Source organism: Varroa jacobsoni, unplaced genomic scaffold, assembly GCF_002532875.2.
Source record: "Varroa jacobsoni isolate VJ856 unplaced genomic scaffold, vjacob_1.0 scaffold_1166, whole genome shotgun sequence".
NCBI classification, from domain to species: domain Eukaryota; kingdom Metazoa; phylum Arthropoda; class Arachnida; order Mesostigmata; family Varroidae; genus Varroa; species Varroa jacobsoni.
Genome location: NW_019214068.1, coordinates 1 through 129,076, shown reverse-complemented (window position 1 = coordinate 129,076; position 129,076 = coordinate 1). Strand labels below are relative to the sequence as shown.

General features: G+C 40.2%; 8 protein-coding genes and 1 long non-coding RNA gene across 14 annotated transcripts; 3 read left to right on the top strand and 6 right to left on the bottom strand.

Moving 5' to 3' along the window:
* Positions 1 to 12,947: 12,947 nt before the first annotated feature.
* On the top strand, positions 12,948 to 48,351 carry LOC111267274 (uncharacterized). The gene is made up of 5 exons (XM_022845414.2): positions 12,948 to 13,112; positions 30,893 to 30,997; positions 35,424 to 36,195; positions 40,023 to 40,826; positions 41,220 to 48,351. The coding sequence occupies exons 1-5, from the start codon at positions 12,948 to 12,950 to the stop codon at positions 41,294 to 41,296; spliced, it is 1,923 nt and encodes a 640-aa protein (XP_022701149.2). The 3' UTR covers positions 41,297 to 48,351.
* Positions 48,352 to 56,550: 8,199 nt separating this feature from the next.
* LOC147752552 (uncharacterized) lies at positions 56,551 to 59,085 on the bottom strand. Its single transcript, XR_015313735.1, has 3 exons — positions 58,760 to 59,085; positions 58,057 to 58,231; positions 56,551 to 57,631 (listed from the first exon to the last, which is right to left on the bottom strand). It is a non-coding gene; the product is annotated as an uncharacterized LOC147752552 (long non-coding RNA).
* Positions 59,086 to 62,370: 3,285 nt separating this feature from the next.
* On the top strand, positions 62,371 to 67,821 carry LOC111267277 (calmodulin-lysine N-methyltransferase). The gene has a single exon (XM_022845420.2). It carries the CDS (start codon positions 63,381 to 63,383, stop codon positions 64,413 to 64,415), a length of 1,035 nt encoding a protein of 344 aa, XP_022701155.1. The 5' UTR covers positions 62,371 to 63,380; the 3' UTR covers positions 64,416 to 67,821.
* Positions 67,822 to 69,351: 1,530 nt separating this feature from the next.
* LOC111267278 (cyclin-dependent kinase 2) lies at positions 69,352 to 86,002 on the bottom strand. Its single transcript, XM_022845421.2, has 5 exons — positions 84,591 to 86,002; positions 75,272 to 75,424; positions 74,052 to 74,365; positions 72,107 to 72,304; positions 69,352 to 71,285 (listed from the first exon to the last, which is right to left on the bottom strand). Exons 1-5 carry the CDS (start codon positions 84,602 to 84,604, stop codon positions 70,960 to 70,962), a joined length of 1,005 nt encoding a protein of 334 aa, XP_022701156.1. The 5' UTR covers positions 84,605 to 86,002; the 3' UTR covers positions 69,352 to 70,959.
* LOC111267276 (long-chain fatty acid transport protein 4) lies at positions 77,587 to 86,867 on the top strand. 2 transcript variants are annotated; one of them, XM_022845419.2, is made up of 3 exons: positions 77,587 to 77,957; positions 81,083 to 82,625; positions 83,236 to 86,867. In XM_022845419.2, exons 1-3 carry the CDS (start codon positions 77,946 to 77,948, stop codon positions 83,598 to 83,600), a joined length of 1,920 nt encoding a protein of 639 aa, XP_022701154.1. In that variant the 5' UTR covers positions 77,587 to 77,945; the 3' UTR covers positions 83,601 to 86,867. The 2 variants fall into 2 exon arrangements, with proteins under 2 accessions (XP_022701154.1, XP_022701153.1); XM_022845418.2 differs by having other exon boundaries at positions 81,080 to 82,625.
* Positions 86,135 to 98,131, bottom strand: LOC111267275 (uncharacterized). The gene is made up of 11 exons (XM_022845417.2): positions 97,429 to 98,131; positions 95,142 to 95,336; positions 94,573 to 94,913; positions 93,963 to 94,200; positions 92,203 to 92,467; positions 91,897 to 92,061; positions 91,357 to 91,526; positions 90,713 to 90,932; positions 90,335 to 90,465; positions 89,606 to 89,729; positions 86,135 to 88,243 (listed from the first exon to the last, which is right to left on the bottom strand). Exons 1-11 carry the CDS (start codon positions 97,722 to 97,724, stop codon positions 87,992 to 87,994), a joined length of 2,397 nt encoding a protein of 798 aa, XP_022701152.1. The 5' UTR covers positions 97,725 to 98,131; the 3' UTR covers positions 86,135 to 87,991.
* A 1,084-nt stretch (positions 98,132 to 99,215) lies between these two features.
* Arpc1 (Actin-related protein 2/3 complex, subunit 1A) lies at positions 99,216 to 107,290 on the bottom strand. 3 transcript variants are annotated; one of them, XR_002684501.2, is made up of 8 exons: positions 106,580 to 107,289; positions 104,915 to 104,985; positions 103,925 to 104,123; positions 103,401 to 103,637; positions 102,532 to 102,814; positions 101,744 to 102,046; positions 100,723 to 101,507; positions 99,216 to 99,552 (listed from the first exon to the last, which is right to left on the bottom strand). XR_002684501.2 is itself a non-coding variant. In XM_022845394.2 (8 exons), the coding sequence occupies exons 3-8, from the start codon at positions 104,979 to 104,981 to the stop codon at positions 101,469 to 101,471; spliced, it is 1,128 nt and encodes a 375-aa protein (XP_022701129.1). In that variant the 5' UTR covers positions 104,982 to 104,985; positions 105,965 to 106,142; positions 106,580 to 107,290; the 3' UTR covers positions 99,216 to 101,468. The 3 variants fall into 3 exon arrangements, 2 of the variants coding, with proteins under 2 accessions (XP_022701129.1, XP_022701128.1); XM_022845394.2 differs by adding an exon at positions 105,965 to 106,142 and having other exon boundaries at positions 99,216 to 101,507; positions 106,580 to 107,290; XM_022845393.2 differs by having other exon boundaries at positions 99,216 to 101,507.
* A 669-nt stretch (positions 107,291 to 107,959) lies between these two features.
* On the bottom strand, positions 107,960 to 114,028 carry LOC111267261 (meiosis-specific with OB domain-containing protein). Of its 2 annotated transcripts, none has more exons than XM_022845391.2 (9): positions 113,684 to 114,028; positions 112,940 to 113,179; positions 111,617 to 111,711; positions 111,013 to 111,259; positions 110,685 to 110,823; positions 110,135 to 110,279; positions 109,623 to 109,794; positions 109,203 to 109,436; positions 107,960 to 108,482 (listed from the first exon to the last, which is right to left on the bottom strand). In XM_022845391.2, coding segments are annotated over exons 1-9 (1,464 nt in total). In that variant the 5' UTR covers positions 113,685 to 114,028; the 3' UTR covers positions 107,960 to 108,291. The 2 variants fall into 2 exon arrangements, with proteins under 2 accessions (XP_022701126.1, XP_022701127.1); XM_022845392.2 differs by having other exon boundaries at positions 111,079 to 111,259.
* A 101-nt stretch (positions 114,029 to 114,129) lies between these two features.
* LOC111267263 (lysozyme) lies at positions 114,130 to 116,874 on the bottom strand. Of its 2 annotated transcripts, XM_086971244.1 has the most exons (4): positions 116,694 to 116,874; positions 116,333 to 116,570; positions 115,342 to 115,447; positions 114,130 to 115,104 (listed from the first exon to the last, which is right to left on the bottom strand). In XM_086971244.1, the coding sequence occupies exons 2-4, from the start codon at positions 116,471 to 116,473 to the stop codon at positions 114,884 to 114,886; spliced, it is 468 nt and encodes a 155-aa protein (XP_086827370.1). In that variant the 5' UTR covers positions 116,474 to 116,570; positions 116,694 to 116,874; the 3' UTR covers positions 114,130 to 114,883. The 2 variants fall into 2 exon arrangements, with proteins under 2 accessions (XP_086827370.1, XP_022701130.1); XM_022845395.2 differs by having other exon boundaries at positions 116,333 to 116,874.
* Positions 116,875 to 129,076: the final 12,202 nt, after the last annotated feature.

Sequence of the window (129,076 nt, the reverse complement as noted above, 5' to 3'; positions counted from 1 at the left end):
AAAGCCAGGTAATTCTATGTTCAAGCGGTATGCGATTTTCTAGATTTTTTACTCATACCAAACGCGATTTACTACTATCAAACATATTGTTACAGGTTGCTGAATTACTCATTTAAGAGCGCCAGCGCGAAGGCGCACCGAACTATAGTAACAATTAAGCCTAATGAGGATACACAACTGTTAAATATAATTTAACCTTTTCTTCTTTGTTCTTCACCAGATATCATCAACTTGTACTAGAAGCCAGTTCACCTCCAGTTACTCTGACAACTAGCTCAGACCTAATTTCCAACACAGACCAGTTTCAGTCACGTATCGGACATAAGCCTCGTAAGGCGCTTGTTGTGGGGTGCCTGTTTCTTCCAGCACCGGATGTACTCATCCTTTTGATGAAGGTACAACCATGGAGGGAAGACAGATTAATTTAAGTGACCGTAGTTGAGAAACGTACAGGTGGGCCAACGACAAGCAGGCAAACCATGTGGCATGTTGCTTGACACGAGGATAGCTGTAACCGAATAGTTGACATAAACGTGGGCAACTTGCTAGACGACGATCTATTTCAGTCTGATACGTTTGAAATAAGAGCTTCCCTGGGCATGGAACGACCATACGACTGATAGAATTCAGTTCCTTGCTCTTTACAAAATGTTCTTTTTTTTTTGTTATTCATTCGCTAGTGAGTACAAAAACGTAAACGTCTCTTTGGATCGGGATACAGAGAACTCTTTTCTTTTTCTCTATCTTTTGACATACAAGTGATTCATCAATTACCCATTGTATTCCATTGGCCACAAAGCCCAAAATATAAATGAGACGAAAAGTGATGCTTTACAATGTTTTTAATACTTTAATAAGTAGCATTAAAATAGTCTGAAAACAGTGGTTTGTTTAACACGCTGGTCTGTGATGAAGTTCATCATCCAAATGGATCATTTTATTCTAATAAAATGTACCCAAATACGGCCCAACAAATAGAACACGCTTGGAAGTATATGGACAACGTTATAACGGCATTAATACGTCAGTAGAAATCGCTCCCGCCGTAAACACGCTTAAAGGTACCCCAATACAGTGTTCTATAGTATCACTATCAAGCAGACCTAAACGTACCGAAAATGGTATTATTTATCCGTAGTTAATTTGTCATTCAGGTGAGATATCCAGCGGGGATGTAACGGAGCCCACGTTATCCCGCCAAATATTCGATTCGTCCATTGAGTGTCCGGATGAAACCCGTTTTTGCTTGCATTTGCAGGGGCATTTATTGTCGCTATGATGAGTTTGCATTGCACCAAGAAGTACCATCGAAGCTTGTTAGTTATCTGCGTTAGACATGAAACAGAGGCGGCGTATTGGTACATGAAAGCTTATTCGTTCATGCGCATAAGCGAAGTCGAAAATATACTGTACTAGTTGTAGGACTGACGCATAGAGATAGGTGGCGCAGCCATATATATATATATAGAGCTATTTGAAAAATAAGGCCTGCTGCTTAATATGCAGTCGTTGAGTTTAAGTATTCGCGCAAAAAATGTAGCATGTCTGCATCCGGACTGGGTTTTGTGACGTTTATTATTTAATCATTAGTACCGTATGTATCAATTATTATCATGTTATGTTTAGACACATTTACCTGGTAATTTTTGGCTAAGCCGTTCAAAAGTTGGAAGATGTGAGAGGACATCAGGCAGCAATTATGTAATCTACGTTCAGCGTCCTATATTAGGATAGGTATTCAATGACTGGCGATCTGCGAGCCAGCTTTGCTACTTATATATATCAACTAAATCCACCTAGCTCGTAAATCTCATAAACAAACCTCAGAAGCTACAAATGCATACAAAGAATCTTATATTGCATGTTTCATTCAAACCACTAATCCGTAAAAACAAAGCTTTTATTAAAAATATCAAGCATTATGAATCTAGTTTTCTTTCAAAAATGTTTGTTTACAAATAAAAAAATCGTCCAACATCCAAAACCGTATTTCTCAAGCAAAGGAGGACCCTTAAACATTTATTGTCCTTGTTTCTGGCATATGAGAAACACGTAAAACGACTCACAGACGTCAGGATCAACGACTGCGTCTTTAATATTCATTGCCATATGTTGCCATAAATAAAAAATCATCCCGCCCCTTTTCACAAAACCTCAGGATCTATCCTCTTTGCCCTAAATGGGGCCTGGTTTAACGTATAAAACTTGTCCTTTTATGTAGTTCTTTTCTTCGGCTAACGCATGCTTTTTGAATAAACGTACACAATCTTCATAGGGAGAGAACGGAGTTGACAAAGAAATAATGGAGCAAACGTCCATCCTCTCTGGATTACATCATTTTCGGGTACACCTCAATGACTGTCAGGTCTTTTCACGGCGCTGTAATCCCCTTCAATAACAAGTCAAAGGGAGGAGTCATACTGTAGTAAGAACTGAGTCGACTCGAACGTATCGTCCGCTCTTGAGGGCCGTTATCCCAACGAATGTACGGGATTTACTACTAGATGATCTCTTATCGGCACCTTTGTACTCAGGCAACACTTACGAGCGCCTGCATGTTTCTCTGATGAGCTTTGCAGTTGCTCCTTCTTCTATCCAGCGTCAGCTGAACGAAAGTTTATTCTGAAAACTAGGTTCTGAAATTAGAAAAGCGCTAATAAGTGAAATGGGGAACAAATTGTGCAGGTCTCTGTGAGTGTGTCTGAACCTCCAGCAGCCGTGGCGAATCAGGGTTGATAATTTGTCTTTGGTTCTCAAACAGAAAAAGGAGAGGAAATAATAAATCAGAAACACGATATAAAACGCGAATAACGAGCAGGTCCAGGCCAAATAGCAGAGTTCTACTGGTGTCCATTGCAGTCCGTAGTGAGGCCGACGCAGCAGGTCTAACAAGGCTCAGGACAGGTAGCTGAATGAATCACAGGAAGATATGGAGAGGGTGAGAGAGAGAAAGCGAAGCGGAAAAGGACGACAGATGAACGAAAGAAAGAACGACATTTTGAGGCAGCGCCTTTGCTTTTTCGTAGCGGCACGCTGGGATATCCATATCATATAGGCTTAAACGGAAAGATCCGCAGGAAGAGTAAAATTCGAAGGGCCTACCACCAGAAAGAGCCCGAGGACAACCCCCTGGGATCTCGATGTAGCCGCTCTTAAAGAAGGGCGGTAGAAACGTAGTGGCCTTAGCACGAAACGAAGAATACCGTGGTTATCGAACAGAAGATCTGCATTGCAGAAGGGATAGGACGATCGGGTGAGGAACAGATATAGGAATAACGGGAACAAACTTGAGGAAAGTAGGCGGGGTAAGCCAGACAAGATGACTGCAGCATAAAGAGCAGCAACGGAACCCCCGTTGCTGGGTTTTGCTCCAGACGATGAAGGCTATGGTCGTGGGCCTTGTCCGACGCAAGATGAAGAGTAATGAATAAATTAGGTGTTGTGCACACGTTGTCAATAGCGCGCGTAGCGCTAATGTTTGTTGCTTCATCATCACAGCAGTGCAATTTGAGGTCCGCTGTCGACTGTCGGTCTGGATTCCTTTTCTCGTTTCTGGCACTCTCCTTGTACTCTTTTGGGCCTGTCTTTGATTCGACGGTTAATCCCATTCTTCTTTTCATATATTTGTTTACCTTGTCTCTTTAGGGGAATCACTAGTAAAATCGCTGCTGGTGTGACGGCAAAGCGACAGAGCGGCCAGGCAGCAGCAGGCGCCAGACTTCAGGACTTTGTTAAAGTTCAATCTCGCGACGGGCCATCGGGCGTCTTACGAGGAATGAATATAGGACAAGAAGAACAGGCATCAAGAAACGTTTAGTAAAGGACGAAGAATCCCGCCCTTTCTGTCGGGCTGTTCGCAGCGGAGTGACTGAAGTAAAGGATCGCAAAGAATTCGCCTCTACATATGGATGAATGAGTAGGCTAAATTTCAGAGACATACATGAGGAAGGGTTCGCGGAAAAAGGTTTCTCCACCAACCATATAAATGTAGGGCATTGAAATAGATGGTCAGTCATTAAAGAGGGTTAAATAACTGGCCTTAGAGGATTCGGTGGAAATATAAAATAATAGTTGGAGGTGCACAACTGGCGATGCTAGTCAACGAGGGAGCTGGATACAGGCGAAAGCATTTGAAATTTTTTTAACCTATTGGACCGATAAGTCGAAGGTTCAACATTGTAATTGTATAATAACTCCTCGAAGAAGGACGCCAGTTAGAAAAAGGGTGCTTACGCGAGGCTTTAGTGAGGGGGGGGGGGGAACCGGCCTGGAGAAGGGATGGATTCGCACCATCGTTTAAAGTGGAATAGCGATATGGCATCAGATATTGAGAAACGTAGGCGGAACACAAACGTACGGTGGCTGGAGCGTGAACAAGTCAGCGAGCGATCGAAGACTGCTGGCACTAACGAGAGAAAGTGACGTAGCGAAAAACATGAAAACGCGAGATGAAACGTCATGAATGGGGGAAACGTAAAAGTGGAAAACAAATTTAACGGGCAAAAAATTGGAGAGAAAAAGATTCCTTGTAGCGGCTTTTCCGCTGATCGACTGAGAAGAAGACGGATGGTCAGTCCGCCTCGTGGTAGTACTAGTAGCAGTAGTCGGCTGCTGCGAAAGCCAGGATCGCCGCTACGATCATTACTCTTCCGCTTCTATCGGTAAAGTCCAACAGGTTGGGTGCGATCGTCGGTCTGTGGGCAGCTGCAGGAGAAAACTCCGTTACTTGGCAACTGTTCAGTTGGGGCTGTAGTTGGAACGATACATTTGCCAAGGAGCAGTGCGGCAAGCTACTAAGAAACTAGCCAAGGTTACCTGACTTTTGGGTTTATGTTCCAAGTATCTGGGCAGAATGGTGAGGGGTTTTCCCGCCCCTTACCTCGGTAACAGTTTCTAGGAAGGCTATGCTTAGAAGGTAAAAGAGATGAAAAACGGTGGTAAACGAAGACATGAAGAATGGATATTAGGATAAATTCTACGCGAAGCCGAGTTGGGTCTGGGAGGTGGGCGGCCACAAGCAGCCCTAACAGTTGGAAGCGTCGTCGGCCACAAAAATTCCAGTAGAAGAAGAATAATTTCGAACGTTATCCCCAACACAGTCTCGACTGAAAGCGTGAAGTATGGAATTGAAACAAGCTGCTTGAGAATTCCACTTCTCACTCTCTTTCCAATTTACTTTAGGTCTCACGGGAGGTGTCTGCTGAGCCTGTTACTGGTCCAATACGAATTTGTTGGCAGATTCTTACCTGTTAAACGGCAAATAGCGACTATCGTTTGGCGGTTTATTGGACCTGCCCCACTTTCAGAGATTGCTGCAGAAAAAACAAGAAGGCCAAACGGGGCTGGTAGAAGACGCCATGACCCCTCACCGATGAAGCTAACCCACTGCCCAATTCTTAGAGGCGTGAGGAGCAGTTGGTGGTGCGGGCCGAACCATGTGGAGGTAACAAAAGCGAAAGGTGTGGAATGAAGAAAAATGCCACAACGAGCACCATAGTCTGCCGCAGCAGCAGCAGTAGTATCCAATGTCGTTACTTAGTGCTCTGGGTTCGGTTGCCAGCTTTACCGACGCTGGGCTTAGGGCTCACTGGAAAATTATTAAAAAGTTTGATATCATAGAAAATTTCCTAAAATCTTTGGCTGGGCCCAGGATGTTTGAACGGCTCTAAAGATTGTAGGACGATGGACAGGGATACGGTCGATTTTAGGTGGTATCGGCAAAGGCTTTCAAGGGGGAGGTAAGAAGGGCAGAGGTCGACTGAACAACTGAGCCGAATGGAGTTCTATGGCTAGATCCGAGGGCAGATTGGTGTAGCTTGCTCATGAAGGGAACTGAAAGGCCGCTGGCAGGAAACCCCTAAAAGAAGAAACTAGCAAGAGATGATACTTATAAGCGTAAAAAACACACTTCGTTCGTTTTGAGGAACCTTGTTTGACCTTACCTAAGACGTGTCTGCTCACGCCGACGCGATAAACAGAAGAAAAAAAACTGTAAAGTGTGAACGCAATGAAGTTATCACCTATGAGGTGAGCCTGAGGAAATTGGCTTAGGTTGATGTCAACAAGCAGGGTAAAAGGCAGGAGAGACGGAGAAAAAGCTCATCGAAAGCGATTAAGGATTTTACAGGTATGCTCTTTTAACGGGTTCAGTTTAATAGAATTACAAAAATACTGCTCTTGCTTCTATGTATACGTAGTTCATATAGTTTCAAATAAAAATGTATGTGCTTATATTGCTTAGAAAAGCGGGAGCACAATATAATGTGTTGTTGTCAGTGTTAGCAAGCCATTAAGCAACCATTTTTCACTGTTACGAGACCTTCTAGGAGTGAAACTGTTGATAAGCGAATTTCTCACCTAACGAACAAGTAGATAGTAGTTCATATTATATTGCGCGAAGTATTTGCGGCGTATGATAGGTTATGTGATTGAGTAGAAAAGAAATAAGATCCAGAGTATGGACGCCTGTAAGACTTGACCCTTTACTGTCATTCATTAGCATGGCATGTAAGCTTAAAACCTTCGAAATCTATTAAAGCCATCTCTGTAACAGTGCAGTGGAAACATATTTGCCTACTAAGCTTAAGGCCATGTAGCGTTCTAGGATCAAAACATCGCGTCGTTCTGTACTGGAAGCCAGCCGTCTAGAATCATGTTCTAGGCCGACATTATTGGGCATAAAGTTAAAAAAATCTTTTAGACCTTTTCGAGTGACTGCTTCAAAATAGCGCAAAAAAAATTTGCTACCTCGTAGAATTTAGTTACTGCCCGCATTCTAGGCAGTAGTACGCTCGTTGGAAGAAATATTGGCTCTTAAAAACGAACATTTCGCCAGTCGAGTTCAGGTTTAACATTGAATGCCACAAGCGTCGCTTCTAGCGTCTGCAGTTTCCGACTCGCAAGGGACTTACAATAATTCTACATCGCATCGTCTCTATTTATCACAAGCTAGCCTTCCCTTTCTTCAGACGACTCAGAGCAACTGATCTTCGGATGAAACAAGCTCACTAGTCGACAAACAACCAATGTATATGTATTACTGCAAAGCGTTTTATAATAAACTGAAACGATAGAGCCTATTTTACGAAACAATAGGTGTTCCCTAGAGACCGTTGCGCAGCAGGCGTCAAACAAAATAATAGGACTTTGATCCAATTGGTTCATTTGACCAAGTGTTTTTTGTGGGATAGTATAATGCAGTTTGATAACGAAGCATTAAGTATAAGCATTTGGCGTGCTGGCGTCAAGACGTTGATCCTGAACTAAACAAAAAAACTAGAAGAAAGTACGCGAGACTGTTTCGAACGAGCTAATTCATTCATAAACAGTAGACTCGTGTAAAGTTCTCGAAATGATCTTGACGGCGGAATCAAGGTAGAATTGGTAGCTGTGCGGACCAACGGAAAACAGTTATCTCTTCTGGCGGATATCTACCCATCTAGTTATTTATATATGCATCGGAAAGCTGCCAGTGAAAGCTAATGCGACCGCACTTAATATAATAAAAGCAACAGGAATAATTTTCTATTATAGTAACTATCTGGATATAGACACAAATCATCCTTCGTTCTCGCATGACTCTCTTCCTATTTATAGTACGGAGAATGAAACCGCGTTAGCAAAATGATCTCGTCGTTATCATTTTATAATATAGCTCTTGCGCAGGACCTCTATCGATTTCTGCGTTAAAGAAATGGCCGATTGCAAACTGAACGACGGCGAGATACCATTGTGTTACTCGTGCCATTTCTACATGCAAGTCTACTTTCCCATCTTTGTTCAGCTCCTTTAAATAAGTGACCCAGAGTGACCTTAGAACAGGGTGGGGCCTTCTCGTCGTCTTTGTCTTGAAGAGCCAGCCATAAGAACTGGGTAATGTTTTTTCGTCGTACTATCCATTTTACGTTACTTCTACAAAGAATTCAATTACGACCATTTTCATTACGGCGGTGTTCCCATTCGTTTCAATGCTGAATGAAGAGACCTTTCTCCTTGCATTTTCTCTTCATATTGGCCTAACTTGACCTAAAAATAGCTACGAAGGACCGAGGAAAGAGATCTGTGAGGTAGGTAACTGAATGACCTGTGGCGACTTAAAAACATCGCTGGGGGTGCCAGTTGAAGCCCAGTAAAGAAGAAGACGAACGGAGGTCGAGAACCGAACGAGGCCAAATAAATCAAAGAACTTCGACTGGGTTCAGGGCCAAAACTTTGAACAGAACAACGAGACTCGTCCACCAACACATTCCAACATATTTTCCTCTGCTCCTTGTACAAGGTGAGCTTAGAGCGCTGTCCTCCAAAGAATGAGCCCTTTTGCCCTATCCCGGCAGTTCTCTCATACGCGCCGTTGTGTAGCTACCCCTATATAGAAACACACTGAACTTCCTCTATAGACAGAATGACACTTCTCTTTTGCCAGTGACGATGGGACACGTAATAAACACGTACGAAAAAAAGCTGGGATGCGGCACGTTAACCGCCGAAAGAAACCTAAACGGAAATGATGCTCAGATCCCTGGTAGAAAAATGCCATTTAGACCTTGCACCTAGCGGGATTTGTGGCTGGTCCGGCATCTTTCTAATTTTGTCGTTCTCTTTGTCTTAGCCCAAACGAGGTTCACAGCGCCCAGTTCTCTGCGGCAGTTCCGATCCTCGAAATAGCCCTGCATAGTATGTTCTTACAGTATATACATCTCACAGGTTCTTGCATCCTTTATATCTTGTGAAAGTGTTTGATTTCCTACAAAATATATTTACTTGCTTTGTCCGTGTGTTAAAAACGGGATGAAAACAAATTGGAAAGATTGTCCGTGGCACGCAAACGTTGTGGTTTGCGAGGTACTGATTGTTTCACGCCCTCGTTCGACCTGCCTATGTATTGGCTGTTTCTGCTAACGTAGTAGTTTCGCATTCTGAATAAAATCGGCTGGATAAGTAGAAGCGATCAGGAAAGTTCGAAACAGTCAATGCGCGTGCGCAACGCAGTAAAATTGCTAGGCGGACATTTTTAAAACCATTCTGCAACCTGAATTGACAATTCTTAGCCGTTGTGCGTTCTTTTGCTCAAAGATGATGCAAACGTAAACCAACTTGGCTCTTTCATCTTATCTACTCTGCAACGGCCGCGCGCCCGCGACTCAGCATCCAGATTTGAATAGAGCAGACAGATATCCTGTACTGGTTCGCATTGGCGACCCGTGTGTCCACACTGAAGCGGCCTTCAAGCGATGAGAACGCTACGCAAGCCCATCTGCGAGACCTGGACGAATAGCTGGCCAGTTAGGTGAGCTCGGGCATTTCACATTCACGCGTACCCATGCTGACCGGGACGTGAATTCGAACTATGCTTTACTACGTGAGAGAGGTCACTTATTTCATCTATACCTACTCGGTTTGTCAGCAAAGCGCAGGGATCGGCTAGGGGAATTCGACCATCAAAATTAGCGCATTTGCGTACGTAGTTGGTGCGGAGAAACCTAGACTGATTCAGGGCCCCTATTCAATTCAGATTTAGGCGCTATATCTTACTTAAGCATTTTCGGGGTACGGGCAACCTGTGTTTGCCAATATTATTGAATTGCTTCATTGGTAGCTGAGTAAGTAGAGTCATTTTCGACAAAACGTACACTAACTATAACATAGAAAACATGAATTACGTGACTACGTAAATGAGCTACTCCTCCCCTCCCTCCTTCCCTCCTCTTTAACATTCAGTTCCTCTATCGCTGGTGTGTATACAAGAGGGTGCCTGCAACCGATATCAAGCTGTTTTCAACGAACATCATTTTCCCGTGACGGATGTAGAACAAAAGCAAGCGACACCATAGAGATGTAATGTTTTCCTTCTAATTGAGGGATACAGCCTACAGTAAGAAATGGCACCAACTTCACTGGAGAAACTGCGGGGTTACTAGTTAATCCCCAAGATGACAACAGCGAAGGCTTCCTTTTGCCTTATTAAAATAGCTTTTTCAGTCAAGAATTACCTTAAAACAGTCAAATGATTCATATAGCGCGTACTGTATTATGAACCAACGCGTAAGTATTATTTTTATAGCCTTAACGGTGTTGGGTGCGCAAGATGCTACTTAATGCTGATGTATGGCGTATAGCCAGAAAAATATTGTCATTATATTTTCTATCTTTGATCGTTAATTGTTGAAGTCGAAAATATACTTGACTGACAAAGCGAGGTTTAAAAACAATAAAATTGTCAAGCAAAATTGTTTCGGTTTTTTAAGGCCATTAGGTCCAGTGATGGATATCAACCTTGTTGGTATTTGTGCAACGATCATTGTTAATGCTACTGTTGGTAACAGCTTTACTTTATAAAATCTACTGGGCAAGATACCTAGAGAGGTTGGCAAGCATGATGAGTGAACGAGATATTAGATCACTAAAGATGTATTGAAGGAAAAGAATGTCTGTCGAGAAATGCGTGCGAACGGGGGCAAAGTGGTGGGATCCTAAAAATAGGTGGATTATATGGGAATAATGTGTAGCTGAAGGATTCTATGTTAGTTGAAGTTCAGAGTGAAGCACTCGAGAATTTTGTCAAGGGCCTGGTCTATAAAGTTTGTTGTTCGGAAATCACGGATATCTATCTGTAAGCGCTGGGTAGAGAGAGGTACAAATGGACAATGCTCCTCGTGAAAAATTCACCTGTACAAACAAGAAAATTCAAAGGGTTTCGCTCATCTATTTTTCTTGAGGCCATACCTTCCTTTAAGGGCCAGTATCATAAAAATAACTTAACTATTAAATATTATATAATTGACATCAGATTGTATTAAACTATAGCACAAATAAGGTCAGTTACATTTCTATGAATTCCTATATATAAAACAATAAACCACAGCACAAAGTTAAGTACCTTATCCTTTTCATAAAATTAGATATAAAAGACATAGTACAAACTATGCCCTTCCTGCTATTTATAAAGAAGATATGCCTGGATTGCAAACACTTGAAAAGCGCCGGCGCCGATTTCGTTGCTGAAGCAACTTCGGTACAATGTACAGATTTGAAGACGCTAGCAGGAAGCAGGTCTGGAATTTCCGATTGACAGTGGTGACAGGAGCGGTATTAGAAATTGCCTTCCTGCGGCCTCTCACACATATTTACTTTGCTTGCCCAATCTAGGCTAGCATCCCAACAGAAATAGAAGACGGCAAAGCCGCTCTGGTGTAGCATAATCTGGCTCAACAGCTATCTAACGTTGTAGAAGAAGTGAAGACCGTAGATTTTCTTCCCTCGCAGAAGCATAGGGCAGAGACTGTGCTGAGAATTCAAAGAATCCCCAAGAGGACCGCTGCTGCTAGCGGGTTTTCCCTGACGGGGCAACTTGAAGGAAATGCTTCCTTCACCTCAGGCTTCGAAGAGCAGAAAGGAGGCAAAGCAGAGCTGCTACCTCACAACCCCTCATGTGTCAGGGGCAAACGACTTTTGAACGGGACATCCGAGGTGTGGTTGCAAAGACGATGATACCAGCTCTATGGCCGGGCTAGTACGATGTTTGAGAAAAGCTCTGTCGAAAAGACGCCCGTTCACCTGTCTACACTTGAGGTAGACCGGGTCGCGCTGGTGTTGAAGGCATCAAAGGATTAAGGAACTAGACGCTATGTGAACTGTGGATGAGAAAAGGACAACAGACGAACTATGGTAACTCGAGATGCTGCAGCAGCAGCAGCAGCTTGATGGCGTCAAAAAATGAAAATCTTTGTAAATATAGGTAGGCGTAACTAGACAAGTAGAGGATGTGCCTACATATGGTATAATCGGACGTCCAGGGATGCGTTTTTACCACGCAAATGTTTCTTGCCAGCAACCTTTGTTATGCCGATAAGAGCAACGTAGCTGAGTGAATAAAGGGAACGCTTGTTTACCGCTGCTGCTGTAATCCAAACGTTAGTTCCATCATACGCAGTCGCTGTAGCTGAGAAACCGTGGTCGCTATTTCTAGGTTAACCGAATAAATCCATGTGGATTACTACATAATATATATAAAAGGACGGCCTCGGTGCTCTCTAGCTCATGCTAGAGCACAACGCTGACACTGGATCGAAAGCGACAATCGAGATGTGTGAATCTTGCTAATACTTTATGCATATAGGACGCTTTGTATACGGTGTATGCTGCTAGGGGCTGCACTAAGCGCCTGGACAGGACGTTAACCGCGTGTCAATGCCTACGGCGTATATATAGAAAAGGCTGGAGATTTATTAACGAAGAGTCGCAAGTGTTTATTTTATGGCGCTGACACAAAGCTGACATAAATAAATTTGAGGCGGAAAATAGCTACGCGAAACATAGCAGCACTCCCTACTGAGAAGCGTGTTTAGTCTTTGAAACTCAAGTTTGTCCCGCTATAAAATCAGTTAGTCATTTCCGGCATTTTTTATATTTGATCAAGTGTCTTCTATAATGTATATTCGTTTCTGCTGATAATGAGTACTAAACAGGACATGTAACAAACGACATCCGGCAAAATAAAGCAAAAACTACCTGATCTCAAGACAAATTGAACTCTTCGTGTTTACGAGTACAGCGCTTACTTAGATCGTATCATTGAAAATTCATTTCTACCTAGACTCACATACATTTATAATACCATGTAGTGATAAGCGTGACTTTTTTTGTACCTAAAAGGTACCAAATGGAGACTCGCTTAAAAATCAGTGCCATCCGGTTAGAGCCATATCTATATGATATGTCATACCCGATTCTTCCCGCTAAGCAGATTCAAGCGGAGCTTCTTCGATGGCAAAAAGACTACGAGATGTTCTTAGTGTGCCATCTCAACCCATGAGAACGTGGAGGTATCACTTTCCGTTCCACAAGGTCATCGTTTTTCATCTCGCTTTCCCAAACGCTCCCTGTTTGCCTTGTGTCCTAATAAACTATTTAGCTGAATCTCCTCCCGCCCGCCCGCCCGCCGCGCGCCGATGTTCAAAGCAATAGGAATCACCCTGTGCAGTGAACGTCGACTAGCGCAAAGACTCGTCAAAAATTCTCCCCAAGGATGCTGTCTTCTCGAAAAGGCTCCCCATATGGCCAAGCGTAAGGCCGCAGATGGCGCCAAAGAGCCACATCGTGCGCTGGAAGGAACGGTGGGTCGGTTGGAACGCAGCTAGTAGAAACCTGCTAACTGACCTTTCTAGTGAAGACAGACGTAAATTATTTTGTTGAACTCAAGCCGACGATAAACTCAGTAAGAACAGGAGCAAATGCGATATTTTTTCAGCGCGAAGCTAGAGTGGACCGCAATTTGACGTCCTCACTGTCATGGTATTCGAGAACGAATTGGTGGCTAGTATAAAAAATGATGTATAATTTACTCTGGAAGAATGAAATGATGGTTCGCGCCACAGCAGAAGTCGATGCTTAAAATCAGCATTTAATGTTGTATTAAATTGTATTTTGCACCGATCTTGTAGTAATTCAACTTATTCAGCTGATGAAAAGGCTCGTGAGAGAAAATTTCCAGATCAGTCTAGCATTAGATAACAATACGGTTTAAATAGAGCCGCATGCTCACCAAGGCATTTCAGATAGAAACGTACACTCACACACATACTATACAAATGGTAAATATCGCTGATAACTTGCATAGACGCTCGGAAGCCATTAACAACGCTTACAGATGCTTTTTGCATCTGTACAAAATCGCGTGATGCAATTGAACTTAAGCCACAAATACCCTGCCCATATCTAGTATAGACTAGTGTTCCATGTTTCGTCTTGGCCATACCCTAAGGGGGTGCAGCTGTGCATGATGGGTCTACAGTGAGTACTGCGCGGAACTTTTTTTTTAGGTAGCCAATGCTGTTAGTGCGAGTCGATGCAGTAATGCTCACTAACACTGGCAAGATAGAAAGTGGCATACACATTAAGCACAGTAGAGAATAGATGCTCATACCCAGTTGTTCCCGTCGACGAATAGAGAAAGGCAAAGCTTCAAAAGGGCCCCTGTGTTCATCAGGATCACAATCACTACTTCGGTGGGGTATGGTTTCGACAGAACAGACGGCGTCATCTAGGTCTAACCGGACGATGAACTAAGCTGCTACCGCTGCCTTAGCCCTATTGGTTAACAGCCATGAAACTAGTTGCCTCTTGATAGTGTGTCGAGGTAACGCGTGAGGGCTGGATAGCAACGTCGCTGACATCGCTTGATGCCATTGCCAAGTAAAATGATGCTAATAAATACTCTGGACCTTGCAAGTTGCTTCCACTCTTTGACACCGAAACGACATGGATGTAGTGCATTGCAGGAAGCTTCGAAGCAGGGGAGCTCGGTTATGATTATACCAACCTTGTCGTCGCTGTATTTGCGGCTGTCGCTCGATCATCGAGCTACAGGCAAATGGGTAACAATTACCCGAGTGTTTCTAACCTGACTATTTGCAGTTTTCATGAGGCTCTTCATTCGTTGCTTCAGGTCGTGCCTACGAATCCAGCTTTTGTGCAATGCATCCACAACATGCGGCTGGAGGCTGATACGGCAGAGGAAGTAGAGAAAGTCACGAAGATTGCCGTGTATGTGAACATCCCACTGCGGTCTGTCCGCCTGGATAAAGGACCCTTTTCTTTCTTTTGCCGATGTTTGGATAGCCGGCCGCTATTGCTTTAAGCCAGCATGCGACCGACAACACTGTCCAATGCTTTGTGTGTATTTCCTGTGGGGACAGAAGTAGCGAACCGTGTCGACTGATTCGCGAGGCAGTCGTTGCATGAACAGCACTCTTCCTTCCATTACTACCATGTGATATAAGTACGTTGTTTCTGAAGTACAATACAAAAGCTTTGATCGTAGGGGTTGTGAAGCTCGATGAATTTTTGGGGCTTGCTTCCGGTAAGCAGGAAACCAGTGCGCAAGCCAAGCCTGACTGGGGTCAGCTAAAGGACTCTAAGGGGATTGGGAGGATGATGCTACATCAGCGCCGTTGTTAGAGAATATTTTACGAGTGTATGTACACGTGTGTGCTTATCGGGATATGTGAGCTCTATTGATGCTATTTTGTTTATGGCAATACGCCCGGTAAGGTGGTATTTGTTTTTCAACAGTGAGTAAAGAGTTCACTAGGAATGGAGAGCACTACAGGATGTTGAATTTTTTTTTTCGATGCAGAATGCTACATTGCGTTCTCTTTGCATCCCAACGCATTTTATTAAATCCTCGTGTCAGTTTGGGATTGAGCAAGCTTCCGCAGTCGGAGAAAAACGTATTTCACGAGTGTCTAAGTAAGGCTAAGGGCTATGAACGACAATGCACAAATATGTCGTGAGTCTATCGTTCACGCCCAGAGCGACCAAACTTCACGTATAGATTTGACTGGGATATGTATTGGGACAGGAAAACAGAAAACAAACAAACATGGGGCCGCATTCTCTCAAGGTAGACGGTGAGAGAAAAGAAAAAGTTACATTAGTTTACTCTAGTCCCTGGCTCAATTTCAAACGAACAGCATTGTTCCTGCTGATTGAAAATTCGTTTTCACTTTGGAGCTTGGGATCGGCCTCGTAACTCGTGTATGGAAACGCGTACGATGTTTTTCTCGTTTCCCATAAAAGCTGGAACAAAATAATGAGCATTACGCGGTAGAAATGTTTAGTACCATCCAGTATTGGCTCTCATTTTCGTATATGCGTGCTTCACAGAACAAAAGTTGTCTGCGACGATATAATGAAGAATAATGTTACCGATGTTACCCAGTGGACGGGGACAAAGGAAACGCAATGGTAAATAACAACATCATTAGCGGTTCTGAAGTTGGCCATATTGGAGAGCTCTCCGATTTCCTGAAACAACTGAAAACAGCGTCATCAAAACCGTCAATAAAGCAGAGAGCTTTGACACTAATGTTTTTTCTTGAGAAGTAAGGTTCCTTATTTTGATCAAAAGAAATATCTCTATAGATAATAAATAAGGTCAACCTATCACAAAGCGAACTCGTACCCTATTTTTACGCTATCTAACACCTAGTGCATAAACGTAGTCAACAGATCTTCAACAGACTTGAAGTCAGATAATTATCTCTTGTTCTTCCTCAGTGTCCTAGTCGCCGTGTGCCTTAGTTACTTCCACGCCTAAATAAAACACAATCTAATCTGTATGCTACAGTATAGTGGGGTGTCGCCTGCGGCTGGCATGCTCGATAGTAAGGCCGGGAGAATCGTATGATCAAACACTGAGCTTGGCTCCATTGCTCTCTATACTTGGCGCGCACCTGATTATCCTCTTTCGGAAGAGAATTGAATTAGAGACGAGAGATACCTGTCCCATGAAAGGCAAAGACCCCCTGGTTTCTGCTTGAGGGTGCAAAAGGTGTAGTGAACAAAACGAATATCATCACCAGCGTACTAAACTTATGCCACTAGCTTTAATATTGCCCCTTTTACAGTAGCTCAATGTGCTACGCTTCGCCATACAAATAAACGATGGTAAGACAGTATCAGCATTTTCGTTTTTGAACAAAAAAAAAAAACATCGCTCTCAAAGGCGAATACTATTAAGCTGGCAGTATGCACACATTTTAAAACTTGAATACATTCAGATCAATGGATTGTTTTGCTAGCGAAGTTTAAAAAATAAGGACCTATTTGAGAAGTGAAATTTGTTGTGCAAAGAAAAAAGCAGAACGACCTATATGTTTGAGCCTTTCCTAGGGCTATATCGTTCATTAATAGCTAACAGCAAAATTCTTTTCAAATCCGAATATGCTATACGATCATCGTGAAAACTATGTCAACTTGTCAGAGCAAAAAAAATTGCCCCATAACGATCTCGTTAGCCAACTTACGACCTAGCTAGCTTGCTAATATAATGAGCGATTGCCCCTAACTAAAAGCACCGGCTCATCTCGGAAGATCAACATGGCCTCTCCAGTTTTGTTAAATGACTGACTACTTCATACTAAATCATCGTTGGCCCATGTAGTGTCTCTTTTTTTTTTAAAACCAACAACTTTTATAACGCGCTTTGTGAAGTTGTATAAGCCGATGCCGTAGCTGTTTTCAACTAACATTTTAAAAAACTAATAAACCGTTTAGAGCGCTTTTTATGCTAGAATATGCGGTATGGAGTAATATTAAGTATAATTTGTATCTCCCCTGGCAACGGTTGTCTTTAATGTGTTAAGTATATTATGGTCTATTTAGTTTTGTCATTCTCCACACGTGGGGCATCGATAACAGTTTATTTCCTTAGGAGCTGTTTACCTCTTGAGTGTACATCTTATCAGCGATTCGTTACGAACCTACATCGAGTGTCTGATTTCTTGGATTGTGTACTTTCTAGCGAGTAACATGAATTGAATTAATGGACACCTCGTACTTGACACGCTGCTCGAGCGATGCATCTACCTTGTATGGCAATGCGCCGGTGGGACACGAACGACTTTGGCAAATATAACATCTTTTTTTCCAAACGAAAACGGGATAGACGCAAAATTCGGTAAACCTGTTTCAAAAACACAGAGTAGAGCCTGCTCGAACCCTGAATTGTTTGAAGGATGTAGCGTTGAAACAAGTAAGGATCCAGCCAGGACCAGCGTTATAGGAACAAGTAAGTTTAGTGGGTACTGCAGAAGTCAGAAAACTTTGGTAGATGTAGGTATGAATAGCCCGAGGTTTATAAACGAGATCTGCACATAAAGCGCTCTAAAGAAATCTGTTCCGCAAACTCGTAGCTTTGGGTCTGTATATGCTCTAGCCTGGGGGATAAATAAGGTCATGTTTCTAACTTTATGTATTTCTAAGAATAATTTTATAAGACCGTGTAGAATTAGGTGTATTTAGCTGTGCGTTCTAAAGGCTGCAACAATACTTTGACAAAGGACATCAGTACTCGCTGTTATGCGATCATCGAAAAGGTTTAGTGAGCCTATAATTACGTGACTGGTTCTGTGACTGTACATTCGTTGGGTCTCCGAATCGGTCGCCGTACTTGCCGGAAAAACTTCAGCGATCAGCGACCGTCTTATAGGCCTTCTTTCTTGCAAAGCACATCTTCGGAGGTCCTACCTGCGTCGAGCGACGACCGGAGGCATGGGAGCGCCAAAGCGCCGGAGCTACCAGCAGGCAAAGGAGGTCTATTTAGTCATTACCCTGTGATTCTTGATGTTGATGTTCTCAAGCAGGCAAAAGTTGGGCGATTAATTGGTACACAATGTGTACAGTTAAATTAGCGCTATAGATTGGACAAACACGGTACACTAGAACGATACCAATGCACACTTAGCTTATAGCATTGACATTCAGTATCGCGAAGTTCTCCTCAGAGGGATGAAAAGTTCCTTTGGGATTCCGGGTTATTTGCCACCATTATACACCAGCGAATATATTCTCTGGTCAATTTTGTCTGCCAAGCGTTTTGAGCTACTGAAATTTAAAAGTCATTTGATGCAGGCTTCACATGAAGGACGAGATAAAGCATTTAGAGATTTAGACAAATGTTCTTTATCTAAGAAATAATGTACAGGTATTAAGGTGTATATTGCTGAACATAGCAAATGGTAAATAGACGGCAGGTGCTCCAGCTAAAACAACTACAGCTCGGTCTAACGATTTCACGCGAACCGTTATTTTCTATTTAGTGTCTTGTTTTTTTAAACAAACTTAATGCTTTTATCAGTGTTTGTGCTACTTTAACATTATAATACAAAAACTAACTAAAGCACCCTGATCTAGCACTTCGAAATGGTCAGTCATTGTGAATTTGTTCGCTATTTGTATGCATAGTTTTGTTAAGCATGGGAAAACTTTATGGGCATTCATGAAAAAAACATAAGCGGTATTAATGCATTCCGGTCGCATCTGGCTCATTTATTTCTACATTAAATATAATAGGCAGCTCGCTAGTAAATATCCAGTTGTTTTCTTATCCCGCCCCCGTCAATTATTTCGCAGTCAACTTTCTTCAAAACTGAACATGTACGCAGAAAGCGTCGACGTTGCTCTCGCATGAAGGGTTAGCAGTAGTATAAATTTTTGGAAGTTACGAGAAGGGCTATTTACTATTGGCAAGGTTATACGGCATCGTAGGATCGCTGTGATCCACTCCAGCTGATGGCCTTCGATCACTAAGCTCGAGCTTCTCGGTGCCCCTAGGGCATCCAAGGCGAGTAGGCTCGTTAAGGATTACCAAGACAAACCAACTGAGGTCGCACTTACGAATGTAGACACAGTCATCAGAGGACCCATTTAAGATCGTATACGTGCGCCTCTAGACTATATATAGTGAAACTAGAGCTTCGAAAAGGTCGAGACATCTCGAGAGCTTCCCCTCTTCGTTTCGTGGCGGGGACACAGATAGGGCAGAGCTGTAGAAGCTAAAAGCCCATTCTGCCGCTGACGATGCTGATGCTGTTGCCTAGACCGGCTTCCCTAAATAGAGGACTATTCAGTCAGTATTTTGATACTATAGGGAAATCTGTTTCCGTGTTGAGGAGACACTTCGCCGGACACACACTGAACTAATCGATATACTAAGTGGCTAAATTTCACAGTTCATGCTCAGTGGGTGAGAGAAAATCGGATTGATCAGTAGCGCGCTTAGGTGACGATGGCGTTTTTCAGATGGTTAACGATTGTCTGTAATTAGTCATGTTACGGTAGCTGAATGGGTCTATTTTTTTGTATTGACTAAACCGAGATGAAAAGAGTTTGATTACGATTTTATAGTAACTGATATGGGCCGTATGAATATGGTTATTTATTTGATTTACCATTGCGCGTTTATATGCTCGATAGAGGTTTACGTCGTAGCAGGCACCATGCCCTCATTGTGAGTTCGGAATCGATGTGAACGCTATCCGGACTTTTCGCTTGATCGCATATCTCCTGCTGTTTTTAAGCAGAACTAGTCACTGGCTTTCACATCAGTTTTGCGCATACATCCAAAGTAATAAGTGCAATTAAGCCAACTATGGCATCGAATATTACAACATGCAATACACTTGACCCATCACGTAGCACGGAATTGACGGTCCCGGTTTGCCCGCGTAGCTAAGGAAAAACGACTAGGGAAAATATTTTGATCCATTCATTTCTATCTGTAACCTAAAACATATGTCTACAGTAGGAAAGGATCCAACACGTAGGAGAAAGTAGGACCATGAAAGAAGGATGGGTAGGGAGAGCATTTAGGCAAGATAGAGAAGTCTGGCACGTTCGTTACAAGTGACCACACCTTATTGCAGCCTGCATGCTGGTAAAGATGGTCGATCCAGATTGGCTGCAGCTTAACCTTAGACTCTAGGTTAACTGTTATTTATGCTTCACATGGGGTTGCAAGCACCGCTTGAGCATGGCTGCCGCGGGGTAGCTGCTTAGAGCGTCACAGGACGAAGGAAAAGGGACAATGTTTGATTGCATGGATTTGTTTCATTTCGGAGCTAAACGGCCAGCCGATTGAGCTGCCGACTACCTAAACCGAGGCCTGAACAGAACAAGCGGATCTGGACGCCTCAGGAAAAAGGAATGTTAAGCGGAAACTTTTAGTAAACGTTCAACTTAATAGCCTGGCTAGCATGGTAAAGTTAGGTGGCTACCCACGCGACACGCCAACACATACATTGGTATTACGATATGTAGTCGAAAAGCTAGGTAGATACAGAGTAGACTAAAAATCTCTTGAGAGGCTCACTTGACAGATGAACACTTCCCGCTACATAAATCGGCCCGAAAATTCGCTTTTTTTTTTTTTTTTTTTTTATAGAAATACACCCTGCTGTCTTTAGCAAACATCAAGTAAAGATGTTCCAACTATCGAACTATGAATTAATTAACATTATGCAAAAATATTTTATTTTACAATGTATCAAAAACAGAAGGGAAATCACAATACTACTATAGTCAGGTATAGTACTACGATAGGTTCTGATCGTTTTATGCTTCAAAAGAACCGGTTGCCTAGAGTTTTTTTAGGTTACCGAACTGTTATGGCTAGGTCAGCGTCAAAAAATACATTTTTGTCGTTATTCCAAACGTGATATACACAACAAATTTAGATGGTGTTTAAAAAAAAAAACTAAATATGAGGGGATTTTAAGTTCCAGAACCTTTAATCGAAACGGACCTGCTTACCGAATCAGATATGTTACTTATCCTGCTAAATGACAGTTGGAGTACTGAGCCTGCTACATTATATATATCTATATATAAAACGAGGTCAGTTCGGATCAAGGCACCGCTTTGAGAGATGAAGCCTTCAAGCTGGTTTCCACTTTCTTACTCATTTATAATTCTACAAAATAATAACACGGGCGGTAGCAGCACTCGCAGGGAACGGTCATAGAAGAAGATGAGCCAACAGAGCTACACTAAATCAATGAATAAAGGTGTTAATGATTCGAGCACCCTCAAAAGCATTAAATAGCATTTCTTGTCAATACGATTTTTTAATGTAGGATCTTACCGACTGCATTTAATGACCATTTCCTGTTTAGCGTAGATCTGACAAATCAAATTGAAGTATCAGCTGTAGCACGCCATATTTATATGTCTAGCCAAACTATGCGTTAGAAGTCGCTATCGTTGCCGTTGTAGATATTGCTTTTTTTTTTTTACTTGCATATTAAAAACAGTGGCAACAACATTTAAAATAACGATATAAATAATAATATTGGGTTACCGGAAAGCACTAACTGCTTTCTTTTTTTAACTTAAAGGGCATATCTCAGATCATATGGGTCTTGTCAGGCCGATGTTGATGAGGTTTGAGAGCTAAGATTCGAGTGCAGTAGGCTTTATTCAGATTTAAGATAGAAGAACTCGAAAATGAGTGAAATTTCCTCAAAAAATCTCTATGTTTCTATTATTCTTTTACAATGAAAGCACAAATGCTGCTCAGAATCATCTGTTTACGATCGAAGTGTGTTGTCGTGAAGAACGACCCCAGGATGATTCTGTCACTATAGTTCTAAATATGTTAACATGGAAAACATCGACCAGTCACAAAGGAAACACGCGAATAGTGACGTTATTAAGCCTACTTCACTGAAGAGTTATACATGATCTGAAAAATGCTGTTTCTAAAGAAGCTTCATATTCAGATATCGCATAAATTCAAAAAAAGATAATTTATCCAATCATGCTTCCATTTGCGAAACAGATGTACAATGAACATGATCGAGCCATCTCTGACACAGTTCATTGATTGACAGATGATGAAAAGTGGGTCACATACAACAACAATGTGCAAAGGGGTCCGATATGTGTGGCAAGCTTCAGACTGACGCCGAGCAAGGTCATGTGCTGCTCGGTGGGGTTCGAAGGGAATCATGCATTATAAACTGCGGCCGCCTGATTGACTCGAACCTCTATTTATTTTCATTTAAAAAGAGTCTGTATTTTTTTACGTCCCAACAATAAAGTTGTTCGGTATATTCACGCACAGTCTTCCGGTGTAAAATATCTCTTCGTATTTTTCAATACGGGCAACACTATGCGTTACATAAAATGAAATCTTATCACTCGTGTACAGTCTGGCGGCATTTTTTTTTACGCCTCATCGCATCATTGGTCCTCAGCAGGAGCACATCGAATTAACGCAGATGCTTCTGTTAGAAAGTCGGCAAGGTTACTGAAGAAGCGGCTGGAATAGCAGCAGTGCATAGCAGTAACAAAGTGTATGCCATTGCGTCAGGAGAATGATTGCAACATCGACATAGGATATAGCCGACCGAGTGTACCTCGTATGCTTGTGTCTACAGTAGGGTTACCACTAATGTATTATTTCGTAGTGAAACAGGGGCTGTGGTAAGTCTTGCATGTCCCCAGAACCGCCCGGTGACCTATGGAAACCTTCGAAGGGGAGAAATTTGCCCGGGAAGGCACCATACAGATATGGGTGAGTAAGAGTTTAGTTACACTGGTCACTCCGCACTGTGCGATGGCACTGTTATTAAACCAGCAATGACATAGCGCATTATTAAGAGCTGGTGACGGCTCAGCAATAAAGACGGTCAGGGGGAACTTCGGGATATGTCCCCCTTCAACGACCGACCATCATTAACATATCCGCTACGATGGTGCTCGCTGTTGTTGTGGTAGCTGTAGTGAATGTGCTGTTCGCTATGGACGGAAAGACGCAGTCGTCGCCGGCTGGAGGATGGCGCTGGAGGACTGAACGGCAGCATAGGCAGCAAAGCAACATATAGAGGTGTGCCTAACGCTAGAAACGTTTTAGTGGCCAAGCGCAAAAACGCGTCAGGCGATGTTTGCGAAACACCCACTCGTTACTGTTGTTGTAGCTGCTCTCTGTCTGTCGTTCCGTCGATGTTAGGCCTCTGGGCGGGCTTCAGTGAGGGGCGCGATGCAGTACGAATATTCGAAGGAACGAGTAGTCGTAGCTCACTATGCCTGCTCAAACGAGCTTTGCAAAACCAGGGGTTTGGTGCTACTAACATGACAATGCAATGCCCTATTTTCTTTATATGTTGGTCGTTGCGGCTATTTGAAAAAAGCTGAAAAAGCTAGGAGGGTTTACAGAGTATTCAGGACAAAGCGAAGGAAAAAAAGGATCTCCGTTGGTGGGATAAGTGGCTTAAGAGAAACTTCGGAGAGGATCGAGACGCTCGAGAGACGTTGGGCGGGAAGCTAATAAACTGCGTCGCTACAGCCACAGCATCAATCCCCCGACGAGGGGCAAACGCAGAGAGAAAGTTTTTGGCCCTCCCTCTCTTTTTCTTTCCATGCTTTCCGTTTAAAGACTGGAAGGGGACAAACCAATTCAATAGGCTTTCCCGTTTTGGAGCATTTCGTCACGTATATATGTTTAACTGCTGCCCTTCTCTAGCCTTGATCACTAGTGAAAAAATTATTCCACTAAACGATCTTCTCATTCGCGAAAATGGGGGCGTCGGTGCAGACGGCTCGCGTCCACTTACACAAGGAGAAAAGTTCGTGTGCGAGAAACAGCCAGGCATCAACCAACTACATCCGGGTCTTCTTCCTTTTCATTACAAACCATTACTCAGGAGAACCCACTACGTCTACAGTTAAAGGAAGAGTGGACCGAATACAGAAATCACCTAGGATATATGTGTGCAACTCCAAAAAGCCTTTGTGAATTCATGTATGTTGAGGCGATATGGGGTAAAGCCCGGCGAGGGGGACTCTCAAAAACTGTTCGTACTAGGAAAACTCTTCCTTACCGCTGCGACAATGATGTATGTCTGCCTGTTCTGGTTCGCATTGCGTGTTCTCAATCCTTATTATGAACCTAGGTGTACAACACGTTCATGTGTATAGTACCACATGCTCATTTACATGTGTTTACTTCTAATGTAGCGGAATTGTGTGTATATGTTGTGACGGACGTGCTCCTCTTAGAAGCTGCTCAGGGATACTAGATCGTTCAAACGTAGCAGAACAGATATATCATGAAAATTTTGGGTTGTATTATGCACGAAAAAGAAAATTTAGAGGGTTACATCAAGCTTGGGTAAGTAGATGGACACGGTCTTGATCAGCGGTGTCTAGGCGATATTTGTTGATAATCGCATTTACTACACCCACATATTATTAGGTTATTTAAAGAGCTATTATATCTGGGCCTAATTTGTCCTTCGTGCAAGAGTTACCTAATCCAACATCTTAAGGCTTGATTGGCACACTTAACACCCCTCAGGGAAATGTCATGCGATAATCGGCGTCCTTTTTACCTTTGCCGCGGACTCTACGATCGATAGAAAATAAATCGATTCAAATTCTAATTTGTCTGTTGTCCGGAACAACCGCCCCTAACTACTACCTCCTTACGCAGCCGATCGTATGTGGCATACGAAACCCCAATTTTGTGGTTAGATCGAATACTCCTCAGCAGATTTCCGTCACATGCCGAAAGTCCATCACCCAGGAGGGGCGTAGCAATGAAAAGACTATCAAGTACGTAGACGAATGCAGGCTCAAGTGACTGCGGAACCTTGCATGAGATTGCTTGTAGCAATGAGCCAAATATCGAAGACGTGATACGTTGCGTCTGTTTCTTGTTAGCAGTCGACAGGAGCTGAGACCGAATTCAGAATTATCTCTCCATTGCTTGCCGCGCAGTCTCGAATGGCAGTATAGAATGAACCACGTGATGCCTTTACCCCTCAGAGCGCAATGACTCTGGGAAGTAGAAGTGACGCTGGGATTTAGCAATGCAACCACATGAAAAAGTATGCTAGACCACGAAACACAGTTCTTGACAGACAATGTTCTTCCCACGCCACAAAAGTCACATGGACAACGCTGCTGTTTTAGAAGTTTTCGAGAACGGATGGCTGGCTCCGTGTGCACGCTGGCGTTTGTCCTCTATCGTAGTACGTACCAAGGGCGTTATAAAGAAATATTTTCGTGCAGATGATTCGTTGGATGCCCTTTTGTTTGCAACAATTAGGCAGTCGCTTGTCAAACTTGAGCTTGCTTCCTCTCACGGCCAGGGTGATGTCTCAAATATTTGAGCTATCTGGGAAGAGAGGAAATTTTAAGAAGTTTACTATGAGTATTGCTATTCGAACACACGTGGCACGTATATGTCTAAGGTTTTCGATATAACTGGCACAAAACTCGGGGACACGCGTAATTTCCTTAATCTAGTGACGGACTTGTTGTGTATATATGAAGGGCTATCCATTGTAAGCAGCTTTTAATTGATTATTGCATCGAAGCATTTCTAAGTTAGGCCGCCTTGACCACTTAACCAGTAACGATTAGTTTCAGTCTAAAGGGTTCTGGCTCAGAAATTCTTCGAAGTAAAGAAGATCCCGTCACAGCTAGTCGTTGTCATCTACGACTTCTTCGTCTATACCCAACCGTCGTTACGTCTTATAATAGCCATTATAGATAATTGTTGTTGTTGTTCCGGTATCGGCTAGAAAATGACTGTGTAACGTAATGATTGTACATGCTTGGTATTTCAATAAGCCTAATTTCACCCTATTTTTCTCAGCTTTACTTAGCTAATACAGTTTTAGCTGTTCGGCAATACACCTCCAAACGTAATCGTGCAAAAGGTACGGTATAGCTCTAATCTACATTTCGGGCAAAAATGGTTACTCTGTCTCTAAATAGGTTTGAGAGTCCATAGAATTAGATGCGCAGAGTAATAAACAAAAAGAAGCAAAGTTGAGCTAATTGACATTATGTATTTCGCAAGAGCCAACTGTAACTATATGATATTGTTTCTTCCAGGACAATAGGGTACAGTGCACCACGTTTTAATTGCGTTGCCTATAATAACGGCGTTAGTTCGCTCAATTGTACCGGGTGTTACTCACTCATCCGCAAGCGACCTTGAACGAATCTGCGTAACAGGGTAGAGAACCGTTGGGCAGGCTTTATGCTGGACATGGCGGCTTATCAATATTTTACGACGGGTACATTGGCAAACCGAATATCTTCGAGACGCCAACAGTTGCTGCGCTTCCATATTATAACTTTTAAATAGCCAATCATCGGGTACGCTATACGTTTGTTATGGAAACAAATCTAAGCAAGCACAGTGACGGAGGTCGATCGATCTATTTAACAAGGACTCACTTCCCCCAATGTCCCCGTCTCCCGGCTTGGCCGCAGAGATCTGATATTTTCATACAGGCGTGCAATTTCTGCACGAATCCTGGATGATTCACGAGGAAAGTGTTGCACGAATATTACTGTTTGCTATAGGGATCCATCCGTTTGGTTCACCAATCCACCAAATAGTTCTGCCACGAAATCTCGTACAATATATGTAATCCGTATAGCATTAAAAAAAGCCTTAAAATCACTCCCGCACGAGATGTGCATCTAATCTATATATTACAAGTGTTGCCGTAAATAAGATTGCCATACGTATATTCGAATACTCATATTTGAATATTTTGGGACGTGTTTTTTTTAGTTTTAGCCCATTTTAGGACGTACGGGCTAAGACTCCCGGAGCTCTTTCACTAGTACCCTATGGGACGGGTCTAAGCATGAGACTTACTTAACGATGACATTTAAATAAGGTGCAACTTGATCCGCCTGCACTGCCTGTTTCCCCCGTTGAATCGTAACTCTTCAGTGAACCTCACACTTCAGATCAAAAGCCAAAGCTGTTTCTCCCACACGACCCTTATATAGATACTGTAATATTTATAACCTGTTTTATTGGCAGACATTTTGTGTGTACAGATGTGCCTTTCGACGTGTTCGAATTAAAGTCGACCAGGACATGGCGTTCACGTAGTATATATACGTAAACTGGAAACGCCATACAATTCTCCTGTTCAATTTAATTGTCCAACGTAATAATAACGACGCGAGCAAACGACCACACCGCGGCATTGATCTAGACCAGATTCGCATGTAAGCTGAAATGTTGACCGGCTCGTTCAGACGTCTAAATCTCCCTGGATTCGACACGGAAAACCCTATAGCCTACTAGGCACTACTACTATCATCGCTTATCGTTGGGGTGCTTCAGTGCTGCTGCTACCTGACGCAGCACCACGCTGCACTCTGTCACCTGGTTACCTACTGCTCCGTATCGCTGCCGCTGCTATCGCTATAGCGGCGACACGCATAGTGGTTCTTGGCATGAACACATGTTGTCTACGCGCGTGAACGAATCAGTTGCCATCGGCATCAGGACATCGCCAACGAACAAACGGAGCGACCATTTCTCATACGACAACGGGTGTTTTATGGAAGTCAACAGCGGAAGTGGCTGAAGGCGGCAAAGAGACTGATACGGAGGCAGGTAAAGCAGGGCGGCAAGCCTGCACTGAAGGCCTGGTCCGCTCCATAGAGCTACTGCTATTGCTCGTGTTGCCTAGTTCGCGTGTGTGTTTAGCCTGTATCCAACGCTGCTTGTCGCTGACGACGGGTGTCGTCGACAAGCGCACATAGAGTTCGGAGATACGCGAGTGCAGGCAAAGCTTCGTGAGAAAAAAGCGATCTACAAGGTCTGCCTTCCCAAGCGCCGTTTAAGGCAGGAGTATGAGACGTCAGTGCGCGTTAAGCTGGAGTGAGGTGTCTACACCAGGTGGGTTGTAGATGTGTATCGATGTGTGAACGCGAAAATGCGAGAGAGAAAGGAAGGCAGTACAGAGACTCGCAGCGGATGCCAGTGTTGCGTAGGTACGTAGGTGGTATTTTCCTTTGACGGCTATTTTCTCAAAAGGCCCGCCCCAAAGCGCATTCTCCCTGCTGCCGCTTCGGCTTGTTTCACCTCCTCCTGCCTGAACTCGTAGTATAGTTACACGACAGTGTGTCGAATACAACAGAATACACGAGCAGTAAAGGAAGGTGACATTCTGCACAGAGGTGTCGTCAGCCGTAAAGCGGCGGACCCGAAGGCAAGAAGGCAGGGGGTGGGACATAGACTCCACTGGTTCGTTGTGAGTCCTTCATCTTTTGGTCTTCCTTCGTACTCGTCGTGTTCACTTGGAGACATGCTATTCTCTCCTATATGGCCAGATTTTCGGAAGGAATGACTCCGGTGAATGCGACAACAACACCAATAGCGCTGGCGCGGGACGACGTGGTGACGTTTCCTTATGACGTTATTATTCACCCCTTTACCCCCTTTCCCCAAGCTCTGACTTATGTAGTTATCAAAGGATTTGGCGTTGACTACATTGCACCGGTTTTCTCTCTGTGGGTCCTTTTGCATCTTCTCTTTTTCTCCGTCAGCGAACAAGCTACAGATTCGGACCGTTCGCATGCTGTTTATTGGTGTGACAAGCCGACGTATCTGAGGCCAAAATATGACCCCTTTCTATCATGTTTGGGCTTGGAGATGGTGCCAGCGTCACTATCGACAGTGTCAACCTTCTACAGAGTTGGCTTGAAAGGGACAGAAGCGCACTTTGAAGACCCTGCTGTAACGTCTTCTCTATACTAGCGCATCGCCAATGCATCTGTTGCAGCGGCCGTAAACTGCAGATCTTGTACGCGACTAAAGTCGGAGTTGATACTGTGATGGTTCTATAAGGTCTTTTAAATAAAGATAATGAAATGAGGTGGCAAAGTCACGAAACGAAGTGTAATAACAGGTGAATATTTGATGAGGTGTGTCGAAGACTATGGAGTTGTTTAGTCTGTGGGCTGACAATAGCTAGGCGAAATCGTTCAGTGAAGAGTTAGAATCCTTTTCAGAAATTGTAAGTCTACGTTATTATAAAGGATAGATATATAAAACACATTTTCACGTCTAACCAGCAAGTGACGCTGCTGTGAAAATTTTATTTTGGCCTGAACGGAAATCTAGCGGCGCCTGACACAGGCAGTTTTTTCTAATCTGTGGTCGAATATGTGCTTTGGTCGCATAGTAAAAATAAATACTATATATAATATTATGCATAAATAGTATATATAATATTATGCTTGCTATAACTTACCGAAAAATAACGTACTCCAGGGCCCTAATACCTCAGGAGGCTGTTCGATAAGAAGTCAATTTTTGTCGTGAAATAATAATCTATATCTATGGCAAGGTGCTCTAAGTAATGCTTATCAATTTTTTCTCGACGTTGAGAATAAAGCCTATTGGTACTTGAAGTAACCCGCCAATCATGACGTTAGAGTTGCTTGCTTTAAGTTTGACCGATTTAAAATCATGTTGACGATTTTAGCAGATTGTTATTAAGACCATTGCTGGTAAGACTCAATGCGTTTGCAACACACCGACGGGTTCTCATAGATAACTGTGTACATACAATTCTATCTGATACGGAATAACTGAACCATTTAATTAATTAACCATCATTAATTAAGCACTATTGGTGAAACAAATTGATATTTACAACTGGCGATCAAAAATAAATAGCAGAAAAATTCAGACATGTTGAAGACTGATCGTGTAGTTATGCTGTCAGATTGAGGGTAATTGAGAGATTTGATTCCACCATACATCGCTTGCGTCGTTGGAAGAAGGCTGGCTGTACAGGTCTGTATAAAAACATCTGGAGCATTGTACAGATTAAAGTCGAAATGTCTGTTTCTAAACCAGTAGAAAGAAATAGTTAATTATTATTTATTATTGAAGCTCAGTTATAGAATTGGGTCTTCACCTTTAGTAGGAAGTTTTCCTGATGACATATTTAATAAAACCAACGTGCTAAATAGCTAGCCGTGCAAATATCACATGCGAAAGTTAATCTTTCCCAATTTATGTGATGCTGATTATTGAAATCAATCAAGTATACTCGCTATAATATTTTCTTATACTTTTTACTCTTATTATTAGTATTATAAGCATAGAGGTCAGACGCGATGGGATGATTGGAGACCGCTGAAGATTTCTTTTGGCAGGTCACAGGAAAATTTCGGGCCACATTTATCGCCCTATGTATTTATGTAGTCTGCTAATTCGAATTTAGATTCAGTTCACGGTTTTTTTTTTTATTATATTGTCTTCATGGTACAAATCTCAGAGCAAAAATATTGCTTGATTCATTTGCTGAGATCGATTGTCTGCTCCTTTCTACATCTGATTGACGACTGATACTGTGACTCGCATCAACTCTGCACTATTCAGCCACTGTCAATAGTAGAAGGAACCAACGTCTCGAATGGTCAGTTTGTGAGGGTTTCTATTTTCGCTAAATGGGGTATGTGGAGCTTTTTCGTTCACTTAACTAGCTCACTTCCTTTTTAGCACTCGGCGGCGTTACGTTCTTGCTGTGCCTCTTTATATCTCGCTGCCGTCGCTGTGGGCGTTCAGGCTCTACGGCCAAACAAGTCGTCTTTACTGTTATTATCATCGCTTTTCTATTATCAATTTGACGTGAATTTATTGAATCGCTGCGATGATTACCAGTGGTTCCTGTATGCGATTTGACTGTGTGTAAACACTTCTTCATTAGAAGATCACATGAGCCCCACACTCACGCCTCTGTTTTTTTTTTTGTTGTTTTTGGTATAATTTCAGCAAATCGTTGGATCGGACGACGCAGCAAATGTAGGCCGCGATCTTGATCTCTATTTTCTCGACGATGAGGACTCCATGGATTCCCGCCAGTCACAACAGGTTATCGTACGTTTTCAACTGGAAAAGCATTATGCTCGATTGAATCACTAGTAGTGGTGATGCCCATAGTTGCGACGTTAGAAAATAACCCTTAGGATAATGCAATACATTTTCAAACAGTCAAAAGTTTCGTTTGCTAGGGAGAGCTAATATTTTCTTGGTGAAACTGATAGAATAATTTCGAAAAAATTGCGTTTATAACACGAATTTTCAGGCGACACATCAATAATCATTAAATGCAGGCGTATAGATTAAAACTTACAATTAATAGTTGCAACGAGCAAAAAAGCTATATACGTACATATGATCGCGTAATGTTTACAAATTATTCTCTAACATACACACACGCTCATTTAACGTTGGGAAATTATTGATATTTTCTCTTTAATATTTTTCTCATTTTTAACACATAATTTTTTAAAAATATATTATTAATTTAATATTTTCACTATGTGTGAGCTATAACTGTTACGACTTTATCCAATGGCAACAACGTACAAGATCGAAAGTTAAATCATCTAGACCAGTCTATCTGTATAAGACATAAATATTTCGAATTTACGTTTCCGTCGTGATAGGTAAGCTGGTGTATTCGCTTATTAAACAAAGGAACCTTCAGTGAGATGGAGTCTGTATCCGAAACAACACTAACAAAAGAGATTAAACAAAAACGTTAAAATTGCAACATCTATTTAACAATGTACAATCCAAGAAGAATAAATCTCTACGTTTATAGAGATAAATAGAGTCAACCTCAGGCTATTTATCGACGTCGCTTCTATTTCGAAGTACCACAAAAGTCGCTTGGAAAATCTTTTGGGGGAAAAGAAGGTCGACGATCTTTGCCATACGCGCGTATAATAGAGATTTGTATAGATACGAGTAAATAACTTAGTCATCTAGTGGTCCTAGACGAGATTATTACGAGCTGATTAGATCTCTGACCGAAGTCCTTGGCCGTGCCGTTCCTTTGCTCGTGTCTTAACCAGGTCATATCAGTTTAAATGGCGTGGCTCTTAGTTGGCCTTCGTTGCTCAGCAGCAACCAGGGCAGAAATGGTGGGTGCTAGTTTCCTGCCTGCTCAGTCAAACTGACTCGCAAAGGGGGTTGAGTGTTCATCGATATCCAGAGCTTGTACAGAAAGAAAGCCAGTGCCGAAGAAAAGTGCCTGAGTCAAGCATGGGTATCAAGGCTTTCCACTAGTGGTAGCTCTTTTCCTACTCCGTATCCCTTGTAGGATTTCTAGCACACTAAGATTATACATACTAGCAGAATTACTCGTTAACCATAGCTGTGAAGCGGGGCTCCAGACAGAGGCGTTCCTGTCTATTGCTAGCAATGCTGCTTTTAGCTGGATAAGTAACTCTGACCTTTAGATCTTCTCTTGTGAGAAGAAAGATAGAAACTGGCCTGGCAGCAGTGCCTAAACTCTCCAGGGCGTGCTTTATATAGCACAGCGCTGCAGTAGCGAGCGAGGCAGGGCAAGGTAGGACTCGGGAACTGACCAAGTAACCACCAGGACTGAAGGATTGCACAAGGAGAAGATAAAACCAGTGGAACAAGGAAGGCAGTATTGGAGTTCTAGGACCAATGCACTACCTCGATCTGGCTACTAACTGCTAACGTTTACAGCTTGCTAAGTCCACTGAGTTTACTAAGTCAGGAAAAAACAGAGAAAAAAAAAGCCTTTGCCAGGTAGACAGCGGAACGCCGAACGATACAAGGCCTGTTTGGCCTAGGCTTTTCGGCAGACTGGTCTTCTGCATCATTGCAGTTTAGCTGTGGAAGATAATCACTGATTATTCTCGTTTATTCTCGCTTGCGTGGCCAGCTACCGAACGCGCACGCGGCAGAGTAAAACCCAGACCTCAATAGGTTTTGTAGGCCCACCGGAGAAAAGTTCAGGTCGCTCGTTCTTGATCGGCAACTGTTAGCCCAATTTTGACTTTCGCCTGTGTACGAACGGCGTACAGTATACAGTTCTCGCCATGATACCTCTTTTCTTCCATTGAAGGCTCGATCACTTTGCAAAGACGCGTTGCTAATGCTTGACGTAGATATACACATCTATAGAAAAGAAACGAGTCACTGTTTGCTCATCCGTTCTTTAGCCGTTCGGCAATGCGGTCCTGTATCGCTGGAAAGTAGGCGCAGTGATCCAGATCTAATTAGCAAACCAATTGAATTCAGATGCGCGACGGACGGGCGAATCCACTAAGATAGCCAGCTCGGGGAAATAGCGATATTCGCCAAAAAGGCTTATTGGTAGCGTTAAACCCTTCCCATATAGTAACATGGAAATTTTGTGGATGTATAATATTCGATAGTATGTACAATAACTTTGGCACGTACTTATACGCGCGTGTTGTATGCGCGCTAAGTACCAAAACCTTACATAGTAGGATTAGATCATCAGGTCAATTGTAATATCGTTTAACTTTTAATTTTATAGGGCAGTTATAACGATGGTTCAGTTAGACAGTTGTACATAAGAGAGGCCATTGATATGAAAGAGCTCCTACCTGAAACCTACATACTAATATTTTCGTCGGCAGGCAGCGAAAACGATAATTTTACTGAAGAGCTTCCTGAAATGTCTCTCATCTAATCAGCTCGTTAATAGAGACTTTGATGGACTTGGATTATAGTGACTAGAAACAGAATAACACAAAGCTTAGGAGATCTCTCATGTGCCCTTTTACTTCACATCTCATTTTTATTATGTAAGCGTTGTCTTATTATTGGATGATTTGTTTCAAGGCGTCCCATAACTATCGTTATAATATGATAATTAGAAACCAACGACATATGTTACACGAACATGTAATTCAACCAAAGAAACAAACAGTATATCAACAGAATGTATAGTCTGCTACACACTGGCCCTGTAATAACTTAAGTGACATTTAACGTGAGCCAAAGCGCGGTCAGTATTGACAGTGTTAACACAGCGGTACGTACGTGTCAGTCACCGTGTGCCTTCCGAATACAAATCATCTGCACTAAATGCCTCAATGCGTATTTATTCAAACCCCAATAAATACCCACTTAAGGCCTACACTTAACGTTAACTCGATCGATTCCCAATCCATGATCAAGTATCGGTGTTTAATTAAGTAGACTCAAATAGTCTCAAAGGAAATTTAAAGGATAACTAAAACAATTCTCTGAATGGTTCTCAACTTATGATAGAGGCATTATTCAACTTTACGTGAACTTGACTTTTTTCGTACATAAAGTGGAATAGGAACAGATTTCATTAAGGAGCAGAAATTAGCAAATTGCCTTATCAAACTAAATGCACAGGACAAAGGATTCATATTTCGCAGCATGCAGTCGCTAATGTTGCTAGAAAGTTTAGCCAAAACCTCGCGCTGCCATCGTGTAAAATCGGTAACAGATATAAAAAAAAAAACTGTATTGCTAAATGGGGAGCTGCATGAGTCTCTCTATGAGGACTCTTCGAAGATAAGCTTATCTCGTATAGTGTCTTCCTAAGCAGATTGAAGGACCATCCACTGTATCCGAAGTTACTCTTTACAACTGATTCAAACAAGTTGGATTCATGGGCAGTAGACCTGCCAAAAACCTCGAATGAAACGAGCCCATCTTTGTTAGGCAATATCAAAAATTAAATCATTGAAAACAGTCTGTTTCCCAGAAAAATCTCATTAGGGAATTTTCTGAAAAATCGAGCGTTATGCCTCTAAACGAGTTGACGAACGATTTTCGAAAACTGGCCCATAACCGAAACCCATATTCTAACTGGGAAAAGTTATACTGAAATGGCAAAGGCACTCGAATGATACGTTTCACAGCAGTAGTAGTAGTAGTAAAACAGCAGAAACATGTTGAAGTTACCGAGAGGTTACGCCGGTTCATTGGGAATGACTACGTCCTCATATATGGTATAATGCCTTGTCACAAAGCTTAGCGCACCTCTGCGCTATTCGCTACCAATGACGACCAAGCGTTGCCGTGGCCTGGTAATTCAGCAAACTTCAGTCTCACGAAGGATGTCTAAAATATCACAAAATCACGTGTTTGGAAACAGGATATAGTATATGTTCCTATATTCGTGAAAAAATATCAACGTATGGTAATGGAATCCACTCATAGCTGAGGCAGTGAAAAGCTGTAGACGATGTACCTTAGTTCATTTAATATACCACCCACTGACTATATATATATATATATATATATATATAAGTAGAACAGAAACCACTTGCCAATTTGAGAGTCTTCATTTTACATCTGTAAGCATAACAGGAGACTGTAAAATAAGAAGTAAGGATAAACAAGTTCGGTCAAGGCTTTCAAACTGTAACGATACTTTTCCAAATTTTTAAATTATTTTTGCCCCGCCATATATATTTATTTATATAAATATGTATCACCGGTTTGAGAAACCATGTCTCTGTTCTTTTTGCAGGGTGGCAGTCACCATGTCAGTAAACGCGATGCAACGGCGGGTACTGGCTTCGGAGTTCGAAAGTCCTCATCCAGAAGCGGCGCTGGTGCCGGTAACAGCAGTAAACGGAAGGAGCTAACAATTGCTGAGTCGCTAATGGGCTCTGGCGATTCGGAGGATAGTGAAGAACAGGAGAGTACTGAGCACGGTCGCCATTCGAAGATCTCAGTACCGTCGCAACCTCACTCGAGCGACGATGAAAATGACGAGGACATCGAAGGTTCGGGGGACATGTTCAAGCCGCACAGCAAACCCAAGGCCACAGGCACAACAAAACGACCAGGCCGCGTCAACGGGCCCCCGCCTCTGCGCGAAGACACGGACTCAAGTCATACGGGACAGCTTGGCGGCGGTGGTCACAGCACATCAACGGAAATCCCAACCAGCACCTCTACTTTGTCGTCAACGACGACATGGTCAAGCACCTCGTCAAGCGTTCCAATATCATCGACGCGGCGGCCTCTGATTGCTCCGGCGAGCACTACGTCGATGCCGGAAGACGACGAAGATTCTGAGGACGAAGGTGACTATGAGGGATCTGGCACGAGCGAACTGTCTGCTGGAAAGGCCACGGGACATATTTCCGCTGGAGGTGGCGTGTTCTCTAGCAAAGATAGAAACCGCAAGAAACAGGAGGAGTCAACGGATGACAGCTCCTCGAAGTCCATTGCTGAAGACCCTGAGGAATACTACGACGAAGATGAAAATGAAGACAGCGACCTCGATGAAACAGGTGGGTGATAACATGATGAAGTGATAACAGAAAAATAGAGCGGTGGATATGCTATTTGACGATGCGGTTTCATGTTACTAATGAATATGAAATATACACGTATACATGAAAACTTGTCCCTTTTCCAATATTTTTTTAATACAAATAAAAATAATTATCCTTTATTGCTGTCACTTCGCTAAATAGCTACTATCAATTATTCTTACTGCACTATAATCAACTAGCACTGTTCAACATGTTATGTACCTTTCTCTTCATGTCACGTCATACCAGCGTCCCCTTTCAAGCCTCACTCAGCTGAATTATCTCAATGAATACAGTGGCGATCTCACTAACATGCTTATTCGATTCTTTTCTTGTCTGTACTAGCCTACCTACACGGTAATCCGAACTCGTTAGTTTAAATTATGCTTTCAAACCTAGCCACATCCTCCAAGTGAGCAAAAGCTTAACCTGTGCAGTACTATGGCTTGTAGCTACCAGTGCTTCAATTGTCTGCTTCAACGAAGCTTCGGTCACAACAAATGTTTGTCAAAGGATATAGTGAAGTGCAACCTCCAGCTGTGTAACCGTTCAAAAAACCACAATCTTTCTTCTGTATAGATTGAACCGACAAAGCGCTTCTTATTCACTGCCACGATGCCTATACGGCCTTGCGCGTAATAATAGCCTTGCTGAATCTAACGACATTCGACGTCGACCCCCCCCCCTCCGCCATGAAGCGTAAAACGAGCAAAGTCTCTACGTTGGAGTACATTGGCTTTCTTCGTTTGGGTGGAATGCTGTATGTATCCACGCTCCCTTCGAGTCCAATTCCTTCGATGATTTGGGACGCCTGGGGTAGGGACTCCTTGCTAGGGAAAAAGTTATTCGAGGAATACGCGATAGGGCAGCCAGCAACGGTTCTGATAAAGGGAAAGGGGAGAGGAATAGGATGCCTACCAATTTGTTCAATGGTGCTGCACCTTACTAGTGGTTCAACTTTTCCCCTATGGAGTGCTTGATATAAATTTAGTAGCCCCGAAGGGGCCATTGCTTTCTGAGCGTTAATGCCATTGAACATGGTTTTGTCAGCGGATGCAGCTTGAGCTGTAGATTTGCGTTACCAAGATCCTTCGGCATCAGGTCCAGAATCGGTATTGCTACAAGTCGGGCCGAGGCCCACAGCTACAATGCATGAGCGAATGCAGCCGGCTACTCTAGGATTGTACAGTAACATACACCGATGCGAGCTTCTGACAAGACAAAAATTGCTGGTCACTAAAGGTAGAGGAAATGGAGTCCGAAAAAACCAGCCGAGACCAACATTTTTAAAGCTCAATCCACGAAGAATGGAAGATGGACCGAATCTTTACGAGTAATGCACCACCTATCGAGCGTTGCTTGGTGCGATAAACATCGCTATTCCAAATTTTTTTTTGTTAGCTTTTTTCCTCATTCTTGTAAATCACCCTAAAGCGGCCTGCCAAGTCCCACAGTGATAATGTCTTCTCCTGAGGATCTCTCTTAGGACCGTAGAACCGTGAGGGTAGTCGTTGCCCTCCGTGAACGCAGAAAAACTGGCTCGGGAGTCATAGCTGATGTTCTATTTGTGCTCGCCGTCGTTTTCGTCTTCTTCCTCCGCTGATAGCTAGCCTTCTCCTCGCCCCTGATTTTTTTGATAATGTCTAAGGGATCTAATGAGTTGTCCGAAGTAATAGCTCTGCTCCATCGCTGTCCCTGGCTTTTATAGACCCCTACGGAAGGACCGTATGCTATTCGCATAGCATTCATTTGAACTAAAAGTGAGGACAATGGTAGTAGAAGCGTTACTCGTTCCTTCCGCCAAACGAGATTAAATAAGGAGGTGTTGTTGCTCGCCAAAGAAACGGGTGAAAAGGGACCGAATAGCAATTTTGTGTCTGTGTATATAGGAAAAGAGGCATGCTTGAAAGGAAGGCGAAAGGAAACACTAATAGGGAAACACTCAGACACAGTTACTTAGAAATAATGAACTGGACCATTTGAGCACTAGCATATTCGAATACTATGCATGCAGGCAGGTCTGGGAGTATTAGGTGAATGAGAATTATCAGACTTCCTCAGTTCCCCTGCAGCGGATGCGAGCAGGGCCATGGCTTCGTGGCGGAACATTTCGTGCATTTGTAGGCAAATGAGCTCTGTCGGTAATTACAGAGGAATTTCAGCGTAAATAATTCAGGACTATTGTATAGAGCTATGACTATTCAATCGAGTCGATTTCGCAATATTGGATATTTCGTATAGTATAATGACATGTTTCTTAATGGACCCATCTTAGTCATCGTAGGAATCGTCGTGCAGTAGTTTAACTTATTTTGATGATGAATCGAGTTGACTGAATAAAGAATCTGTTTACTTGGCGTATGCAAAAACAATATAGGAAATTCAACCGCTATGTCTTAAAGGCTTCTTAACTACGGCTTGCGCTGTGTACTGTAAACATATTTCCTTCGAAAATAATTTCACTTACCTGCTTCCTGGCCCAAGGTAAGTTGAATTAAAATAAGTTAAAACAAATACGGTTATTTATCCTAACAATTCTTTCGATAAAGCGGCGACGGTGGTAAATCTTCTTCTTCTGCTTTCCAATATACGTCACTGTTTTCCTGTCGAGTTTGTCTTCCTGTCGTCATAAGTCATGTCCCTCAAAGTTGAAATCCACTAATGTACCAAGCATTTGGTTTTGCTCCATTATTTTGCAAGACCTTAGGACATACTGCGTATACGTAGCGCTTTACTCCTAAGGGCAACTCCTTGGGTGTACCGTCACCCTAGGGATCTTAGGTTTGTCAACACAAACACTTCAGCTTCGTGTAGCCTAAGTGCGAAGAGCCTTATGTTGACAGCTGTCCATCCAAACAAACTAATTAAGAGGGGTCCTCAACCATCCCGACGTTCTTGCCTAACTAACTGAAGACTACGATGCTGCCCCTAATACCTCGTCCATTGGTAGCCTCATAATTCGATAACTCTCCCACTTTTCTGTGGCTTTAAACCGCCACAGCCCGCTTCTTCGTTTCGTCGACATGCTGAGATAGAGGCCGCGCATTATGTTCGTTTCTACGAAGGAAACTCTTTATGTTGGTAGGTTTGCCTCTTATTGGGAAAGTCTGATTGGATCTCAATAGGTCCACCGTGTCCAGCTATAAGGTACTATTAATTCGTGCGAGCCGTTGCCAATAGTATTTAGAGGAAATGGGTTCGTAACCGAAATGACATTTGGCTTTTGCTAAAATGACACGCTAAGGCTACTGCGAATAACTAAAGGCATTTTTGTAACAAGGGCCACCCTGTTCATTCTGCTTGCGGCAGTTAAATAGTTCATTGTGCTACTGATCTATGAAACTACGGTACTTTAGGAAGATAATGAAAACATAAAAGGACTAGATAAAGTTAAAGCTTACCGTTACGTTAGGAAACATTAACAAACGCTTATGTATATGCCAATATTTGTATTATCTAAATTATAAACTCTAACCATACCCAGCCATTTAGAGCATCTCTGTCAATAATTTAATCATATCACCGCGCGGATATCTCTTAACAGATATCTAACACTGTAGAACGAGCTCCTTATCGAGTATCTCAAGCAGTGCATAACATTAAACAAACATTGCACAGATTATACAAACTCAATTATATTTATAAGTTATGCAAACTCTTCAATACATACGCATGGAATTTGTACATAGTGGTCACTTGCCCCCATACTTTCGTTCACTATGGTTATGCGGTCTACTTTACATCTAGAATAACTGTATACTGTCCGATTGTTGTTGTTGTCATTTGTAACTTTTTTCCGGAAGAAATCCTGAGCCTTCCAAAGGGCAGTTCATCACCGACATCTGGCCCATCAAGCACTTCATCGAGTACCATTTTATCAACTATCGCTCCAGCCACAACAACAACGACCACGACAGCAGCTCCTTCAACAACGTCATTTGCGATTCCATCTACAACCATCCCGTCCTCGACTACCGCAAGCTCTGGATCAGTGTTCGGGAGCGCGGGCAATGCTGATCTGGAAAATGACACCGACGACGAAGATGACGGCGAAGACGATGACGAAGACGACGGGGATGATGACGGATCCGATACCGAGGGCGCTGGTGGCGTCCTTCACGGAAGAACGGGCGCAGCCGCTGAAGGTGGCGAGTCGACCGCCCTCGACGAGGATAAGTACCAGAGGGGCAATAAACCTGGGCCATCCGGTCATTTGCCCGACGGTAACGGCGTCGCGAGCAGTGACAATAGTCATGGCTATGATACTGCCCGAAGAAAGGAAACAGATGACGGAAAAAGCGGCAGCAGCGGGCCATCGCGAGGTGGCGGAGGACAAAAATGGGATGCAAAAGGCGATGAAAGCCGGGAAAACAGCCAGGAGAACGATATCACACATGACAGTGATGATGATAATAAAATTTCTAGCGGTGAAGTGCTTTTGCGGCATAAGGCGACACAACGGCCGTCCACCCTGCTAGGTCAACCCGGTATACTGGTGGCCGTTATGGGGGGCGCCGTAGTCGGCCTCCTGCTCGCGATCCTGTGTGTGATGTTCGTTGTGTACCGAATGCGCAAGAAGGATGAAGGATCATATCCACTCGGAAAGCGTTAGTATTCTTTATCTTTCTAGTATTATTATCATCATCAGACTATCCTCTTATTAGGTTGGCAATAGGCTGGTAAAGAGAGGTGTACGTGTATAGCTTATCGATACTAAATGTGGAACAAACTTGTATTAATTATACTGAGACGGAACGGAAGTCGGGAAAGATTAAAATAGCGTTTCAAAGCCTGTTAAATTTTTTATTGTTACTGAATTACATACTAACTGCAGTAACCCCAACAATCGATATATAAAAGACTGGTAAAATTTGATTAGTATTCAAGAATTATCCAAGATACCTGTTTCCTAGTGAGCCGGAATAGGGTCATCAGCATTACCTTTCTGTTTTAACATCTATTTTCATCGTTTTTTTCAATCATTCTCATGCACATTATAGGCAACCATGATGATCACTTCAGCACTCATCGGAGGAACTACATGAGGCCCTCAGCCAATAAGGAGTTCTACGCCTGATTGAGCTGTGGTTGAGCGCCAATAGCAGCCTTCAGCATTTCTTCCCCAAATAGAGAAAAAAAAAAGAGAATTTCAAGCGCAACCGCAAAACATTCGTGCACCCGCGTATCAACATGTACATCATCACCTGCCGTCTCCAATGCCTATGTACACATATATATATATATATACACATGGATATGCCGAATCACAGCACTCGCGTGTACGACCATGAATCACCTATCCACTGCTTGCCGGGTAGTCCACTTCTTCGTTTTATAGCAGTTACAACATATGGCACAATCAGGTGTGACCTTGAGGTAACCCCAAAGGGCATTCATAAAATATATAAAGCTCACTGATAGAGAAACCATAGGCGTAATCCGGTCACTGCGCGAACAGGCCTGCGGCCCAAAAATGAGTTGATAATTTCACTGTCATCGAACTGAACATAGAACGACAAAAGTAGACAGGAACAAAAAGGAAAAAAACACGCGGAACCTGTAAATATGAGAGGACTTCTTTGACCCACTGGGAGCTGCCGTTATGCCATAAAAGATCTAGACCTGACATTGTCATACCTCTTGTAAAAGTCAAATCTTTCGATTCCGGTCGAAGTTTATTTCTGCCGCAGCATGAAGACAAAAGATCTCCGTGAAGAACAATAAACCATCATGGTACCATCATGCAACTTCCAGGATATCTACCACAAGCTTCGATTTGATACGGCTTCATAAACGCATCAAAAAAAGCTAGCACAAAGACAAAGAAGATGAAAAATTATGTACCGTCGAAGTGAAACCAAAAAGAAGAAATATGAAAAAAGCTCTTAATGAGATGGAAATTCGGGGCCTCACGAGCAAATGTCTAGATGACCCCGATTTGTTGCTGTCACTGTTGGCTGCGACATAGAACCCAGCTATTAACAGACAGATGCATAGCAAAGTATAAACGCATGCTCGTGCTAAGTAAAAATATAGAAAAAAAAATGTAATATAATTATATGAAAATTATAGCAAAATAGGGCAGACGCTACTCAGTGATTACGCTTGAATTCTACTCTTGCAGATAGTCGGAATTATCCATTCTGGCCAGTTACGAAGTGAGTGCGATGATAAGTCGCTTACCATAAGCAACTCTACAATATCGACTCTGTAAACGATTTTAAGTTGTACGTAACCGGAGCCGAGCCCTTACATGGTAACTTATTGGAGTCGTATGGTGGCAATTTACGGGTTATTTGGTAGACATGCAGGTTGATTGAGAGGCCGGGAAATAAAAGTTAAGTCACTAATTTTAACATGAGCTCCCTCATTGATTAAATTCGAGTTGGCCCCTCTACCGTTACGGCTGTTGGTTCACTTCGATTCTTTTTCCTTTGATTCGTTCTTGTTACTGCAGTGTCGTATCACATATAAAGTATTTAACATTCACGTAGCCACTATCCGAGATAATCGGCGCATGACAGGCGCTGGTTGGAATTGAAATCAATGCATATCATAAAAGCTGCAGACATTTTATTATAACAATTTAGAAAAAAAAAAAACAATAATTTTAAGCATCAATGATCTATTATCGCGTCCCACCTATATAGCAATGTTGGTGATCAAAAAAAGAACCGCTCCTCTAATTAAAACCTACTTTCGGAAGTGATATTTCCTAGCATATGAGCTTCTCTTCTAAACAACCCGCCCAAATCCACTAGCCAAGTCAGGCGCAGCCTCTATCCCTGAGACGGCGATAATTATTGTTCGAAACGAAGAACGAAGAAGACGGAACCCCTTAAAAGCGAGTCGAAAGTCCGCAGTCGCAGAGAAGAAGTTATGGTAAGCAAGAACAAGACTGGCGAGCGTGCAATGATTAGCGTGAGAGATAAGTTAGTCTTGCCAACGTCACATGTATAGTTTGTGAGAAGATCAATCAGGGATGGGCGTACAGGTAGGCATCACAGATAACGGTAAGCGTCGTATCATCACCAGTCCATAATGATACATAAATGAAATTTCAAAACAAGTTACAGTTCTTAATACTCGTTTCTATAACATTGTCAAATTACTAGTGCACCAGTTTCCTTGCCTCTTCCAGCCGTTTCCTTTACCCTGACTAGCCCTAGCCCAACAGTACCGCACGGATATCTCTGTACACTTAGGTGTATTAATAACGCGAGCAATGGGAGATACTTAAATAGGCGCCTATGCCTGTTTCCGGATTTCTTGTACGAGCGTCAAACTGACAAATATGTCCTGTTAGGGGTGCCGGTATAGGAGCAAATTAGCGGAGGACGAGAACCTCGGTAGAGCGTGACCAGGGTATGGAATGACAATATTCGGTTGTAAATGAAAGGAAGTGGAATATGTAATGCTGATGGTGCGCCGAACCGTAACTTTTAATACAAATTATAATGGAGTGGTATATACGATAACTATGATTGAGATGAAAGATTTCCAAGGCGTTTAGTAATCCAGGTTGTCGGTTGGCGTTGACTGATATTGTGTTCACTATCTTCTCTCGAACAGAAAGGATTGCAAACAAAGGATTCCACTCCTGATTAGTGATGAGTGTCGATAATCTCATCCGATCTAATCTAGAGACGAAACCGTAAGACAGCCAGCACAATAAGAACGATAAATTAATAATATTTTACTGGAATGAGGAGTTTTTCCTCGTTGACCGTATGCGTGACCGACACATTATATATATATATATAGCAGAATAGTAGAGATACACTGAAGGGAAAAAAGCAACCGGGTGGCAAAATTGGTGGCAAATGCAGTCTGATGCAGAATGATGATAACAACAACAGTAATGCTGATGATGAACATGAAAAATGTGGTAAATCCATCATTTTTAAAGGAACGGATACAACCACGTGTAGCATATCAAAAGTGACGAAACAACTGAAACCCCATATATATATGTATGATGACACTATGTATGAAGGGGAATAATAACGTATATATATATATATTATTAGTATAAGACACAAGTAAATGAATAGAAATATGTATACATGAACATATAAAATGAAATGAAGAGTTGAAGAGTAGGCCATGCGAGCGAAGGACAGGACTGATACAGACGACGAAGTAATGTATTTGACACAGGAAATCCAGACGATCACGATGCTTGATAGTTTCAGTTACTAAACGGATGGGCATAAAATAAGAGCGAAAGGAAACTGGGCTACAAGTAGCTCAGTAACAGAAGAACCACGAGACACAATCAAAGCCAGTGTAGTGGAAAAGGCTCCTCTAATATAAGGAGAATATATATATATATATATTAAAACCAGAGAACTTCAACATTAACACATACGGAAAAACATGCGGTGTGAGAAAATACTTTAACATTAATAATACTCGACTCGAATTGGCCTTAGTTGTTTGGACGTCATAAGCTGTCGAAAACTGAATGACCTGAAGCCTGAATCGGCGGGAGTGCATATTTTCGTGTCGTAAGCTCCACTATTTATTTATCGACGTTTCACGGGCGCCCTATCTCAAAATCCTTAAATAGCATCAGGAGACGAGCTTGAGAAGCGCTCAGTAATGAAAAAATGGTGGTGTATTTTCCAACCGTAACTTCGTTCTACCGCCCAAATTTGCAATAGATATCGATAATGATGACGAATATCTACCTACACACGATAATATCAATCGACCGATAAGAAGTTTTCGAAAGGAACTGAGCCTCACAACTGTGAAGACATGAACCGCCACAACGGCGGTATTCGAATAAGATCAATCGACGCTCTCGATAATCCGAATAGGCGGAACAGGACCGGAATTAGACCCATCTTTTTGTTGGTGATAGTATTATTACATGATGACGTCAAACATTTGACAACTAGTTCAAGCTAGGTTTCTGTGTTAGTAACTTTTGCTAGTAGTAATAAACAAACGTAATCATACAACTGCGATAACACCGGTAGAAGGAATACATTATTTTTTTTTAACGTTGTTGTCACACTTCGGAAATGCTCAGCGTTCGGTCGTTACGGCCAACCTGTTACATGTTGGATTTCTGCCGTACTAAGAGCATATCAGATTATAATTGTTCGTAACGATTTATGCCTAGAGCCGTCAGCTTATAAATGTGAACTAGAACATGGAAAATGTGCAGACCTATTCTGCAAATGCAGAATAAAATAAATATACTTACAAAGTATGTTTAACGTAGACGCCATCATACTGAGCGATGCACGCTAGAAATACCACTGCCGTTCGGTCATAAGATAAATTTTAAACACGCACACACACATAAACACGCACGCACACACACACAGGCACATATAAACACGTATGCTACGCTAATCTAGGTCGTTGTCGTTTGATCTGTCCAAATTTTATTCCCAGGCAGGTCATGAAACCGCTTCAGGTGTTTCGATTTGTCGTGTAAACGCTCTGTATATATAAACAAATCATAATACTGCTAATACTATTGACTGAATAATGCTGACGACGCCGTCAATATATTAGAACAGGATATGTTCGTGTGGGATGATTGGACAATAATACTTTAACTAAAAAACTTATCAAATGGCAAATACAGGGAGCAAAAGCATCGCTTGGAAGTTAGTACACAAAAGGTACGAGAGGAAAAGTCAGCTTCAATAAGACACACACAACTATGACAAATAGCAACCCGGAACATAATAATTAACTATATATATATATATACATATATATACCATAGGTGCATAGACCGAAACACTGCACTAGTAACACCGCTACGGGCACCGCTACTCAATAATGAAATATCTCTTTCCTAGTGTTTATAATCGTGGCAACAGAAGACTCACCGCTGGCATTCGAATTTCCGCCGTGATACGGTCTGCATATACCCATATAATTAAAACAAACACACACGAGCCTTAAAACTCTAGAGGATTTGACAAATATTGATGTCACTTTGTAATCGAAGCCCGATCTCTAAGCGAACTAATGATTTTTATTTGACCGGGAATCGTCACAGCGAACGAGATAAAAGTGTTTATATTGAAGACACACATAAGCAGCTTACCATAGCACTGCGAAATAGAACCGTTGTTTAGGGGGCCCCCAATAACTGTACGTTTAGGTAACTGTAATAACTTAACATATAATTGTTATAGTGTTTCGTTGTCGCAGTAAAGTGCTACCTATATGTGTATATATATATATATATATATATATATATATAAAGACAAACATTATAACTATCATTATTATTACGATCTCGAAATACAGGTACATAAGATGAACGAAACAATAACTGATGATGAGTCTAACTATATATAAGTACATATATTACCTAGAGCACACTTGAACATGAGTGTATAATACCTGGACATAAGGGCGCTCTGGCACACGTTATCCAGATTAACAAAATGAGACCATAAGGAGAAGTCAATGCACTGCAGAAGACGCAGTTTTATCGTCCGAATTATATTGGTCATCTGCTAAAAGTTCTGAAAAATCAAAGCAAAATCGGCCCATATTAATACAGTACTCTGTACTGTCGACGACATGACACTTAAATATATATATATATATATAGGTAATAATTAATTATAATCCGATTATAACCCTAGACACGATAAGGAACAGCACTTCTATAAGCCGATGGCACATTTGTTGTCTTTTGATCTGATCGTCTAAGGATTACGCTGACGATTATAAAATGATGACAAGAATACTAATTGTAATAATAAATATATATGTATGTAATAGAGAAACAATAAAATGGGATGAATAATTAAGTATTGATGATTGAAGCCTGCTTGTAATAATAAGGCTTGGTCAGGTGTGAAGAACTGATACCGACATTATCAACAAGGGAATTCATGACAATTGCAGAAATAATTATTAGTAATAATAATATTATATTTACTATTATTATTATTATTATTATTACTGTATTATATATACATCCATATATAACACAAACGATGATGAAAAGATATCAGCAATCTGAAGATGCGGGGTTGATTTAAGCTTATTCGAATCGCTATCGACAGACGACGTAAATAAAAGCTAAATGAATAAAACATTGTGAGAATTGCGGGGAAAGTAAAATCAACGAAATTGAGTTAAGACTGGCCCATGACGACAGTACGATTATAAACGAGAGTAGTATGAAGAGGCGCTTGAGTTTCCCCCGGTGACGCGGGGGAAGGGCACGTACGGTAGTCCCGCGTTATATCACACACATGTACCACATGATACACATGTATCAAGAAGGCCGTGGGCTAAAAATTTTAAAGAAGTGTTCAGAGAACAAGATGATGGTGGTGAAGTTGAGTTGATGACCGGTGATGATCGAAGAACAGATAATTGTAACAATGGAGACGATGATTACAATGGGATGGCAAGCGTTATTTTTCTAATGTTTTGTGCCATTACGGTGACAAAAATAACAGTAATAATTATAACAATAATGAGAGAAGAAGTAACGAAGTGGATAAACACAAAATGGTGATGATGATGATGATATGGCGGAATAAATGAAAATCGAGGCGATGAAAATGACGAGCACAGCGACGATGCACGAGGTAAAGATCATACGAATCATATTCAACCGAAAAAGCTTGCTTGACAAGTGGTTCAAGGGAAAGTCTCAAAAACTTATTGATTTTGGGTTACTCAATCCATTTATATTTTTTCTCTTTTTTTTTTTTTTATTATTGAAAAAAAACATTCTACTTTAAGTTAACTTGCGGTTACTAACATGAATAGATAAACGGCTTGAAAAGTGTAAAACTTTTTAAAGTCTAAGCATACTAGATCTTTTTTTAATTAAAAATTGATCTATTATTCTTATACTAAATGCATCTCTAATTAGACGTGTATAAACGGAATGAAACTACTAATAAGGCTGTTTCCCGAAAGAAGACAGTAAAAAGTGTTACAATTATTATACAGAAACATAGCAGCTGAAAGGAACGAATTAAGTCCAAGAAATTGGCACCAATCGATTTATGGCTGAATTGCTATCCAGCAGCTTCGATGACAGCTGGTCCATATTAACCGGTTATACATAGACCTGGATAATTTTATATATATATATATATATATATATATATATATATATATATATATATAGAACGTAAAAAAACGCCTGATAAAAGCAATTCATAGTAACCACGATAAGATAACAAAAGAACGTTGAAGAAGATGGCTGTAAACGCAGATGATGACGACGACGATGATGATGATGATGATAATAATAATAATAATAATAAAAATAACATGTTTTCTCGTAATAAAAAATAAGTAAAAAGCGTTTTCAGTAAGCAAGGAGAATCTACGATCAGTTTACAATATATTCTCAAAATTTTTCTCTGTCAATTTCCACTAATTTGAAACAATGAAGCAGTAATTTATAGAAAGTTTGCTCGATTTCACAAAGGACATGACATATTAAATTCAAGTAAGGATTACCGAACAATCGACACATCCGCTGAATTGTGTTTTTGTTACCGAAATACGTGTTCTCTCTGGATAACGTTTCAGAGAATACTGCGACGCGGCACGACCAGTTCGAAATGCCTGGAAAATCGATGGAAAATCGGTGGAAATCGATGACAGTAATCTTCGGAACTACTACGAAAATAACGACAAGCTTCCAGCATCAAAGTTCGAACAAAATTTTCGTGCACATCAAGAAAAAATTAGTGAAAAAGATATTGTGCAGTGTAGCTGCGAGGAAGCACAATTGGGTCATGCTTATGGGACGATCTATACCTGCGTCAGATATAACTATTCTCTACAATTTCTTTCTGCTCCGGAAATCTCGAGCAATGAACGCTATTCATTAACCTGTAACCACGAAATGTACAGTGTAAAGTTTTGTATCCGGTATTGGCTCATATTGGTGGCTTTCTGGTGAACACACCACGTGGCCATTGTCCGGTTTCGAACCTAAACATTTTTAGATGTCCCTAGGCTTATCAATTAAGGACTAAACGTCTACACAGTCACGCGAAACTGATGACCACCCTTATGCCATCTAGTTGTTTCATCGATAATGATCAGGTCAAGATCATTGAACATGGCGTAACTTCGCCAGAGCTTTGTACGTCCTAGGTCGCTTGTAGATATACGACGCCGTCCGCCTGCATGTGTTAGACGCCTTACATGCTTTTGAATGGCCTTTCGACATGTGAGGCAAGTCATCATTGTAGCAACTTAGGCCATAATGGTTACGATGTGCATAGAACCTGTGGTTCTAGCCGATCGATCCGATTGAATAAGCCACTTTACATTGCCAGACATCAAAAGAAATTCGGCGTGGTATGCTAATGATACTTTCGAAACCCTCATTGCAAGTAAAGATGCAGAAGTCAACTATATGTACATGTATACAAATCTGTTGAGTCAAAATCAGGCTCGATTCATTGGTGATTTGCTGGACGTATCGGGACAGAACTTGAGGCAGATTTTCTTTTCTTTTTTTCTAGTAGAAATCGGTTCTTATAGCGGCTACAATAGCAATCACTTGCAAGCAATCAGTGAAGTATCCTAATCGAACGAGAATATTCATTATGTCAGGCTTCAACAGGAGCGTGATGTAAGTGCCTAAAGTTTAAAATGAGTTTTGCCCAACATGAAATTTCGAAAATATACAAAAGCGCTATTTTTGAAAAGATAATTTTCATTCAATTCGCTCCGTTGTTCGAGTAGCTTTTTTGCTCAGCAGTTCAAAATGTCGTGAGAAAACGCGGCTTAGTGTAATGTTTGCCATTCAGTGCCAAGGTATTAATCCTGTAAATGTTTTTTTTATTCTGTTGGGCAGCTTTATCACGTTGTGGAAATGTACAACTTTTATAAAGGAGACAAGAAACTCAACGGAGGACATTTTCGTCTGGGAATGCACCTTGCAAATGGTGAGGCGCATGTCGTCCTGAGATCGCTTTTTTGCAGGCCGTACGATTAAACCAAATTTCCTAGTTAAACCATATAATAAATTCCTTTTATTTGCTTATAAGTGCTAAAGTATTGTTATTGATGAATTTCAATGATGAAAATGGCTAAACTAATCGTGAACGAAAAGAAAATATAAGCCTGCTTTAGATATCGTGTTATTATATATTTGTTTTGTTTCATAATTGGTCCATTCTGGTTTTTTTGTTACTTGAAAATACTTAGAAATAATGCGCGGGTGGAACAAAGGATGTTAAAAATGATTTCATCAAGACGAATACGTTTTGGCTATAACAAATAAATTTTTGCAATAGTAGCTCGTGTATTTATCTTTTTTTCTTTTAATACGAATTTTATTTTATATATATTATATATATTTTAGTGGACAGATAATCAGTTACTCTTTTGGCTAGCAGTAGCCTATCTGTATTGAGATTGAAAAGTTGACTGAGTTAAATGGCAACTAATGCATCTTTTGAGCTACGCTTCCCGGTAATAAAAGATAATATGTATATCGTACGTTCAATATAATAATACGCCAGAACGGAGCAATTTAACAGCCGCGTCAATCAGAGTCAGAATCGGTGTGGCTAGTGCTGCGCTGCATGGCTTTAATGCTTTCCTCCGGGTTGGTCCTCGAGTGCCAGGAATATCTAGCAGATACGAGCCCCCTAAGCTCGGAGGGCACTGTATATATAAGAGTTCTGCTGCCCATTCAACCTCGAAGCAACGACTCATATAGAGTCGTTGCTTAGTGCGTTTAGTCTAAAACGTGTGCAATGGATGTCCTTACGATGCGTATGTCTCGCTCAAAATAAAGACTTGCCGGTAGCATTGTCAAAAAGTCCTTTCCCGCAGTAAATGCGCCAAGGAACAACTAGCATTGTCGGAACAACTTTTTTGTCAATATTCTATTAACTAATACTTGATACTCCTGTAGACTACAGATACTTGTCTGTTTTATATTCCAATTAATACTGCACTGCTTAAATCAAACAGGCCAGTGCAGTATTCTCATACTCTTTATCTCATTCGTCAACCAAACGTGCTAACCGAATTCGAACCCGCCTGCATATGAAGATTGGGTTCATGGGCTAAGGAGTTCCATATATTCGAGTTTTCCTAACGTACTTTATCGTGAATGCTAATACGATGGGAAAAGCTGTCCTTTTAAGCGATCGTAAACTTTACTTATTATTATTATGTCGCTCCATGCAGCGGCTGTTGTCTACCAGAAGGCGACAAAAGAACCCTTGTTTGTCACTATAAAAGTCCTTACTCTGGCATTCGCTACGGCCAAAGAACAATCTTGACAAAGCTCGCTAATCTTATTTAGACTTGACCAAAAATTTTCGAAGGAAAATAGTATATTCGATTCTGTAGCATTACGAAAATCATTGAAACGGCTATATACAAATTATTCTTAGGTACGTTAGCAAAAGGACTTGGAACAGCTTTGCTCCAGTGCACTCAGGTACACATTACCATGTTCCGATTTCCGTAGAATGTAAATGCTAGACTAGTTTTCTTTGAATCACCTACTTGCATGAGGAAATAACTAAAAAGAAACGTTGTTGCCAGGCGCTGAAACAGGCTTCGCCATTCTGAGAAGAATCTCGAAGAATATCGATGTCCTGACGGGTCGCTCTTTTTTTGGTCCCGGGTCGCTCTTTTTTTGGTCCCGCGTCGCAAAAACCCTCCACGATCAGAAAACCAGCCAAGTGCGGCCTCTTAGTGTGCCTCGGAGATGCGCAGGACATGCATCTCTTAAACATGTCACTCGTAGTATAGATATTTTTGCCGAAGACGAACGAAATCCGCTTACCATAACGACCATGGCCGGTACACCACGACGGTATAAGAAGCACACTGTCACGTACAGATTAGTGTGATTTCTGACCCAACGAAATGCGTTTACAGCAGAAAAGAAAAGGTCAAATTTTTCCACTGTCTTTGTCGTTCTCCTTTGAGGTGAAGAGGTATAGATCAAGTGTGCATATCGTTTCTTCCGTTCCAGTTGCTATGTAATTTAAGAGTAGCTTTGTTTTTGTGGCGAGCATTGTTGTCCGCCTTCCTAAATTTAGCACAATCTATAATATTGGCTGGTGAAAGACATGGAGTGCAGCTTCTCAGTTTTTCAAATCTATTTATTGAGCAGAGTTTCTTTGTTTTTACTAAGAAAATGACGCAAAATAAATAACAAGAGAAATATTATACAATGTCTGCAATATTGTGTACACTATAAAAGTTTACTGTATAAATATTACGAAATTTTTCGATGTGATGATCGAACAAAAAAACGAAGTTTTTTTGTTAACTTTACTTACCATCCCTGATTACGCTTTCTACCAATATTCGATTTGTACATCTGCTACGTTGATACGACAGAGGACGACAGAAGCAAGCCTTGTTAGGTTCTCGTTGCTTGGGTTTTGATTTTTATAGAACGATGATTTATAGCATTAAAGATCATATGACGGCGTTACAGTATGGTTGAAGCTTATGCAACACGTCAGGGTTCGTGCACGCGAAGGTGCTACGGACGAAATTCAGGAAATTGCTAGGTAAATTAATTTAGCATAAGATGGTTCCCTGTTTTTTTAATGAAGCGTTAAAAACATCTCAAGGTTTCCCTTTCTATGGTGCAAGTAATACATAGCAATTTCCAATAAATCAACAAAATTTTACAGCAATATCATGTTGAAGAACGTCCTGTAAGCTACCTAAATCGCGTTACAGGTGACTGCTTGAATCACGTGTCTGTGATAAGCAAGTCACAATGTTGTGGAAACTACTCTACTTTGGTCAAACCGGTCGTCTGATCGTAATCGTATACATCTTCTCCAAAGACGATTCGGCTGCATTTTAAGAAAATTTGCCGATATCAACTTATTGACAGGACCAGTTTGTCGTCGTCTACACTAATTTTGATACCTAAACGATCTGGATTTCTACGATGTCAATCTACACGCCACGTTGTCGAACACTGATTTTATCGGTCAAGATAGATAGACGATGCCAACAAATTAAGTGATAATGGTGAAAACGGAAACAATGGGTCTGTCGATCTGGTCCTTGTGTTCATGGATTTCGTCCTTACAGAAAGGACACTCGCTAAAAAGTGTACCTACTCATGCTGTGAATGTGCCCAATAATGTCTATCGCTATATTTGTGCTAACGTGTCTCATGGATTCACTCGATAGGTTTACGTACTCGTTTGTGGACACGGTGTGCGCAAAATAAAGAAGGATACATGAATGCATTTAGCCTATGGGATTGGTAATAGTGTTATAAGCTCTAGCGTCCATTATCCAAGTAAAAGGTATATTACTGTACAGGGTAACGTATTTTTTTAAAGCACCACATTCTGCTGACTTAGCTGTTGGTCTTGTCATAATGAAAACGTGTATTAAGCACGAGCAATTAGCCACGAGAACTTGTCGTTGTTCGCTTTCATGCCGATTTACCAATTCTAGTTAATGACAAAAAAGTTGTACTCCATTGCGTTGGAATTTACTAGTTTCATGTGGTGATCGTTGGATCCACAAGACACGAATTCGAACATCTCCGATCTCGTTACGAGTGACCCGCTTTGAACAAAACTGATACGCCTAAACGTCGTTTCATAAACGAACTGTTCCCAAAGTTAGGTATTAAAAGAACCAGACAACTACTAAACTAATACTGAGGTCTTGCCCAACTTAGGACCTTGTTGACTTAGTAGAGCGCCCGTTTCATGTGGTGCCTTCTAAGGACGACGATTTGTAGAAATCGAAGTGAGAGTATTTGTCATAGACCGCCATTGGACGATATCTCAGTAGGTTGCGGGTATAACTGCACGGGTTCGTTGTCGATTCCAACGTTAAGAGAGAGAATTTAAAAGCTATTTTTAAGACCAAGTTCTGGACGAGTCTTCTCTCTCACAATAGAAGAGTTTAATCGTATTACGACTTCTTATTTCGCTTGACCGTAGACTTCGCTGTCGAGGTTTTTGGCAGCCAGAAGGCCCAGTACCGTAGGTTATATGGATGCTTGAAAGCTTTTCCGACCCGACCCGTCCTTCAAATCGAGTATAATAATGCATTAGACTTTATCCAGTCGTATTCTTGATACGTTTTTCGATACATGTATGCGTCACAACAATGGCCAGTTGATTCCATAGGTGCCGCATATACAGGCGTGGTTGAAAATAGTCGTTGGTATTCCCTTAAGAAAAGACTGCGTATTTAAGGCTACGTTTTCAAAACGAAAATCTTCACTGAGATAGCCAACGTAGCCTAGCAGCAACTGTGAGTGGTGACCCGTATCTGTTCCGTAGATGCCATTCTGAAATTCAGCAGGAACAGCTATAGCGAAAGTGAGATCCACAAACTATTACCCTTGAGCGTATGACAAGTCTTACAATTCTGGATGTGGTTAACATTGGTGGAATCGTTGAAAATTTATAACGACGTAGAAATAAAAAGCATTCAAATTATGTGAAAAGACGTGTTTTCAAACGTCATAGTGTTCTTATTTTTATCTAAGGCTTACAAGGAGACAGCGAACCTCGTGTTATTTGCCCACGTTCCAACGACACCTTGATCATTACTCGAATGTGTACGTAACGTATCAAACGGTAGATTTTTGGCAGAATCAAGCCGTTGCAAATACTAATCGATAACCTTGCATGAGCATTTTAAGTTGGTCACGTGTTGACTGAAGTAACCAACCCTTAGTCGCCAACGTCTGTACTGCATCAACATAACATTTCAGCGGTTCCAAATCATTGGCATACGTTTAGAGAGAGATGACAAGAGGTGATTTTTTAAAATCAAACTAAGTTTGCCGGACTTATTTCCATCCCGGATGGTGTTCACTAATGTGAATAACACTTCCCCCTTCTTAAAAAAATTAAAAAAGGTAATGTCACAACTAGTGAAGCTCTAGTCATATTTATACTAATGATACATACGGTTATATTAATGATACATTTAATGCTAAACGTTGGGTAATGTGCATTTTCGGATGAACGCATTGGTTATTGAAGGCGGTTGCATTTAAACAGAGGAAACGGTAAGTTCGCGTTCGTTCCAGTTTCCTCTGTTTCAAGTTTAATTAATTCGCACCGAAGTACTTATCTATCAATTCAAATGATGATAACAAGATTCCGAACAATATATGGAACGCAAAGGTTGCTACGTGTTCAGGAGGTCATTATACCTCAACGTTATGCTTATTGGTATAATATTCCGTATAACTTGTATTACCTTTTTGCTTTACGTTTGCTTATTCTAATGGCGTAATGATCTACAGGCGTAATGATCGAAAAATAGTTTCGCTAAAGTATAGAAAAAATATAGGGCAAGTTTTTTACGTTGATTTAGAACCCCTTGCCTGCTACCGAGTTGTTTCCAGTCTTCCATTAATTTTTACCCTTTCTATAATATGGAAAGTGTCAACTATTTTCTCCAAATGACATCCTTAACTATCAGATCAGACAACGATTTTCGCGTGAACTTGAATTTCGAATTAACAATTGATTAGTCATAATCCGTCAGTGAATGGCTGTGACAAGCGTTATGTAGTCCTGTTTCATCTTAATGTGTGGGTGTCGTTTACGGATATCGGGCCTTACCTTGGGATATTTGCTTCGGCAGTATCGGGGGGCTTTGGTAAAGTTTCCTAGCTGTAGAATATTGGCTTTTTTTCTAGGTAGTTTTGAATGCCACTTTGAGAAGTTGTGAGTTGTTATTGAGAGTCGCACTCTTTTGTGTTGCGTTAAAATTACGCATGTCGTTGAAGATTCATGAGCTTTGAAACTCAGCCGCAATCAGCTAATTTTCCTCTGTATAATGTGACGCTCTTGCCGCTGCCTGTGTTACGGTTAGTATTATTATACGTAAATCATGACAATTATTACAATAGTGGGTGTCGTCGACCTGGGTCTTGCGGCCCAAGACACTGTGCCGAAATTACTCTATATTGTACATATAGTAATACCAGCAATAATAAACAGTACATACTGTACAAATACCAAATAGTGATACCAGATGTACATCCACGGCCTTAAAGAAGTGATCTGAGTAGAATCTCACTTGCTGATCACAGTGGCAATCAGATTAACGTGTCAATCTACCACAAACTCTAAATTGCAGCAGCTAACGAATGGCTAAGAGGTGCGCTAGAATTGTCGAGTTGACAGAAAAAATAGGATACCCCAGATAACTCCTGCCTATTTCTGTACACGTACCAACCAATCGCAGATCAGACACAGTATAAAAAACATATACCTCAGCGTGAGACTCTCAAGTAATCACTAGCAGCGTTAGTTTGCTAGAAGTGTGTTTTGAACAAAACGCTTTTAAGACAGGAAAACCGATCGACCATCGTCCATCTTTGAGAAAGGCTTTATGACTTTATTGATCCACCAGTCTTTTATATATCGAAAATGCGTCTCCTTTTCGTAGTTTTACTCTATAAATAGTAATTCCTCCATCAGATGTTTCTTCGTCTTTTTCTACTATTTATAATAACATTCATTCTTGATAAAAAAAAAATACCTTACCGAGTGTCCTACGTGCTACCGTTCCATATATAACCCCTAGAATCGTTTCGATCTCATTTGTATTCAGAGTAGCTAGTGTAAAATTGCTGCCCACATTAACACGATTTTAATCTGCGCCTAGGTCCGTGATACGTTGCTCGCACCCTAAATGCGAACAAATAATTAGCTGATGCAATTTTTAAGATCATCTCCATTTGTTTTTGGCTTTCTTTGTTTTCTGCTTATAAAGCTCAGGCACAAAGACCGATTTACCACTTCCTACAAGAGCCCTTGGCTGTGCGCTTTGATTTCATGTTATGAAGACCTAGAAAACCAACGAGAAAAAAATGAGAGAAATTCTGCTATCTACGCGTTCATTTTTTACTATATGCACGCATGTCTCAATGCATAGGTAATCTAGGTGAAACAGTGAAACTTTATCGAGACTTTAACACAGAACTTTTCCCATGTTATTGAATCATATTCTGTTAACAACCGCTATCTTCACTTAAACTACAAGGAGCAAACGTGGCTATAGCGTATTTTTCTATAATTTTATAATAGGTACATTACAAAATGATTCTGTAATTCGCAATCTTGCAACGGCATCCAGGAGCAGACTTGTACATATCTCGGCTGTTGGTTAATAAAGGTAAAGTACGTATTACATATAATAATATAGCTTTATGTTAAGCGCACTAGAAATCAAACGCATAGGTGTAGACATGTGCAAGGCATTACCCATTCATAAGAGATTCTAAAACGAAATCACAGATAAGATGGCGCTTCTCGTGGAGGAATCGCGGATCGTAGCCAAGTGTTGTAAGCGTTCGAAGCTGTTTGATTTCATCTTCTTCTATCTTTGATGTTCTTTTATCAAGGCCTTCTCTATCCTTGTCCTCGAGTTTGGTAGAAGATGGTGGATTCTAATGTGTGTAGCAATAACGTAAACGACACCATTAACTGACAATTTAACTTCTTTCAATTACTTGGCAATATTGACTTAACTATCTATGACCAACATCACTACTGCTCCACGATATTTTGTTGTTCCTATACGTATACAGAGAGTAATTAAATGTTTGAGCTGAATTGTAATAAAACATTTTTATCCAAACGAAACCAAATTACTGAAATCATTGGCAAATGTCAGCCCAAATAATAGAAAAACATAATTTATGCCTATTGTGATCCAGGACATGTCATAGATGCCTGCTAAATATATGGACAAGCGAGGCGCTCTAAATAGTTCCTGTCGTGCTGAAAGGGGGCTAGCTGTTTTGAAGTTATACTTAGTTAAAACAGTACTTCTACTCTTATGCTCTATATAGAACTAGAATAGCCGTATTACCGCTGAATTCTTCGCAAGCTTTTCTAGCCTGTTTTAATAACCTCCCAGTTGGTTCCAGACATTCTGGACACTTTTGCTTTCGCTGAATGAAATCGTTGTTTTCTTCCACTCTTCTCTTTCGTTTGGATTCACCTGAGTCCGGCATAGCTGCTGCACCTTTCGCAGCAGTTAGTACCTGCACAACAATCAGCTATATAAGTGACGTGATATTTATCATAACATATAAAATAATAATATTAACATTCATCGTCTACTTCTGCGTGGCTGAAAGCCGCAAGCTTACTAGTTCTTTCGACTTGCCTACCATCCAAGCCACCGCTAGAGGATTTTTCCAATTCTCATAACATCAAGTATGTATGTATACAATTTTATGTTAAATGTACAACGAAATACGTGTTGTATAATACTAGACAAACAAAATGAATAAATAGCACAAAACACTCTAACATACATCTAATTTGAAGGTAGTATGCAATACGATTGAAAAAAGTGCATGTTATGTAAGTAGAGCATGTTATGCGTAGAGATTAGCATGAACATTACTAACTACCGAAATCGCTTTTGGATTTTACAAGAAATTGAAGAAAAAATTATTCAATAAACACGATATTTAAGATCTGCGAACAACGTTTTGTAAGAGGATTATGACCGGAAGTCCCTTCTTGTATATGTAACTAAATTGAGGTCACTGAAAGGAGCTCACCGAGATGTTCATCAATTTACTACGGTACAAGTCGAGTTGTCTTCATGGGAAAATTGACGCGAGCTCACCGAAGGAAAGCGACATCGACGAAAAATGAAATCTAACAGATACGCTTAAAACATGAACACGCTAGATCTTTTCACAAATAGTATCTCACACTTTTTAACATTCCGGGATGATCGTCATAACTACGAAACTATTCTTATTGTGTGTTTAATGTAATAGGTGTATTTTATTGCAGAATTCAAACCACCGATTTTTTACTTCGCAGCCGGGCACTCTGAACTCTAAGTCTCTAACAAATGTAAACAGAAAACCGAAACTACTCGGGGGATAATTAGAAGGGGGCGCCAAAAACTGCACAAAATTAAATTCGAAAAATTACAGATTTCTAGATGTATATTAATCAAAGGTGTATTGCTGAACTGATTGCAAAAAACCTTTACACAAGAATTTTCAATATTTCCTGTCAACGTATGGTTTTTTACCGCGAATAGCATGCGCTTGATTACTTTGCTTTTTGCTTATTATTATATCAGCTCATATATTTGAATTAGATTTTCGATACCGGTTTATTCTGTATCCGTTTCAACACTGATGATTATTATTCTTAGTGATAAAGTAAGATATGTCCTCCTATATATAGTTAAACACGCTTCTACACCACGCTGCACTTCTCAAGCGTGTAGCGGATAGCACATCAGAAATAATCTTACAGAACAGATAGTTACCAGTTTTGGTACACTAGATAGGCTCTGAAGCGCGAACTGGAACTTCAGTTGCGTCCAAATGATGATAGCACACCAAATTAAGTTCTACGAATCTCGAGAATTGCGATACCCACTATACACCACGGCTTGATGGTCCTCCGTAAAACCGTTGGCTTTATTCGGTCATTTTTACTAATGATATTTATTTTATTATTGATATAGTCTCATATTTACTCTATTATTGCGTTCACTATTTCTATGTGAACTATTCCTATATATGCGTTAAATAATCATACAGTGCATCGAACAATTTCCTGGGCAGCTACAAAAGACGTCCAACGAAACAGCCTTTATAATAGGACAGGATAGAAGAAACAACTCCTTGGCGAGTTAATTTTATGAATCTAACGAAACTCACACAGAAAGCTAAAAGATTTGGGAACAGCTTACCTCCGACTCTGTGTTATTCTGTCGTTACCGGCAGGATGTTGTGAGGAAGGTTGGCGTAAAAATATTCTGCACGGATATCTGGATTCAAGTCGCGAAAATGCTGTCACTACCGCCTTTGCCATTTCGATTGAAATCGCTAAGGTGGACTAAACCGACTTGTGATTATCTCTTAACTATCTTTACTAAATACATTAATCACGGCATGACAGCTAACGCGAACACAGCCAGTAAATTTTTCTTTGAGCAACTATAATATTTACTCTGTTGTTCCACAAAAGGTGTACGCATTTTACATGGGCTTATACAGGAGCGCTTTGCTAGACCTTCAAGATGTACACTTTGTACTAAACTATTGTTATAAACAATGAGATCATCATCTATGGCCACCATAGTTAATTAGTCGTTTAACTTTTCAATCTTTGTTTTGAAGTACCAGTTTTTAACGAAATCGACACAACGGTTGGACAAAATAAACAATTGTTTTTCGTTAATCTCAAATTAGTCAATGTTTTTACAGGTGGCGAACTTGTAAACAACATAAGGAATGGTAAACATAAACTTTATTAATTAGTATGATTTTTAGCAAAAATTGGCCAAAGTAATGTTGTTCTTCACTACTGACACCTTGATGATACCGCACTTGATTTTAAGTGATTTAGATATTTTTAAGATAGATTTTAAGTAATTCATTTAGGGTAAAACTAATTGTTTTACAGTGATTGACGAATAATTGCGAACAAATTAATATTTAGGGCTTTTATATTTGAGGGGAATATAATTTGTTGAGCTGGTGAGATTTTGGGCCAAAATGTCGCATCCCTGTTCATCTCTGTTAGTTGGATCTATAAGAACATTATTCAATAAACAAATCATTGATTAGTCCTGTTCAATATGCATTTATTATATAGTTATACACAATGCATTTGTCATGACTGTGCCCGGTCAAGCAGACCCATCTTTAAAATAGTTAATTGTTTTTCTAGTTACGTGTAGATATATTTAATGGCGGACCGATGGTGACGTAACACCATTAAAATACGTGAACTTGTAAGAAATTTTCAGGCAGTCAAATCGACCCTTAAGGGTAAGTTTAGTGTTAATAATGCCACAAACAAATATATTCGCTAGACTGGGGAGTAGCAGCAAAGCTGCCCCTTGCGGAAAAGTATATTAAAGCCCATGCTCCGTAATCTTACAAAGACCATATTTTTAATTGTTCTCCATAAAAATGGCATCCAGTAACGGTGTCAAGAATGGCTTAATCCAGCTTCTGCAACCTAGATGAGACCGTATCGCTAGAAGGATAAGGCGATAGTTCGGAAGGTTCAACACAACAGGCGCTACATCTTTGCACTATCCATAGTATCGAATCGCACGAAATCCTGCAAGAAGTATTCTTATCATCCTACGTACATCGCACTACAACTCCCGACGTGCGCGGTCTACTGCTCGAAAATCTGACTTCTCCTTCTGTAGAAAGCAGCATAAAACGCAGACAGAACAAACTTTGATTACGGCATAATTACTGGGGTCATAGGTTGGTTGACTCGCCGAAATAGGCACGTTGACTCTCTTCTACATCAAGGGATATGCGAATCACTATTGCACTGTTGTCGCAACAAGGAACCAACTTCAACAAAATTGCCCCGAAAAAAAACCAAAGAAATGTATGATCTATGTCTATCTCCCTTTTGCGTATCGTCCAAAGCGCTTGCTGTCCCATCAAATTTTTTCTTTTTATCTGTTTGATGATATCATTGACAGGCAAATATGTTGAACACAACAAGCTTCGCAAGAGGGCCATATTATAACCTAATCCAAAGACTGCCGATAAAGCGTCTGCTCTTTAACATATTTGTCTTCCTCTTAACAGGACACATATTTTCAAAATGATAAAGGGCATTAACTACGCCCACAACAGCGTATATTGCATAGCCATGCCACTATTAACTGTGATACAAGTGACTGGGCTTCTCAACGAGCAAAGAGTGAGTTGAATTACGAGGAAAGACAGTATTGGGTAGTGTATTGTCAAAGCAAAGGTCTACAACTATCAACTTTCTACGCCGTATCCTATCACAGTGGTTACATTAACTCGGCTGTGCTGCTACAGCAGTGACCTTACGCCAGCTCTAACATTAGCTCTAACGAGGCCACCGACGTCAGGGCCATGACCTCTCTAAGGTCTCTTCCATCTATGTTGAAACCCTACTAATGCTAGCGCCTTTGATGTCCTCTCTCGCGGTTCATACACTCTCCCTTTCCACTGAGGATGGCCCGGCCATCAGGCCCGGCTGTCCGAGAAGGAGGGCCAGGAAAGCTGAAGGGGAGCCTGTACGATGGTCTGCAGAAGGGACCTTAACGAAGCAGGGAAGGCAACAGCAACCAGCATTAAACCGCCACCATCAAACTCAACCTGAAAACAATTGCAAGGCAAGCTGCTCTTTTACCTATAGCGGGCGTGTAGCTGGACAGCAAACTTCAGTTACGTATCGGTAACAGTGATGGCGGGTTCGGCGGAAACAGACACGAAACTGCGCAGACAGATTTGTTGGCTAAACTAGCCAAACACACCGGCTGGTCCGGGATCAGGATAATCCCAGTTAAAGGTAGCAAGAGGTAACCAACCAAAGTGTGTCTGTCCAGACTAGCCAGGAAGGCCCCTCGTTTAGAACCGGCGAAAAGCCAGCAGCGACAGGAAGCAAATAACAATGCAACAATAAGCCCGGAAAGACGGCGTACTCGATTATCAACACGGGCGGGCGGACGCGCTGGCTGGGTCACTTTTTTAAGTAAACGGTGAATCTAAAAGTCATCACGACTAGCAACTTGCCAGCAAAAACAATGCAAGTATACAATCACAAGCGATCGAACTCGGAAAAAAATAGGTACGCACTAAAGTCAATGGTGCTTCGTGCAGGCTTGCTGTCACGGCTTACAGTCGACTATATTTGGTCGCCAGTAAAGCAACATTGCGTGGCTTCATAAGCGGCGGTGTAAAAAGGGCCTGTGTTTATCTATCCTGCGGTGAGCGCTTCGAGTACTAGTGACTAGGTACAGTAGGTAACCGTCAGGTTCTGTGCTCCAGGTGAGTCGTTGTTGCAAGTGTCGTAGCCTGGTCGACCTGGTGTCAGTCGTCAAACTGGACGTTTACTGGCGCTGTTGTTTTCACGTGCAGCTCCTTATCGTGCATTCTGTGTAAAGTCCAGAGATAACGACTTTTCAGTAGGAGGTTGCCCGGCCTGGAAAATCGAAGTATTATTTCTATTTGCGTGCAGCGTATTGCGAGCGTTACCGGTGTTACTGACGCCAGCAGTGGCCCGGGCGGTGGGTCGATTAAAGTCCACCTAGTTTCCTCCCAGTGCTTCTACCATTACGAGAGCAGCAGGTAACGTCACGGATCGACTTTGCAGCTAGCATTAGTCGCACCATCGATTATCCACCCACGAAGAAAAATTAGCATGGCCGCTGATATTCGTAAAAAGTCGGTAAAAAGCAATGAAAAGAAAACCAACAAAATGGTTATGTCTGTCTCGGTAGCCAAGATGCGGTGGCGGATGCTGGCCAAAGCGCTACACGAAGGACGTGTCTCAGAAGCCGGTCTCTTTATGGGCTCAGTGCGACGCTTTCATCATTTTGGTCTCCTACAGCTTAGTCGTGTGAGTGAAGATGCCGGTAATCAGGGGACCAGTTTAGATTTTGGTGGTCATGGTCAACAGCAACAACAACATCATTGGCAATCTCACCACAACACACATTCGGGTCCCGACGAAAATGAGCTGGACGCAGCCTGGTTCGTAGCTAAATGCCTCAAAGAGCCGCAGTTCTCGCTTCGCGTACGGTTCCTTCCATCGCAAGTGTCAATCAATGAACTGCGCGGCTACAACAATACAGGAAATGTGTGTCTTTGGCCTTCCGAAGAGGTGATGGCCTATTATGCGATGAAAAACAAGGAGCTTTTCTATGGCAAAAACGTCCTTGAGCTTGGCGGGGGTATGACGTGTCTGGCCGGCTTCACGGTCGCGGCCACTGCAAGAGCCTCCGAAGTGCTCCTTACCGATGGCAATCAGCGTTGCGTAGCCAACGCACAACTTATGCTTGAGGCTAACAGAGGCGCGTTTGGTGGGTGCATCGTGCATACGCGCCGGCTTCGTTGGGATGCAGAAAATGATATGAACGATTTACAGGCCCGTTTCGATGTCATATTGATTGCTGACTGTCTGTACTTTCACGATGGTCGAAAGCCGTTGGTCCATACGATCTGGAATCTGCTCAAGGCGGATGGTATTGCCGTAGTCTTGGCGCCGGCTCGCGGAGACACTTTTCAGGATTTTGTACGTCTCGCAACCGAACGCGGTTTTGAAGCCGACCTGTTAATGGTTTATGATACGTGTGTTTGGGAATTGCATTCTCGGTACCTCAAGGAAAAGGCGCATCTGTACGACGCCAACCTGCACTATCCCCAGATGCTTATTCTGCGAAAGACACAAAACTGACAACGGTCTGTTATTGGTCAATCAGCAAAGGCGTCAAAGTGAAGGCGACCTATCTGATAGAAACAGGAAGTTATAAAGCCGATGTCATAAACGAAAAACAACATGAGTAAACCGAACTTAGATTTTCACGTTGTTACATTGTGTTAACTACAGTGAGACAAGTTATTTTGACCGTCAGAGAATGTTTAGAAAGGTTAAATTTACCTATCCTCAGAAGCATTCGACCTCATCGTGATCAGGATTATCTGCTTATTCCACTCAACTATTGGTAACCCCATCTACAGTTGAACAACTAAAACAACGTCTTTGATATAGGCCTAATTCTATATCTAATACGAGATACATTGTTTAAAAGGTTTTTTTTTTTCGGGAAATATCAATTAGAACAAAAGTATTGGAAGAAAAAGTCGATTGCACCTGCCCAACGGTAGCAAAGCACCAGCTCGAGTGATGTATCTGCTGCTTTTATTGATGCACCTTCTGGCCTCATGATAAATTAGCTAATTGAATGTTCTTCAAAATGTTTTTTTATCGTACTTGCTCGAAAAAGCACTCCATACAACCCGTATAAATTGACAACCCTCTTTTGGACTCGTCGTTAGCTGTTGTAGTATATTACGATAGAATAGATATCGTCTCTTTCAGAATAAGGCATTTTTCTACTTAAAAGAGTTGATCAAGAGACAAACGCTATTTTAGCGAAGCTCCACTTGAGCGATTCCCGTCCTCACAGATGATACAAATTAGCGTTACTGATCGTTGATGACTCGGACATTGTGCCTAAGCTCAGTCTCCACCGATATTACATAAAAATTTCGTTGAATATTGTAATGAATAACTGCCAAACTTTCAGCTGGTAACTGTAGATGAACGAAATGAGCGGCAATTTTAAAACGGTTATTACTTTAGGCGTTAGCTAACGTCGCGATTTCGGCGTTACTCCTAACGCAGCCCGATTTCGTCACTGCGGAAACCTTTATAGTTTGTAGCTTTTGAGCATATTCCGCCCCATAAATAGCGCATGTTGTCCGGAAAAGTAAGAATATAATCATAGATCTAGTATTTAGGCAGTACCCGATATAAGATTCGTAACATTTACTTATGCACGTATTTATGACAGGCCAAAACAGTCTAAATTACGATGACGATAGTGATGACGCTGACGAGAAAACGGTTCTAGCCATGTTCCTTATACACGTAATATACTTTTTCTTCTTCTTTAAAGTGCCCTGAGGGTGAATGGTTGGCATGCTAAGCAATGTAGCGGTACATTTGAACAGCGATAAAAAAAAGTGGTCTTCTATAAAATGGCAGAAGATGAGAAATAGAAAAAATGGTTGATGATCTTGACGATATCAAGATCCGATCCAGGCTGGACGTTGATTGTTTCGTAGTTGGATTGATCGATTTCAATGTGTGAGTGGGTAAGTGTTCAAGAGCTATATATCGTTCGCCGATGATCTGAGGTTTGTGAGGTAAACGAGATATTAAAGCTAAGTGGATTAATGAGAAGACACTGGGAACACAGCTGTTGTGATATGGCCCATTCTTGCGGCTTAAATCGTGTGAAGGAAATGGGAAAAGTTCCGTAAGTCAATCGAACGTAGAAGTTTCAAACTATGTGATTGGTTAGCCGAATGATCCATAAAGTCAAGATGATACGATGCGAAGATAGGTCCGATTGATTTGCAAACAAAAAAAAATTGCTTGCATATGGTTTCTAAATGTTACCCGCATTGACTACGATCATAACCACTTTCTGGTTATTAAACCTATTATGATGAAAACAATAATAATTATAGTGCTAATAATCACAATTATAATTAGTAAATACTATAAATGGTTAGGAGAAGAAAAATATGACAATTTATTTAATCACTATTACACTGTGGAATATAAACGGGAATACACTATGGAAGATAGAGAGAAAAGACTAGGACCCTGTAAAAGCAACAATAACTCCATAGAACATCGAGATACTTTCAGGACATGCGGTGGGGTTAAAATGATCGGTACAGCTCATACAAACGAATGAAAGCAAATAGGACATTATTAGATCGAGCAGGGGAACTATCCGTCATCCTTAACTGAGTTGAACAGTTTGAGAATTAACCTACTCAAGTTGTGCCACTTTGTAATTTTTTTTATTATCGCAATTACATATTTGTCCGTTAGTAGTGATTGTGTCTCTATCAGCCACGAGAAAAGATGATGCGAAATGACATTTTTCACCATTAGATGTCAAATAAGTAACTTTGTTTTTATGGACACCTACGGAGCGATGAGTGAAGTAATTTGACTATATACGTATATATGGTTGGATAAGTACATGAAAATTTTAAGAAGATGCTACCTTCCGTTTTGGCGTATTTATTCTGCTTAGTCTTTAAATAAATCAAGGTTCCTTTTTATTCAGTAAACAAAGACTATCCATGCCCTGCGCCTTAAATGGTAAAGCCTTTCGAACGGTGATCCATCAAATCTATCTGGCGCATTTTTTAAACAGATTATACTCTGATTAATCAGGCTATCATCGCAATCCGGTCGCTTGCTGGAAGCATATGGATAATTTTGTTAGATATTTTAAAACTGGCCTTCGTGAATACCTTATTCATTCGAATACGCACGGTGAGCTTTGTTCTCACAGCAGAACCCCTGCTATCGTAACGAAACCTTTTGTCGCCTGCAGCTTTCATATTCAAAAGTTGTTCCATTGGATTTTTCCTAAATCTTTCACTCGCTCCATTCTCTTTCATTTTAACCACTCAAGAGTTTGAGTTCTCAAGTAATAAAAGAATGTGACCCGCGTGTGTTTCTTTGTGTGCCTGTCACATGAACATTTTTCCCTACGTACCGAACCCATCGTGCATCGAAGCATGTGACGAAAATTATGGAATAAGGGGAGATGAGCTACCGGCCACATTTTTCCTGTGCAACGATTGAAGTAGAACTTATCCTGTAAAATTTGCGTCATGGTAACAACTATGACACGGGCTCGAGGAAATCGTTGATGAACGTACGGCACTGGATACACACATAAAAAACAAATGCCGTGGAGCGAGTAGTCGCGCAGGGTGTGGTCAATGACGGTTTTTTTAAAGTGCGTATGTATAAATGACATGGTCCACCCAAGTGACTATTTATAATGGAAAAGAGTAACGGGAATAGAGAAAAAACAGAATTCGCCGGTGATCCACAAGCTATCTCTTGGCAAACGATGGGAAAGATACTAATAATAATGATACTAATGCTAAGAATAGAATGTTGATAATAATTAATATAATTCGATAATTATTAATATTATTATTCTTAAGACTGTTATTGTAACTACGCAAATGTACCTGCGACGAGTGTACCTTACGCTGTCAATGAAACTGTTATTAATAAATCTACTGATAATTCAATAGACCCGTGATGGTTAATGATGTTATAAAAATATACTCTTGACCGATTGTGCGTTCACGGGAACTTTGGATAATTTGATTTTCATAATAACCTCAACAGGAAGCTTTTCCTGTCGAACCAACGCTGAAAAATTCTATTTTATTTAACTATACTATGCACGTAATTCTGCTTCCTTGCAAAAAGCTCAATAACGTTTATATACAATATAAACATTGTATCTCGTAAATATTTAGTATGATTGCATCAATAAATAACCGTCATATAACATATATCCAATATCACTTTGAACATTTCTACTTGTACTCATATTCTATTAGCACAATTAAAGCAAGCTCTTACTGCCCGAATTAGGGCAATAGGGTTAAGGGATATGTACAAAAAACGAATACCTATAACTCGATCAGGCCCTATTCAGGGTCAAGGTCTCAATGTCCTCAAACCCACACCGGAAATTGAATTCTTGTCCTGTCTCAATGAATATATACCAGACCATTTTGTAGGCAGAATGCTTTTAATGCATTAAATTTGCATCTCAAAAAGCCGCTTATTAGACAAATTTCCCTGAGCTTAAAAACGTGGACAATAGCACAATCGGACGGAGTTAGGATAGAAATAAAACTGTGGGGAAAGGAAGCAACTTAAACTGTTTAATTAAACAGCTCACTTACCACGGAGCAACTTAATAACGAGTCAACTGCTCTGCAGCTCGTGATACAACGTTTGTAGTCGATAAACCTGAGTATTAGAGTATGATGAATCTAACACACAACGTAGCAAATGTCACCTTATAGATATCAAAGATGGCTATCACGCGTGGATATCTCGAGAATCGACATGAAAGCGACCTTTGCAACATGTGACAGTTGCCTGTGCAATCATCGACCCAGAATAGGAATCAATCGTGATAGTGTATATGAAAACATAGGCAAGACAGAAAAGAATACGCTACAGAAAATCAGTGCTTTAACTATTCACATTATGTTGATTTCGATGTACAGAGCGGTTCGCTGAAACATTCGTTTCTAGTTTGAGACGAAATTAACACTCAACGTAATAGCGCTTTGAGCTTTGTATCAAATGTTAGTCGTAGCTGTCCAATGAATCATTAAGTGTTTACATATACTTAAGCACGCGCTCTAACTGGAAACGGTTAATGAAATGAATCCGGATTTCCTTTAGTGTTTCAGTCGTAAAATTATAAACTAATATTCATTCATCTGTCACTGTATTACCTTTGACAGGCTACTGTGAGTCACTACATAAAGCATTATTGGGTGTCCGATGTTTGTTCCAAGAAGGATCAATTGACATCTCGTAACACTACGAACCCTGCGAGCTATTAGTCACTTATAGCCAATAAGTTCATTCCGTTTAAGATTATTATATGCAAGAAATAAATTTAGATTTTATTTTACACAAAAATCAATAAACAGACCTAACGAATCAGCATTACCACTCCCCAACTGTTTCAATGCTAAGAGGCATTTATACTGTTCGACGATTGCCAGACAATAATTACGCAGAGGCGATATTTAAATTAAAAATACATAGAATGATTCCGTTTATTTTTGTCATCATTCGTTAGAATTGTTACTGTGCGCCGATACGGCTGCGAATTCTACTCCGTCGATGCTATCATTACTTCTACGGCGGAGCAAGAGGACGCCAGTTCAGACATTTCTGATATAATTGATTTTCTCATCTGGTCTAGTAAGGGGTCAGGTTAAGGGAACCAGAAATATACAGAGTTCTATAGGACAGGATATAGATATATAGAAATAGATATGATATGATCAGCTAAAAAAAAACATCTCCTTATTTGTCACGGCTATACGGTGATCTCTAAATCGTCTCGAATCGAAGCCAGGATACCATTCATATAATATATCTGTATGTATTTATTGAGCTTATGATTAAAAAATAAATAAATGTTACGGTAAATAGTAAAAATAATAATGAACTGACAGACGAAGCCCCATGGTGTGCTGATTTTTACTTGAAAATGTTTTCTTTTTTCGAATTTTTATTGTCACGCGTTTCTCACTCTGTAATGCTGACTATTAGCTTTTTTTTTTTTTTTTTTACCTAGGTTCGCTAGTCGATGGCTGCTACTTTTTTTTTTTATCACATTTTAAATACCATCTAATGAATATATAAACTATGTACATATTTCTATCTACGTAAAACGTGGCACAGTTTTGTTTCTATAATACTTTACATGAATTATCGTAAAGCCCTAGCATCTTGTTGTAGAACTTCAGCGTCTTTATAAGTTCCTCCCAACATGACTGACTAAGGTAAGGTCACCTATGAAAACCCATTTTACTTCAAGCAAATCTACATCGTGATGTGCGAAGAATACCGCAGCAAGTACTGAGTGCCTCTCAAGCTGGCGGATAATAAAGCTCATCTTGTTGTTGATGCCAGTGCTTCAGTCATAGAGGCGCCGAGAACAACAAAACATGATATAATGAAACGGTTCGGAAAATTGAATAGGAAAAAGAACGAGCTAACCAAAGCAGTTCTCAAGAAGAATACAGGAGACGTAGCAATCAGAAGAAAGAAGGAAAGAACAGCTGCTGTCTACACATGAGGAACATTTAAATTATGTACATCGTTCAGACCAGATCTTTGCGATCCCTGTTGTTTGGGTCGGGCTCCTGACGTTTTTTTGGCAGCACCAGAGCCCAAAGCTTCAAACGAGACAAGTATCTACACTAGTGATTCTGTTATTGCTGCCTGAAAATGACGAATGCGAATGGAAGGTAAGAAACAGTTGAATGCCACATCTTCACCACCATTGCAGATACAGAGCAAGTTTCAGCAATATCAGTCACGACCTTATTGCATTCGAATTTTCCGCTACCGCTTTGGTGTTTACCGATCCCTAGTCTATTTTCCACTCACTTTCGTTCGATCTCACTAGAAGTATAAGAGCGCCTAAAAGTCACCTAAAATTGAAGCTACACCTCTGTCATACAAACGTATAGCAGCTGGCCTAGAAGAAAGCTTGGGACAGGGTGATTATGATATTGGCCGTGCACAAAAAATGCAGCTGCGAGGTAGCCACAGGCTGAATTGGACACTTCGGTGTCTAAGCTCGGCTGAACTGAGATGATCGGCTTAGGACGAACCTGTTTCATCGGCGAAAAGTGGCGGAACTAGATGAAATCTCCTTGCTTACGCGAAGGTTGGAAAGCGGTTCGATCTTGACGTTCAGAAAATAATTGTCGCGAAGTGCTTCCATCGCTGTTATTCGTTTCATCGGATTCAAACGCAGCATTGACGAGATCAGACGTTTTCCACACGTCTCCATTCGAGGTAGACGGGTTTCGATATCTTTTTGCGGCCAGCGAGGAAATGACGACTTGTACTCCTGCAATTCCGTAACGCCTGGCCAAATCTTCTCATTAGGTGTGCCCAGCTCTTGAAAGATCTTGAACAGCTGATCAATTTCTGAATCACCTGTAGAACAATAAGGTCAACATTCATTAGGTTACTGTACCTGATTAGTTAATACGTGTGTCGCTTAATCTAAGTCCTAAAATATCACTAAATATATAACTGATATATATATATATATATATATATATATATATATTTATTCACTAAAGAACGGGCTGAAATTTATACAGCAGTTAAGATGTCAAAGCTGAGATCTTAGCAAAACTTTTAATAAATTCTGTTCAAAGTTAAAAAAAAACACGATAGAGGCTGCATTAGACCAAAAATGCGCTCTTGACGTCGCTGTACAGAGTTACCTTTTCACTCACCATTCGTAGACAACATCAATAACATTTCAAGATAGTCGCTGCTGTCTCGCAAACATTGAGATTAGCAACGTGGAAACTTGTCATAACTGAACGTGCAGTTCAATTCAACGGCATTCATCCATTTTTGACAGGGGGATCATAAAAGTAATTACACAACAACGTTGCAAACAAAAATATTCTCCTACACAATTTTGGAAAGATCAGAAGTATTTTGCTGTAAATAAGATGCTAAGTTCCTTTAGCGAGATTGCATGCTAGGTTTTTTTTACATCGAGAAGCGTGATATCTACAAAAACCAACATGCTTCTGAAACCACCGGAAAATACTACATTATTGAATCCGACAGGATCAAACGAACGCGGCACCTTTAGTCCGATAATCCCTTGCAATACGTATTTAGTCGTTACTTTTTATTTACAATCTCTGGTTTCACCTATCAGACAAGATATAAAAACCGATTTCACGCTTTGATTCATTAAGCAAATAGGAGTATAGCTATCCGCTTACGCTTACCAGGGAAAAGGCATTTGTTGTTGCTCATTTCGGCGACGATGCATCCGAGGCTCCAAATATCAACCGACAAGTCATATGTTTTCGTCCCTAATAAAATCTCAGGTGGACGATACCACAGGGTAATTACTTCATGTGTGTACATCTTCACGGGACAACTGAATGGCCGAGCGAGCCCGAAGTCTGCCAGCTTAATATGACCTATAAGCGAAAATCATATGGGAATAAAGCACTAGCTATTTTCAACTATGCTATAATAATAATGAATTAGTAATAACTACTAATAGTAATTTGTTCGTTTTTTACTATTTAAGCTAGCAATAATACCTTGAACCTTTTTTGAATGAGAAACTTGGTCTTATGTAGTCTGACAGACGATATTGCGTGTTTGAGCTTAATTTCAATGTGTATAATAGTAGGCGTTAGACGCCAGTTAGAAACTCGCCACAAGAGGTAAAACTAATATTAAGTTTTGATGAAATATAGATTTACTTATGTTAGGTTGATGAGAAAAGATTGGCCATTTTAAACCAAAATAAACGTAGATAATTTTTAAATTTTAAAATAATATTACTTCAATAAGTGCGCGTTATTTTGATTGAGGACTGTCATTTCTCTGGTAACAGCATAATCCCATCACTTTTAGAATTCTTGTAGTTTTTTAGCAAGCGATAAATTGCTACAGGAGGTCTTTGTACCCCTCTAGTTACACTGAATATCATTAAGGGAAATCTGATGACATTCCGATGGTGCAAGATCTGGGCTATACAGCGAATGCATTAAAATCTTTCTTCTAAATCTCTCAATTTTCGCCGGGTCTGTTCTCACCATGGCGGGTGTTGTAATATACTGCTAGTTGTCGATAGTAGATGTCCGAATCAATCGTTCAGGTCAAACGGCAGAAACTTGCCAGGCATAATTCTTTTCAACCAAACTTATAACATTCTTCAGCATCAGTTCGGACTTTGTAGAGCACTTTTTTTTTATTTGTACATTATTGTTTTTCATTATTTGTGATAGAAGAGGCTCGGTTTCGTTGTTTTTCTGTAGGGTTTGCGAATAGAAATACGATTGAGCAAATTCGTTTGCGTCAACTCATGTGGCATCGGGCAGACATCGGGACTTTCTATAGCCAGCTTTCTTTCAGTTGAACCGGCGATATTATGGCTACTCATGTGCCAGTTTTGCCCAAGCGTTACACTAATTTCATCAATTTTTTTCCCTAATTCGACCATTTTTCACATCGAAATTTCCAGAACAAAAACGATAGAACCGTTTGTAGGCCGTTTCTTCTTCTAAAGCACCATTTGTTATAGACCTATAGCATTGTAGCATATAGCTAAATTGTAGAATATAGCTAACCTTTATAGGAATTTCATTCATCTTCAAGATGCTCTGTCTCAGGTCTGAATAACGGCATTCCAACGATACTAGCACACAAAGCACTGTCAAATCTCAGCTTTCAAACGATGTGAACGCCAACTCATATTACATAAGATGTGTGACTTTAAAGTCATCTAGCTAGAAGAACGGTCAATACATTTTTAACAACCCAATGAAAGGCGAAGGAGCAGATCCAAAAGGAAAGGTCTCGCGCGGACGATAAACCAATTGGGACCTTAAATATACTTCAACAAACGTTGATTACCATGCCACAGGTAGGGAGTTCGTAATTCACTACAAAAAATTTAATTCAAGCGACTATCAAGCTTAAAATTGCGAAGCATGCAAACACTTTACCTTTATAACTACCTTACAACTCTGCATTTCGCTCATTTATTTAACGCTAGGAAAGGCTAGTTTGGTAAGCTTAACGCTTAACTTAACGTCAATGAATAATAATAACAACAAATATTAAAAATTTGAAATAAATAAAAAATAATATAGCTTTATGTTTAGTATAGCATGGTAAAGTTTAAATAATCGAGTGATTTGGTTCAATTATTACCTTTTTTATCGAGCAACAGATTTTGCGGTTTGAGGTCTCTGTGGAGTATCATGTTCTTGTGGCAATAGGCAAGTCCTTGGAGGAGCTGCCACATGAAACTTTTCACCGTTGCTTCCGGTATGGGGATTTTGAGTTTTGCGTGCTGGTCGAGCAGATGCTTAAGATCCATAGCCATGTATTCGAAAATTAGGTAAATACTGTGTCTTGATGGAATAATATCGTACAGCCGAACAATATTCTCGTGCTGCAGCATTTTTAACGAAGCGATTTCGCGCATCGTCGTTGATGGAACGCCTTCAGTATCGGGGTCAATCCTAAAGCAAAAGAAACGAACGTATGTACCAAAGGTCGCAGATAGTAATAATAATACATTGATCTTTCATTACTTCGTTGATTAAGCCTATTTTGTTTTGGATGAACCTTTATACAGAAGCACACAGAACTACGAAACATTGCATGAATTAGTTTCATAATGAAGAACCTCTTGCGTCAAACTGCATTTCAATTAAATTTATTTAAGTTGTCCGTCTCTATCGATGCCTCAGGCACTGAAACCCTATACCTTATCCCAGAATTATGCTCTAATTATAGTTTTAATATTAATGTTATAGTTGTACACATCTGATGTTTTCCTTGACTTATAATCTATCTTCTATGAATCAACCGAAAGAAATCCTTTTATCGGTTTGTCAATCAAATGTATACGTATCCTAAAGTTCGGTAGGCTAGCAAAAAGACAACAACTAAAGACAACGTGCAACAAATCCCGTTTTCATCGCAATTTATAACGAACGAACGCTTTCAGTGGGAGTAGTCAATGCGGGGCTGTTCTAAAATAACCTGATACTAACCAATCATGCTGTAGCTATGTCCATATATAGTTTGACGAGAGTGGGATTTGATTGCTGATTAAATTAGTATATGAAAAATGCTGCTTTATAACAGTGCATCTCTCGTGGCTGGGCCCATTCCGTTCCCAATTCCGTCACTGGACTCTAGCACAAACCAAAACTAAACCCTAAAGCGTGCAGGGGATAGAATATGAATATAAAAATCTTAAAAAAGGTATATAGGCACTTGCTAGTCTGACGAAAAAATACAAGTAAAAAGCTTGCAACCACCTATAGATCAACCTTCCTAATAAACTTGTTCTAAGAATCCTTATAAAGGTACCATTCTTAAATGTACGTCGATAGAACTTCGTTGGGAAAAACGCGTACCTGATCTTTTTGAGTGCAACCTCTTCTCCGGTCGTGGAGTTAACAGCCCTATACACCGTGCCATAGGTTCCTTGACCGATCTTCTTAACTTCATCATAGCCGTCCATAACGGTATTCGTCCAGTACAAAAGTGGTGGGCAATCCGTGTCGTGCCTGATTGAATAGAATAACGAAAGCAAGGGAACTTACTTTAAGAAAATGCCTGTAAACTCTTGCGCTGACGCTGAGAGACAACAATAAATCCTAGGTGTCTACTCTATCAGCTACGTTTAGTGTCCAAGGCCAGGCTAGAACCGTAGAATCTACTAGCGGGACATCACATGAACCGACCCTCGCTTGCATTGTGCTCAATACGCGCCATAGCGCGCCACAAACATATAGCCCGCCCGGCACAGGAGCAGTCAGTACTCGGCCCGCCTGTTAACAGGATGAATGAATTTTCATTAGCGAACGGCGCGAAACAAGGGTCTAAACACCGCAAGAAATAAAACCAATGTTACCACAGCCAAAAAATACGAGAAGGCTGCTCTGCCTAATAGTGAGGGTAACAGTTGTTAATGTCAACGGAAACGCAATAGCTAATTATTGTTTTAGCTGATTACGATTAAATCTGACACGACTATGAGATATTATTCGACATTTGAAGACTAGGTGAGAAGCAGCTGACAGACCCGAAGGTAATTGGCACAGGCATCGTTCCCAGGCAGGTGGTCAATCCTGTACAACAAAAGGAACGATTCCTCTGAAATCATGTTCGGCACAGTAGACCATGCTTAGTTACAGAAATGGATTTTGTATGAAGTAAGCAGAGCGTACAAGGTCAACCCAGCGACAATAATCGATTTTGTATTTACAAGAACATATTTAAGATCTGTAAGATGAACTTTTACACAGCACAATGGGCGATGGATGCAAGTTGAAAATTTGGCAAATGTACAAAAAATATTCCGCTAAAGCTGCTCTGAGCCATCACTATGTGAAATTGATAATAAACAACAAGGGTCCTGCCGTTTGTCACCGTGAAAATTTAAAGTTAAGACATAGACTGAACCTTAAGAAAGAAAGAAAGAACTTTTTCTTGAAGGTATTGACTATATGATTAAATTAAACAAAAATAAGTTCCTATCTGTCACTGTACAATCGATATAAGCTATTCTCGTCCGTATGCATCACATATTTGCTGTTATAGATTCAGTTATTAATATTTTATTTCTATAGGAAGTTTCTATCAGATGCGTATTTAGTACCTCCATTATTATACGGTAAAGGTTTCAATTCTTTCGGATCAGGCGATTTTTTCAGTATTTAGTAAATTTACGTATCATTGCCTGCGTACCATTAGTTCTATTTTATTTCATCTGTAGTTATGAAATTAACTCCTAAGAAGAGATTGCTTTCATTACAATCACATGGCCAGTTTCAATTAAGTCTTGCGATGTGTAACTCGGACGTTGTGCGTCTCTATCGTTTCCACCACGTGCTATTATTGAGCTACAGGCATCGTCTCCTTATGAGCATTAAAGGAATATTTCGTTCCCGTCAAAATTTCAGCCGTAGTCTATTGTCAACAGAACCCCTCCAGTGAACGCAGTGCAAGCAGCCCCTCGAGTCTTTACGCTGACAGTCGTTATTACCAGCGGGCAAACAGATACCGCTTTTCCGAACGGCCAAATGAACAGCGAATTCAAACAGAGAATCGTAAACAAGTGGAAAGCAAACTAAAAACAGGTAAGACAATATAAACGAAATGAAAATACCCTAGTTTATCTTTTCCAATTAAACCAGCGAAATAATGAGCTGGTTCCTCTTACTGACTAATACTAGCATTGTCGCTGAATAATACTGAGCGTCGAAAAGCCGCTACAAGGAGAACCAATCAGCGAAGAAGTCACGAGACAAACTGACTAGCTTTCATCATCTCTGCTGTAATAATAGTTTTGCGACCTCTCTACTACGCCATCCTTGTCTTCGGGATTTTCTGACTGGCGAGCTGCTCTCGCACCGCCATCCGAACAGTTGCAGTGGCCGCTCATACGTTTGGGGCTGCTGCTGTGTGTTCCTCTTCTTGTACTGCTAAGAGTTAATTTCCTCCAAGTGTGTTGGCGTGTGTATGTGTGAGTGTATGTGTGTGTGTTTGTGTGTCTGTGTGCGTTTGTGTGTGTATGTGTCTGTGTGTGTGTGTGTGTACCAAGTCAACCACGCGGCTACGCGATAAGACCAAGCGTCTACCGACAACAGTCATCAAGTACCAGCAAAGGATAGCAAGACAGGAACTAAACGCACAGACACACAAACACAAAGCATAGATAGAAAGGTACACACACTCACACGCACGCACACACACACACACACGCGAAGTTACAGACAGAGCTTTCCCGCTCTCCGCCACAAAATGGTAGGCAATCGTACTTCGGATCAGGTGGCCCCTGAAGCCGGTGTCGTCAGCAGAGACGTCAGTCGATACGGCCCAGCTCGAATCGGTCCGTGTTGTCGGTGGAGCCAGAGTGGATAGTGGACATTGGCGCCGCTGGTGGGGCTGTAGTAAAACGAAACTTGCCGGTGCCAAGCCAAAGAAGAGGCCAGAGGTCAAGGAGGAGCGCAAAAAATTGGGAAAGATAGAGAAACAAACGAGTGGAATCTGCACGCGAATCTTCTTCACGTTGAGGTCGTAGAAATGCTTCGGCAAGTAAGTGATCTTACTGTGATGGTGTTAGTGAAGGTAGTCGTTTTTAGGATGTTTTTCGTTTTTTCGAGAAAGTACTGCGTGTGCGTGTGCGTGTGAGTGTGCGTGCATGTACACATTAGTTAACGAGATAAAGTTTCACGGAAGTTTGCTTTTTTAGAGTTAATTTCAACGACAGAAAGAAGTGTTGTTGTTTGCTGAGTGTCGCTTGCGATGTGTTTTCGTTATCGGTGATGTGGTATTTTCCTACATAGATTTTTCCCCGATCGTATCCTATTTTTACAGGGTGTGCTACGAAACTCGCGAGAATATCGGTATGTATTTGTCTAAGCAAAATGTATACTTAGCAAAATAAAGATGTAGATTAAGACGATCACACTCAATCCACAAAGAAAGGAAATATAGCTAGATCAGTAAACCATCCACGTTAGTGACCATTTGTGGGATTGTTTCTACATACATATACGTACGTATCTGACGTGCATTTTGATTGCCCTTTAATGCAACGCATATCGTATGAGGAGATCAAAGTTGGTACTCACTTCTCAAGCTCCTCATCGGTACACTGATTTGCTGAGAATTCACTTAGTTACGATTTCGTAGGCGCCAAAATCGTACCATTCAGCCCCAACGAGTCACAATAAACTTCTAATAGAAGACAACTTGAACACAAACTATCATGCAGATTATGAAAAAACTTCTTTAAAATAAGCATCTTAATTGAAATTGAAAAAAAAATCAGATAATATTTTAAAGATCTTTTGCGGTTTTTAACGATTGAATAACACCGTAGCCAAAAGGGGCGTTCTATTTTAAGAGCATGCAAACCACTTAAACCAAATTAGAATGACAAGAAAATTGCTTTTGCCATGTGTCACTTACTAATGAAAATCTCAAAATAGAGTTAAGAAACCTCTATTGGAAGTTGTTCGTAAGACTACCGCTTAAATTGTTGTTGCTACTGCAATCCGGATTAAAGTGTACGCACAGATCGTACTCTCTTCTTTTCTGACAGTGATAAAAGTATCTTCGGGAATTCTTCATTGCGTACCCGCACCGTTGGCTGAAAAAGATTGACGACCGGTGTCTATGTAGTTGGGTCAAACGCGCTGTGTGCTGACCCGATCGAATGTGCCCGTCCGTGTGAAGTATTGCATGATAGTAAAACGACTTGAGCCGGATGTTACCATTAGCACGTCTCGTAATGGGGTACCCACACACGTTTGGAATAGTATAGTAACTGGCAAGTGATATCACCTACCAGTAACAATAGAATTGAATATAGATCATTCCACAGCCGTGACAAAAGTTTGACATTATAAATTTAATGAATAGATATAACAGATGAGGTGCCGTGTATGTCCCTGTTAGCCGCCTACTCAATATGGAACACGAATAGTAGAAACAGTGGAATATAGTAATATGATGTTTGGCCTGAAGTTTGCCATGTGATGTTGATGTTTAAAGCCCGTAATTGCCTGTTTTAATAAAAACCCTAACAAAATGGAGATAAGCAAAAATTCTATTCGTCTACCACGAAATGGGCATTACGAGTCGAAAGAAGTAAATCGATAATAAGCCGACACTGAAATTTTTAGTTCTTTGGAAGTTCCTTTTAGGGAAAAATAAACTTGGCCCGAAGCAGCCTGTTTTGATGAAAAATTTTCGCTTACAGCCGTTACGCAATACTGGTGCTTATATTGACTGCGATTTGTTTGTAGCCAATTTTCGTGCTAGGATAATAGAGATGCTCATACCCCTGTACTTGTAGCCACCCCTAAGAATTATAACTCTCAAACTCTCAAAACCTGAAAAGTTGCATCATATTAATATTGCATAGAAGATATCTAGCCGGCTTAGCTAACATCGCTTTACGAACGTAAACAAACAAATAAATCTGTTAACGTTGCAATGATGATAAGGTTCAGCGACATAGATCGCTGACGAAAATACATACTTTTCTAAATAGTGCTAATGATCTTTCGTGAGAAGCCACTAAAGTGCAGGCAGCATGAAATTCGTAACGAAATAAATGGATAAGAAAACGTCTTAGACCCCGAGGCTGAAGACCCTGCTCGTCCCCGACTCAGCCAACTTTGTTATGGCAAGAGTCGATCGAGAAGGCGATGGGTTTTTTTGTGCAATATTTTGTCTTCAGCTTCAGTTGTCAAATTTCCGTATACCAATGATATATCGGCTGTCAACTATCGATTGCTACCAACCAAATTATACTTTTTATTGCATAGTCATATTTATTAGGCAATTAAATGTTTTTCAAATGTTTTTAGTCAATTGAAACAGGTACGATGTCATAAGCGAAGATGCAAATAAGCAGGTTTCCCTTATCTGGGTACTCGGACGGTCAGGGTTAAATGAAACTGGAAATATTTTGTACGAATCTCTGTTACCTTTCTTCAGAAACTACAAGCCGTATTGAAAATACGGATCTTTGCGTAAAAGCTGTTCGACTCAAAGGGGTTAGCTAAGAAGACGCGTTACGGTGATAGAAAAAGGGAGAAAATTATTTGTCCAAAACGAAGGGCCTTCAAAGTGGGCATTCTTTTATTACATGCGGGGGATATTTATGGCCACGAATGGGTGTTCCATTTTTAAATGAATAAAGCATTACTTTAATTAGGAGTTTAGTGTTCTTCCTTCTATATGATTGTTACCAACAATGTAAATGTGGTTCTATTAGGACTGATGCAGGACGGATGGTTTTTGTACAAAGTGTACGCCTTAGTCGATAACAGGAACCTTCAGAGAACTGGGATATCTTTTTTCGGTTTCACAGGCTATTAGTAATATGCGATAGACCAGGTTTTAGCCTATTTTAGCGGCTTATATATAAACCAAGTAGATAAAAAGAGATATTTTCTGTATAAAGCCATTGAAAAGGTGGATCTTATATGTGCAGTTAAAAAGCGACAATAATTCGATAAAACTTTTCTTCATAGAAGGGCAAAAAAATAATGTAAACTTTACGCAGTGTCCAAAAACGTTTCTTGTTGTTCACATCGCCAGCCAATTAAGTCAAGGGGTCAACAAGCCAATTAAGTTTTGAAATGTTACGACAAAAACTATTAGTCGTTACTACATTTTTTTTACATATTCTTCCCTTTCAGCAGGTCCGGCCGCTGCTCCTATCTGTGTCATTTTCTACCAAAAACTCAATTTCCTTTTCAATCCCTCAACATGTACGTCACATCGGCCTATTCACCTTGCTACGAAAGACGATCGTTAGAGATATCACTGCGGGATATCGGGTGCTCAAGATTCGCTCTCAACAGAAGTATTACACCAAACGAAACTTAACCATACCTGATCTTTTTGAACGAGTTGCTGCAAGAAAGGGTTCTAAACCTATGTTCGTCAGCGATGACAGTTCATACACGTTTGCCGAAGCCCAGCAGTACGTCAATCGTGTGGCAACGTTTTTTCAGGCACAGGGTTTCAAGCGCGGGGATGAAGTCGCTCTCTACATGGAGAACAAGCCTGAATATGTTCTTCTGTGGCTTGGCTTGTCAAAGCTAGGTGTGGCAACAGCTCTTATTAATAGCAATCTTCAAGACGACCCACTGATGCATTGCGCAACAATGGTTAATTGCAAGGCAGTAATCTACTCACCGTTCACCGCGGCGAGCATTGAAAAGGTTTACCCCCAGCTGCAACAGAAAACGTTACGCCCTGTGCGATGCTTCACCCTCGGCGAGCCATCGGGAAAGGTTCCGTCTCAGAATCTTGAAGAGCTACTGAATCAGACTTCACCGATTGACATCAAGGTACCGAAAAGTGTTTCGGATCCACTTATGTATATCTATACGTCCGGCACTCAAGGGCTGCCGAAAGCAGCGATCATTTCCAATACGAAATTCATGTGTTACGGCGTTGTGATGCGACATATTGTCAGGCTACGCGATAACGACGTTTTCTACCTTTGTTTACCCTTATACCATCTCTCTGGTGGGGTGGTAGCTTGTTCACAGATGATTATGTATGGTTGCACTGGCGCAGTTGTATCAAAGTTCTCCGCAAAAAACTTCTGGCCGGATTGCATCAAGTTCAAGGCGACCGTTGTGCAATATATCGGAGAAATTTGCCGGTACCTGCTGAATGAGCCCGTCCGACCTGAGGAAACCCAACACTCAGTCAATGTAATGTACGGAAACGGGTTGAGGCCGCAAATATGGCGGGAGTTTCAAAAACGCTTTCAAATTCCTAACATCCGAGAGCTGTACGGATCGACCGAGGGAAATTGTAACCTAATAAATATTGACAACACGGTTGGGGCGGTGGGCTTCGTGCCGACAGTAGCCCGAATCCTGCCTGGCTTCATCAGCAAACACATCTATCCGATCAAGGTAGTGAAGCTGGACGATGAGGGGCGGCCGGTTCGAGACAAAAACGGCATTTGTGAGCAGATACGTGAAGGTGAAATCGGTGAAATCGTCGGCTATATTTCGGAGAGCAATGTGCACAAATTTGACGGGTATCTAGATAAGAAGGCGACGAGTAGCAAGTTATATAGCGGAATTTTTGCTAAAGGGGATCAAGGTTTCGCGTCATCAGATCTTCTTAGCATGGACGAACTTGGTTATGTATACTTCGTCGATCGTACCGGTGACACTTTCCGATGGAAAGGAGAAAACGTTTCAACCTGCGAGGTCGAAGGTAAATCTGTTTTATGATATAGATTTAATAACATCTACGATTTTTGTAAATTCACTGCAAACTCAGTGCTAGCAGTGAACGAAATAGACGAAAATAAGGAAGCCCGTTGTACCATATTTGATAGCACCCAATGGATAACTCAGGGTCTACTAAAGCTGTTTGGGTCGAATCGTCTAGCCGACCCTAAATATCGACGACACAAGACTTACAAATCTACACTATTAATTTCAATACCGTCACGTAGATTCCTCGAGATACACGTTTGTCTTGATGCAGGGGTCTCAGCATATCGGTGTAGCCTTGAATGGTGTTCTCTCGTTATCGAATAGGTTAAATATGGTAAAGTTAAATACGGTAAACATAACACATATGTAAAAAATAACCGTATTTAAAAGGCGTTACAAGTGAATCATTTTTCATTATAAAACAAGGGAAGTACATGCACATTTTGTCCAATGCCAGTCCCCGACGATTATTGTATAGAGCGTTGCAATGTGCTCTTAAATGTATGGCCATAGCTTACAGACACAATTGAGAGGTCTTGCATTTACTGTTCATTGTGTAATTGTGACGTATATTTCACGTTTTATCATAAATCCTCTGTTTTCAGCTCTCATTAGTCAAATGGTGGACAATCGCGATGCAGTAATGTTTGGCGTCCCTGTGCCGGGCACCGAGGGCAAAGCCGGGATGGCGGTAATTCAGGACGATGGCACATTATGTCTCCAGGAATTCCTGAAAAAGGCTCAAGGCGTAATACCAGCCTATGCATTGCCACTATTCGTTCGACTCGTCAAGGAGGTTGAACAGACGTCGACAAACAAGATGATGAAAAGTACCTATATCAGGGATGGATACGATCTGACGAAAGTCAAACAAGACCCAGTGTACTTCCTCGACATGAGCAAGAAACAATATGTACGAGTAAACGACGAGCTCTTACAAGAAATCACGACTGGAAAGAGACGATTATAAGGTGTAATTAATAGAAGAAAGCACTGTTTTCCTATATACTGCCGCCCAAAAGTGGCTCTTCTGAATTTTCAAGCTTGTACCAGCGCAACAAGCGATACCTTGTGTACTATGAGGAAATTTATTATTCGTATTTGATAAACCGGGTTAAACACGTAGCGTCCACACTGACTAAAGCTAACAACTGGTGACAGTATCATCCCTGTCACACGAAAAAGTTTTTCGTTGACTACTGATCAAGCGTTTTTTCCCACGTTGATGCTGCAGTCGTCTTTACACTTCATTATGGTACTGCTGATGTGCTTTTATGGGAATCTCTAGAGCTAAACTTTGTATCTGCGTTTTTTGGAAATAGGAATATAATTATAAGACCGAGTTCTGCGAGACAAATGCAGCCGCTTTATATCAGCACGAAAGCCGTTCGGAGCTGCAAGTACGACGAAACGGAGGTCTGGTTCAAATTTAGAGGATCAGAAAAGATGCCAATCCAGATACTTTTTAAATAGCTAAATTAAAGAGATATAAATAGATAAAATTTTGAAAGGCTGTTTGGTCGTTTCCCTAGTGTACATATGCACAATATGCGGTATTCTGGTAAAATTGAGTAATATAATCTTTCAGAACCATCTAAACAAATTGAGTAATATAATCTTTCAGAACCATCTAAACGTGTAGAAGAGGTTTTGGGGTGAGCAATACTCAAAGCTGCGTGTTATGTCATAATGTAATTCAAGTATTGTCTTATTGCTAGGAAATAACAATGTTAGTATGATATAATATAATAATTAGAAATGAAACAGACAGAAAATAAGGCCCATATTCAGTTTTTGCCATCACCGATTCACGCGCGTCAGTTAGCCGAAAAGGTGTAACATGTGCATTGCACTATAATTGCCTTTTGTGTAAAAGTTATCTCAATTTGACCTTGTTATGGGATTACCTTTTAAATGGCGTACCTAGATATCATCGAACACGTTTAACAAACTAACATACCTGCCAACTCCCATTGTTATGATCTGAAAGCAGGTCACACTCCTTTTATCTAAACGGCCACACTTTAAAATGCCATGCAAAATCGAAGACCCCAGACTAGGTCTACTAGAGTCTGTCCTCTGTCCAAAGTCGTCTTTAATCTGGCACTCAACGTTTAGCGCGATTTTCCATATAAACCAATGGCGTTCGGTGAGACGATTACAACAATCACGTCATTGAGATCGACATATGGTACGGCGCGAAACTGTGCCAACGAGACGACATCCTTGTCACTGGCGATGACATGGCGCAAGCGTGAAAGTGATTGTGTTGAAGGTCTGAATGCTCTTGCAGAACACGTGCGCATGTACTGAGTACCTCCCGCTGGGGGATCCACCAGCGCCAAAGCTGACGTCACACGCATTCAACTAAAGGTCCCGTCATTAATATAATTTTAAGATGTCGAATCGCTCTATCTGCTAAACTTATTTAGTAGACAATGTTTACTGAATACGTATTTGCAAAGGATAGATTTCTGTCTGTGATGCAAGTCCTCACCAAGCCTGAGACTAGATTCGGGGTTCGCAATGGTTTGCAAACAACTGGTGAAAATGGACCAGTCTCGAAATCGCATGAGGGTTGGATGCAACGATGCCATTCAAGGAAACTCGTTAGAAAACGAAACCAAACTGTCTATAAACGCAGAAAGCCAATGTACCCCATAGATTAGATGTCGTTTTGAAAATAAACATGGATGGTTGTTGGACTCTAGGTTAAAGTTAGGTTGTATGAATATCATACATACAGAGATCGATTAAATAGCAGGAGACCTTTTCGGTTTTAAAAATAACGAAAAACAAAGCTGGTCAAGCTGCTCTAGGTTCTAGTATCAAAATGTATTTGGTTGACTAAATTCATTGATGCAATGCAGAAATAAAATTTTAACGCAATTGTGAGTCGCGCTATTTTGCTAATATTATATATCGCGCTGATAGAATATATGCGCGCTACCTTACAAATTGCTGATATTTGACTGGACGAAACCAATATTTGAGATATCCAGTAAATATCAAGCCCTATAGAGGTACCAGGTTTGGAAGTTAATATCGTTCAAGTTGGACCGGTTTTCTCACTCCCTTGGCATTACACCTGAGCTCCATTCATGAACGTAGAGGTATGCTTGAGACACTAATGATATAAAATGGCTGCCTTTCTAATTTGTTAGTTAGTAATATACGTTGTTGGTGGGGCTTGAAAGAGCGCTAAATGTAAAGTATTCCAGAACGAATAGATCAGTCTTTAAAGAGAATTGGCTACCGTTATATGTATATATGTCGAAGTAATAGAAGATGCAACTGAAAAATAACCATGGCTTCTTTCCCCAACGTGAGGAGTTCTCACACTCCGGCATTTTTCTATTATTGACATGAAAGATGACGCGACTCAGATACAGCTTAACAAATACGAAGCGCTCCTAGCCACGACATTTATAAACTTAAAAAAAAAATTAGAAAATACTATTGTATGTAATGTCTATTATTAGAAAAGAAACACATCTGTCTATATTAACGTAAATAAATATGGAATTTATTATTATTATAAATCGTTTATTGTTGAACACAAATCTATACAAAAGCTGCCAGCATGAAAGGTAATCCAGTGGTCACAATTGGACACCAACCTACATGCACATACAGCAAACTAGGTCGTCGTCAGCATTAGAAACTGTCTTACACAGTATCTATCCTTCAAGGCTTATTATTTATGTGCTGCTATCACCTAGGGCGGGTCTTTTCTTGTGCCACCGAGGCAAAAACTTCGATGCGAAATGCATACAATACATTATCATTTATTTTTGACAGGGGCCTAGCAAGTGATTAGTCGTTTAATATAGGGCATATTATTGAGCGTTATATGAACACAGGACCCGTTGGAGGTCAATCGTCTAAAGCAACGTTTAAAGATTGACTGAAGACTTTAAAGTGTTTACTTTGTTATTTGAATGGTAGATGTGAAAATTAAACTATTCACAGAGCTAATCTGAAAAAGCATTGCCGACATGTGTAGGGTCACTCACGCGGTGGCCCATATTTTAGTACCTTTTTTTAGATTAACATCCGTATTTGGCAAAATCAGCAGTACTATAAAACAGTTGGCCATTAGCATTTTGTTTCCTAATGAAATATGCTCAATCTAGGACCGTTATTGGGAAAAAATTCAGCTTCATCCATTCACATGGTCAATGTAAGGTGCATCTCTGTAAATAATAAAATTACACCGCTTGTGGTATGCATCTGAGATGAAGTGGCCTTTTCTGATATTCAGTTTCTCTCAAGAGTGGCTTTAACTTCAGCAATTATGTCAATAACAATGCTACAGGCACTAATCATCTCTAGGCTTGGTTTTTGTTCCTCTAAAAATATGAGAGTACAAAGTTGCCTCCTTACATTACACGCAATACGCATTGCTTTATCATCATACGTCTCCAAATTTGGAACTGCCGTCACAAAAGGTTCGTTTTTGGGTCTTTTGCTATACACGTTGTATATGCTACATATTGTACAGTTTTGATTTCGGCACCTCTTTTTATGGAATTAACAAAGCAGTAATTCACTCGACAAAAATTGCCTGTAAAAGCTGAACCTTCTAGTCGATAAAATAGCAACTCAACTTTCTGTGCAAATTATATAGTTGTCCATGCTTACCTCTATACACCTCTCTCTCTCTCTGTCTCTCTCTCTCTCTCTACATATATATATATATATATATATAGTGAAACTTCTTCACAAGCAGCAAAATCTAGAAAACACTCTGAATATTCTTCAACTTGAACTTTGTTACCTACCGCTATAAAAATGCTTTTATGAACCGCACCTTCCCCACCCATCCGAATATGGCAATCAAACAGAGATGAAAATATCAATCTATTGCAATTTTTAAATAAAATAAAAATAACTATGGGTACATTGATTTAAGGAACATAGGTAGATTAGCCATTCATTCATCGTACTCATTTCTTGCTAATTAGCCAACTCGCTTAGTCACTAGGGCAATCCTGCCTAATACAATATATTTGGAATTGATATTATATAGTACAATAATCTTGGCTAGTTTCTTGAAGTGCCCGTATTTTGTAAAGATTGTTCTTTTATGATTTTGCAGTTTGCAGACGCTATAGTGACACTATCGACTCTCGGTTTGCCTGCTCAGATCATCTGCAGCTTTTCATCATCGCTAAGGTATTCCGATTTTCAAAATGGCGGAAAACGCAGCCAACAATTCCACCTTCGGCTTCCCTGGCACCAAGTGTCAGATGTGTAACACCTCACTGTTTGGTCAGGAAGAGCTCAACATTTTCTGAGTAAAATACTTCATTTCTAACTCAGTATAGAATGTTGGTAGATAGGATGTTCTTAACGCATTCAAATCCTCAGGGCAAGAAAAACTCCTACGAGGATAACCACGTCACTAGCAGTCGCCTGAGTAGCACCAGCAAGACGACAGCGCATCCGTTCAAAACGACTTGGTTTATCGTTTACGAGCCTTTCGAATTCAGCTTCGACAATCTGTCCATCAAAATATGTTATTGGATCGTTGTAAGGATACTCGTAGCCTTGGTTACATTCACATTTATATCCGCCCTGATCGAAGCCTCGCCCAAGGATTGGTACACACTGAAAAGAATAGAGTTGTAATAATCTATCCGGCAATAAGCGCTCATCTCATATTTATACGTTACTTTATTGAATTGAAAATTAAGATTTTGGGACAGTTACCTAGTCCTTTCTCAACTCGGTGCGTATCGAAGCTGCAATCTCAAGGAAATGTGCGAGTAGACTTGGTCTTCTGCTTGCATAATTTTAAATCGAAAGTATTATTATGATGTTGAGAAGGCTACGAGATCAAATCGGATAAAATTATCAATTATCCATTTTATTCCTTTTTTTTTTTTTTTTAATCATGAGTTTACAATATCCTAAAGTAGTACGATAATTTGGCACTGTCTTACTGTCTACAACTCAAATAGAGCTTAAATAGGTTTTGTTCATCTAGGCAATTGGTGCGAAAAATGCATTTGCTAAGCAAAAAAAAACGGTAGCTATCTTAAACGTCGTAGATAAACCCAATGTTACTAGATCCGAGCGATACGGCATGTTCAACGGCTACACTGTCTGTTACCTTTGAGCACTGCAATTTCTACAAGTTATCCATGCGCATTTTGCCACCAAGCGCAGTGTCTATAATTAGTCCACGAATGGCGGATACATTCTATACATGATGGTGTCTCAGTCTATTCTTAACGGAGAGCATATTTCGTACAACGCTAGTTTTACCGACGCACTGAAATCGGCAATGTTATGCCAGCGCGGTAGTATGAATATGAGAGATATGAACAGTCCTCGTAGTTGTGTAATGGCAACGTGCTCGCCCAGCAGATTTACCAATACGTTAGGCAATCTAGGTTCAAAATGGTGTCACCCGTTTTATGCTAAATGGGAAAACCACTTAAAGTCATGCTTTACTAGTGCAGCATCGGACATAAGGTTCAAAACACTCATGTTTAGTACGCCTAACCATTCGGTTTTGAAGGACTAGTACCGAACAAAATTGACATACAATGAGTAATAAACAAGAAACTGGAACAGCTTGGTTGGCCAATATACAGTTGATCTGTACTATAGAGTGTATTGTCCAAACGTTTTTGGCGAAAAAAGCCAATAGAACAGGAAGTATGCGTCCTCTAGACTTTCTTTATCCTTAAATGAAGGGACATGTTAATGGAACGTGTTGGATGGTGAATATGTTTACCATTGTTGACCTGGAGTAGATAAACTTATTGATGGTATCACGTATCCATGATGAATTATGATGTGGTGGCGAAAACCAGTTGCAGCCTTTCAAATCATCTCTGGGAGATGACCATACAAACGTTGGTAGCAGCCTAATAACTCTAATAAATCTTCAACGTGTTTTAAGTTAAATAGCTTTTACAATTAATGGAATAAGGATGTTCATGACTCAGCAGTGATGCATACCCTGGAGGACCGGCGATCACACTTGTGCGTGTTTTCAAAAGCGTTATTTTCTGAATATTTTCCGTAGTCAGGACACTGGTTGATTTCTAGCTGTTCCAGCTCAATATTCACAGCGACGACGCCTCTAGATAAGGAAACAAAATACGTAGGTTAGGTTAGGTTACAATACAAAAAAAGGCTTCTGAATTAAAAACGAAACAAGAAATTAAAAACGAAAAATGAAATAAGACAATTGGAATGATCTTTTTGCTCGTTCATTTGATTTGATTTGTTTCTCTTGTTTCTCCATTTTCCTATATGAAAGCGCACCCAGAGATGAAATGCTTAGTTAAACGAGCTTATAATACATTTTCAAAATGCAGCAATTTGTTAGCTAAGGAACACACCTACCCGAATTGTCTCATTTTGGAAAGCTGCACGCTATAATCAAACAATTTAGGGTTAATGCATTTTGATCGAGCTGCCAACATTGGCTTTACTAATTAGCTCGATCTTTGACCTCAAAGGATAAAACCTTAATTGGACGATTAAAAGTTATACCATCGATGCTAACAATGACGTTCAAGGACGGTTAGAAGCATGACAGCACACGACAGACGTTCCATATGCTTTCTTTAATTTATGTATGAGTTTGTGTTTCGCTGAAAATATGCTTTACTAAACGTCGAGCTGTTAATATATAAATGTAACCAATTATACAGGCGGACAGTGCGAAAAAATGCCACTAACTTAAACTGCAACCGCGCTCGCAGACTATCCCACCCGAAGAACGGGGCCGCGTATGTCACCATCCACGAGTTGTGATAGCCTCCACAATCAAAATACGGTGAGGTCCAGTACCCATCCTTCACATCAGCAGCCTAAAGAAAAGCAGACAGATATACCTTGAGTACGGACAATTTAAAGCATGTCTTGCATTAGGCTACTAGACAGGCTTTTGCTCGGCTGGCTGATCATAAATGATTTATGTTAGGTCGAATATTTTCTGATTAGCTCGGTATGCTCTAAAATTGCTCTCTGTTTAACGTAATGATAACGTAACGCATTCTTATACGGTCTTACTGAAGCTTCCAGAGTTTCAAAAGAATCCGATTACTTCGAGCATACCTTGTATTGCAGAGGAAAGTGGTCGTATTTTATAGCCGAATGTCCCGTTGAGTTGTATCGGATCCGTATCTTTGTTGTGTATGTAGTCAGATCATCCAGGTTTGCGCTCCACTGAGTGCGAGGGTGTTGGTACCACTCCTTGTTGAGGTAATCTCTCCCGCTGTTGGTATTTGCAAATCTGCCTGTGTCGTCTACGAAATACTTACGTTCGTTTCGTCCCCTGAGAAAAACAGTTTATACGTATGAATATAAATTTTTTAAAAGCCTCTCCATCGGTAGTGTGTGAATTTGGAAGGGAACACAAGACAAGTAAGTGTCATTGGAAGAAATCGCGATTCAAAAGTTGTGCCTTTATTTAGGACATATCTTAGTCTACTATTATTTTATGGTACTACTCGAACTCTCGTGCTGATGGAAAACAATTGAACCCTCAAAGAGCTGATGTTTTTGAATTACTGTTCTATCTATATAAGGGATGCTAATGGACTTAAGCGGTTTTTCCGTTATAAAATATATTGGAAAGAATGGATCTGTAACAGTTACATGAACACGCTTACGAAGAATGTTTCAAAAAAGCAAAACAACCACCTGAATGAATAGTGCAACAGAAATACACGAAGAATAAAGTGACTATTACTACTTACTTTCTCCACGCATATGGGCCAAAATAGTTCCTGTCGGTGAAGGCCTTATAGTCAAAATAGATGCCTGCGCCCACAACTTTCTGATCTCCAATTACGATGGACATCACCTCTCCTATCATCTGGTCGGCTGTTAGGGATTTGTCCGGGACACGGAATTCTGCAAACAGGTCCTAAAGAAAAGCAGCGAAAAGGCACGGCGTATATTAGGATATTCCATATAAAGGATAAAAAAATATCAGATGTGAACACGTACCTTATAGTGAGGGTCCAAAATGCACTTAATAATGCGATTTTTATAAAGCATCAAATCTCTCTTGCATATTATATTGTGATTTATTTACTGTAATACAATCTGCCAAAGATGTTGGATGCAGATCGACAAACTTCTGCAATAATCAATGGGCGGAATATCCTTAATAAAAGATAAATATCTGTGTAAAGCCTCTGTTTCTAATTAATAAAGATTCGCACTGTCACGACTGGAATTATTATTTAGAAAATCCGTCTTAGTATTTTTGATGTTTCTGTAAAGTTATCTACCTTCGGATCAACGATCTGCAGGAATCCAGAGACGAAGTTGGCGAGGCGAACCGCCATTCTGGCTTCGTTCTCAAGTTGAACCTCCTTCCCGTAGACTACGTCACCTCCCAGGCGAAGTGCATCGGGATTTTTTTTTCGGATATCTGCACAATTTCCGGGCCGCACCTGTTGCAATCGACAATCGAGTTGCGGTTGAGCGGATAAATTATTTTTATTTAATGTGAATCCAGAATAATTTAGTAAAACTATACATCTGGTCTATGTGGGAATCTCATCACCTACTCAAAAAGGATAGAGCTTACAAACCTGTCGCATTCGTTTGAGAAGTGCAAGCGGGTCAATTCTGGTTCCGTTACTGACGCCGTCTATAGCCATATAGTTCGCGTAGCGTCCAATAAGCTCCCACCGTTTGTCTTCAGGTACCCGGTTAAGGGTCTGTGTCAGCACGGCGATGTAGCCAATTTTATCGCATTGGTAGCCGTTTTCATACTCATGCTTCGACGCCCTCTCAATCAGTTCGCCGTGGTAAGGGTTACGCACGACGCGAGGCCTTCGAAAACCTGGTTTACATCTGAAGTGTTAACATTAGCAATGTGACTTAATTCTATCTCACATCTCATAAAATACATATTTGATCTAAGACAGAATGCGACAAATCTAAATGTTTTCTACTATAATCTCTAGCGTGTGGAAGGCGCTCTATGATTATAGGAAGCAGATTATCGCATATATTGTATAGTATAATATACAATGTGTCGTATACAATTTATTATACTCAATTAATATACTCCAACCCCGAGATGACTGCCGCTGGTGCGGAGTACCCTGCGACCTAAATCACGTAGGATTTTTCCTCTCAAGGCCTTCTTTAAATGAACTTTCACATTTATACGATATTCATATGGATTATACATACTTGAATATCACACTTCTATGGTTATGACGATATTTTATATCCTAAACTTATGTTTTCTTTATACTATATACGATATATTTAACAACAGGTATGGCTAATGAACATAAAATATATTAGGGAATAGGGGAGGGGAAGAAGCAAAATTTTAGTGATCAAATATCAGAGAGGGAAGGATGACTAAAAAAAAAAGCGTATCAAAATCTGAGACGCAGGCCAAAGATATTCTTTAGGCGAAGAGTAAACAAAGGAAAGAATACGATAACTAGAACCAACGCATTTTTTAGGGGAAGGCAGCAAGTAACCTGAATATAGGAAACAAGAATTTATGGTGGCCAAATTACGTTCGCTTAACGGAGTGGTTAATATCTAACAATGCCTTCTCTATTACTATCCGGGCTCACGGTATACAATGCAAACGAATCGCTTCCATACGCCCATATCTAGATAACCGCATAATAATTGAAATTGTTACCCAATTTTCACAATTCGCCTTTATATTAAAAGATAATTTATATGTTATTTAAACGAAGGTACTTAGCTCAGTCTTCTCATCCCCCTATATACACACATCTCACTCAGCTCTTCAATAAACCCTTACACAAATACTTCACTCAGTTTTTCAATAAGTCTATACAGAATCACTTCCCTCAATTTTGTACAATAGCGTTTTCCTACACATACCGACTTAACGTAGGCAAACGTCAGCTCTTAATAGACTTTAGACGCAGCGGTAAGCGCCAACACCGCTTCTATATAATACACAGCAGTTCTCGTAGCACCGAGAGTAATTAAGCCCATCTGTCGCTTTTACACAATCCTAGCTCGCGAGTAATGTGAGTTTCCATGGCCTTATGCCTAGTCACAAATATTTAAAGATAATTATAATAACAATAGCAATAACGCGGCCGGAGCGCCCTTGCGGCCGACGCTACACGGAGTGCACCCCTCATTGGCTAGCACACTAAAAAGGCCGTTCCTCGCACATATTTAAATAAGTAAGGAATCCTCATGGGAACCCAAAATGGTGCACACTGCGTGCAGAAAATGAAACTATATTATCAAGGGGACCGACTTTTGTCGCCAAACAGCTACTATTGATTAGGAAAAAAAAAAGTATTCCTAACGTACATTCAAGGGCATGAAACCTTACCTGCATTGGTAACCTCCACGACGGAACCCGTACCCGTGGACGGGTTCGCAGTCCGTCGTATCGTTTTTACAGCGGGAAGTTCCGGCGAAATAGTTCGGTCGAGGATTTCCTGGCCCGAACGGACACTGGTTAATGTCGATACGCTCAAAGTCGAGTTCCATTACAGAAACGGCAACGTAGCGGGGTATTTCAATGTGACGCCATTGCGTATGTCGGGGATAAATATCAGGAATGGGAGCTAACGGAATGCGTGAGAATAGTACTTAGATAACGAGCCTTGTTTGCACAGTGTAGAAGTGTGTCTCACATGTTAAATATATAAGAGCAGTATATTTAAGATGTCGTGCAATCATTCCATTTAAATGTGATAAATATATCTTTAAAATTTTAGAAGATCTAAAGCGAGAAGGCAACCTGCATCATTTTCATATTACTCCGTATTTTGTATGTTCAACCTATAAGCTGGTTATTCTCCCCATGGCTGCACGAGATCTTTTTTTGACATTTAAAAGTTATATGCGCTTCATTGATGTCTGAGTCATTACTTTGAATCGAAAATCTGGCCGTGCTGTCATCTAACCTGTACATGGGTAGATTTCTTATTACTTACATGTTGCTCCATAAACCCATTTGTCGGATCTGGTGCAATCAAAATATGGCCGAACCCATTTTACCGGTCCGGGATTATCATTACCGGCAGGTGGACCATGCCAGACGAAGGTGTCGTTGTTCCCGAAATAGTCGGTAATTTGGACGGTATAGGTGGTTTTTGAATCTTGCCGTTTGGTGAGGTCGGGCAGCCAGGCCGAATACCACTCGTTGATACGGTATTGGTCGCTTGAATAGTTCAGTGACGGAGAATCTGGCGGTATGGCTCCAAGATCTATAGCTTCTATTGTATTCAACGTCGATGTTCCTTCTAGGTGATACGGATCATTAAAATCGTCGGATCTAAAACAAATTATGAATTAGATATCGGTCAGAGCAGAGAGAATAACAGAATATGTTAGGCAAAATGAATGTTTAATAAAAAACAACGACTAGCCATTAGTTACATGCAAAATGATACCAGACCATAAAAATTAACGTATTTATCCAGTAAGCGGCTAAAATTCTTGAGTAGTTATATAAACGAAAATGTTTGATTCACATGCCTGCCATATCGCCCTAGAAACAAACCTGAATGCTCTTGGCGCGAACAAGGGCATGGTCTTGTTGAAAAATCCTTTATACGACGGCGTAAACGACATGTTCGGTGCGTAGTAGATCGCCGAAGCGTTAATGAAACGATTGGCTGCTACGTCCGCGATGACCGACATAAAATAATACATGAAGCCAGGTTCGTCGTTGTCTTTCGCCCTCTGAAGGATAAAACTAATGCGGAGACAAAGCGAAAACGTAAAAAGCCGAAAAAAATGCAAACTAGCACATGCATCCAAAAGATCTATAGTGTTTTGGCTTTTTTATGTATGCAGAAAGAATCAGACATACAATAGCGTTAAACCTACATTATTGTAATGGGATATTAGTTATTATTAATTTAGTTTTACAGTTTATAGTTTAACAACACTTCATGTTGTTGTAATGCACAATAGTTTTACTTCGAATGTACCGGGTCCAGAGGTATATCGTCTTACGCTTTTCATGTCTCGAAAACATTTCATAGAGGATTGTCTTTTCATAAGAGTGTCATTCCATAGAGAACTAATTTGATATAAAATTTAACTTTAAAAATATTGCTTTAAAAAAAAAAACGTGCCATCATACTTTCAGGTTAGTTCTGGTGGTAACTGCCAGCGACAACCGCTCAATAAAAAAGAATCAACATCGTAAAACCTTTAATTAACGTAATTAGATTATATGGTTTAATAATGCTTATAGGTCGATCTGTGCAGAAAAATCAAGTATTCTTTTTATAGTAGTAAAACGGTGAGATATTTATAAGAAGTCACTTCTGTGACAAATACAGTCGTCCGCATTTACATTTTATTTATAGAAAAACTATTTTCATGATGTCTTTATAGAAGACGTATTCCATGTTATTATCTACTTACTAAATCAACTTGATCGATTAAAATATAAATCGAAGGTAATTAGGGAGGGTACGACATGAAATTAGAAAACTGCGAAGGTTCATTAGTCGAAAGTTTTAGTACTGTGGTTAAATTTCCAGCTTTTCTGTGATCTTGACTAGTTAATATCATATCATAGAAATAAGCGTTTGTTATATTAAAAATAAGTTATTCATACGTGAGTATTAGAACAGTTGGCTTAAGTAAAATCCCCTAATTCGATTGTTTTAAAATACTGAGCTACTTTATCTGTAAATAGAATCGAAATACAAAATCAATTCCAAAATTCGCTAGCTTCACATCAAAATTGCTACACTTTTTCGTAGGTTAGCTTTTTTCAAACCATCGTCTAGGTATTGCATACACCATCGTTTGTATGTTCTAGTCCATATTGCTTGTCTAAAGCTATTTATAGAAGAAACTATTTGCTTCTTCATTAGTGGAGTGACTGAATTGGCAGGTTACATTCGAAGTTACTTTATCATTCCCCGAACAGAAGCTTCACTTATAAATGCATATAAAACGGCTGTCTCTAGTGGGATCTGCTGCATTTCCACAACAGTAATTGCAGCAAATGCCCCTCGAGACCCATACGGATCGAAACTCCAAGCAATTATTAAGTAACTTTAAGATGTACTTCTAAACCGACATTTAAGAAAAATCTTTCTTGGTTGTATTGTAAGGCAATTTCAAATTGTGTAGTTGGATAATTCTAAACAAAGCATTGCTTCTGCTATCACTTCAACTAACAGGAATGATTTGAATCGATCTCTATATAATTCTCTGCATAACAATTGCATGTTATAATCAATTGGATTACGTGAAATACCGATCTGGTTAGTTATGCCTCATATTTACTGTAATTTATGAATAAAATGTAAAAACAATCATTATCAAAAGTATATTTTATATCTAGTATTTTATTTTTATAAAGTGATGAAGTTTTTTTCTACGTTCTGGCAAGATCAACGATTAAAAACAACTATACAGCAGACTTTAATATTTCACGCATAGTTCACACACAAAGCCTTACCTTTGATTCACTCCAGTGGCAATCTATTAATTACGACGATCTTCGACGTCAAGAGTTAACACTTGACAAAAAAATAACGGTGTCTCATAAAAATCTGCAAAGTCGTTGTAAACTATCATAAAACAGCATAACTTACAAACCCATGACGCTATTATCTGGCATGAATCCTTTGTAGTTTTGGTTAACATAAAAATTAATTTAAATAAACTTCATAAAATCTATGCTTCATTGTGTGTAAAATATTTCTGCAGGCGTTGTGCTTTTGCACGCTGTACCAGGTTTATACATCTATGTATGCTTTATATCAATCTATAATCTTATTGAATATGCTTATGCATCTAGCCCACTTATTAGCACTTACCTGAAAAAAAACGCTTTGCTTATGGCCATATTGTGTATATGCAAAAGATTTGTCCGGTTTGGAAATACAGGATCGATGTTCAACTGCTTGATATTTGGCACATGGGTGACTGTGTCATTAGGCAGGAAAAGCTCATTAATATCCTGAATACGACAATTATGCTGTGATACCCTATCGAATTTGTCCCGGATCTCATCAAACGCGTCTCGATCCCGGCTGAACTGAGCAATATTAACTGGCACCCTGGTAATTAATAGAAGCGCCAGAGTGACTAGCGCGCGAATTAAAACGTTCATCCTAGACAATTCGAGAATTCTCCTGGTTTAAAGTTATAATTCCTATGCTCGCAATGGGTACAGCCACCCCACGAAACTGCACCTGCCCTGTCCTAACACCATATGATGAAGTAGTACAGAACAAACAGCCAAAACGACTTCGTTCAAAAGGGTTCTTTTGCTACATCGTTATTGCCACCTTGAATATCGCTGTTCCGCAACTAGCGAACATGCATCGGCTATGACTTCAACACACTTCAAAATCAAGGCACCTCATCACTATCGAACCCAGCTTCACAAATCCTGTCCTCCTCACCTCACTCCGAAACTCGACTGAAAACTTTCCAAATAGTCAAATAGTGGTCTTTTAGGCGACTAACTTCGGATCGATGCTCCCTGACGTTATGATTAAACAAGCGTCCGTCTGAGGAGCGGCTCGCTGCCGTAAACCGAAGCCGCCATAACCACGGCACCACAGCACGGGTATTTCTGGGAGAGGATTCATTATTTCGCGTTGCCCAGGTGACGGCGACGCGCACACGAGCTGAACGAATCCCAACGAAGTGTTGAACAGCCGACAGCGCAACGTTAGGCACTTGACGACTCTACATATAAAGGCCAAGACGACGTCGTTGAATGTTTTTGTCAGTTTCCCATTTCGCCGCACTTCGAATTTTCAGCTCGATCGCTCATAACAGAAAATTGTTTATCTAGGAGAATGCTATTGACGGGTTGGTTAACATCTAATGTCCACGTAGTAAAGGATGCAGTGTGCCTAGCTGTAGTTGATCAGTTAGTTAACAAAACTTATATAAAAAATTGAGAAACTAGATGTTGTGGATGGTTAAAAGATAATTTGAAATGGATCTCAGAAAGACAGCACAATTTCTTCAAACTTCTGATAATAAATAAATAAAACCTGAGGCAAAGTTAAAAAACGTTTCAGGTATATTTCATCCTTTGATTCGTATAAAGTCGGGTTAGTAGGTTATAGTAGGTGTACCATTACAGACACATTTAACCACGGTGGTACAGGGAACCTCTGACGCCCAAGTTGGTTCAACGTTCTCCGAACGAGTTTCGAGGTTTTTGCCAAGCGTCTTTGTAACATGACAGAAAAGATCGCAGCATAATATTTATATATTATTATAAATATCTAGGAAAGCAAATTGTTTGCCACTGTTCCACGAAAGCGGTACAGGCGCGGCACTTTGACGCTCAGGGGGCGATCGACACAAATCTGGGACTTCCTAGTAAGCAAGGATTTTCTGTACCTCAATAACTTCGATAACAATCAATGACTACTTTAGCCAGAAATCTAAGGACGTGCAGAAGTGTCCTGCATGATATGCGTCCCACTTAAGAATATGTATGGTTCTCGCAAAAATACAAATTGTAAATAAGTACTATCATGATATGAATAGAGAAAATGTGTGTTGAGTAACAGCTGAAAAACGGCCCGGTAAAGAGGAAACCATATACAACCCTTACTGTAGACTAACAAGAACTAAATTGCTTTATCATAATTCGCTTTATTACCTTTAAAATGACACCAATTCGTAGGATAATAGAATAGTTAGACTTAACAAGATTTGTAAAGGGAATTGAGGTATATAAAACATTTTGTCGAAGTATTTAAAAACTGTAATAACAAAGTCATTAGCAAATATTTGATGTCAGCAAACGCAAAGCTTAGTAACAATCTTTGGAGTCGTCCGCTGACGTCGCAAAGATGTAGACTCTCGAACGATGATTCAACAGTGCAATTGAATCAGAAGAGCTCTCAGTCACATATCCTTTCCCCCGCGGTCCTTGCGTGAAGTTCCTCATATTAACTTTTTAATAAAATCTTTAAAGAAGAACAGAAAAGTCGATAGTTAATTATTCCTCTACTTTAGTTAAGCAGTACTGTTTTACACAGGACGCAATATCTATAAAAAGATGTTAGCCTGTCTTTGTCGCCACACTTTTTCATCAAAAATTCAGCGTCAGAGGGGAGTGGCCTTCAATGAAGATATAGGTGCCGACACATAGACATTATGTAATTTACTGCTGTCGAGTGCGGAGTTCGAGTACCGCATACACAAAGATATATCTACTTAAGTTTAGTTTTAGGAAATAGATTGAAATGAAAAAGTGATAAGGATTAATTAAGGTATCAATTAATTCAGCGGAAGATGGAAAAATTGGCAATAAACGAAACCACAAAGCGAATAACATAATAGTTAACAATGAAATTAGGCATTTAGATACGCATTTCCGTCAGCGTACATTCAACTTGTCAATCCACCAGCAAATTGATAGCGCGGAGGGTTCATGTCAACGTATGTGCAAACGGACGTATAATATTTGCATTTAAAAAGACAATGGAACGAGCAAAATCCTAATTAAAAAGCACTTATCAGTACTACAGTAAAATGCGATTGGTTTGGTTACTGGGCTGAACCTGGCTGGCAGGGGCAGTTCTATTAGTCGTGCATACGACAATCATAACATAGCAATTCGATAATCAAAATAGCATTATATATCTCTCGCGCAGGTTCTATGGAAAACGTATATTTATTAAAAGTCGAGTGAGTCATGAAGGGAGTGTCACATGGTTGAGTTCATCAGTATGTGAAAAGCTAACGGGGCAGTTTAGAGGAGGGTGGCGGTGGTTATAGGTTGTATCAAACAATACGTCACTCATCAGTCTGTAATTAACACATTTTTGAGTAGCTATTGCTTTATTTTCTTGCATATTTAAATAATAGGTTATATATATATTTCTTTGAATTTTCGTTCCGTTTCGGCACCACTTATGCACTCCTCACTATTTGCTTTTATATCTATTATTCTTCTTCCTACCATTGTATTGCGGTTATTACAATCATTAATGTCACCTCTGTTCCTGTAATGACATTTTTGTGCCGGCCATACTGCATTTTATATTTTATGTCGTCGGTGTTTTCGTCACCTTTCTTTCCTGTTCAAACTAACTTCCTCATTTATTTTACTATAAGGATGACAAGTAACTTACAATGCGTAAAGGCGCGACTAATGCAGAAAATTTGAGTGGATGCATCCGTTTGGCGACGAACACTGTTTGTCCAGTCTTCGTTTGAAGCTTTCTCTCGCTTATCATGTGCTCTTCACGCATCCGTCCATTCGCAAACATCAATTAGCTAATTATTTACTATCCAGACAACCAAACATTTGGTATTTTCATTTTGCATTATATAATAATGAATAACAGTAATATTAGTTCCATGATTGTGGAATCGGCTGCGAAAACGGTTAAGAATAATTGAATATTAAAGTTGTCGTTTTCCTTACGTTGTCAATAATAGATTAAAGACGCGAGTGAAATGTGAGTGTGGGTGGTTTATACAAGTGCTAACAAGGTAGGTGTATTAGCTTGATTCAACTCTTCAAAGCATCTTAAGCACAAACACTCCAAACGGTCTTGAGTGGCTAAATTCGCAGCGATTGATTATCACCCAGAAAAGATGGAGACCGAGTGTATTCTTTTTTTCTTTTGCTTTAAAGTGATGAAAACGAAGTTTGTCAATCCTGAGCTGATGGATTTCTGTTGCCGCAAACGCTCGTGAGAGAATGACAAGTCTTAATCCGGCAGCACTTGATAATGCCAACTGATACAACTTTGTAGATTAAACGAAGTCCACAGCCTACTTCATCATATGGCATATTTCTGCCGTCGAATTAGAGATGTCTATTGACAGTGGCGGAATGTATTTTGGGATTTAGCTTTGTACAAAGCGGTTTTCAATGTAGCCGAATATCACCAAGTGACGATTCTAGCGCCTGCAAATTACCGAAATCAAAAAAAACACGGATGTTAAAAAAACTTCGCGAACTTCACCAAAAAAAATTTTGTTTAATAGAGTTTGGAATTGTGACGGGCTACCTATTTCGATCGTAGATGGTACTATTAGATTTGGCTTCATATGAAACACAGCCCTAACGTTATCTCCAGTTTTCCATTCTTCTTCTAATAATGGTCGTCAAGGTTAAGTTCTATGCTCTTATCTAATACTAACCTTAACATCCCAAATAATAAGTCTGCTATCGACGCCAGAAGTAGCGAATTTGGCAACTTTATCACCAGTTGTTGTGTGTGCGCTAACTGAAGTGATAGTGTTCTGATGCAAAGTGGCTACAACGCCGGATCCAGTTGAATCAGGTCCACTGGCTGAATCAATGGAGAGTTTGTCCATGTCGCGAAACATTCGCATGGCCGAAACACTGCCACCCCCTTCAATCTTTTTCTGTTTGTCAAGCGACGAGATAAATTTTATTCCATTGTTCGTCACCTCAAACAACATGGGATAACAATCGAAACCCTGCAATAAATTGCATATGGTCATTCATCCGATTTAACAACTAAATGGATATTGCTGTGTGACACATCGATCCTTTGGCGAGTGATTAGACAACCATGTGCATTTAATTTTTATCAAAAAAACACTTATATAACTTGAACTAATAGAAGTCTTTGTTAAATAAAGAAGTAAGCATTGTAAAAACGACGGAACCAGTTGATTCTGTTGTCAAATCCGTAACAGCTTCCTTCTGCTATTTGCAGCGTGTCTAGAAAACTTTTGTTATTCATGTATCACGCAGCAAATCACTCTGCAAATAGAGCTAAATAAACTAAAAAGCATACGCAACACATCCGTTAACAAAGTAGCCAACACATCCGAAGTAACTCCGACGTGAGGAAGTAAAATGAAAGTTATTATCGCTTCGAAGTTTTTCTCGTATCCAGGACATGTTTGCCGCTTTAAAATAAACTTGGGATAAATTTTTCAGCCAGATGAATACCAACCGCAGCGACAATCTTCGCGGGGCTTAACCAAATACACTTCAGAAGTGGCATGCCAGTCATATTAAACGATGCCACGTGCTTACTTCCCGCAGTCGCTACCGCGATTGAGCTATCATGGGACACCCACGCCACTCGGGTACCGTCAGGTGAGAATGCCACACCATGCACCCAACCAGCGGCAGGAAATTCTGCTAATAATTGCGCCAGTGGCATGCGAGCACCCCATGGTGTCGACTCTGGTTTCTCCTCGATCTCTTTAATGTAGGCAGAAAACACACGCGTTCTGAAAACGGCAAATCAACTTGAACTATAATTTACTTCCTTAATGTAACTTAATGTTCCAATTACATGGAAGCCACCATGCGTTATCTTAAAATACATCCATTTACCATCTGAGGCGACAATAACTAAAGCCCTAAAAAGCCCGTAATAAATTCACGAATGAGGTTCTATCGTTTAAACAAAATAATTATTCTAAGCTATATGAAGCATCTGCTTCCAACGCGATGAACCCGCATTAATTTATTTGACTGCCTGACTTATTAAATTCACATGTAACTTCTCGAATTCCACCCCAGAATTATTGTAAAACAATGCAGATTGAGCGTATGAAGCGCTGGCGTTCTGTTAAAAACAAAGCCAGATGTTCTTATTTAGTTAAGATCGTTGTGAAGCACAGAATATGCCCACAAATTGGTACAAGTTCCCATTCCAAAAAAACAACATACGTATTATAAGCTTAACAATATCGGTATTACAAAATAAGCGATCCTTTGTTTTTCTACAGTATTGTTCTAGTTTTCCACTTCGTTTTTCATGCAGCCTTTTAGACGTGCTCTTGAGTCACTTATATAGGATTCCACTCGTACCTAAAGTCGGTGCAGCCTGTGGCAAGAAGCACATTATTGGGGTGCCAATCAAGACAGGTGATCGTAGAACGCATCGGTTTCTTTATGTGTTTCGACAGCCACCAATTGTTGTCCTCAACGAAAAAACATACCGAAACAAGCTTTGCCCCTGAGCCTGCCGCAAACTTGTTCTCTTTTGGTGACCATCTCACAAAGGTCGCCGCACGATTAATTCGTAGATGAACAAGTACAGGATTCCTTATAAAACAGAAAAATGTAAATTAATTAGTGGATTGTTTTACACTAATAAAAAATATTACTTTCCTTTATGTAATGTCTTGGTAGAACTGCATAGATTAATTAATGCAGAACAGTGAAAAATGCGTCACTCACTTACTGCTGAAGCAAGTTTTTAGAAGGAACGACTTTAAAAATCGCTCTTTTTATGAATTTACGAGATTTTATGAGTTACATTGTACTGATAAATTTATCTATTTGAAATCAATTTAAAGAGTAATCTGCTGGTGTTTTTCATTAGTTTTTACCATGTCTTTCCATCAAAATTCCAGACGTAAGCATTTCGATCTGCTGAGCATGTGACGATACGATTGGATATTGGGGCCCAATCTATTGACGTCACCCGTAGATCGTGTTTCGCCAAAGTGTGCGATGGTGTTGGTTTCCAGCCCACGGAGTCTTTATCATAGATTTCAACATCGGTATTATTTAACGATACGGCCACTTCTGGAAACCCGTAAGGAAAGAGATCCGCGCATTTTTGTTAACACATACTGGCAAAAAATATCGGGAATCATCTACCATCGAACAGTAATCGCCCTAAACCAGAAGAAATTTACATCTTTTTCGAAATTTCTGCTTATTAACAAAAAACAAATCTGCGAAGGTGTAGTGCTTTTGCTGAGTAATATAAAGTAAACCAACAGCAATAACAAGTGGGTCTTCAGTAAAGCAATCCAATCTGAGTAGACACTCTACTACGGATAATCCGCAATAGATAGAAAGGCATGAACCCTGTTGCCTTGCGATTTGCTTACTAATCAGTTTTGCGATCACGAGATTCGCTTGGTCCAAAAACACTTGAATCTCTGCATTTGCAAGTGACTAGCATTTCGTCTTTCTGCCGTATATGATGCTTTATAGAAACTGACAAGGCGTCAACTACGCCGGCATTCTGACGAAGCGTAACGTTGAATACCAAGATAATAGGCACGTAATCTTAGCATAATTATGCTAAACGGTAATATTACGTCCATAGAAAATTAGCTGCCCGAATAACATACAACAACTGACTAACCCGCACAAAAAACGGTTATTTTCGGAATTTCTTAATCTTCGACAAACTTAACTAGTACTCGAATGATGACATTTCTTAATAACCACAATTATATTTGCGTTAAGTGAAATTACTGTGGCAAATAATTATCGAAGTATAGAAAGGGAAAACTGGTGGACTTCACTCGGTCTCTTGTTAGTTATTTATTTGACTTAAACTAAATAATATGCTGAATACTCACTTGTGCGATCCTTATTGAAGGCATGACAGCTCACTGGAGCCACTCCAAAGCTGTGTATATCCGCCATGATCCTAAAGGACGAAGCAAGTCTCAGTATTTGTCTAATGTAATCCACACTCCTCATTCATCTTATTGATGTAAGCGTATATTTGTATAAAGTTTTGTTGCCTTGGATGTCACTCTCTTTTATTTAATAGCTAGAAAGTTAGTCATCAGCCAGTTCGGAAGTCTGCTCCATCCGCCCGCACGCTCGAATAAGCGGTAACTACAATACTACTTGTAACAGTCATGCAACGCGACGGTCCTGACAAAGAGCAACACGTCTTAGGTAACCCCACCAAGACATTCACGCCTATAGAGTCACACTGAGAAGCAATACGGTAAAGCATTGAGATAGAAGTACCGATGACGGCGGCGACTCCGGCATCAGCAGTTCGCTATGGGTGAAATGACTCGACAATTGCCATGTTTGTACGCGTGGCAAATCAGAGTAGAGCTAAACTTAGCTAAGCCATTATGACTGCCTAATGCTGGTACTGTTATTGCAAGGAAGAATGTTACGAATTAGCAAATCTGCTGACGGAAAATGAAGCGGTTCAAACAATTTCGATAATATGGGAGGAGCTGTGGCTAGGAACTAAGGCCCATATGCAACCTACACGGTACTGCTTATGTGAAACGTGTCATAATGTTTTTTTATATCTTTAATGTAGGAAAATATGTCTATTTTTAGACGGAAATATATTCTAAAGATAGATGCAAACAAGTAAGATTTAAAATATAACCATATGTTTTAACATAATAAGTAACATGTGTCATTTTTTGCAAAATGACTCCTGTAGAGAAGATCAAGTTATTGTTGTTTCCTTTAAATATCAATTTCTGATATTAAAATAATATTGACTAACATACTTCACAATAGTAACTGGTCAGATTAGTGCTCCCGTACAGGCCAGTATCGCACCTAATGATCGCATACCATCGATAAATTAAAACCTAATTAATATGGTGACGTTTTGTGATAGCCATTCTATCAAATCACAAGCTCACCCCTTGATCTTTGTTCAGTCTGCAGTACGCGAGTGCACTCCTTTTCAAGCAGCTCTGTTCACACCCTTGCCTTTAAACACTAATTCCTAAAGGTTTCTTCCCATTTGGCCAACTCTTTCTGACATGCCAACGAAAACGAAGCCACCGAAATCGGTTCTTCCGACGTTCCATTCACGTTCTACGAGCAATGGAACAGTTTCGCCTTAGTATATTTATTTCACTATTATTTAATTACCTATTTAACGATCACGAATGAATCATAGCTGCTATGTGACATCTGCAATATTATGTGTTCGAAGTGTGTAATAGTGTTCGAAGTATATTATTATTCGGCTCCTGCAATTAATTAGGCTCCAAAAGGATCGAGAAAAGCCGAACGGACACATTTACCAGCGATCTACTAATACAAACGGCAAACAATCTAAATTCAACGGGAGATTCCTAAACTACTAGCAATGAGGTATTTCTCGACGATCACAGTTTAGCAAAACGGAAGAGTGCTTCCATGCCGGGTGCATTGGAATCGTTCGCCGGCCGGGCGGTATATAGACCACTCCCACAGCAGAAACACCTTCCACCCGCATAACCTACTACAGCACCTAGGAACACACTTACCCGGCGGCTTATATCAGGGGCACGAAACAGTTGCAGCAAGTCGATGTTAAATCACCAGATGATGCGAATTCCAGATATCTGACGGTTTGTTTTAGAACGTGCTGGGGAAAGGACAATTTAGCCAGTAGCACGAGCTACCCCGAGACACGCAGGCACGAATATGCACAGAGCACGCAGCCGGAATTGCACTCGTAAACCAGTGAACCGCACGGCACTGGGTGAAATGGGAGGATACAGCGCCCACACGGTTCGCCTTCTCGTCGTCGTTGTCGTTTTCGGAGGTGTAATGTCTCAAACAGCCTCAGCCCTTTACACTGAGTGTCCTACCCTTCACTACTATAACGGCCACTGCAACTTAGTCAGTACACAGAGGTACCTATCTAGAACAGACATCCCGATGATCAGACATACCCAGATGAGATTTGATTGAAAGAAGCAGCAGTGTGGCGACCGTAATGTTATGATTGCCATAGAACAGCATAACTAAGACAATCCGCTCTGCCGGCTAGCAGCCGTCTGCTAAACAATCACACACTCATGGACAGAGGCATAAAACCTGATACCAGCCGTTAGCCACAATCATTCGTTGCGGACACCCTTGCCGCCGACAACGACATACAACCGAAAATAAGCGTCAGACAATAGCAATGTTGCCTCCTTGACCAATACCCGGACGAGGATGGTTACTGGTACGGGTAAGTGAGTTTATCGACGGTGTTTGATAATATCCTTCTACTGCATGTCGTGTCGTCTGTTACGCGGTACTATGGGCGCTGCTTAGCTTGAGTGAATATGTGTGTCTGCAGGAAGAATCACTGTGAGAGCGCGAAAATTTGAATGTAAATAAGCGCTGCCAGCCATGAGTAAATGGATCCAAGTCATGGGTATTTTGGTAAATTAAAATGATGATAGCGGTATATTAGTGTGGTCCAGGTCTAATCCGGTTTGATCCACGGTTGAAGACTCACCATCGATTCGTACTATGTAATATGTATAGCGGAATTAGGATCGTTTAATAACAATATCTAAGATACTGTTGGTTGTTGGAATTTCTTTGGTAAATGTTCTTCTGAACAAAACATAGTGACGCACCATTAAAAGGATAAGGCGACAGTGTCTGAGAGTGTCTAAAGCAAATTCTAATGATATAGATTCTATATATATATGTTGTGTCTTCCTAAGTACTTACATAATAGAGAGCAAAAGTAAGTAGAAAGGTACTGTAGGTGACAACAAACTTTACTGAAATGGCAGACCCTTACAAATTCTTTCTCCACTATGGATTTCCATAGGATTTTTTTCCTAGCTTATCGTTTCTTCCTGCTCCTCCCAAATGTGACTAAGCAAATATATTGCTAATTCACAGGAAAAACAATATAAGCAACACAATGTATTTATTTTTTGAATTAATATACTTACGAAAGAAACTAGCTGTATAAACGCGGTAAGTAATAAATTATGTCGATGTTCATATGATGAGTATTCGTAGAAAGCCCTTGTTAATAAAATACGAAAACAAAAACGTATTAATTAATGCTAAGTAACTGCTTTCAACGAGCTGGTATCATTTGCTTTGCGCAACAATGCGGTATATACAAAGGGTTACCCTTAACTCTTCTATATCATGTCATTCTTTAAAATCCTATGAAAGCTTCGCAAAATGAAATTTTTCACGAAGTATGGTCCTATTCTATAAAACTTGTTTACCAACATCACAAAACTGCATCTAGGTACAATGTCCATTGCTGAGATGTCGGACTGCTGATCCGAAGTAGCCTGATGGCGTTTTTCCCTTCTTCGCCTTCTCCTGCGGGCTGAACATAGAATTCCAGAACAAATCTTTGCCACTGGAGATCATCAAGCAGATCCATCAGTTTGACCGGATCTAATGCTTCCGTCCGACCTAAAATGATCGAACGAAAAAAAAATTCGGTAATACGCAGCTCTACCGCACCTTTGGCAATTCAGTATCGGGTAAGTACCAACAGCTATCAAGCGCAGAAGATCTCAATAAGCAGAATAATGCACTACAGATTATTTTCGTTTCTAAAAATATAATCAGATTGAATAAAACTTGTTGTCTGTTTAAATACATATATACAGTAAAGGGCTTGGCGATCGAGAACCCAAGGACAATTTTTATGCTTGATTTTTTTTGAGAACCCCATTTTTCCAAACACATTAGGCTAAAGAGAACTCCTGACTTAAATATGGCACTGTAAATCGTATTGATTTTAATCATCAAAGGTCTCCATGCCTCTTCTTACGCAAATTCAAAAGGTAATAATGGATGATTAGCTGGAAAGTGGTTAAAGTAATTGCCATGACAAGTGAGAATTTACAAGTGATGAGACTTTGGATAATTCTGTTGATATGTATTGGAAAAAGGCGACCGTTCGGTGGGCTTGCGACGTCGGTAATGTCGAAGTGGAGAAATATGATAAAAACAAAAAAAAAAAATCATTCCAATTGTTCCAGCAAGTACACTCTGATTAGATTTTGCAATTGTTCACAGAGTATATAAGAGAATATTGTTCATAGAGAATAAAGGTGTTCTACAATTAAGTATTTTATTGTAGACAAGTTATAATAAATGAGTTTGTGACCATATGTTGCTTATTACCGATAAGTAGCTCTATATGCTGCTCTCTTAGCAAAAGCCGAATTTCGCCGTAACTATCCGAGAAGAATCCTGGAACATGCAGTCGACGTTCTTGGAGGTTACGTGCGTCAGTTCCACAAAGTGCACATCTGAGCTTATTTGGATCCGCGATTGAGTAAAGGAATTCTGTCGAAGAAGTATGACATTTCTTGCATCTCCCCCACACCGATGGTTCATCCCAGCGTGTTAGAAGAGCTGCTCAGAAGATTCACATATGCCATTTGTGACCATTAACAGTATACGCAAGATGCTTACATGAAGCCAATGGCAGGTTGTCATCATAAAGCGTAAGAAATGGACTACTTAACAGAAAATTTGTTAATTATTTTCGAAGATTAATGAACACATTCTACTGTGTGATACTGTCAAATTACACAATACCAATGGTAATAAAGGGTCGTGAGATTTCAACGGTCGGTGGAGGTAAACCAGTTTTGTTGAGATACGCCAACACCTGCAGCGTGACCCATTGGGGCAATCCGGGAGGTTCGTATTGAGTAAGGCGGGTTGTTTCTCGGTTCAGCTTCATTGGTTGGAGACGCTGAAGTCGCGCCTAGTTTTGATAAAAATCACAAAATACAAAAAAAATAACCGGGAACTAGACCGCCTTGTGGTCTAAATTAAACGAGATACGTGAGGTTACCAAACCTTCCAATAGATAATTGTTATTTCATTTCTAAAATAATTACAATAAAAATTAGAGTTTTTGAAGCCAGTGGATCTTAACAGAGTAGTAACCGCCGATGTTAATTCAGTCAAGTTTTATACAATTCAAGTCAAGACCCATACGCTGTCTGCATTCAAATACAGATATTATCCTGCATCCATTAAGCCAGCATATATCATCATTTATATGGCTATCGTAGACAAAACTGATATAGAAACACTCGTACCTCGATTTGCACCAGATTTTTTATTTCATTGGCGTCTGCTCCAGTAACGTCAACTGTTATGAGTGTTCTTGGACTGGTTTGGATCTGATTACCAAATCGAGTTGAAACGGTAAGCCGGGCATCTTGGAGAAGCACGACCGTGTCCCTGGGTGCAGGCAGCACGAGCCACACGTAAGTTATCAGAAATAAACTATAACTACGTACATAATAATTGAGAATTTCTATTTCGATGTTATAGGTGAAATGGGATGCTTGTAACAAACTGAATTATCTTAGGGGAAAAAGTACGCCTGATCTTCAAGCCAAGGATTGAAATATTTCGATAGACTTTGAATAAGTTTGCTATTTGCAGTAAAGTCATAATTGGAACAGTGAATATATTTTGCAAGAATAAAAACACAGAAAACAACATAAATTGGCTAGAGTGAAAAATATTTTCTAGCTCCACTTTCCTATTACCAATGATAAATCGTATTGTTACTCTATATGTTCGTGCATCTTGAGATATTATAGATATTTTATGGCAGTCCGTCTATATGTGTAGACTCACCAAGGCAAGCACTGATCTTTCAAATATTGTGCCATATCACCCCAAACCGTCATCAGTATTGTCTGAGAGCTCTGGTCGGCCAGCTCTAGCATCAAACGCTTTTCTACACCATTCCGTGTGTTGACTTCTTCAGGTAGGCCTATGTAGAAGGCAAAGAAAATATCATCATCGAAACAAATATCTACATACGCTTAGAGTGATTTATTTACGGTGATTATCGTCAAATGCACATACCGGTACTAAACCTGAACCGGTAAGGCCTGCAAATCGAATTCTGAGTAAAATCTGTTAACTAGTATTTTCAAACAAAAACAAGAATGTACTTTACCCAATAAATGATGATGCGCGTTCGTATTACGTCTACGTTTAATTATCAGAATTAAATGACGCTTACCAATATCAACGACAACCGCCATAATTGTCACATTGCATTCGAGCTGTTCTGCGAGAAGCTCTTTAATTGACTTCGAATCGGCACGCATGACTGGAGGAACATGCAATGCCTGTGTAAGTCTGTGTATATTTCGAGGATGGGCAACCTTCACTGCTTGACATTGACTCTCAGGATGTTGTAACTAGAACAAAAAACAGGACGTCTCGAACCTTACGTGATTTAGCTGAGCATTGTTTCAGGCGAATAGCGCCCTCTAGTACGAAACGAAACGCATCTATATCCCGGTTCAAACTACCATGCGTTCCTAAGGGCTGCTGCAACTAGTATCATAGAAGCAGGCGTTTCTTTGTGGAAATTCGATTTTGTCCAAGACGACAAAAATACGACACGGTGCAGAACCTCCTAAGAAATTTTTGTAGTTTCGTCTTGTTATAGAAAGACAAAATATAAATAATTACCTAATGAGTGTACTAATTCTATCCTAGTATGTAGAGTGCGAAACAGCCCGCCTCCATTGCGCGCTATTTCCATGGCTTACCTCGAGGACCATTTGGCAGGTGCAACAGGGCGTGAATTGGTAACTTCCCTTACGGGGGCCTGTCACCTTCAGAAACGGAAGTCGTACCGCTGCGCCTATAAAGATTGAATATCGTACCACTAGCAAGTTGGTTAAAATGGTTGATTCCAATTATAATAACTTTTAGGATCATGAATTCTCTGCTGATATGACGATTATATTATATGGCACCGACGTTGGTAAAACAATAATCAACCAAAAGGATATTAATGTCGACGCATTTAACAACGACTGACGGTGTATTTAAGTGGGGATACGTTCAAGTACATGTCTAACGTACAATATTTTTAATTACGGATATTGGCTAAAGTCATGAGAACTGGTTTTGCTTCACTCGAAAGAGACTCTGCATGCTGTTTAGCTTCCCCTTTAAACGTTTCCAATCTTTTGTGAAAAATAATTAATGTATTATTCAAATATTATAACCGCAATAGAGTCTGAACGATACGCTTGTCGAGCAAACTATGCTAGCTGATTATACTGTTCAATACAATAAAATATAAACATTTTTAGTTGAACCCCAAAACATAAATCGAATCTTTTTAAATACAATCGTTTACAAAAAGTGGGCCGTCCCAAAGAAAACAAACTGCTAATTGAATTTTTTTAACCGTAGGTATATCTTCAATACATATTTTTAATCATTTAAGAATACACGCATTCATGTATACCTTGTAGTGATAAAGAAAAAGCGAGTTTTTCATGTGTAAACCAAATGTAACCAAACCAAATGTAAACGTTTTCGTTCGAGGCGCTAAATTCAAAATAGAAGTAGTTATCACTGAAAAGAGCTTACACATACTGCCGCTGCAGTCTATTTATATATGGTCTGTCATATAATCCAGTGGAAGGTTCGTAGCGGTTTAAAAAGTATTGTATATGCGACTGCTGGCTGCTTTCGGCGATTATGAACGACATCATGTTCACGACTTATAGGCACGCATATGTTTGCAAATAAATACATTAATGTTAAAACTGACTTAATTAAGCAACGTATCTTCGATAATTGGTGTTTAACGAAATATACAGGCTGACGTAGAAGTCTCTTGACAGATCAGTTTGACAGTTGATTATATTATTCATTATATACTTGTTAGCGTAGCAAGAGATATGGATGTTATTGCAATAAAGGTCACATTTGTAAGCGAGTTTATTCACTGAGAACTCTCCTACCATCAAGTGACATACTCTCTCACTCTCTCTCTCACTCTCTCTCCCTCTCTCTTTATATATATATGTATATACATACATACATACACAAATATATATAAATTTTTCGTTTACCAATAGGCAGAAGCGAAGATATTCGGTGAGCGTTGTCCGGAGTACCCCAGTAGACGACATTCGCGGTGTCGCCCATGATATCTTTAACGACAAAGTTTAATACAGCTCTTCGGCCTTCGCCGAAGCGTGACGCCGTACGACTACCGATTTCCCTTACAGGTTGCCGCTGGAGAACGCAGACCTCCACGGTTACAATACTCAGAGGAGGTTTAATATCCGACAGAAGGTGGACGTTCTCCACTAATGTAAATTAGATTGAAATAACGTAAATGAAGTAGCGGGTGGTTACCAACTGTCAGCTTTAGGGCCGCTGTAGATTATCAAAGATGGGAAGTTCTTCTTCGGGGGTAAGTAGATTAATTATGTTAATTAGTGCCATTACATTCAATAGGGTTTTTCGAAATTAACATGCAATGGCTTAATTAGTTGTAGCTATTTTCGGAATATTACTGTCAGTCCTTTTTCGAAATATACACAGTTCTGTGTCAATAGTTCTAGATAAATTGACTGTGTCTCTAGCCAAAGGTCTCCTGCTGTAAGATCACTATTTTGTGCTATTAGACGCTGTGCCATATTTCGTTCATAAAACAACATGAATAGCAACATGAGTATTTAATGGAATTACTTCGGTATGGCGATTGTCTTAACCACTGTATATTGACCAAGCATTAGCAAGAATATATCGAAAGCCTTATAAAAGAGGACTTGAAACCTAAGCTGAAGCGTTGTTTGAATTCTACTTACTTTTGAGATATATTCTCTCCGTGTCTTCGACTATCGTGAGCACCACCACGTGTATCTTTCACACTCTGACTAGTTCTGGTCTATCTAAAGCGGCAGATTACCATTTCCAGTGTTGTGATCGTCGATTCGAAGTTTCATTCGTAGACGTACAACTATTCATTTACATGTTGTATGTCATGCAGACTTAGCCCACTATGGCGAAATCGATATTTTAACACAAGACCGAATGCAAGTATCGGTTCACCATGTTGTAGTTGTACATACAATATTTACGGGCTCAATTCGAGTACATGTTATTCGATACACGAACCCTTACAGCTCCTCATACGAGCTCAAGTCACGCGTCGTCACCGTCCTACACATCATCATAACTCTATCATAGCAATTGTTCTTACTTACAAGTAATATGTTGAGTGTGTTTTTCAAAAAGAAAAAGAAGAAGAAGATGAAGAAGCTATCCAGCTTTATTGTTGAGGATCGTTGCGCGATAATGAATGCAGTTAGGCACAGACTTGACATTTAGCAGCAGTCCGACATTTCGTAATATTTTGTTATAATAATAGTCTCGAACCTCTGATGGGCCATTCTGTGGTCTTTTTGCTCACTCTCAAATGCAAGTCGTTTATGTTTTAATAGCTTTAGCAACCTTCTGCAGATTCTTGCCGAAAACGGTCCACGCTTTACGCGACAATTTTAGGTTCTTTGCTCGCGTAAGTGGACAATTTGCCAAGAGTTATATGAGAGTACGCCAATCGGATAACATTTAGCAGACGTCTTCCCATAAAGTTATACTGATGACTGTGAGAAACTACTAAATAGTTTTATCTATTATCGAATTTCAGAAATCTTTATTCTCATATATTAATCTTCAGAGAACAAATCATCGTAAGTCTAGGACTTAAGCCTTTTTGTGTGATACGTATCTCAGCCAGCAAAAATTTTTGCAGAATGATTTACCTACATTGTGTAGTTGTGAGGTCCAAGACTTCGCACATGAATCATTGCTCAGCATAGCGCAGCTCATCCCGTTCGGACAGTTTCTTATATATATATATATATATATATATATATATTACCCATTGTAAGACATATAAATAGAATTGATGCTGCATGACATGAGATACAATGAATAGTCAATTAGTTAGAGTTTATGGGCTAACACGGAACTGGCGTTTGCTTTTTGTGGCGCCAGAAAGAAGTTTAGCCGCTAGACCCTCCCTGCATGCACTGTGTATACTGGGTCCAATACGGAGTATCCAAAACCCACGGGGCACTGCAACCACCTCTGCCAGCCTTGTGCATTCGAGCGTAGTCATCACAAGTGACCTGGGCATCGCCATCGCAGTCCGTACCGAACTTGTTCATGTAAGAGATGATTGTGTCTTCGGCACAACTCCGATTAATGGCGCACTGAGCATAGCCTGAAATTTAATGACGATTTTCATGACATTCGTATTTAATGAAAATTATTATGACTAGATCGCGTCGGCCTAAATATGCTAGCCTTTTTAAAAACAAAGAAATAAAGTGTCCCGTCTTTTAAGGTGGAAACTGCCATAGACAGTTCATATATATATGGATACAAAAAAAGCGTTGAATCAACATAGAGCATTCAGTCTCGTGAGAGCCGAAATAATATTCCCTGATTTACCCCTTACCTGGAGTTCCGCCTGGCCTGCCAGCGTCGATCCAGTAAGCTTCAGAAATCTGAAATGGGCCGCAGTATCCATCACACGGAGCATTTGCGATGCACTTTGTACTTGCCTGGGATTACATAGACCAAAGCAATCGTTTTTATTCTGCCGCTTTTTCCGAAATTCACTCTTGCTGTACATTCTATAAAATTACTTCAGAACCAACAGAAAAGCATAAGTAATTTCCATATTTGTATCTCAATCGATACTGTAAGTATCATCCACGTTTGCGTAGCCCGACAAGCTTGTGAAGGAACGCGTGACGGTAATAGAAAAACCGGAACCGCTGTATTTTGCCTAATCCGACGACAAAAGAAGTATAGGCCGTTGTCAAATCTTAATAGTTTTCATACCTTCGGATTTATTTTAGTAACTATGATAAGCTCATGGACTGTTTGTCTATAATCAAAGTTATTAAATTCTGCGATTCAAGAAAGAAGTCCCAATATTATTTAATGAGAAGTCATTTGTTACAATAACTAATGGTAATAATAATAATAATAAGCAATTTATTTTTAGTCGAATTATGTCGGTTAATGAGCATATGACTGCGATGACTAATGGTCAAACGGTACATTTTGCTTCGATATGTTTCGATTGTGATCGCTGAATTAGTCTTTTTCCCCGCTTATTAATGTTGAAGAAATAGTAACACTTCAGAGCAATTTAGTATCGGTGCATAACTCACTGCAGGAAAACAAGGCGCAATACAGAGAATAGACCTATACAAGCCACGCCTCGATTCTGACAACAATCCGACAGTGGCTCTCAAATTCTCTGTTCCGTTTTGCCGTAGCAATTGCTATTGTAAAATGAGTGCTAATAGTATGGCGAGTGCAACAGCGTAAGTAACGGCTCTGAGCTTGGCGAGTTCAGACTGGCGACACCTTTACGATACGGCTATACTGAAATATGCTAGCGACTAACAATATCAATCCGTATCAATAACACTTACATAACAAATACAGTCCAGGCACTTCTTCGTAGCGTCGTCCTGAGCTGCAGACAATCCCGTCAAGACATATACCATCACAAAGCAGGCTGTGGTCCACGAACTTCGAGTAACTGCTAACTTCAATGGGGCCGATATCTTCATTGTTTCTCGAGTTCAGTATCACCGGTTGTATGCAGTCTGTTTATTTGAACGAATGCGCACTTCTTGCGATGCGAATGCAACTTGTTTAAGCAATGCCCTAAAGGATGTCAATATCAAACAATTGTCGTACAGCTGTGCCCAAGCCAGCATGCATACATCAACCTAAACAACAAGTGCTTAACTGGCAAACAAGGCGGATATGACACTCGACTTCAGTTACCTTTAGATATCGTGAAGTGCAATATAGGCAGCTTTCAATTTTGCGCTGTCGTGTTGACTCGTATGCGAAATAACACGCAAATGTGTTCGATCGCTCACGAAGGATATGATAAGGTCTCTGATCAACCGATCTGGGGAGGTAGAAACTTCCTGCGAGCTGCGACGATTCGTTTATTTTGCTATATTCAACAACCCTCTGTAATCACCGAAGGTCAGAGGGGGGTCACTGCTGGAAATCGACGCATGGAAAGGGACTTGTAACCGCTTCACTTTTAATGACGTCTCGCCCTCACGATGACTGGCTAGTGGACTCAGCCGTGAAATAGTGCTATGCAAGAGTACATACCATAATATATAGTAACATGGAAGAAAAATCCATAAAATTATTCGATGCGGCGACATCCCCATCGACTCCTTCGTTGAGCATTGTGAGAAAATCGTATTTTAAAATTTCGACAAATTATATCAGAATTATGTTCAATATCTCATACCTATTGAGCAGAATTCAATACTCATTTAGTTCACCTAAGTGGATCATTGAGTTAAAGAGCATTTTCTATTCTGCCGCACACGATGAATGGAAATCTTAACCAATTAATATGAATTAATTAGATAACAGGCCAAGATTGTGTACTATTTATTTCATTTTTATTCTTCTTAGTAAGATCATTCGAGGGCTACAGACAACCCGATTAGGGCATTCCTGATGATCCGCTCGTATCCGACTTAATCTTAGTAGTTAGTGTCCGATAAATCAAAAAAGACTCCACAAAGCTGCGTTCGCTCACTCTACTGTCACTTTTTTTTCACATTTACGACTTGGCGTGGTCAATCAGAATTCAATGTTCAATATCATACTTAATTTCATGTAGCAGTGTTTTCTCCTATTGAATTTATGCTAATGAAGGAGAAAACTAACATGGCTAGCATCTCCAAAGGCGAATATAGAATTGACCATTAGATTTTGCTATGGGGGTGTGTTACGACAGCTCAAAATGAAATCCTCTTACCTTCTAAAAGTAACATTTCCACGCATGTTCACCATCATTCATAATTGGCTTTTGTCTCTGCTTAATAATAATTGTCTGAGAAAGAAGAATTCGTCTGCGTCCGGCTAAAGCTGGCCTACCGATGTTTATTCGGCTGTCTATTCATATAACAGCGGTCGCCAGTTGGACCGGTTGGCATAAATATCCTTTCAACCTTATTTTTGAACTTCTGGACGGTCCAAGAAGTTAACTGCAAATATCTTCTTAAATAAGAATTCATTAGCGTATGTAGATACTGCTTGTGGAATCTATTTCTGGTTTTTCCGGTCGAAAAGCGCAAATTGTTCAGGTTGACTAAATCCCAATGAGCCACGAGCCGTAATTTCGTAAAGATTTAATGCTAGGTATTGCAATCTGTTTGCTACTTCTCTAATAAAATTGAAAAATTTTATATATCTATTGTAAGTGTCTTTTTTTAATAACATTTTGCGGAGATGGTATTACTATGGTAAACCAAAATCGGCTACTTACAGCATGGTAGGTTATTATTTTGAAATGGGTTTTGCGAATGGCGGGTGACTCATCTCTTAAATAGCCTTCATTAGATAAGTTCAAAATGGATCCAAACGGGCGTTTTCCTTTAACCTACATATTTCATAATAGATGTCTGAGATTTGCAAAATTATGACATCCTGTAATATTTGTTTTAGGCGTTCGATGCCATCTACGTTCGTAAACTCCCACTATTTTTAAACGGTCTTTCAACTCTTTATCATATCAAAAGCAGAATATTTATGATTATTGATAATTTTAGTATAACAGCTATTATTATTCACGCAGTAAGCGTATGTACAATATGGAATGTATTATTTGTGAAATATATATCGAACTAGCTTGACTTTTTTTTTTTGTTTATTTCCGACCTTAGCAATCGTATAGCATACTTTGAAACTCTTCATGTGTCTATTTTTTCCTGATTTTTGCAGAGCTGATCTTTCGTATAAATTATAAACCCCTGAGCAGCATCCCTGGAAACCGACCGGTTCTCTGCGAACTCCGCTAGTGCCTTGTCAGTTCATCCCTGTATTATTTCTATAGCTTTCGTCTCAATGGCGACCTTTTTCATTGTTTTTTTCATTTGTATCGTCTGTAGTCAGGTTATTTGCGTCCGAATGAAGAGTCCTCACGACCCATTCTGCTCCGGATCTATTCATAAAATAGTGCCTTATGAATCGTCGACTAACATCAAGCCATTATCAAATTCGCCATATTTTATAAGCAGTCCCTCTTTAGTGAGCGTATGGTATTGAGAAGAACGGATACGTTTCTGTTTGCAGGTGTTATGTCACAGTCGTAGAGATTGCCACATTGCTAAACAATTTGTTTTGCTTTGTAACAGTGCACCACCACTGTCGCTAACGAGCCAGAACTGGGAAAGGCCATTCGATCTCTTTGGTCACGATAGCAGGGATGGATTCTCTATCTACCAGAAATTTATCTGGGCAAACTTGGCCACATCACACCATTACGTTGTCGTCACATGGAGGCACAGTTCATATGGGAACGGCGAGAGACGAAGCACCATCTCGCCGTGCAGGTAAACATCAATAGGAACAACAAGCCGACGGCAGAATTGTATTACAGCTTGTGGTGGACAGCCGATATTACGGAAACGGTTGCGCTGGCATGGGGAACGCTTCTGCCTGTATCACTATATGGCCATTTGTTTAACTGGCCTATGAATACCGATTCTACTGCTATCGAGATGAAATAGGAGTTTCGTGGGGGGGACTTTGATATATCGCTGTCTATGTGCTGTTCGTAAATTTCTGTGCGATTTCCTACCAATCTAAATACCTATTTGTAATACGTAATCTGCCTCTGTGCTAGCTAATTTCCAACAAAGAGCTAGATGAACACTACTGCTAGCTGGACCCACATTTTATAATCAATGCGTATCTCTTCTTGTCAGTTACTGCTGTCTTTCTTGAACGACCCGGGAATCTTTATACAGTGATGCCGTGGCACCATTCTGCGTATTGCATCTGACGCTTGATACGCGCTGTCATCCAATAACAAGCGAAGCCCATCAAAGAACAGTCACAGAAATGTACAAATGCATCGGGGAGCGGGTAAAACTACAGTAAAACTCTATCTTCGATCAGAGCTGTCTGTCGATTGGATATATATAGTTTTTGGGATTTTTTAGAAACTCAGAAACTTTACACGGATGATTGGCACCTGACGAGTCGCACCTGCGGATGAGGTGAATTAAAGTTCTCTTGAAAATTGAATAAAGCTCGACAGAATCTACAGCGAACTAAGATATGTTAGAAGTAACGTTTAATTCGCATTTAAGTGAGACCTGTTGAAGATTTATCTAACAGAATGGTACCGCGTCGTGCCATCACTCAAAAATGCATTTGCTCAAGACGATCCTAATCATATAATTATAAGGTTAGAACAAATAATAAGAATATTTATAGATATGACAAAACTATTATTATTACTGAATTATTTTACTATTTTCTATTATATAATTTTTAGAATAAAAATAACTATTTTAGAAGTAAAATAAATATAAATAAAGTACTTACTCAATCAGCAAGTAAGGAATAACCTCTTATTTAAAAAAAGTTTTGTGCCCATTTTATGGCAGAAAATGCAGATGTGACGAACTAGCAAAGACGTTCGACTCGGCTGCTGCTTCGTAGGCGCTTTAATGTCTACTCGATTTTTTGTCATTGTTTTCAAAACATAGATTTTGTAATTTCTGTTTTTTCATTATCGTTCTTAACGAATCTATTTTTTTCTAAGCTTCCCTGTATTACATATATGTTCCTGTTTTTTCTTGACTGTATTATTCCCAACGCATCTACGTGTACCGCAATTAGGCAGATCATGAAAATAACATCAATGTGCCGGGTCCGTTAGGAGGAATGAAAAAAATTCGGGCTAATTTTCTGTTAATCGAAAATGACCCTGATCTGTCTAGCGTACTCATCGCTAGTAAGAGGTTTTTCGTATCAAATAAATTTCTAAATATATTGGCATCCTTATAATTGCGTAAGCCTAACCATTAATCCACATGGATTTCGACATGTCGCTTTCTCCCGTTATGGACTATGTTAATTTCAAATTCTAATAACAGTTTCTGTTGTTGCTTACTAAGTTTTCTGTAAAGGAACAACGGAACCTAAACAGATTTTAGACATGGTATCGACTATCCGTTTTCGATGCCGGAACTGAAACACTCGTAACTAGCTGGCCAAAAGAAGCTACCAAGAGTAGTAGTATCTTAGAACTCTGTGTTGTAGGTGAAGTAGGACAAAAGTGTCACAGTTAAGCAGCTCGAACCAAAAAGCAGTACACATTACAGAAATCAGCAGCATAAACGAATGATTTATGACTGAATATCTACGAAGATCGTAACGAACCGGTTTATAAAAGCGCACTTTTAAATAGGTAATCTACTAAGTTAACCATTAACATTAAGTTACGGTCGAATACGTTTCGGCGCATATCCCTTGTGAATTCAGGAACTTCTTGTGTTTGCATCTGAGCCACGCTAAAACACGGCCGATATTTGGAAACAGCACGGAGCATCTTGATATTATAAAGGAGAAAACCGAATACCTAGTCAGACTTTGGTTCTTCACCTGTTAAGTGCTTGTACTATCGATGTCTTCACACGCGAAGACAAGTTTCCATGTGCTTGGCAAAACAACATATGCGCCATATAACTTTCCTCACCTTCATTCAGTACGTTGCACGAAAAACTAAATGATTCATACGCAAAAAATTTATATGGTGATACAACATATGAAATGCAGAAGACTAGTTTTTTTCAGCGAGGCAGCTTTGTACGTTTTTTTCGTACAAGTTGAAGGATCGACATTGTCTACAGATTTGGAAATGTCAAACCTAGCAAAAAGGTGGCACATACAACGCTGGTCATTGTTTCCGTAATGCATTTTGGTGATTTCAGTCAGATCAACTTCAGTAGAGGATTTGTGTCAAACCCTTGTAGGGTTTTCATCGGCTACCTGGCCAAGGTGCACCTTCATACCGTTCACAGTTTTCCATAAACCTGCCGATTAACACTTTTTATCGTACACGATAACTTATATTCACAACAGACGGTTCTATTGGACTTTTTGCAATGGGAAAATAGTGCAAATTAATGGTAACTAAGCAAGTTGGCTTAGCCGTGAAACATCTCATAAATGAAACCTGTCACTTCAGAAACGATTATCATTACAGACCCATTGGAATTCAATGATTTTCTCTTACTGAGTAAATTTCAATATGAAAAATATATTGTTTGTCAAGAAAAACGTATCTTGAACATTTTTCGTGAAACTTGTTTGAATATTTGCGTGGTAAAGTACAATATTCCAATTCAAACTTTCTAGTTTTTAAGTATCAAGTCAAAATTTAACTTTGCGAATCTTGGATTGATTAAAAAAATCGTTCTCTCTGTGAATGTGACTTGTGGTGTCTTTGATTATTTATTTGGTTATTGATATAATTTAACTCTCCGTGTATTCTAGAACAATCGAAATGGCGACGTATGTTCAAGGCTATGAAAGGAATCTACGTCGCAAAATTAATAGTGTTCGACCTCAATTACATGGCTTCTCACAGCGTCGGTCCTTGAGAAACTCGACACAGATATCGAGCACGTATTCCATAAAGAAAATATCGCACAACCGTACCAGAAAAGTACAACGCCTTGATAAAACACGTGTGTTATTGTAGTGTGTGTTTGCTTGGCTGCTAAAGCGTGAACAAACTTCGCATGCTTCTATGTTTGAGTAAACCGGACTGCCGATCAAGGCGTTTGTTGTTTTCAATATATTGATAAAATAAAACATATTAAATGACGGAAGCTTTTCACCAGAATTTCGTCACCGATCCGGAACGTACATCTGTGCTTGTTGTCTTTATAGTGCAAGATGTTTTTACTGAGTTAAAGAAGAAAAGCTCATTGACTCGCGGATGTGATCCATTTTCAAGGGCGCCCGGCCACAGGAATATGATGACGATACCGTGACATGGTTGGCATTGTTAGGTGATCGATCAGTTGTGGATCTACTTGGAAAACTCTTCAAAAATCACTATGTCTTTCCCGGAATATACTCTGATGGCCTGGCTGTTCTGGATGCAACGCTTATCGTACAGGAAAGTATTAAAACAAATGTGGTCGCAAAAGGTCTCAACTTTTGTAAAAAAGGGACCGGAACAAGGTCCTATAAAAGGCTCTCATCACGTTCGTCGCCTCTGTTGCCGGTCCGCATTATCGTACAGTGATACTAAGTCATATCAATCCCCTAAGAATGCTCAATATGCAAGTACGGTTCAGGTATTGCATTACCCTTAAAAAGCTCTAACTATTCTAGAAAATGCATATATATATATATACATGTATGTATATGTAACTTTGTCATTATAAGGCCAAGCCATACTGGATTAATGTCAAACAAGATAATCTACTTTTCTCTTCGTCGACGCCTATTGAAGACTATGCTAATTCTTTAAATGTGGTAATCGACTGGAAACTGCTTGAGACGTATTAGGCAAGTCAAGGTCAAAACTCGACTCCACGTTTAGTTAGGATTTATTTATGTCACGAGCGATTTCCTCAGGCGCTTTCGCTCCGACGGCAGCTCCGGTACTGCTAATGATACTGTGGCTTTGTTCGAAAAGTTTTTTCGCGTCGAATCTTTCTATAAAAGTGTCTTCGTGTTGTTGTTGACGCGAAGTTACCTCTTCAATGAGCTGGAATATGTAGTCTATATCGTCGATATTTTCCAACACGAATTCGACAGTCGCAATCGACCCTTGGTCGAATTTGTGTCGCGTCACCAACGCTCGTCCAATCTTACAATGTTACACCCAGTGAATTAACAAGCCTGCGTTCGTTCTGGCTAAAACTCTTTCTGGCCATGAGGACCGTCTGCATGAGCGACATACCCCTTACCAGCAATTATATCTGTATAAACTCGTAGAGATGCAAGGTGTCATTTCGAATCCTATTGACTAAGTCATTTCTAGCGTACATACGCGTTTCTGAGAGAAGGTTTACCGGCACTGAAAAAGACATTGTAATGGCAGAGTCATTGGCTTCTAGATGGCTTATGGGTACTTAACATAAACTATGACTGGCTGGTTCTTGAATCTCGCTTTCAATAGAGATTTCAAGATATCTGCGATATTTAGTGTCGTAAGTGTCGTGGGTTTTCCTTAACTTAGTTAACCATCAGACGGAATAGACATTTTTAATCCTGAATACGTGAACTCTGGAACAGAATTGTGTCGTTTGTGTTTTGTTAAGAAGTTTTGTTCAATTATTATGCATAGTCAGTAAAGTTTATTTCGGTAAATCGTGTATATTAGTAAACCACTGGTACGAAACAAATCGATTGGGGATCACATACTGGTTGTATTGCTTCTAAAATAAGCAAATGACTAAGGACTGGCATTTGTGTTGTCCAAAGAGACAACGATGTCGCCGTTTCAGGTCCTGGCAACGACGAATCAATGCTGCAAAATTGGAACGAACAAAGAATATTATTAAGCTGATATTTGTAAGCGAAATGTACGTTTCCAATAAATGCCAACACTCACACTAGCCATAGCGTCGGCTAGCCGCACAATCATATTTGAGTAAGCGATATATTTGTTGATGCCATAGAAATGTTGGATACACAATTGCTGCTCTCTGCCTGCTATCATCCGTCATCTAAATTTGTTTGCAATGATAAATAATTAAATTAAATATCACCTTTATTTAGGCAAAAATGGGATGTGGCAAAGAAATAAATTTCCTCGTCAGTAGGCCTCCATTGGAGCAATTGCTGTTACCAGTGTATGTTGTGTATATTCACAGTTAAATCATACGACGAGCGCCATTGTTAACTCGTTTGTTTAGAATCCCCGTTGACTGCTACGAAGTCTATGGAAGTTCTCTGTGTATAGTGGCGCATATACACACTAGGCTTAGAACAGTGAATTGTATAACAGCATATTAATAGTTAAGAGACAACAGACGTGACAGCCCCAGGGATACAATTTATCTTGGTCAGTTAATGCCCTCTCTCCCGGACGACTCGCTCATGAACATATTTATTACAGCTGGATTATTTTCGGATGTAGTTACCATTGATTTAAATATATTATACGTGATTAGGCAGGTGAATTTCATGCTTATTTTATTTTTTAATTTATTGCCGTCTTGCTAATTAGAAACGATGCCATTGCTCTCAATAGCCTGTTAATTTACTGTAGGAATGCTAACATGCTCTTGTCTATTTTGCTAGAGAGACGATGCCCATTATGTGCGACTAAAGCAACGCATTCTATTATTAACTGTCCCATCTCCCGGCTCTTAAGAGTTTCTACCCTCAAACACCTATTTAGAAATTACTCAGATCATAAATCCATTGTTCGAATTGCTCCTTAATATGTTTATGTTCGAATTGAGTCCAAACGGCCTCATAACGATGCACTTCAATCGTTATGAGAGTAAACTTAGTCAACGTTAACAGGTCTCCCAATACTCTAGGAACCGAAATTTATTAAACTGAATAGAATTAGATTGTGGACCTATTTTAGCTAGAAATTTTAGACGATTAATTTTTTGTTTCCAATTGTCTCTATTGTTGTGTTCAGCAAGGATTGGGTCTTGTTGAGAACTATACTCATATAATGATCCTTTAAAATTACTTGTGTCTTTGTAAGATGGCCCACTCTGCAGGGATGTGCCCTTTCAGTGCGTACCCGAACACTGGCGACGTATCGACAGTCAATTTGGAGTATTACTTTAAAGCAATCTCTACTTAAACCTTCGTAGAGATAAACAAGTAGTTTTTACATTATTCGTATGTATATATAAACTCGATATGCTTAGTCAGAAGCGGGTCAAATGCTGTACAGAGCAAGAGTTACATACAAAGTAGGCTCCAATGATCTTCGAAAAGATAAGTGACTTCAGACAGGTCGAACAGCAATTGTTTTGGCTTCTCGTTGTTGATAAAGTAGTGCCACACGACTCAGCGATCGGGTTCACCATGTTTCAGTGGCCAAAAAAGTTCCACATCACCTGCGACTGTACTGTGTATGCAAAAGATGTTTAGCCTTTAAGTACAGTTGACTATGTAACAGTATAACAATGTATAACAAGCTATTATGATGTGCTAGTGAAGACTTTTGTCTCTTTTTTGATGCTCTTACCAGGCTTCGAAATTTATTTCGGATGCAATTAGCTAACCAAATACACGTAGGAAAAAGGAACCGTTGGTGCGGACAAAATGGCGGATTCCATCACTTGAAGCAGTCGCCGGAAACCCGAAAAACATAGGCGCTAATATCGTAATAAATACGTGTTCGTTAGCCTTGAACCACGCACTCTCGTCGAATTGAACAGTTAAACTTACTCAACTGAAATATCGAGTTTGATTGACAACGTAGACAAAAAGCTGTAACGCCTTAACGGGTTAATAAAGACAGTACAAAAGTTATTTGAAGCTTGCAGTACATTCATCTTGTGTTAATACTCGTACGCGTGTCCGTACACGATCGAAGCGATAATCTTACAATATAACTTAAAATTATTACTATTTTATTAGATGCTATTTTTCAATGATATTGCTTTCAAAATACGCAGAGAACTTTGGCTTCATCGTTTTGGTGACGGCTAGATATTATGGTAGGCGCCCACATTTACTCTTCTAAAACAATGGCCGGTCTACATTACAATTATAGGTAATCTAGAATTTCAATGATGTAATTGATAGTAAATGTAATTTTCGATTACTCGTTATTACTGATTATTCACCGCATCTTTCTACAACTTGTCGGATCTATCCCAAATGAACTTCAAGGCCCCTATGACAGACATGTCTTCTAAGCTTATTTCATTTTGCAGATGGACCCTTACAATAGATAAACTGTAATTAAAGTGTACTCGGTTTAAAATACAGCGATAAGTCTCTCTCTCTCTCTTTTAATTAGGCGTCGCTGGTTTATGCTAGGCCAACAACGTATACGACACGTCAGATAATTGGATATGAAGCAATAATAATATTTCTTGTATCCGACGGAATTGTCCGACTAACAATGCTGTATATATAATCCACAAGATTCCTTATTGCAGAAACTATAGAAAGGTAATTTCGTAGTCTTTCAGATGTTGCCTCTAGATTCATATAGTCCGCTGCACGTGTGCTTTTTCGGTAGTATATTTTGGCACCAAAAGACATGTTGCTCTAGAGACTTCTATTTTCTATATGCCGCTCGTGACCTTTGAGTAACGAATAGGATAGTTAAGGCCTCACAAGACAAGAGACCCACCCTAACTCTTCGAACTAATTCGGCCGATCTCAGATCCAAGATTGACACACAGATGTTTACAACAAAATACCAATGTACCATTTCCTTAATGTGTTTAGAAAATGGCTGGTATCGTACACTCCAGTGAGCTCTCCTCGACGAAAAAATCGATTCGCAAGCTTTCTTATCTTAAAGATAGATACCTCAGAGACAGCCTTTCTAGCTCATCTTCGAGTCCTAAAATGCCTTACAATTTACAATTCTTAAGTCTTTCTGCATATTATTAGAAAATCATCAATTGACTTGTGTCAGCTATTCATGGTTGAACTTAATTCAGCAAGGTTTGTGAGTTACGCTACGAGGTTCAGAGTCAATCTGAGCATAAGAACGAATACAATTCTATTCTAAACCCGCTAATATTTATATGGTCTATTCATCATTATGATCTGGACCAGTTCCAAGATACCTGAGTCCACCTCTAAGAATCCCAGAGAGCGACTTGTTCAAGTCAGCTTGTTTTTGTCATAAGAATAGCATCACTGGTTTGCGAAATTGCTGGATGAGCCCAAGAAACTTTTACTCTGACCTGATTTTCATTACGATGCCATCACCTGCAACTAATAGAATTACGGAGCCGACCTAACCCGGAAAGGTCGTCCCAGCGCTAAACAATCTATTAAAGTCGGTCTCCATGAAGCTGTCTGACGCGCGATTCGAGTTTTTTCCTAAGATACCTATCTGACTTAGCCGAGTCAGTGTGGAGAAAAACAAACCTTTTTTCTGAGAGAACCTTCTGTGTCCAAGTGGCCCATTTGACAGAAGGTTCCATCAAATGAGCGCATATTGAACATCGAAACAAATTATGCATCTCCTGTCAAATTGATAAGCGTGCATAGAGGTACACGTGGATTTAATAAAGAAAATAAATGCACTATTGTAAATCGTGAACCTAATCACTATTAAGAAGCAGCTCACATTTAAGAATTGAGCGCAATTTATCTATTTTAAAATTGAGTACATCGCTGGCTCATCCATAATTATCTTGCTTAAACACATTGTGTTCTATGTTTACCATTTCTTTTAATAAAACACTAATATAACGGTACCTGTCTATGTATTATGACTTTCGCCGTAGGATCGAAACTCGAGATGGTAAGTTGCTTAGCAAAAACAAATGACGTTATACATTTTTTAAGAGTATGGTAAGCTCTTAACTTGCGAACTAATGTGTAAATACCTTACCTTGATCAGAAGTGTACAGTCAGCAGTAAGTATACAATAGTGGGGTCGCAAGTGTAAAAGTTCGTTAGAGCGTGATTTAGGATGTTTAGCCAAACAACAGTATACGTATCATTATCGAACAAAATTAAAGGTTAAGACTAAACTCATGGGAAATACACATCAAAACCTCCACTCGCACTCGGTCTCCAATTCGAAAGTACGATCGAATTCGTTCTTTATAGATCGCCAAATATCATGCTTCCGCTAAAAAGCCTAAGTAGAAAGACATAGCCTGCTAAACTATTATCACACAGAAAAGGTTATTTAAATAACATCTACATACTGACTGCGGAGGTTATGAACGCCTCAAAAGTGGTTTGCAATAAACTCAGCAAAAGATCTCAGAAGGCAAATCAGATGACCACGGAAATGTCTTCTTAATTTCGTTTGGATGGCTACCAACTTTTCTATGGTAACGATTTTTGTTATAGCCATCGCCGCACGAGTGAGCAAATCGAGAGCGCTATTCTACGCAATACGTTATTCGATGTACAAGTTCAGAGCACCTCGTTATGGCGATCTTATCGAAGGCTCTGGGACTCCGTGATCAACGATCCTCGGAGGTCGGGACTATATGATAAAGTGAGCGGCCAATTTGTTCGATAAACTAATGTCTGTTCGTGTTATTCGACACAGTGTTTCGCCATCTTTAATAACAGAATCAACATCCGAGTAGATTACAAGAAAACTTGTGCGCACGTCCATAATAAGGCTCTAATATAACCTTAGCATCTGCGTTCTAAGAACCAAATTTCTTTTTTGTTCATGAATGTTTGTTGAT

Bases quoted from the DNA above. Each gene is read 5' to 3' on its own strand.
- LOC111267274 (XM_022845414.2), top strand. From the start codon at position 12,948: ATGTTCAAAGCAATAGGAATCACCCTGTGCAGTGAACGTCGACTAGCG. The intron at 13,113-30,892 runs GTGGGTCGGTTG...GTATAATTTCAG, and splicing joins ATCGTGCGCTGGAAGGAACG to CAAATCGTTGGATCGGACGA. The intron at 30,998-35,423 runs GTACGTTTTCAA...TTCTTTTTGCAG, and splicing joins GCCAGTCACAACAGGTTATC to GGTGGCAGTCACCATGTCAG.
- LOC111267277 (XM_022845420.2), top strand. From the start codon at position 63,381: ATGGCCGCTGATATTCGTAAAAAGTCGGTAAAAAGCAATGAAAAGAAA.
- LOC111267276 (XM_022845418.2), top strand. The intron at 82,626-83,235 runs GTAAATCTGTTT...CTCTGTTTTCAG, and splicing joins TTCAACCTGCGAGGTCGAAG to CTCTCATTAGTCAAATGGTG.
- LOC111267278 (XM_022845421.2), bottom strand. The intron at 74,366-75,271 runs GTACGCGTTTTT...CTTTTGCTTTAG, and splicing joins GTTGCACTCAAAAAGATCAG to GATTGACCCCGATACTGAAG. The intron at 71,286-72,106 runs GTAAGCGTAAGC...ATTGTTCTACAG, and splicing joins CAACAAATGCCTTTTCCCTG to GTGATTCAGAAATTGATCAG.
- LOC111267275 (XM_022845417.2), bottom strand. From the start codon at position 97,724: ATGAACGTTTTAATTCGCGCGCTAGTCACTCTGGCGCTTCTATTAATT. The intron at 91,527-91,896 runs GTAGATAACTTT...GCTTTTCTTTAG, and splicing joins TGCAGATCGTTGATCCGAAG to GACCTGTTTGCAGAATTCCG. The intron at 90,933-91,356 runs GTAAGTAGTAAT...TGTTTTTCTCAG, and splicing joins GGCCCATATGCGTGGAGAAA to GGGACGAAACGAACGTAAGT.
- Arpc1 (XM_022845394.2), bottom strand. From the start codon at position 104,981: ATGGCGGATATACACAGCTTTGGAGTGGCTCCAGTGAGCTGTCATGCC. The intron at 104,124-104,914 runs GTGAGTATTCAG...ACGGGTTTCCAG, and splicing joins CTTCAATAAGGATCGCACAA to AAGTGGCCGTATCGTTAAAT. The intron at 101,508-101,743 runs GTTAGTATTAGA...GGTAATTTGCAG, and splicing joins TTATTATTTGGGATGTTAAG to GCGCTAGAATCGTCACTTGG.
- LOC111267261 (XM_022845391.2), bottom strand. The intron at 111,712-112,939 runs GTAAACGAAAAA...CAATCTTTATAG, and splicing joins ATCTTCGCTTCTGCCTATTG to GCGCAGCGGTACGACTTCCG. The intron at 109,437-109,622 runs GTATTGTGTAAT...TCTTCTGAGCAG, and splicing joins ACGACCCTTTATTACCATTG to CTCTTCTAACACGCTGGGAT.
- LOC111267263 (XM_022845395.2), bottom strand. From the start codon at position 116,473: ATGAAGATATCGGCCCCATTGAAGTTAGCAGTTACTCGAAGTTCGTGG. The intron at 115,448-116,332 runs GTAAGTGTTATT...ATGTAATCCCAG, and splicing joins GCCTGGACTGTATTTGTTAT to GCAAGTACAAAGTGCATCGC. The intron at 115,105-115,341 runs GTAAGGGGTAAA...ATTAAATTTCAG, and splicing joins CAGGCCAGGCGGAACTCCAG to GCTATGCTCAGTGCGCCATT.